The sequence below is a fragment of the Pteronotus mesoamericanus genome, unplaced genomic scaffold (genome assembly GCF_021234165.1).
Source record: "Pteronotus mesoamericanus isolate MK-2021 breed Mesoamerican mustached bat unplaced genomic scaffold, CSHL_Meso_final contig_502, whole genome shotgun sequence".
Taxonomy (NCBI): Eukaryota; Metazoa; Chordata; class Mammalia; order Chiroptera; family Mormoopidae; genus Pteronotus; species Pteronotus mesoamericanus.
This window is the reverse complement of record NW_026555187.1, coordinates 4382159-4521747: the sequence shown is the minus strand read 5'-3', so window position 1 is coordinate 4521747 and position 139589 is coordinate 4382159. Positions and strand designations below refer to the sequence as shown.

Here is a 139589-nt window from a genome sequence, read left to right as displayed (position 1 = left end):
TTGGTCAATTCTTGAGCTGGCAGCCTCTGAATAAATGAAAACCAAAATCAGGCCCGGAGGAGAGCTCTCTTGGGTGGACTTGCCATCGCTGAGCGATCGTCCCAGAGGGGGTTGCTTAAGTCTCAGCCCTCCGTCTACAAGGGGGGAATCCTAGCAGTACACCACACAATTCGGTACTGAATCATACTCAAGGATTTCATCTATGACGTGGGTGAAGACACAGAGAGCAAGATTATTAAATTTTTAGATGACAGTTAGAAGGGATAATTGAGGTCCAGAGAGATAGCTGAGGGTTTGAAAACATCCTGATAAGCTGAAATGATGCCTGAAACAAACAAGATGAAATTTAACAGGGACAAATATTGAGCCCTATATTTAGGTAATAAAAATGAATTATGTAGGTACAGTACAGGCGGCATGACTTGGGAGAATTTTAAACGGAAACCCAGTGGCCCGGGCACTTTGAGCAGCAGGCTGCCTGATGGGGGCAGCAGAGAGCAGCTGCTGCACAGCGCTTGCCAGGGCAGGGAGCCAGCCACCCAGGTGAGGGACCCTTCCCAGGGCAGCAAGAGGAATGGAGGCACATGGGACAGGAGCGATCGGGCAGGCCCAACGGGCAGGTGAAGACTGGTCTGTGGCACACAGGCTCTGGGTATGTGGGTTGTCTGAATCAAGGTGAGCCCGGGCTCCTCACGCCTTGGGCCAGTTCTGTCCCAGGCCTGCCTGCTTTGGCAGTCCCCTTCCCGGCTGGGGTCCGCCCTGCCTCGGAGGTGCTTTTAAGTGGCCAGCAGCTTGGGGGGCGGGGCGGGGAAGACTGGAAATGATACACTTGCAGAGATGGAAAACAGGTGAGTGATAGTCTGGGGGAGATCGGGAGGGCAGAGGTGGAGGAAGAAGAGGGGAGGACCGGTCGATTTCAGAGAAGCAACAGCTCTATGTGTTGATGGCAGAGGCAGTTACACCTGGGAGAAAATGGCAGGGAACTATAGATGCCAGTTGTGCCTTGTCAATTTCCTGGTTTAGATCTTGTAGTATATAGTTATGTAAATTGTAACCTGAGAAAATGGCTCAGAACTATACACATGCATTTGTACCTTGTCAATTTCCTGGTTTTGATGTTGTAGGAGAGTTATATAAATTGTAACTATTCAGGGAAACTGCATGAAGGGGCTATCAGTCGAATCCACTATTTTTTACAAGTTCCTGTGAATCTGGAATTATTTTTTATGTTGAAGAAAACAAAGCAAAGCTAAACCAGACTTGGCAAGGAGTGCCCTAGGAGTGGGGTGGAGGGACAGCTGTCCATTCGTTTCTGGAGACACTGGCTGTCAGGACAGCCTGTGGGACCTGCCGCGGGGCTCCTGCAGCCCTGGAGCCCGCTCCTGTTGCACCCCCAGCGGCCGAGGCGCTGGTAACAGGCGGTCGTGGATTTTGATCTATGCCGGTAGCAACTGCCCAGGAAGGACCCTGTCCAGCCAGCAGGGAGTGGAAGGAGTTGGAGAGACTGGAAAAATACCTATGGGACAAAAAAGCAACTATAAAGCTCCAGACCAGTTAGGGGAGGGAGAGAGGCTGACCACACCCCAGCTAGAGGCAGACATACCTAGGAAGGTGGGGTGGAGGGTTGTAGGTTTCAGGTTGTTTCCACACCCAGAGTTCAGGGTTAGGGACAACTGCAGGGTGTGTTTGGTGGCTGTGTTCGTTGGAGAAGAAAGCCAGCTGGGAGGTGGCAGTGGTGCTGGTTGGAGGGCTTGTGCCACCTGCGAGGTGACTTAAGTATTTAGCAGTTACACAACCTGTAGGGCTCACAAGTTGTTGTTCAGCTGAGCTGCGGGGCGGGGGGGGGGGGTCGGTCATGGCTTGTTAATTCTGTGTGTATTTCACAGCATGTGTTGGAGGATGATCAGGGAGGATACAGATGCCCGTCCACTTATGCCAGGACTGTAGGAGGAGCAGCATCTGGGGTTCAAGGCACCAGACGCGTCCCTGGCTGCAGGGTCAGTCTGGCCTTGGCAGAATCACGTTCCTGGGCAAGGGGGCATGCAGTCGGCATCTGGTGTCCCCACTCTCCTTCCCGGGGCCCTATCTCATACAAGTAGGTCTCCCCCCTTCCTGACACCCAGTGGGCAGCTGTTCACGGGTCCTGGGTAGGGATCGGGGTGGGGGTGGGGGGTGGTCAAGCTCAGAAGCCTGTAGCATCCAGATGGCAACATAAACAGGGTAAGCGGAAACTGATGTGGGCGGGTCTGGTAGAGCCTGGGGTGGGGTTGGCTGCACCTCAACTGAAATCATTCAGATAAAAATTGTTCAAAATATCTGTGTTGGCCTGAGAAGATGTATCTGCAGTTAGAAACTGGCGGCTGCTGGATGGTTCTTTCCTTCCGGCCCGGGGAAGGGACCTTTCCCAGGACAGTTCCTCAGGCTCCTTCCATACCAGTCCAGGGACTCCGCGGGAAGGGTGTGCCTGTGCAGCAAGGCCAGGTCATCAACCCCCTCCCTGCATGACTTGGGGCAAATGCTTGGCCGCTCTCTGCCTTACTTTACTCATCTGCCAAATGGGTACAATATCCCCGTCTGCCTATCCAATGAGGCATTGTTTGGAGGGTGAAATTTCTAAAATTCATACCCTGCTTCAATCCACAATGTGTTCAAGGCAGCTTCTAAAAATACCTGCATATAAAGGGATAAAAATAAATCATATGTGAAATCATTTGGCAATTGTACTGTAAATACATTTCCCTTATCGTCACTGGGAGCAGTGAAAAAGTGATAATAGATATATTATTCCCAGACTCATTTTCAATTTAACCCTGGCCTTCAGGGCTTCAGCGGAAAAGCAGGCCGGCATGGAAACCTGAGACCCTGAAGCTGGCCGTGTATAGTGCTAGACCCTTGAGCTGGTTTTGCCTGAGGGTGCTTGGGGTTGGGCGCTGGTGGTGGTCAGTTCTGACTCTTCAGGCTCTTGCTGCTCTGGGTGGAGCAGCCGGTACCACCAGCTCTGTTCTTGTTAAGGCCAAGCATCCCTTCCGCACCTGACCCTGGGCTGCGCGCTCAGACGCAGAGAGGGAAATGACTGGGTCCTGTGCTGTAGGGGGCACAAGGGAGTGAAAGCCATGCACCAGGCTTAGCTCGAGGTGGGAAAGTTGATGAATTCCTTCTTTCAATTCTTCGTCCATAAGATGGACGTCATAACCCACCTCTTCCTCCCTCACAGCGAAGCTGGGAGTCTAAACCGAGCATGTGCTCTGGTGAGAAAAATTGCTGTGCAAATGCAAACAGTCATCATCTCTACTCAGTGCCGCTCTAAAGTGATTTCAAAGATAACTGAGCTATTAGGGTTTGGGAGCCAACATGACCAAGAACGTTCGCCTTGAACACTTCACCCTGCAAGTTTTCAGGGATCTGTGTGGGACGGGAGCCTATGTCATCCAGGAGAGCCCTTCCCCTGGAGGAAATGAAGTGGCCGCCCCTCTGGAGCACGTGCCCAGCACCGAGGGAGGCATCGTAGGCTGAGAAGTAGTCATGGGACACATTGTGTCCCCATGCAGATTCTTAGGTTGAAGTCTTAACTCGAGTGCCTCAAATGTGTGTTTGAGTATAAGGTCTTTAAAGAGGTGATTAAGTTAACATGAGGTCATCAGTGTGGGTCTTGATCTTGTCTTATGAGTGTCTTTATAAGAAGAGGAAATTTGGACACACAGAGAAACCCCACACATGCAAACGGAAGGCCATGTGAAGATACAGAGAGGCAGCCGCCATCTGTAAGCCAAGCAGAGAGGCCTCAGGAGAAACCGACCCTGCCAACACCTTGATCTTGAACTTCCAACTTCTAAAACTGTGAGAAAATGAGGCTCCGTTGTTGAAGTCACCCAACTGTGGTGTTTTGTTCTGGCAGCCTGAGCAGACTCCTACAGATTTGTACAGAAGGTATGATTCGTTCACTCCTTTAACACATACTTGCTGAGTTGGGCAGCACGTTGTAAAGGAGACACAAGGCTGAGACACAAGAAAAGTGAGGAGTTTCTGCTCTTGGGAGGCTTACAGTACAATAGAGACACTGTAGTTGCCTTCAAGGTGGGGAGACAAGGCAAGCACTCAGGGGAAATATGAGAGCATATATTTATATGTGTTTAAATTGAACCGTGTTGACCAAGTGGCAGAAGCTCAGCGAAAATAAAACTAAAAGTTCATAGGGGAGGTTTTCAGTGAGGGGGCTTGAGTAACTAAGGGCGGGTGGGTGGCGATCTGGCCGCTGTGGACGTTTGTGAAGAACTTGTCTGTCAGTGCTGACTCACCTGGAAGGTGTCATTCCCTGGGGACTTCTCAGTGGCTGGCCAAGACAGGCTTGTCCCCTGGGGGCCGAAAGCTCCTGCTCCCCAGTGGCTGGGACTTGGCCGGCCCTTCTGTGGTTATTTGTTGCCATTTCTCCAGGCAGATGGGGACTGCTGGCTGCTCATCAAGTTAGCAATTAACAAGTAATTCATTAGACGCCTAATGAACAAATGATTAACCTGGCAAGCTGTGTCCAGCCTCTGACTGGACGGAGAAATGGCTATTAATAATGCCTCAGAGTGGCGGCTGTGGGTTAGTGGTTGAGGCGTGGGCTGGGCAACAGAAGACATGGCTTCCAGACTCTTGGGCCAGAACTCTTTACCTTTCTAGGCCTGAGTTTGGCTGCTCATGGGGTAGGAGTGATAAAACCTTATTAGTCAGCAAATTAAATGTCAGAGATGGTGCGTATAAGTGCGAGGTGCTGGGCTGCAGAAACGCCAAGGCCCCTTCATTCCAGCTTCCCAGGGTCCCGCCTCCCCAGGGTCCCGCCTCCCCAGGCCCGCCAGGGTAAACCGGGGGAGGATACCAGCTGTACCAGGGCCGTCCCCGGGACCCCGGGGCTGGCCAGCTCCCCGAGAGCTCAGTCCGTGCCCCCCCGAGCCTGGATGTACACGAAGGGCCGGGCGTGGCCGGGAGATGTGTGTAATGTGCATCTGCTCTCACGGCGCTTACACGTCGGTTGCGGATATCAGACGCTCACACACAGCAAACTATCCAGGGGGTACAAAGCAGTGTGTGAGAGGCCACGCGCAGTCGCATTTCAGGGAAAGATAACTCTAAGCTGAGGTGCGGGGGGCCTTGCTGCAGGCCGGGCACTTGAAGCGTGACTTCACTGTGCTTTTCTGATTATGAAAATAACATGCGCTGATCCCCCCACCCCAAATCTCCCGATAGAGGAAATTGGAAAGAAGGAGGTGATCTGTAATCTCAGCCAGCGATAACTGCTGTTGACATTTTTGTGTGTAGCTGGGGAGGATTTTGACAAGCAGAGATGGAGGGAGGATATTATAGGGGAGAAATGCCGGGTGACGGCTCTGGGTGGGGGAAGGGTAGGACTTCGGGGGGGTCCCTACGGGGCTGGAGCAGGGGTCCTGGAGCGGAACGGAATTGGAGGCCGGAGGTGGGGAAATGGCTGGAGGAGGCCTGACGGGGCCAGACTGGGGTGACGGAGGGGAGTGTGTGTGTGAGTGTGTGTGTCTGTGTGTGGGAGAGAGAGAGAGAGCAAGCGCCGAGCACCTTGTGCACTGGGCCAGAAGCCCCAGCCAGCAAGCCACACACTCTGCTCTTCAGTCACACGCGTGATGCAATGGAGCTTATTGACGCAGCTGTCCCACTTAGGAGGGATACTGCCAAAACCTCTGCAGGAGAAATGAAAGAAAGCGAGCCCTGGCAGAGTCGCCAAGGGGAGCGCGGGGCCAGAGGCCGAGACCTGGGAGCCCTGCCTCCGTCCTGGTTGGCTGGGCTGTTTTGGGGGTGTCAGCAAGCCTCCTCCGGGGACGAGGGGCCTGTACTGCTTGTCCCCAACCAGCAGGACCTCATTTCAGAGCCATGCCTCGTTCCCTAGGGGATGTCTAGTCCATTTTTTTTTGTTGTTGTGAAACATCAGAAAAGTTTAAAGTCTACAAAAACTCTTTTCTCTAAGATAATCTTTTGATTCTTTCAACCATCCCACGAGATAGGCATGTCTGTTTGTCCTGTCCTAGAGTTCGAGGAAGGAGAAGTTCACCGAGGGGAAGTGACTTAGCCAAGGCCATACAGCCAGTGATGGAACCAGGCTGAGAATCCAGACCGTGGGGTGGGGGTGAGCGTGTAATCGGTTCTGCTGCTGCGAGAGGTGGCGTACCTCGGTGGCGAAGTGAACGCATGTCTTTTGGAGATAGGATGGTTTTGCGTTCAGTTTTTTGCTCTGTTATTTTCCTCACAGAAGAGTATTAAGAACCTTGGACTTACCTTCATAGATCAACTGAGGCTAACAACCCCATTTACCTCCCTGGGCCATGGTGAGGCTTAAATGAAGCAGTGCAGTGATGTGGGCTTCGCACATAGTAAGTGCTCAATAAATGTTAGCAATGATCATTATGGTTGTAGCTCTGGGTTCATCTGAGTCATAGAAATAGGCTGAATCGCATGGTTAGTCCTTGGTTCTCCGCCACGGACAGTTACTCTGGAGTTAGCAAGGATGCGGGTTCAGTCCCGAGCCTCAGGATTGCTTGCCCCAAGGCGTCAGACGCAGCGTTCCCTCAAGAATTCTCCGATTGACCAAACACCAGGGTTTGCAGGATGTACAGAGTTCTTCCTGGGCCCCTTTTGTGAAAAAGATGATGCCCACCAGACACCCCCACCCCTTTCCCCACACCCACCGGCCCCAGTGCTGTTCGAAGACCGTGTAGTTGGTTCAGGAGCACGGGCTGTGGGGGAAAGGCACACATCTCGCTCCTGCCAGCTCCCGCTCCTCCCTCGGGGGACAGAGGAGGCTTTGTGCTCCAGGAGGTGGCGTAGGGCGGGGGTGGGGGGGTGCAGGGCATCAGTCAGCAGGATCCCGAGTGGCTGGCTGTACGGGGCTGCGAAGCTCTACGGAGCTTATTGCCCCAGGAAGAAGGGAGCCTCTGCGGGGCAACCCTCGGAGACTGCAGACATTCCTGGCTGTAGCGGAGCCCAGCTAACAAATGCAGCACGTGTGGGTTGACTGAGAGCTGCCGTGCTGCATTAAAAGTGGAACTCATACCTAGCACCGCGCTGCTTTCCACAGTTTATTATAAAGCAGCGTCACACCTATCACCCTTTCTGATCCTCAGAACAATTACCTGTATGCGAAGTCCTGCTGCTAAGAACTCACTGTTATTTCTTCATGTAATGACTTCTCTAAAATCCCCGTTTCCGCACATACCTCTTTTCCAGTCAATCACGTCCCCCTACCCGCCCCCCGCCGTCCCCTAATTCTCCGCTGCAGCTTCCTGATACTGTTGCGCTCGTGTGTTCATGCATCGCTCCCCGCGCCAGGCTGGGGCTTCTCGATACTGTCTTACTCAAGACAGAGGCAAAATTTGTTGCTTTAATGATGGCTGAACGCAACCAACTGTGAGAGGCGGGCAGGGCAGGCCTACTGTCACCGCTTTGTGGCCCACGCGAGGTTGGCGGGCCAGCCCGGGGTCACACGGCTAGTAGGTGGCAGGGCCAGGAGCGAGCCCCGTTGTCACAACCGACAACCCGACCTGCCGCTGCACGGGCAGCTCTGAGGAGCGGGTGAGATCGTGCAGGGCACTGGGTAGCAGGGTGTCCCGCCTTTCAGCATCTCTGGGCCACACTGGAAGAAGAAGAGTTGTCTTGGGTCACACATGAAACACATTGTGGCACACGATCCGAAGAAAAATCTTGTAATACTTTAAGTAAATTTACGATTTTGTGTTGGGCCGCATTCACAGCCATCCTGGGCCACATGAGGCCTGCGGGTTGGACACCCCCGGAAGGCCTTCCGTCTTCGTTTGCAGCTCCTACTCCCAAAAGCCAGTGCGGAGTCCCATGCCGTGGTGTCCTGGTGGGCAAGGGCCTGGCTGGACAGAGGGCCTGCCCTGCCCTGCCCGCCGCCGCAGGACCGGGCCTGGAGCACAGTAGGTCTCACTGCAGCGCCCCTTGAGCAAATGGGAAGGAGGCAGCAGGCGAAGGGGGCAGGAAAGGAAGCTCTAACTTGAATTCTAAAGATGGGGGTCTAGGATGGGCCTGTGGGGGTGGGGGCCACGCGCAGGCTCCCTTCCTGCTTGCCCCCTGGCTGCATCCCCTGGGGCCCACGTGGGGACCGTCTTCTGCCCCTGTGGACATGCGTGGCTGGCTCAGTCATTGTCACACTGTGCAGCCCGTTTAAGCAGTCCCAGATGCTCACTGGCAAACACAACATCAGCCGAGCCCTTCTGCACTCCTGGCTCCTTATTGGGGGCAGGGGGTGGGTCTGAGGGGAGGCCCCTTCTTGTCCTCGGATAGCCTGGGTCCTGCCCAGGAGCAGATGGGGGGGCACCCTGAGCGGTGGCCTGGCAGGGACTGTGAGCGACACCTTGGGCTGACTGGGGACGGGGGGGCAGAGATCTGTTCCCATTGCGGGGCAGGCTCCAGCAGGGGCAGCTCCTTCTTCTTGGCACGGTAGGTCTCCTCCAACAGGCCTCTTTCCCGTCCTCCTGCGGGGAGTGGTAAGGCCTCTCTCTTGAAAAGCCTTCTGGACACCCCCATTGGACACGCCTCGCATGGCCGGGTGGCTCCAGGTCGGCACGAAGTGTTACTTGAAGGGCGAGGGAGCAGTCTCCCTGTCACCTCCCAGAGCCCCAGCTCTTAGACCAGGAGGGCACTCAGACTCACTTAGCCAGCGCCGCAAATGGATTAGATGGACGTGTGTGCCCGCCACAAGCGACTGGTCTCGGGCCGCCTGGAGCGTGGCATCAAGAAGGCTTAGCTGCCGTCAATTAACAGAACCTGCCATGGTCAGGAGAGGGGCGTGGCGCACAAATGCCGCAGATTCGCCATCTGGAATCTCATCTGAATCCCTTCCTCCTGGTGCCTGATTTCTACGATTAGGGAGCCATTACCTCGCATTTAGGCCTTGTCTCTCCGTTCACATTTCTTTAAAATGCGCGTGTGTCGGAGAGGAGTACCAAGGGGATATTGAAGGATGCAATGATTGATTGATTGCATTGATTGCAAGCAAAAAGACCATTATCAGTTTTGCTAGTTCTGGAAAATGCAAAGCATTGGCAACTCTTAAAATCCATAGAATATTACTTGGCTTAGGATCCATTTATCTGACTGCCTTCCAGAGTGGCAGGTGACTGAGAGAAAAGGCAAGAGCAGGTTGGTTTGGTGGGAGGCAGGTTTGGAAACTAGAGGTCCCCCACCTCAGGGTGCACCCTGCACTGGGGACACAGGGGGCCAGAGGTAGGAGGTGCTGAGCGCCTGTGGGAGGCGTGAGACCAATTCTGCTCCTTCCTCTGTTCAGAAACTCTTTCTTGGGGAGCCTGTGTTCCTGGCATTGACACCCACAGAGGGCTGTGTCTCTGTGACCCACTTTGGGGGGGGGCGGTCAGGCTGGGGGAGAGCCAAGATGGCAGCTGCTTTGTTTCTTCGGACTAAAAACTTATTTGGGGGGTCACTGGGCATATGAGTGTGGAGTATGGGGGCTGTCCGCTAACAAGTGGGAGCGAAGCAGTCCATTGTGTCGGTCGAGAACTCGAATGAGTCCTACCCCTGCCAAGGTACTAAGTCTTTCTAGAATTAGACTTTAAAGTGAAGGGCACAAGCCAATCTAGTCTGAATTAAAAGAACTTAAATGGAAAAAAAACCCCCTTTGGTCAGATGTATTAATTTTTCCTAAGGAGAAGAGAATGGAAGGAAAGAGAGACATTTACATTTGGGTCAGTGACACCCTCGTGAGGCCAGTGACCGGGGTCCGTGTTCGGACTCAAGTCAGCAATCCCAGCCGGGATGACTGTGCTAAGGTCATGGCGAGTAAGAGGCATTGTCGTCCTCCGTCCGTTCATTCGTTCCACAAGTGCTCATTACTGAGCGCTTACGACGACGCATCAGCCTCCGATTCGGGGACGAGGATGATGTGGGCCCCGTCCGCACAGGGCGGTGAGCTGGGCGAGGCGTACAGACAAGGAAATGAGCGTGTTCAGCCGAGTAGGATGTGTGCAGAGCTCTGGAGGCCTGGATTCTCCCACCTGTGGAAAGGGAACGTCCCTGCCCCCATGGCCTCAAGTCACTGGAGCAGCAGGAGCTGTCCCAAGCTGGGACACTGGTTGCGGGCTGCCCGTTCCTGAGGCAGGTGGGGGGGGGGGACCCAGGATCACGGTGGGGGGGGGGCGTGGGCTGCACCCACACGGCACGGCTGCTCCTTGCCTCTGCAGAGTGTCTCGTACCTTCCCCAGCACTGCCACCGTCAGGCCCTCGTTGGCCTGCCTTCCCCTGTGAGAGGCAGGCAGACAGGGTGGGGATCATTGCTCCCGAGGAGCCAAGCTGACACGTGTGGCTGAGGGCAGAGCTGGGAGCTGGAAGCCAAGTATATTTTGTCTGCTCATTCCATGGGGGGACTGGGTGGCCGATGAACTGGGGAGTTAGGGTGGGGCACTGAGAAGAGGAGGGGACAGACTCCAGTGGTACAGAAGTCCTACCCTCCCTCTCCTCCCTCCCCCCCTTCTTTCCTTCTTCCCTCCCTCCCTCCCTCCCTCCCTCATTTCCTCTCTTCTTCCTTCCTTCCTTCTTTTGTTTCTTCTTTTCAAGGAGAAAATGCTTACTGAAGGTTGACCATGTGCCCTGTGCTGCCCCAAGCAGTACTGACCCCTTTCTGACCCGCCACCAAGCCCAGGTCAAAGCTGAACCTTGAACGCTATCTGGGCCTCTTCCCATCATGCCACACTTGCAGTTGGGGTGTTGCCTGAGAGCCAGGTGGAAGAGATGGGACCACCCCCGCGCTGGGAAGAGTGCAGAATCCTGAAGCTCCCACCGCGATCAGCAGTGTAGACCCCTCGTGCGGCCCCTCCCCTCCCGGGAGCAGGGACGTGCCCGTTTGGGACTAGGGAGGCAGCAGGCGCCGGGGCCCCTGAGGATGGCCCCCCGGGGTCTGTGCTGCAGATGTGATGGTGTCTTCCTTGCGGTGACTGGGGCTGCAGAGTGGCAGGTGGGCAGTGCCCCTCATGGCTTTGCTGGGAGTGGCTTCTGCCTGCTCCGCTGAGAGCAAACAGCATCCAGAACAGGCCTCTGCCCAGAGGTGGATGGCAGCAGGCGGGCCACAGGTGCATGTGGCCTGAGGGGCTGCTGGAGGGCTCCCCACGCTTCCGTCCTTGTGGGCGGGGCGGGGGGCCGCGGGAGGCGTGAGGAAGAGCTCGGTTATCCCAGCTGTCTGGGACCATGGAATGGGGGCCCCGGGGAGGAACCAGCCCGCTGTCATGGGTAGTGTTTCTGTGAAGTTGTCTTAGTTTTCACTTTTTACAGCTAAAAAATATTTAATTTTTCTGCAGTGTCTAAAAGGCCACCTCACATATAGGGGATGCGAAATCAGGATACCGGGGCTCAGGTGCTCAGCCAGCAACGCACTGAGCTTGTGATCGCGGACAAGCTCCTTTAGGCCCGGACTTTAAGGTCTCTTGCTTACAATGCCCCTGCCTCCGGGGCTGTGGGGGCCCTAAGCGCTGTGCCCCCGTTGGCTGTTTATTTCTGTTGCCCTGGAAGTTTGCCTCTAGCCCTGAGCGCCCGGGGGCCCCTGGCGATTGGAATTCTACCATGAACAATTCATTCCTTTGGGTTAAATGTTGCCCTCCCACTGGGAGCAACTTCGTCCCCTACTCCGGCAGACGAGCGAGGGCAGCAGGAAAGCCCCGTGCACGGGGACAGCGTGGGTAAGGAGAGACCGCTGTGGCGGATGGGAAAAGAAGTTCCTGAAAAACTTGACCTCAGGGTGAGGGGATGGGCATGCGGGTAAATGTGCTTATTTAGCCAAACTATAGCTTGGGCTCAGGGAAGGCAGGTCTGCTCAGAGAGGGCCACCTGGTCCCCATTTTTTGCCCAGAGCCCCCGTGTGAGCTGCCTTCTAGCCCCTGGAGACGGAGACGGGCCCTTGAAGTGACAGTCCGTCTCAGGCCGGGCCGTGGCGCCCCACCCGCCTTGCCAGGCTTGGCTAAACAAAGGCGCCACCCCTGTGGGGCGCTGTGGGGCTGAGAGCTCCCCTGGGGCTCTGGGCAGCGGGAGCTGGCTCCCCACGGCCTAGCAGAGGCAGCCCCTGCTGTCTCCCTGGATTCTGCCTTGGACCTTGGGTAACCTGGGAGACGGCCAGAGCCTGAGAGCTGGGGCGGGCGTGGGTGCTCAGGAGAGAGGCCGAGGGGCTGTTCCTGGCAGCTGGGGCCTGCCAAGCACAGTGCTGGCACCCGGACGGCGCTGGGGCGTGGCCGGGATGGTGCCAACACAGGTGGGACGCAGCGGGGAGGAGGCTTGACGATGAGCGGGGGTTTTAAACTGATAGTAGCTCAGCCAGAGGACGATGACCAGCCCGGCTCCTGCTGCCGATGACGGGGGTGGTGAAGGGTCAGGGAGGAGCGGGGCTTCCCAGCTTTCTCAGGACATCTGTGACTTCTGAGGCAAGAGGAGTTTAGAGAAACAACCCTTCCCAGGCCCGTCCTGGGAGACACCAAGAGTCCCCCGAACCGTTGGGTGTGGTGTCCCTCTCCCCAGGGACCCCCTGGGAGGGAGGAGGCAGCCGTGGCGGGTGGATGCTGGGCTTCTCTGTTGGAGAGGGAAAGCCACCAGACCAAGTGTGGGAGGACCTGCTCTGCCACTTGCTGGTTGTGCTGTGGCCTTGGCCAGCTTCAAGCCTGGGATTGTTCATCTGGGAAGGCAGGTAACTGTGCCTGCCTTCCTCCCAGGGATGTGGTGAGGCCGCAGGCCTTGGGGAGCAAGTTGTGAAACCGGAAGGTGCTGGGCCCAGCGGGGCGGGGCTGACGGCCCAGCGGCCTCCTTGGGCGTTCCTGCCTCCTCCCGCTCGGATGGACGGGCTGCCTGGGGCTGGGGGCTCCCAGGCAGCGGCAGGGCAGCAGAGAGCCCGGTCTCTGAGGCCCCGGGGAGAGGCCAAGTAAAGCCAGATTCTCGCTGCCCGCGGTGCCTACCTCCGAAGAGAATGATGAAGCAAGAGAACACTGACTGAAATCAATTAGAGAAATCAATGCCCCTGAGTGCAGTGGTAGGCATTTCTTCCCTCCTCGCCCGGTCCCACCCTCCCTGCCCGGCAGCCGGCTCACTCTTTGGTAATCAGATGGGTTAGTTAAATCCCTGCTGGTCTCCGTTCCAGCCAGGCTGGGCCTCAGGATCTGGGGCCGGCGTGGGGAGAGGCAATGTCGGTGCGAGGGAGACGGGGGCTGGCACGGGAAAGCCCGCGCACAAACTGCGCCAGGCGAGACAGGATCCTTCCTAGGCTCTGGACTTGAACTCCAGGGGTTAGGCCAAACAAGGCCCATAGGACAGATAAAAAGAAATTTCAATTCTCTTGATTTCTTCACACTGCTGCTGTATAGGGGAGGGAGAGACAGTGTTTAAGGTGTTCAGAATTGGGACATGAAAACGTACAGACCGAAGGCTGTCACTTTGCTTACTTATTCAGTCCACAGAGATTACCAGGGTGGGGCCCTGGATCCCAGCTGCCAGAGTTCGAATCCTGATTCAGCCACTTAAAATATGACCTCAGGCAACTTAAATCACTTTTCTTGCTTCAGTTTTCTCATTTGTAAGTAGGGCTATTAATAGTACCTACCCCATGGAGTTACTGTAAGAATTAAAGGAACATCAATGTGTGTCTTGCTGTAAAGTGGGCTACTTTATTTTTTCCGATGAGAAAGGCTGAGAGGTCCGAGCTGCTCCCTTTATCCTGGCAGTTTCCCCGCTCTCTGTCCTCTCTGTGGCATCTGCCACCAACACCTTGCTGACCCATCTTCACAGTGCCTCCGACAGCCACCTCCTTGGTCTGTGTAACGTCTCCTGTTTGGGGCCCTCGTTGCCGAGACTGTTACTATAGCCTCCTAATAGGTCCCTCGTCTCAGTCCTTCACGGAGTTGTCAGATCAATCTTCCTGGAACGCCATTCGCCTCACATCATTCGCCTGCTCAAAAACCTTCAGTGGCTTCTAGGGGAGCAAACCCGAAGCCTTCCATGCTTGTCCTCCGTTGAACATCCCAATTGGACCAGCTGGACGCTCTCCCCCCAAGCCCCTCCCACCTATGCACTTGGCTCCTCCCAACTCTGGACTGTTCCTCAAACCTTAGTGCTGTGCGTTTGTCTCTACTGCCTCCTTCCCACTCTGCCCTCCTCTGTGCTCGGCCACTTTCTACCACCCCCCTGGGTCCAGCTTGGATCCTGCCTCCCCCTGCAAGTCCTCCTGAGACCCCGTGGCGCTAACCCTCCCTTCCGCTCAGCTGCAGTGGGCCCTGGGGTGCTCACCCTCTCCATGGATGCCTGACCTGGTTCTATCTGTATGGGCTTCCAGGCAGGGACAGGCCTGCTGAGGGCAGAGAAGGGATCCAGTAAGTTTGTGCCAGTTGGCTGAGTGTAGGAGGCCCTGGGTCAGCTGCTGCCCGATGGCACCTCTGCTTGCCAAGTCCATGCTCCTGACATGCCTTAGTTGGTACCTTCTTTTTATTCCTGGGTATTTTGTGTGTGTGTGTGTGTGTGTGTGTGTGTGTGTGTGTGTTTGTCTTTTTCTTAATTTCTGGGGCAAGGGAACCCTCAGCCTTCCTCCCTCCACTGAAGGAAGGGAAGGGGTGAGATTTTGCTGGGAGCACACAAGTCTGTTCAGCGGCTGTGCAGCTAATGTGTGTATGCACGTGTGTGTGTCTGCTGGGGTAAGGCTGCACCCCTCTCTCCTTGGACTGGCCCTTCTTCCCCCTCTCTGTTCCTCTATTGCTCTTGCCCTCCAGAGAATCCACCCCACCGGGCAGGTAGGCACGCCTAGAGAGACGAGGGAAAAGAAAGAAACTGAAGGTCTAAGTGTCCTCTTTCCTGCTCCTGCACGTGACGACTCCTGGGTCTGTGGTGGGGAAGGGCCATCTTGGTGGCAGGAGGCTCGTCGGCTGCTGAGCCCAGGGGCAGCCAGGATGGGCCCGTGAAGGCGGTTGGAAGGCCACAGCACCCGAGGGCCTGGGAAGGCCGCAGCACCTGAGGGCCTGTGGAGGGCCTCAGCCATTCGCTTCCTGCTCTCAGGTTCTTTGGTTCACACCTGCCGGCCCTCCTTTCTCCAGCGACTCCCTCTTGCAAGGTCTCTTAGCCTTGGTCCTCTGCCATGTGGTCTCTGTTTCCCTTGAGCCCCCATAGCTTTTACTCTCTGCTTCCTGGTTGTCACTTAGATTTTATGCCTTGTCATGGGTTCCCAATTCTTCTGGATTCAGGAGAAAGAGGTGACACTTTTGAGCAACTGTCTATGAACCAGGTGTTTGACTTGCTGCTCTGTGTCCAGTATTTGTCATCTCTGCCAGGTTGGGTTTTTCTAAAATCCCCATTTTATAGATGAGACAACTGAAGTTCAGTGAAATTAAATCGCCTATGACTAGTAGTAGGTGCTCTGCGTTTCCTCTGCAGAGCCTGGCAACGGGCGGGGCGGGGGGGGGGGGCTTACCCAGAGCAGATGGATGTTCAGACGCTCCGTGTGACCCTTGGCCTCTGCCATATGTAAAGGCAGCTCAGGTTGAGGGGTGGGGTTGGTAGAGAACGGGGTACAGTAGGAAAGGTTTTCTATAAACAGGAGGAAAGGGAAGCCCAGAGCCAGAGTGCCCCAGGTCACAATGAGATGAATGTTGGTCTGGTTGGTGTTGCCCACTGTCCTAGTGAAGGCTGGGTGACCCCAAGTCCCTGAGGGGCCTCGGCCAGTCACTGCCTCCTACCAGATTCTCCCCCCACCCCCACCAGGAGAAATCAGCAGGTGCCGACCCTGGGTGTCCCTGGCTGCTTTCTCAGCCCCTTCACTGGAAAGGGGTGGGGACAGGGCAAAGCTCCCATAAGTTTCCTTCTTATGTCCTGCGAGGGTCAAGAGACATTTGAAGACATTTTTGGAGGAGGAAGAGGGATGTACTGAGCAGTAGTTTTGGACCCTGAAGTAGGGCCCTTGGAAGGGGGAAGAGGTGCCTGGGTACAGAATATGGAGGAGGTGGAGGACAGCTGGGCCATCCCTGGGGCCCCGGAAGTGGTAGGGGTGGGGGGAGTGTATACAGGACAGACTCCCAGACTCTGGTCCAACCCTACTCAGCAGTGTCATTTCTGTTGGGTTCTAATCCTTTAACCTATTCTGAATTTTCTTAGCCGTTTCCTTAAGTCAGCCAATGTCTGGAAAGAAGCCAGCAGACTTGTCAGGTGTGAACTCATTCCCTAGGTCCGGAGAGGAACCACAGAAGGGCAGCCCAAAGGGCGCTCTCCCCAGCTCCAGTCCCCATGCCCTCTTGGCCTAATTCCATCACTCGTGGGCCAGGGCCGCGTTTCCAGCCGGCACCATTCGGTGGCTTGGGACAGAGTAGAGCCACGCCCCAGAATGCGCCAAATGACAAGAGGCATTGGAAGGAAACCGGAGCTCTGCGCTTCCAAGCCTGGAGAAGCCGCGTTCCCGCCTAAATCCGCAAGATGGAAGTTGCTCCCTCTAGCTTTTCCACTAGCGAAGGCTGCTGGCTTCGTGAGTGACCCCTCCCTTCAAGCCCAGGTCGATTTCTAGCATTAACTGTTTGCCAGAGTCTTGTTCGTTTAAAAATGCATCTTAAAAGGCACCATCAGCCACACCTTAGATCGAGCTCTGATCCGTTTTGGGCAAGGCGGAAAGTTTAGGAGGCACCGCGCTTACCCCACCACAGCACTCGGGGTGAGCGCGGAGCTGTATGCGGGGAATGTGTGCGCCTGGGCCGAGGGATGCAGGCAGCCCTAACGTAGTGAGGACGTGTCAGGAGGGAGCGTGAAGCTCGGCCGCCCGGCGTGCGTGGGTGTGTGCACCCGTGTGTCCACAGCCCCACCGCCTCGCCCTTCTCGCCGCGAAGTGTCCAAAACCTCACCTCTCCTTCAGCCCTTTCCCAGCCAGACGCTTCCTTTTTGGTGTTTCTGCGCGTTTATTGTAAATTCCGTGACTAAAACACGCCGGTAAGCCCGGCCCACCGACAGATGGATCAATCGCCCCCTACTCGGCTGGGGGAAGGGGACCCCACCCGGATCCTCGGAAGCGGAGAGCCGCCGGCTGCCTCGGGGGAGCTACCCTAGGCGCCGAGTCCTGGCCCGGGCGGCCTCGGGCCGCTTCACCCCGGGGTGGGGTGCCAGTCCCCGCCTAACCTCTTCGGCGCAGTTCGGGCAGGTCTGCCGGCCGCGGCGGCAGCGGCGAGGGCGCTGGGGGCTTGGTAGCCTTCCGCCCGTGCCGGGGAAGAGAGACAGTGGGGAAGGGGTCTCAAAGGGCTGCAACGGTGGGTGTGCGAGAGGCGAGCGCGCCGCGGGCGTGCGGGGAAAGTTCTCGAGCTCCGTGTGGAGATCACACGTGTATGCGTGCGAGGGGCTAGACCCGAGCCGGCTGGCTGCGCGGGGACGCTGGCAGCCGGCGTTCGAGGAGGTCCTTCTTTTGCTCGGCGCCTTTGGGGAGACGCTCGGCTTCGATTCCCCGGCCAAGGACACCCGCGCCCGCGCAGAGTGCAGCCCTTTCCCCAGACTCGGACCACCAAGATGGGGTTTATTCTGGCGCCCCTCCCCCAGCCCCAGAGATGGCTCCGGTGCCGTAGACTCCACGCCCTCTGGCCTCTGCTGAGCCTCCCAGGGAGCCCGAGACCCGCTGGCCGAGGGGGCGGGGCAGGGGCAGTAGAGGTTGGAGGGCGCAGCCTGCCCGCGGCTGGTGTCGGTGGGGGGAGCGCCCCGGAGGGTGGAGGCGGGAGAGGAGGCTTCGTGGGATTTGCGCCACAGCCAGGGGAGCCGGTCCTTTTCCGGCCCAGGCAGCAGGTCAGTGTGAGGAAGGTCTGGCGGCCGAGCCCTCCTCTCGCCCAGCGTTCCCCGGCGCCACCACCGGCCACCGCCGCGCCGCCGCCGCTGCAGAGTGTCGCTGCTCCGCCGCGCGCCCGCGCCCCGCGCCGCCGGCCGCCTGGGAGCCCGAGCGCCGAGCCCGGGGCGGAGGAGAGGGGCGCGGGCGCGAGAGCCGCGGCGAGGGAGCCGCGAAGGGGGAAGGGGGCGGGCGGAGGGAGGAGCGGGAGAGAGGGAGAGGGAGGGAGAGAAGCGAGCGAGGGAGAGCTGGGGAGAGCGAGCGAGGAGCGAGAGCCGGGAGCGGAGCGAGAAGCGGGCGGAGGGAGACAGGCGCGCGCGAGACCGGGTACCGGAATTCCATTAGAAAAAAGTGAGCCGGCCAAGGGGTAGCGGGAGAAGGTTTTTTTGAATTTTTCCTTCGTCTTGGAGCGAAAGAAGCGACTCCGGTCTCTCGTCCTCCAAGCTCCCGCTGGATTGTTTCCTGGCGCTTCCCTCCGTCGGTGGATTGCTTTCCTATTTGCGTTTTTTTCTGACCCCGACCCTCGCTGCTTTCTTCCAACCCTCCACCCTCTCGTCGCCTCTCCCACCTCCCCAGGCCCCTCCGGAGGAGCGCAGGGGACCGGACCCGCGGGGACCCGCGCCTCCTGGACCGGCGGAGGGACGGCAGAGCGCAGGACCGCTGTCGGCTGGGAAGCAGATATCCACAGATACACCCGTGTGTTTGATTTTAGTGGGCAGGGGGGCGTCGAGAGGCGCCCACCGTCCTCCTTCCCACACCCCCCTCCAGCCAGAGGCGAGAATCGCAGGAGTCGGGATCTTCATCGGGTGGACTGGCTCGAATCTCCGCATTGGATTTAGGGTTGATTATCACTGTTTGGCTATTATTACTGTTATTTTTTACCGAAAGAAGAAAGAAAAAAACAAAACTGTGGGATTGATTTAACATGATCTTGGCAAACGCCTTCTGCTTCTTCTTCTTTCTAGGTGAGTACCTGCGGGCGGCGAGGGCAGCGCGTCCAGCGGAGCCAGGGGAGGGGGGCCGCGCGGGCGGCGCGTTCGGGTACCTGCGAGCAGCCGGGGACACTGGGGGCGAGCGGGGCGCCCGGGAGACCGACCGGGCAACCCGCGGAAGAGCGCGCCGCGGAGCGAGCCAGCCTGGGCGCTGCCAGTCGAGCGGGGCCGGGCGCGAGCCCCGGCTGTCTGGTTACCAGGGGGGTTGGGAAGGAGACTTATTAGAATACCCAAGCCATCCCCGCACGCACACACGCACACAAACACGTACACTCGTCACTAACACAATAATAATACTCACTTCCCTAAAAATAATGGGTTTAAACTGCGGTAACTTAAGGAAAAAAACAAAACACCCCAACTCTCGATTTGGAAGAGGGGAGGGCAGAGAGAGGCTCAGTGTTGGGAGAGAAGTACCCAGTCCCACCTTTTCGGGGGCTCCTGGAGGGAGTCAGCTGTGGTGGAGGGCATGGGTTTCTCCCGAAGCTCCGTGTTGGACATTTGTTGGGGGAGCACTGGCAGCCATCCCCCACCTGCCAATCAACCTCTGGAAAATGCACCCTATTTCCAACTCCCTGAACCCCTTCGCACAGCTCCACTACCCGGAATGCTTTTCAAGTTTCTCCGCACCCTTTGCTCTCCCTGCTGCCCAGGCCCAGCCAAGCGGGTGGTTGGGATTGAGCGGTGGTGAACAGTGTCCACTGCTTTTCCTTCCTCACGTCTGGGGGCTGGGACCATTGCTGGCTGGTGGGAAGAGAAGGGAAGGAGGCCAAAGTTTGCTTCCTCCGGTGAGGGAGGGGAGAGGGGTGATGAAAACACCGAATCTGAACAAAGACCGCCCCTCATTCTGCAAGCCCTCTCCCCCATGGGCAGGGAGGATGTGCTGCCTGGTGCCCCTGACCCTAGGCCGGCTCTTTCCCACCTAGGTTTCCCAAGCGTTGCCCTTTTTGATGCTCTGTGACATCTCAGCTGCTTGGGAGGTGGGTATAGAGAAAGCAGCCTGCTGGTGGAGGAGAGGAAATGAGAGTGTTTGTAGGATGGTGGCCGGCGGGGAGTTCCAGGCAGGGCTTGCTGTCCCGGAGCAGGTGCTCCAGAGAGGAAGCTGCTGACACGCATGCATGTGTGTGCGCGTGTGCAACACATCTGCTTTGGTGCGGGCGTTCTTCCTGCCACTCTGGCCTGGTGGCGAACCAGGCTGCCCAGCTGGGTGGTGAGTGCAGCCTGTGCTCCTGGGGGAGGGAAGGGGGAAGGCCTCGGAAGGTACCTGCTGGTCTCAGAAAGGTGTGGGTGGTCTAATAAGTGCCTCCTGACCAGGACAAGGGGTTTGGGTCAGTGCTGGCCTTGGCCTTTTGTCCACTTCCTCCTCTTCCCCCTCCCCCAGGGCTGAATTCCCCAGGGGACTTGACCCTTCTCTAGGGTGTGGCCTTCACTGTCCTGCTGCCCAAAGCCAGAGGTGGCTTCTCTCTAGGGCTCTGGAGAGGCCGAGGTGGGCGCTCTGGGCCTCCTGAGGTCCTGCAGCCCTTCCTGCAGCCATCTGCAAGGGGGCTCTCGTTCTGAAGGGGCTGTTACAAGCCTGACTCCCTCTCCACCCCTGGTTTGAAAACCCAGCTTTCTGGGGCCAAGAAGAAAAGAAAACTATTTTGTGGAAAAGCAGCCAGGTTGCGTGCCGCTGAGCTGCGCACACTCCAGGCCCGCAGGACTCCCAGGTGTGGGCACCTCTGAGCCCTGGAGCAGAGGAGAGTGACATGGGCCCTCGGTGTCCCCGCCTGGCCCAGGCCCCCTTGCTGCAGGCAGGCCTTTCCCAGATGGGTGGGTTGAGGCGTTGGCCCTGTTCTCCTGGTGCACGTGCAGGTGTGTGGGTACGAGAAGGTGTGCTGGTCAGAGACGCCCACCCCGGTGTCTGCAACCCCGGGGGCTGAGTGGTGAGAGGAGAGCATGGGAGCAGTCGGAGAGCAGGGTCAGCAGCCCCTTGGGTCAGAGCCCTTCAGTTCCCTTCGCGGGAGAAGCCCTTCTGGAAAGCTGGGTGACCACAGAATGGTGAAAAGCTCTGGGTTAGGCCAGCCAAGAAGGAAGGGGTGGGTTGGTGTTAAGGAAACTCCAGCTCCAGGGCCCCATTCCTGGCAAGGAGTCTGCAGTTGGGAGTTGGTTGGAAATTCCACTTGGGGGAGAGGTTTCCCTGGAGCTTTGGTTGGGCCCGCGGTGAAGCATGTTCCCAGGACAGGGCCTTCAGCACGCCTCCCCCAAGGTTCCGAGGGAGGCCTGGGGTGCGGAGGCCTTGCCGGCCCAGCCGTCCTGCCCTCCAGTGTGGACGTGCCCAGAGAGACTGTGATAGGGAAGGCCACTGCCGGGAGGCGAGGGGTGAGGTTCTGGTCATATGGCCAACTTTCATGGGCACCCCAGCTCTGGCGGGGACACTCCATGCCGGACAGTGGCTGTAGCTGTGTAGTCGCTCAGTCCCAGTGCCTCCAGAAGCTGTCCCGCCCGTCTCTCCTGGATGCATCTGAATTTCCTCCTGATCTAGAGCTTAGAAATGCCACCCGGATGCCTTCTGGCCTCTATTCTAGAATTCTTGGCTCTGAGTGGCCATGCTTCCTTTCTCTGGCTGGACTTGATTGCTTCTGGGGGTCCTGGCGTCAACTAGTAGAGTCAGGGACAGGTGGCAGGCGGGCATTGGGTGGGAGGACTCCCTGTCTTCTGCAGCGCATCTCCTGCGTGGTCACGTGCTGGCTGGCAGGATGGGGGACGCCCTTGCTTTTGGCGCAGGAGCCACAGTTCTGTGAGGATCGCCCTTGGTGCTCTAGACCCCACCTGTAGGGCAGGCAGGGTGAGTGTCCTCCTTGCCCCGGTCCTCTGGGCCAGTGTCCTGACCATCAAGCCTGCGGAGGGTGTCCCTTTCTCAGTCCACCTCGGGTAGGGTCAAGGTGGGAGGGAAGAAGCCTGCTGGGACTCTGGGGTGATCAGTCAGTGGAAGGCCAAGGGCTGGGTTGGTCTTAAGACACCAGCTGGCTGGCTGGCTGGCTGGCTGGCTGGGGGCAGCAGGTGCAAGTGAGGCCAGGTCAGCTCAGCTGCTCCTGGGTGGCCCAGATGCACTGTCCAGCTCAGGGACTTAGGAATTTGCTGAAGCAGGGAAATAAGCAGATGCCCCACTGCCCACGTCGACACTCCATGCTGGTTTCTTCTCTGGTCTGTCTCAGCCGGGCCACAGCCTTCAGATCTTCCTGTCCGGAGGCAGAAGTATGGTCAACGGGCAAAGGGAATGCCTGTCGCTCTTGCCCTGGAGGCCTTCTCCACTCCAGGCCCACCCCCCTGCACCTCCTCTTACGTGGTGTGTGGGTAGGCCTGGTCCCTCGAGGAGCTATTCCTTTCCCCTCCGCGGCTCTGTCGGGAGGGACCGGCTCTCTGTGCAGAGCTCTTCCTCTAGGTGTCGCTGTCTCCCTGCGGTAGCTGCCCCCTGTGCAGGGCCTCCTGGGGGGAGGGAGGGGAGACCTGGCGTGCTGGGTAGAGATGGGAGGATGCTTCGGGTTATGAGAAGGGGACTTCTGGCCTAGGATCATGTTATGTTTGGGGGCAGGACGGAGTGGAGAAAGCGTCTCAGATCACTCCCTGGGGCTTGGAACAGGCAGCCTTGGCTCTGGGCCATGATACAGGCTTTTTCTGGGGCATGGTCTGGAGTGAGGGGCTTGGAGAGGACAGGGAGGCGGAGAAGATGTCCTATGGATGTAACCGTTTTGGGAACTTTATTCTGAAAGGATCACGTGGGCCTCTCCTTGCCCTTCGCCCTGGATCTTCTTCCCTGACGCCCTCCCACCTGAAGGCTGGGGGCTTGGGCCTCTGGGGCGAGGGACAGAAGCGGGGTGTCGGACTCCTGCCTGTTGACTTTTGGAGGAGCTGGGTCCCTGTGTGAGACGAGGGCCCGGGGGGAATGCGCTTTCCCTTCTGCAGTTGCGTTATTATTCGGCTTCTGGGAAGAAGAAAAGAGACGGGGAGAGAATTTCAGAGGAGAGCAGAAGGAGAAGAAAGAGAAAAAGAAATAGGAGGAGAGAGACAGACAAAGAGAAAGAAAGAGGGGAACTGGCTTGCTTAGAGCGTTCCCCTTGGTGGTCTGGGGGCAGGTCGTCCCTGGGAGGCACTGCCACGGGTCCTGGCTGCTGTGAGGTTGGACTCGGCTCTGAGTGGGCTGGGGCTGGGCACACCGCGGACACAGGGTCCGGCTTGTCTCCTAGTCTCCTCCCTCTCCTTTTAAAAAATGTTTTGTTTTTTTTTTTTAAATTTTTTACTTATGGAACTCAGAATGAATAGGCTAGCGGCTCGAGGATCCTTTTCAGCCTGCGTGTGACCTTGAGTTGTCATCTCCCTTCTTTGGGTCTCAGTTTCCCCAGGGCAAAGTCTCGGGGGGGGGGGGGCTGGACTCTGAGGTTTCTCAGGTCCTAAGAGGCTGTGAGAGTTAAACGACTTCGTGCTGCTTTCAGGGCTTAACTGGTGCTTGGGTGGGCCTCCGGCTGGAACTGAAGCAGACGGGAGGCCTGGGGGGTACGAATGTGATCCCCCGCCCCGCACACCCCAGCAGCCCCCGCGGCCCCCAGCTCTCTGCTGAGGCTGTCACGTTCTGTGGCCTCCTGGCATCTTCGACAGTCTGTGGTCTTGCTTGAGGCCCAGCTGGGCCGGTGCTGAGGGGTGACAAGGTGGGACCTGAGAGAATCTGACAGAGCCAGAACAGAATGGCAGCTGGACTTCTCCTTGGGTTCGAGGTGGGGTGCTGGTGTCCTGGGACCAGCGGCCCTTTCTCTGACCTGCTCTGTTGGGGAGGTGGCATTGAGTGGGACTTGATGTGCTTTGGAGTAAATGGGTGCGAGGTTCCAGAAAGGCCCAGCCCTCAGCCTTGCTTCTTTGTGGGAGACTCTGGTGGCCCTCACTCATGCTTGTCTTCCCTCCCCACCACCCAGACGAGACCCTCCGCTCTTTGGCCAGCCCTTCCTCCCTGCAGGGCCCCGAGCTGCACAGCTGGCGCCCCCCCGTGGACTGTGTCCGGGCCAATGAGCTGTGTGCGGCCGAATCCAACTGCAGCTCCCGCTACCGCACGCTGCGGCAGTGCCTGGCGGGCCGGGACCGCAACACCATGCTGGCCAACAAGGAGTGCCAGGCGGCCCTGGAGGTCCTGCAGGAGAGCCCCCTGTACGACTGTCGCTGCAAGCGGGGCATGAAGAAGGAGCTGCAGTGCCTGCAGATCTACTGGAGCATCCACCTGGGGCTGACCGAGGGTAAGCCCGGCGGCGGGAATGGCAACGGTGGCGGTGAGGGGTGTGGGGGGGCTCGGTTTCAAGGCGGGGCTCGTAATGGAGTGAGCTGGCCAGCTCCCCGTCCCTCGCTGTGGGGGGAAACACGAACCCAGATGGAGTAGCCTCGTGACCTAGGAGGGTAGCTGAGGAGGAGAGGAAGCTGGAGCAGGGGCGAGGGGACAGGAAGTAAACTGGGGACAGGAGGACCTAGGATTGTGCGACGTGGTCACAGGAGAAAGTGAGACAAGCGTGCCAGGCAGATGGCGAAGTGAGAACAGAGGAGAGAGGAGGACCGGCCGTGTGCACACGCGAGTCCTGCCGCTCATGCTCCCCGGGCCCCAAGAGCGAGTGCGCGTTGGCCCCCCACGGCCACCTGGGCACCACCTGCAGGGCGTGGAGTGGTTTGAGGGCAGCAGGTCCCTGTCCCTCCACAGACGTGCCCCCGAGTCCTGAGGCAGAACCTGTCACTACCACCTGCCCAAGATGCTGCCTCCCTTGCTTCATCCCCTCAGCGTGAGGAAGCCACGGTTGACCCCTGCGCCAGCCAAACTGGGAGCCCCTTCCCCTGGGCCAACTCTAGAAAAGCAGACCTCTGCTTTTCTCATTCCTCAGAACCCTGCCCCTGCAGCCCGCCCCCAGGACTCCCAGTCCCTTCCCCCCTGGGTCTGGGCAGGGGTGAGGGGGTGGGGGGGCGCAGAGGTAGTTTCTGTGGAGGGCCGGCCGGGGCAGTCGGGGCCTTTGAACAGCTGGTGAAGTGCCCGTGAGTGATAGGCTCTACCTGACAGTTAAGTGTGCGCTGCGTGGGCGAAGTGGTCCCTCGGCGCTTCCTCCTGGTTCCCAAACACATCTACTAACCGGATTGGGCCCTGGGGGTGGGGCGGGAGGACTGCTGGTGGGTGAGATGCGCCCCTGAACCCTTGGTCCCGCTGTGCCCCTCTGCCCGAGGCTGGAGCCCTCAGCGTGTGGAGAGAGCTGGTGGTGGCTGGATTATGGCCTCTACTGAGCGCCTGGACAGTTCCAGCGGCAAGGACCTCGCGCTGTTCAGTCCCATGCCCATTTTGGTGGGGAAGCTGATGTAAAGACAGGAGGGTGGTGTCCTAGGGCACACAGCAAGCGGGTGGCACAGGCCCCTGAGTCCTTACCCAGCCCCTTCCCCGCCCTGGGGAGGTCCTGTGGCCTTGGGCCTGCCTTCCTCTTCTGTCGTCTCCTCCGCCATCACAGCTAATATTTACAAGGTGGAGCTGTTGCTGTTGGCTGCAGGGAAGACTCGAGACCAGGCTTCTTGCTTTTGTCAGAGGTGACAGTGAAGTTCAGGGTCACCCCGGTCCTTCAGAGATGAAAAGCAAAGACCTCTCCCAGGTCATGACCCAGCCGTCTGATGTCATGATTTGGCTTCAGTCTGACTGCCGGGGATGGCCGAGTAGCCAGGCCCCAGGTTTCTACTGGTGAATTCTGATGACCTAAATCGGACTCCTCCCTGCCAGTCCTGGGAGGAGCTGTTTCCCCCAGAGACCCCCTAGCCAATCCTTCTGGCTGATCCGTACCCAGGTGTGGAGCTGCCCCAGATGCGCTGTGAAGGACCGGCGTTGCTCTGGGCGGGCAGAAGCTGACCCTGTGAAGGCTTAGGCCACAGCGGTACTTGTCTAAGAACGTTTTGGTTTCAATTACACTTTATTTATTTATTTTTTTAAGGTTTTATTTATTTATTTTTAGACAGAGGAGAAGGGAGGGAGAAAGACAGGGAGAGAAACATCAATGTGTGGTTGCCTCTCGCATACCCCCCACTGGAGTCCTGGTCTGCAACCCAGGCGTGTGCCTGACTGGGAATCGAACCGGTGATGCTTTGGTTCACAGGCCGGCATTCAGTCCCCTGAGCCACAGGGCAACACTTCATTTTTGGAGACCGCATTCATAATGGTTAAGTACTTGGACTCTGTCATCAGCTGCCTGGGTTTGAAGCCTGGCTCCGCCACGTACCAGCTGTGTGGCCTTGGGCAAGTTACTTAGTGTCTCTGTGCCCCAGTTCCTTGTCAGCGAAACAGGGAGACTCAACGGTGCATAAACTTTTAGGTTACTTGGCCTCAACCACTAGCCTTGGCTGGCGACCCCACCATGGGAGTTTCTGTAGGGACGGTGGGGAGCGGGGAGGACACAGACCACAGGAAGCTGGGGCTGGACACTGGCCCGAGGGGGCGCGTAGTGTTCGGCTCAGGCCCAACAGCACATACCGGTGGGCGCCCGCTGTGCAGGAGGCTGTGTGCTGGGTGGTGCAGGGCACGAGGGCTGCTCCTGGGCGGTGAAGCGAAGGGGGGCCATTTCTGCAGGAGACATGTGCTTCGCATGTCGTATTGGGGTTTGCACCCTTCGCAGGGGGTCTGCCAGCTTAGCAGACAGGAGGCCTCCCCCCGTGCACCAGCAGGGGCTGGTTCCTTCTCTAGTCCTAGCCTCTGGGTGACCTCACGGGTCAGCCGACCGAGCTCCTCACAGGGATTCCCAGGCCCCACATCTGGATGGCTGGCACCTCCCTGCAGGTGGCTCCGTGGATGCTGCCACATGTGTTCCCTGAGGCAGGAGGTGCCTGCCCACAGCCTGGGCTCCAGGTGGGTGGGAGGTCACTGTGTGAGGCTGTGGCTCAGCACTGCCTCCCCGCCCCTCAGCTCGCGCGCGGGCAGCCTGACTGATTGATTACTCATTGACTTCTCATGGCAGCGTCTCAGGAGGACGCGTCCTGTCCTGCGAGGTGTCGGCAGAGGGGACGGGAGTCTGACGGGGCGGTAGGAGGTTGCTGGGGCAGCCCTGTTCCCTTCATCTCCTGTCACATCCTTGGTTTGGCTTTTGCTGAGCCTCTGAAGCGCCCAAGGTCTGAGAAGCCAGCAGGGGGTGGGGCGGATAGGAAGGGAGCATAGGAGGGGCTCGGGCCGATAGGACTTGTGGCCCTCCAGCCAGATTCTTCTGGTGTCCTAGTGGGAAGCAAAGAGGACCTTCTGTCTCCTCCAGGGGCTTGGGCGGACTCATCCTGGGGCGAGGGGACAGAACGCAACCTGGCCCGCAACCAAGGCACACGCATCCTGACTGGGAATTGAATCAAAGGGTCGCGAGGGCCGGGCCACGGGGTCCAGCTGCAGTGCGGCTGTGAGCAGCTGTGTCGTCTCAAGCAGGTCACTTCGCTGCTTGGGGGCCACCTGCAAGCCCTGTGAGGACGTTGTGCTGAATGATGGGACCTGGCCCGCCACAGGCTGCTACGGTGCCACCTCCCCGTGCCTTCTTTCCTGAAGCATTCGGCAGTCCTTAGAGGAGAGCAGGTCAGGCCAGGAGGTTGCGGAAGAGTTCTTCGGCGTCCGACCTGCTCTGGGGGACCTCCTACTCTGGCTGGAAGGAATAACTTGTCCGTGTGACTTGTCGAACATTGTATTTGTAACTTGCCCCTCACTTTCAGAATGGGGCACCTGTGCCTGACGCCGTTCTCTCTTCCAGGTGAGGAGTTTTACGAGGCCTCGCCCTACGAGCCGGTCACCTCCCGCCTCTCGGACATCTTCAGGCTTGCTTCCATCTTCTCAGGTAAGTGGGTGCGGGCGGGGCCGCGCCGGTTCTCCTCTGGGCCCAACGTGGCGGACAGAGCCCTGGGCTTGGCTCGGGTGTCCTGGCCTTTAGCCCCAGCAAGCCCTTAACATCACGGAGCGTCAGGTCCTCATCTGTGTGAGGAGTGAAACAGTGATGGGAATGAGCCCGCCAGGCAGCTGGCCTTGGATCTGAAACTTGCTGTCACTCTCCTTTTCTGTCACTTGTCTTGCCCCGGTGCGTCCTTTTATCCAGGTTCCCAGCTTTTCCATTCTAGCTGTTCAAGGCCTTTGTGCCTCAGTTTCCTCAGCTGTGCATCAGGGAGCCTACCTACCCCGTGGATCGTCGCGAGGTCTGACTGAGTCAGTGGCTGTTGGCGGCCCGGTGTGCCGCGGTGAGCGTCCAGGAAGTGTTAGCTGTGGCCGCTGGCACTTGTGTCACTGCTTCCCAATCTGCTCTGGCTTCCTGTCTCCCTGAGGGCTCTGCTCCTTGCACCCCACTGTGGGGTGGGGGCGAGGGAGGGCTCTGAGCCCCAGCCCCTCCCACTCTGCCTGCCCCAGGGCAGAAGGCCAAGGGAGGCTGAACTCCAGCTGTGCTCCTCCAGTCTACATGTAGGAGCCTGAGGGATTTTTTGGTTTCGTCTTGATTTGTTTCCTCTGCCATTTGGGGTGCAGTGGACCCTGGGTAGCCTGCCCCACCTTTGCGGGGCTTCTGGCTGCAGAGCCGCTCTGTGGGGGCCAGGGGTGAGCTCCTCCTGGGGCCGCCTCAGGTGCCCAAAGGTGGCGGGGCGGGCTTGTTCCCTGGGGCCCCTGGACACAGGGCCCGGGTTCCCGGTGGCCCGTGGCAGTCCTGGGAGCCCTTTGAAGTTTCTTTAGCTTTAAACGAGGGTCTCGACATTATCGCTGTTTCGGGGGGTAAGTCTTGTGGGAGAACGGCCCACCTGGCGTATTGTAGGATGGTGAGCCACGTCCTTGGCCTCTCCTCAGTAGATGCCGGTAGTAGCCCCGCCCCAAGCTGTGACAGCTCCAGATGTCACCAGACGTCACCTGGGGGCACATGCGCTGCCAGGGAAGCAGCTCTAAACTGTGACTGAAAAGCTCTGGTGAGTCCCCAGGCCCTTTCAAACGAAGACTTCTCCAGCACAGTGTTGCTCAGGCTTTTTCCCCCACTATTACCCCCTAAGGAGAAAAATTAATTTTAACTAGAAAAATACTATCTTAGTCTGCTAGGGCTGCTGTAACAAAATAGCATAGGCTGAGTGGTTTAAGCAACAGAAATTTATAGCCTTACAGTTCTGGAGGCTGGAAGTTCAAGTTCAAGGCCCAGCAGGGTTTGGTTTCTGGGGAGAGCTCTCTCCGTGACCTGGAGATGGCCACCTTCTCTCTGTGTCCTTGTGGGGGTGGGGTGGGACAAGGGAGCTGGTGAGGGTGGAGGGGGAAGAAGGGAGGGAGAGGGAGAGGGAGAGCGAGCTCTTCTAAGGCCACATACTTGTGGCCTTAGATTTGTCATATTAAGACCCCACCCTTACAACCTCATTTAACCCTAATTGCCTCCTCAAAGCCCTCTCTCCAAATACAGTCACATTGGGGGTTATAGCTCCTTGAGGGGCGCAATTTAGTCCATAGCTAAAGTCAAAGAGTAACATTTTGTCAGGGTTGAGTTTTGGAGCACCACAAACTGCTGTCATACCTCCCCCCCCTTTTTTTTTTTTGCCAAACCGAGACGCAGCTTTTGTTCCCTCGTGGGCGAGGGCGGGCGACAGGTCCTCCCTGATGGAGATGGGCCCATTTTCCGCCTGACCAGCAGCTCAGGGACCAGTCCTGGCACCGCTGCGTGGGCGGGGCCTCCGGGATTAACTCCGGTGAAGGGGGCGCTTCGGCTGACTTGCTGAAGGTTGGGGGTCAGGAGTCCTCACTGCGGGGTCGGCCCCAGCTGCTTCCCGGGCTCACACGAAGCATCTCCTTAGCAGAAAATCTTTCTGTAATAGACTTGACGCTTGGTGGGGCAAGGATGTTGATGAGACAGTTGAGGAAATGACTGGGTCAGCTTCCTTCGCCGGCCGCCCGGATGTGTCTGGGCCCGGGGACCGCTCCCCGCAGTGAAGGCAGGGCTTTGGGGTCTCTGAGGGCTCCCTCCTTGTCGCCCCCGTTGGCCCTGCTGCACCCACAGCGGCCCTGGAGCTGGTACACGGGCGCTGGCTCTGGCTGGGGAGACGTGGGCGCGCAGCTGGCTGAGGAGGCCCTGGGCGGGCTGCCAAGAAACCACGCGGGCCACGGTGGGCTCAGCAGAGGCGAGGCTGGTGGGGAGCTGGGGGGCCCGGTTCCAGTGCCTTCTCTGCCTGCGGTGAGCTTCAGGGCTTGGGCCAGTCATGCCCTGCTCCAGAGCTCACATTTTCTTTCTGAGAATGGAGACGCGTGCACATGGAGCCTTGCTCTCCAGCCTCGCCCATGAGGGTGCCCGGACAGGGACAGTATCGTGTGGCGCGCTGGGATGAGCAGAGCGGCTTGGAGCTCAGACGGTTGCCGGCGCCTGCCAGGCCGCCCTGCCAGCCGAGGGCTCGCGTTCTGGGCCCGCGTGTCTCCTGCTGGTAGCTCGCTGGTAGCTCGCAGGCCTGGCCTGGGTGACCCAAGATTTTGGACTCATGCTTTGGGGTGATAAGGCTGCTGCCCTATGGGGCTGTGTGGAGCCCTCCCCCTTCCACACACCCACATCTGGTGGTATGCTCTCCCCTTGGTGGCCCCCCGCTGGGGCCTCGGGAACTCCGACAAGGGTGCTGCTGCGTGCGGGGCTCAGACGCTCTTTTCTCTCCACTGAGAATTCGGGCCCTAGTGCAGGGCGTCCTGGAACGTGCGTGCTCTTTGTCTCGCGCCTCCTCTCTCTGGGGGGGTTCTTGGAAAGTCCTCCTGGGATTCTGTTGGCCAGGACAGCTGCCCGGGTCCCCCGCACTCTGTGACGCCAGAGGCCCTGGGGCAGGGCGAGCCGTCCCCTCCTCTCTGCCCAGTTCGGACACAGGCCCTGGGCTCAGTGACTGGCTCTGGGATTCCTGGTGTCCACTTAGTCCCCAGCTCAGGGCCAGGAGAGCAGCCTGGGCCACCCTGAACCATGTTGACTGTGCTGTTGGGGGCATCCAGTGTCCTGCCCCAGCCTTACAGGCGGGGGAGGAGGTTTCATGGGGAAGACATGGGGTTTGTCCCGTTCCTAGCAATTTAAACTGCCCTGGAAAACATGAAATGGAGTGTTCAGTGCAGCCGTCGCCCCAGTAAGTGGGAAGAGCGTGGGGGCCGTGAGTCTCCCGGTGCTGCATTTGAATCCTGACTCGCCCGCTTGGGGCTGTGTGACCTGGGGCCTCCCTGGGGCCTTTTGGAGCTGCAGTGCCTGCGCGTGTCCCATGGGGAGTGGTACCTGCTCACAGGGTTGATGAGGAGGGCTCAGTGGGAATGACACAGGGAGAGCGACCAGGAGTTGTCTCCTCTCTGCCGAGGGTGTTCAGGCGGTGGGGCAGGGGGGACGCAGAGGTGGAGGAGCTCCAGCTGAGCCCCCGTCCCCGAGTCTCTGGGACCTTGTGAATGCCGGGCCCCAGCTGGTTCCTTCTGCGGAGGCAGGAGAGGACGGGCTAAGGTGGAGAGGAGGGAGGAGAGATGGTCCAGACAGGGAGGTGTCACAAGCGGGCGATGGGGAGAGTGAGGGGAGCAGAGGTGCTCGTCCGCCTGCAGGGAGGCCTTCGCGGTGAGGCCAGAGGGCGCTGGTTGTCCTCACAGCCACGGGCTGTGCCCACGGGACAGGGGGAGGCGACAGGCAGACAGCCTGGGCCTTGTCGGTGAGGGCGGGGCCTCCAGGGTGGCCCTCCCGCGGTGGCCCTCCCGCAAGCACTTCCGGGTGCATGGTGTGCAGCGTATGTAATGTATTTACGCAAACATGTCTTGTCTGTTCTGTAGCTGGAAGGGAACTTAGCAATCATCCAGGCCCACCCTTTCCCCTGACAGAAAAGGAAACTGAGGCCCAGAGAGAGGGTATAGACAAAGACCTAAGTTCAAACCCTGGCTCTGCTGTGGCCCAGTGTGCACCTCCACAGGTCCCTTGCTTCTCTGGCCTGCGCCGCCCCGCTGTGACTGCGTGGGGACCCGTGGGGGTGGGCGGGAGGCCGGGCTCAGGCACTTTCGGGGGGCGGGGGAGGGAGAAGAGGTGGGCCACGTCCGGCTCAGTCAGCCGCAAGCCTCCAGACTTGGCCATCTCGCCTGGATGGAGCCAGGAGAGGCCCAGGCCTGTTTTTGCTGGAGGCTCTGGTGGCTCCTTTCTGGGGACTCAGGCCAGGAGGGAGCCCCACCTCTGTCGCGACGCCCCGCAGATGGCCCCTGAGCGGTGGACGGCGCCCTGCCCTGGGAGCCGTCACACTCTGTCCTCTCTCACGGTGCCCGCTGTCTCCTGAAGGGGACGTGGGACCTGGGGCGGGGCGGCGGTCTCTGTCAGTGCTGTGCCCCTCCTGCAGCCCCCGGGAGGATCCGGGAGAGTGGGGGCGTGTGGGCTCTGAGGCCTGCTGGCTCTGCTTTTGGAACCTGGGCTCTCCCTATGAGCCAGGTGGCCGTGGCGGCTTTGCTGGGGGCTGGGGGGCGCTAATGGTGTAGTGTGAGGTGTTAGACCTGCACAGGAAAGGGGATGAGGAGGCTGGGGCAAGTCCGAGGTGCCCTGTGTGCGCGGCATCGTGAGAGGCCTGAGGTTTGTGGGGGACCCCAGCCGAGTGCGCACAGTGCCCATGGAAGGGGCGGGGCTGGGCCGTCTCTGGAGGTGCACGTTTTTGTTCAGTAAACGTGGGGGGAGCACTCGGTGTTCCACGTAAGAAAGCGCTTTAAATCGAATCAGACCCCAGTTAGACGCCCTTGGCGGCGCCTGGGGAGGTCAGGAGGGTCCTGGAAGAGGAGAGGGGGCCTGGGCCTGATGTCCCGGCGTCAGGGCTTGGAGGCCAAGCTCAGGTGCTGAAGGAACCACATGTCTTCTGACCTGCATGGCCTCCGAGGACCCTGAATAGAGACCCTTGTGGCAGGTGAGAGACGGACTCTCTGGGATCTCGTCCCTGGGGACAGAGGACAGGGCTCAGGGAGACGGCTCAGCTGGAGCACGGAGTCCCTGGGGAGGGGCCGGGCTGCCCTTGGGGCGGAGGGGAGGGCTCCAGCCCCCCAGGAAGGCTGCCTCCCTGGCCCTGGCAGGCGTGGGTGGGGAACGGTTGGGTCTGGCTCAGCTCTGCTGGGTGCCTAGGGGAACCCTGCCTTCTCTGCTGTCCCGGGGGGCTGCCTGAGCCTTTGAGCCCCCAGCCCCTCTTCCCCTCGGGGTGCTGAGCAGCCCCGTGAGGTTCAGTGGGGTGTCTATGCCCCTGGGAGATCCTTTCTGAGGCAGTCCCCCCCAGGAAAGGGTGGGGGCTGGGGATGGAGGGCTGGGGAGGAAGGGAGGGAGCCGGCCGCCTCTCTCCCTGCCCCCTGCTCGGTGGCTCCCGTGGTGGCAAACTGTTTGTCCTCAGTTTGTCTCCCTGAGCCGAACACAGGAGTGTTATTTAAATTTCAAAATCACGCTGTACTAACAGCTGTCAGAGACTCTGAGTGTCGATGGAAATTGGGCTTTAGCTGCAGCTCTGTCACCTCTTACACCTCCCCTTTCAGAGAATTCGTCCAGTGGCCAAGGAGAGGTGGAGGGCGGGGGGCAGAGGACTCTGGGCACAGGGAGAGGTGAGGTGTGCGCGGACGGGGCCAGGGACCAGTGACCCTCGCCCAGTTCAGCAGCAGCTGGGACCCCCTGGGAGGAGGCCAGCTTCCCTGGTGGCGGGGGCCAGGGCATCTGGGGGAGACTGGAGATGTCCATGTTTCCCCCGAGTTGTGTCGCTTCCCCTCCCCCTTCAGTGGCTGGGACCTTAGGCCCCTGTCAGTGGGTGAAAGCATTTGGTCCCACTGAGGTGTGAGCAGGGTGTTGGTGAGTTCACGTCTGGTTGCCTTTGTGTGTAAGGAAGAAATTGCCACGAAGAAAAAGGGAGAGAACAAAAGTGGACCCCAGACAAGGCTTTTTAGCGGTAGGATTTCAGGTGTCATGGTTGGGGTGAAGTTTCAGGGTGAAGGTGTCTTTTGGTACTTACCCTTCAGATGACACCTTGCAGGGGCACCTGCCAGCCTACTCCCCGGCGGGTGCGTCGGGCAGGCCGGCCCGCGGTGGGGTGCGGGTGTGCCGAGCTGGTCTTCCCGCTCCCAGGAGCGCCTCCCAGTGGCTCTGCAGGGTCGTCCCCGGGAGCCTGCTCCTGGCTTAGCCGTCAGCTGTATTCTCGGTTACCCAGGGAGGAGTCAGGGCTTAAATTACAGCCCTGGGAACGCCCCTCCCCCCCAGGCCTCTTGGCAGAACCCCAGAGAGGGTAAAGCAAGGAATGCATCTACAAGACGTCAGAGCGTGTGTAGGTGTGTGCAGTGTGCAGGTGGGGAGTGTAAGTGTGCTCAGTACGTGCTTCGGTAGTGTGTGCGTGGGGGATTTTGTGTGTGGGGGGCGCTGGTGTGGGCGTAGCATGTCTGTGCCGTGCATGTGTGTGTGGTGAAGGATGTCTTATGGTGGCCCCCTCCGTGTGTGGATAGGGAAGGAAGGGCGCCAGGTGGGAAGAGAGCTGAGCGGGACAGGGTTGAGGGGGCCGTGGCCCTTCCGTCACGGGGACAGCTGCTGCCCTCGGCCCCGACTCACCTCTGAGGGACGTCCTGGGACCAGGGGTCAGAGATGAGTGCCAAGGGGTGTTTGAAGGTGGGAGGCCACCTGCGCCTGATTGACAAAAATGGCGAGTACCCTGAACCTCTGTGTGTGTATTTAGGGACTTCCTAAGTCTGAGGGCATGTCAGTGAACTCGGGATCTCAGGCCCCCCCCACCCTCGGGCCCCCTCCCCGTAGGAGCGGTGTGTGTGTGTGTGTCTCTGTCCCCACATGCTCCCTGAGAGTCCCTCACATGCTGTGAGCTGACGTAGGTGTGAGGACACGTCCCTGAACAAGGCAGAGGGGTCTGTTGCTCTCTCATGGAGCTTACGTTCGAGTAGCCAGAGGCAGAAGTCGACAGAAAACAGAAAACAGGCCGACAGGCGAGCTAACAACACCACAATGTAACATAGCGGTGACTGGTGCTCTCGTAGGTTGGGAACGCCAAACTGGGACTCCCGGGAGGGATCCAGCCATGGGGAGGTCCGGGGAGTGGCAGAGGGGACAGCAGAGAGAGGCCTGCAGGTGGGGACACGCAAGTGACAGACTTTGGATTTCACTCTAAGAGCGATGAGGGACCTTTCGAGGAGTCGGACACTTGAACGGTGCGGTGCGATGGATGGACTGGAAAACACTGCAGTTGCGCAGTGGGAGAGCGGGTCCTGAGGCGGATGGCAAGGCGGGGGGTGGGGGGGGGCGGCGGCCACGTCCCGGGACAGCAGAGGGGCGGAGGGGATGCTCAGGCCTGGATGTGTTGCAGACAGAGCTGGGAGGAGCTGGGAGGAGGTGGCCTGGCGGTGAGGCCGGCTGGTAACTAGGCTCGGACAACGACACTGCTGTGCGCTGGGATGGAGGAGGTGAGAGAGGGAGCAGGTTGCCGGGGGGCGGGGGCGGCAGAAATCCCCAGCTCTTTTCTGGCCATATCAGGGTTGAGATGCTGGTTAGACCTCCCCCTGGAAGTGCCACGTGGGCAGCTGGCTGCAAGCCGGGAGGTCTGGGAGGTCAGGGTCGATGTACGGGCTGAGTTGTTAACATGTAGATGGTGCTTAGACCATGGAACGGTGAGCTCACCTAGAGAGTGCACAGACGGAGCGGGAGGCTGGGGCGCTCTGCACACAGGGCCGAGAGCAGGGCTAGTGGGGAAGGGGAAACCAAGTCAAGGGTGCCCGGGGCGGGGCGGGCAGAGAAGCCCCGGTCTGCAGATGGAGGACTGACCAGCTGTGCCGGCAGGGCCCCAGGGCTCAGGTGGGAGAAGGGTGGAGGAGTGACCACTGGATTCGGCCCCACGTGGGTCACGGATGACCTCGGTGGGCGTATCTTCTCTTGGGGTGGTGGGTTGGAAGCTTGATCTGTGTGGGATGGGGGAGAGGGAGCAAGACGAGGAGGTAATAGCAACGGTAGGTGGCTCTTTGGAATTTCTCTGTGAAGGGGACAGTGAAGTAGGGGGTGAGGGCTTATGGGAAGGCTTTGCTTTCCTCGGTGTGCGCTGCGACGGGCCGTGTTGATGGGTGCTGGGGGGTGACCCACGGGAGAGGGAGGAGGTGAAGGGGCAGAGACAGGGCGCGATTTCTAGAGTGACGTCCCCGAGAAGGAGGCGGGGGGACCCAGAGCACCCGGGGCAGGGGCCCAGCCTCCCCAGGGACAGTGGAGGCAGGACAGAGGGTGGGAGCCACTGGGGAAGGGGGGAAAGGAGGCCGGCAAGCCGGGTGTGAGTCGTCCCCAAGGGCAGGCGGCGGGGACGGCGGGGACGGTCCCATGGAGTAGCGCGGTGGTGGGCTAGTGGCAGGACCCCCACCAGCTGTGGGCCCAGAGATGGGGGGTCCATGATCTGCCCGGAGGGTCACTGCCTTTAAACTCCATATGCTAAGTGACCAAATCCCCAATTTTACCAAATTTATTGATTTACCAACGCTTGTTTTTTGTTTTTGTTACTTTTAAAGTTTTTAGAAATTCACATAGAATTAACGTTCATGGTTTCTGAAGATTTTTACAAGTGGTTTTCACAGCTGTGTTCTAAGGTGTGTTGCGTTTGGGGATCTAAGGGTCATGAGTGTTGTAGACCCCCTGGGGCCAGCCAGACCGGTGCGCTCGCCGTCCGTGAACAGCACAGAGTCTGTGACGCGTACCTCCGGCCCACGTCCATTCACTCAGACCGCGGGCGAAGGACTCAGTATCCCATCAGTGTGGAGTGCCTCCGTTTTGGTTTTGAATTGTTATAAAGGCAGAATTAAAGCTGATACACCATTGTGGGAATTGGTGTGAAAATGGTAAAAATCCTAAATATTAAAAAAGTAATCCAAAACTATATTTAAAAGGACAGGGAGCCCACAAAAGTGGTTGAAGTCCTTTCTGATGTGGAATAATGAAATTTTAATCACTAAACACACAAAATTAAAACAGATAGGCTTTTTGAAGAATGAAAAGAATTCTGAAGTGGTTAAAATGTGACAAAGGTATAAGATGATATTCAAAGGGGATTGATTTTGTTCCCCTCAGTTGATTTCCAGTGAATTTGACATTCATCGGATTGACTTTTGGGTGGTCTGGTCTGCTTCCAAAAATGGAGGTGCTCAGGAGAGAGCTGGGGGCCGGTGCTGTGCGGGGCTGGGGGTGCGGGGCAGGGTCAAGAGGAAGCTGGCATAGAAAGGAGCCTGGACGACACCTGGTCAAACAGCAGCAGGGGATGAGGCCGGGGTCCCACGGGACCCCTGTGTCCCAAGATGGGTCTGGCGGGCGAGGCATGCTGGTGCTGCCTGGTCACCTCTTGAGGAAACTGAGGCACTGCCTGATGCCTGGGGCCCTGGCCGGCCAGGGTAAGAAGGGTCCCCGACAGCCTGCTCTGTCAGGCTTCCTGGGTGCCTCTTGCTCACTGACGGGGAGACTGGGGGCCCGTTTATCTTTCGGGGTGTGGCATGGGAGGCTGGAGTGACAGGCACCTGGGACAGGCCTCTGCTGTGGGGCCCTGTGAAAACCGAGATGGAGGCGGACCCTCTTGCTGGGAAACACGCTCTTCAGCGAGCACTTGCGGCGCCCGTGCTGGGCTGGAAACTGCGTGAGCCTTTTTGCCTGCGTTTCCCAGTGTAGGCTGTAGCGTGGTCGTCCTGTGTGTGTCTGCAGGGCGGGTGGTGTAGCCCGTTTTGCAGGCGAGGAAAACGAGGCTCGAAGAGGTTGCAGACGTGTGCACGTTTGCTCCTCTCGTCGGTGGCCCAGCCAGGGTCTCCGCCCCCCAAGCCCCTGCCGGGCTGAGTCCCTGCCATGATCCTAAGCCCAGCCTGGAGCAGGGCGGCCCGGGTGCTTGGGCAGCCAGGCCATGAGCCTCCGGCCAAGGCGAGAGCTTGCACTCGTCCTGCGGTCACCGGCTCTAGAGTGTAAGCTCCGGGAGGGCGGGGCCGTGGGCCATTCTGTCCACTTCTCCAGCGCGGCTTTGCATGGAGAGGGTCCTCAGGACGCAAGTGCTGTGACAGGGAACGAACCCTGCAGGAGAGCAGCACGGGCGGGCGCCCCGGAGCCCAGGAGGTGTGGGGGTGTGGGCGGGGCCCTCACAGCCCACCAGGCAGGGCGGCCCCTCGCCCCCCCCACTGCCCCGCCTCCCGCCCAGCCCTGTGGGGGTCTGCGGTCCCAGACCCCATTGCCGTTGCTCCTCTGCTCGCCCCCCGCCCTCGTTATTTGCACTCAGTGGGCTGCCCTCCTTTCTGAGGCTCTTGTCTTGGCTTTCATGACACCGTGTCTCCTGATTCCCACCACTTCGTGGTCCACTCCTCATCTCCGCAAAGTGGTGGCAGTCACCTGGAGCCTGTTTCTGCTACCTCATTTACTTGGGTGGCTTTAAAGAGCCTCCGGTCACTTCAGCTCAGTTCATGTCTCCGGCTCAGACCCCTCTCCTGACCTCCAGACTCGTTTGTCCTCCTGCCTTTTCAGCGACTCTGCTTGAACCCTGATGGGCGCCCCAGACTTCAGTCGGGACAGAATGATCTATTAGGCCTGCCTCTCCTCCTCCCCAAGCCCTCCTGCTCCGTGGGTCCCATCGTCCTGGCGCTCAGACCCAAACCTGGGACTTTTCCTGAGTTTACTCTTCTTATTCAGCGTCTGACCCACCCTCTGAGCTTTCTCTCTAAATACAAGGGGCGGGGGAGCAAAAGTAGGTTTACAGTTTGTTTGGAAAACAGTACAGTAATTCTTAAGTGGTAATACCAGCGTGAACTGTGTTTTGCGTGTTCCCAACTGGAAACGTCCTTTTGCCCCACCCCGTGTGTGCAGCATGGGCTCATTTTCCGCCCCCTCTGCAGGCGCCACTGCACTGAGCTACACCGCCTTCCCCTGCTCCTGCCACGGCCCGTACCCGGTTTCCTCTGTAGCCCGGGCTGCCCCTCCCCCTGCCCCGCCCGTGTGGCCTCCTGAACTTTGCACCTTGGAATTCAGTCTGAAGTTCCCACCCCAGCCTGCAAGGCCCCACTCCTCTCCCCTGAGAGTCCCCTCTCTTCCTTCTGTTCCGTTTGGGAAGCGGCAGCCGCTGCCGCCTCCTGCCTGTGAACAGGCCAGCTCATGGCGGTCACAGGACCTTTGCACCTGCTCTTCCTGTTGCTTGGGGGTTTCCTACCTTGGATGTTTTGCATCTTTCACTCCTGCCTGTCATTCTCTCTCAGCATGGATGTCACCTCTTGAGACAGGCCCTCCCTCATCCCTCCAGTCATTCTCTTCTGAGTTCCCCTGTTTTATTTTCTCCATGGCGCCTACCACGCTTTAACTTTATTCATTTATTTGTTCATTCCCAGCCTTCTTCTCATGGGAATAGAAAAGAACAGGGACTCTGTCTTTCTAGCTCCCAGCTAGATTTCTAGGGCATGCAGTCAGTACATGAAAATTTTTGCTGACTGACAGCTGTTTATTGGGCTGCCGATTGACAGGGATGTGGATGCCGGGTATGGAAGGGGCAGGCGTGGGTGAGCTGTGTGTGTGTGTGTGTGTGTGTCGCAGTGTGGATGTTGGCTGTGTTTATACAGGGCCAGGCTGCTCGGGGGAATGGGGTGGGATGCGGGGCCTTCTTCCGGCAGCGGGGGGGGTCTTGCACGTGTGTGTGTGTGTGTGGGGGGGGAGTATGTATGTATGTAGAGGGAGTTGGGTAGGCAGGAGAGTCAAAATGTAGGAGACCATAGAGTTTCAGGTGGGAAATGAGACCCAGAGACGGCCCAGCTTTGTCTGGGGTTTCGCAGCTGGGAGCAGCAGACACAGGATTGGGGTGCAGTCTCTGACCCCCACTCTAGTGGAGGAGCAGCACAGTGTGGCCGTGGAGCCCAGGGTGGGCTTGGGCGGGCGTGGCAGCTGCAGACGGGCAAGCGGCCAGGCTGAAAAGTTCCTGGAAGGCCGGAAGGGGAGCTGAAGCACCGGGGCCCGCGGGCTGGGCAGCGTCCCAGGTAGCCTTTCTGCTCCTGCAGGGAGAGGCCTGCTTCTGGTTGGAAAGTTGACCTCGATGCCCCTCTCGGTTGGGTGGGGGGCATGCTCAGGTGACAACACCGGCCGCACACTGCTTTCTTCAGGGGCTGGGTGTGGAAAATGTGCGCTGCGTGGGGTGTGCGCACGTCTGAGGAGCGGGCCACAGGCAGCTCACCTCGCTGCTCAGCCGCTGGCTCTCCAGCTTCGGAGGCAGGGATTGTGGGGAGCTGGGGAAATCCGGGTTCCTGGGTTCCGGCCAGGGAGCTCCCGACACAGCAGGCCCGGGGTGGGGCCTGGCATCTACGTGTAATAGGCAGTGCCAGCGCGTCACAATGCACCGAAGCTTAAGAGCCTCCACTTGACATCAGTGACTTCCCTTTGAGGGCACGTGCGCCGCTCCTGGAAGGCGCTGTGAGCGCCAGAATGAGCATTGGTGTTTTTGGAGAAGTAAACACATGCTAGGAAAATTCAGAGCTAATGTACATCTTACCATTTAGGCCAAATCTAGGTGGGTACTGAAAAATTAAAAAAGTCAAGTGATGAAATTTAAATATTTCATTAACTTAAGAAGTAAGAGATTTAAAGAAGAAAATAAGAGCAGTGGTACTGGAAACATGGCCAGAATGACATAGGTGGTACCTGGGGGCTGAAGCTCTGTATGGGTCAGGCAGGCATCTTGAGGATGTTCAGTTTGAGGTGCGAGGGACAGATCCCAGGGCAGCACCCAGGAGGGAGAGACCGCCCCCTCCCTTGGTGAGGGCGGTGAGGGCTGGTGAGGAAGCCAGAATGTGCCCCCGGGGCTGGGGCGGGTAGGCTTTGGGAAGTGCTGGGCTGGTTAAACCCAGCCTCACTGTGCCAGGCACCGTTAGCTCCTGGGCGGGGCCTGTTGCCTGGCTCCCGTCTGCTAGGCCGGGAGGCCCCTGCGGGTAGGAGTGACTGAGTCCGGGGGGGCGGGTCTGCCCAGGCCTGGGAAGAATTTGTAGGTCCTGAGTCCCTGGCGATTTCCTGTGTGGTCTCGTCTCTCTGCGCAGGGACGGGACGGGGAGGGGTAGGAGACTGTGGTTTTGTACATCTTAGTTCAGGGGCTGCCCCCACCCTGGGCGAGGCTGGTGTCTGCAATCCAGCACCTCCCCTTGCTCCCCGTGGGGCCTCGGGGAGGAAAACAAGGCCAGAAAACAAGGCCTTTTGGGTCTGAGGGAGGGCGTTTTCCTGCGGACAGACAGAGAGGCAGGGAGGGGCTGGCCGGTCCACTGCCTGTCCCCGGCCCACGCCTCCTCACTCTCAAGCACAGCCTGAGCCAAGGACCGCTCCTGGGGCCTTTCCCCGCGGTGGCGTGGGGGCCCTGTCTTCGGGCCCGCCCACCCCCTGTACCCGCTCTGGGAGGGTCAGAGAGGACATCTTCCTGGTAACTAGGCAAATCACGATTACTATTGCCACATTTTTTTTTTTTTTGTATTTTTTTTTTTCCCTAGGAAATTTACCAAGTTTTGGCCCAGGGGTTTACATCTGCCACCCCCTAGCAAAAGCTTTCACTATTCAAGCCCAAATGGAAGCCACTGAGGCTATAATTACACCGGCATTAGCTCAGAAACATGCTGAGAGGAGCGGGAACAGAGCACCTGGGGAACCTAAAAGCAGCCACGGGCCGAAATTAGCTGCTGTTCTGTTCGGTCCCGCCCTGCCCCTCTCTGGGGTCCCTCCCCGTCCTTGCTGTCCTCCACTTCAGCCCAGGCTGCTGCGCCCATCCCTTCTGCCAGCGTCCTGACAGGTGCACTGACCGTGAAAGAACCACCTGGCTGGTCACGGGGAGGCCCCTTGGAACCGTGCTTCCACTGTGGCCTCTGTGTAGACAGATGTCCTCCGGTCCTTGCCTGGCTGGGGGCAGAATGGTTTGGCAGCAGCCCAGGAAACTGCTGGGGGCGGGGCGGGGCACATGCCCCACCCCCCACCATGTCCAGCAAGCTATCTGCTCAGCATCCAGAGTCACCTCTGCTGGGTCCCTCTTTCAGTCTCTGTCTCCAGGCACATGGCTGCGTGCTGTCAACTCCTGTCCTGCTGTTAGTTCCCTCTGCTGGGACCCCCTTTCCACTCCCTGACCTCCCCCTGCGTCTCTGACCCCAGTCTGGGCAGGATGCCCTCTCGCTGCTCCCACAGCACCCTGGCTTCCTCGGGGCACAGCCTGGCCCTTTGTCCCCACCTGTGTGTCTGTGGAAATGCCTGCATGCGGCAGGCCCTCAATAAAAAAATGTTAATCGAATGAATAGGAAAACGGGCCTTGATTCCCTTTCTGCCTTAATTCTCCTTTTGTTTTTACAAGCAGGGAGTTTGCTCTTTCTGCCTTTGTAGGGCTGTTGTCGGTGAGGCAGGGTGTTGGGGTGATGGCCTGGTCTTCATCGATGGGCCCCGACTTTCACTTCTGAGCACTCTGAGCTGGGTGCCACGTTGATACTTGATCACACATGGTCTTGTATGGACCACCAGCACCCCGCCCTCTGTCAGCCTCGCTTCCTTCATGATGTTAACCAACACGTCACGGGCGCTTACTGTGAACTAGATACTGTTCTAAGTACATTTATTCTTTTACTCATCAAATGCTTATTCAGCACCCAGCGTGCATCAGGCCCTGGGAAATATGGATGCAGCACAGTGAGCGCAACTGACTAAGCCCCTGCCTTTGCAGGGCTTATATCGATACAAACAGATGAGTAAGTAGTTTATGCCGTGGCAGATGGTGACGAGTGATGTGGGAAAATCAGAGCCGAGTAGGGGTAGAGGGAGCAGCTTGCTGCTCTGTATAGGGTGGTCAGATAAAGCCCTCCCCAGAAAAAGTAACATTTGAGCACAGCCTTAAAGGAGTGAGGAATGGAGAGGTGTGGTCGTGCGGATGGGGGAGGGCTTTCTAGGCAGTGGATGCAGCACGTGCAAAGGCCCTGAGGTCAGGGCACGAGCCAGGAAGGCCAGGGAGACAGGCGTGGCCGGAAGGGAGTGAGCGAGCGCAGTCGGCGATGAGGCCGTACAGAGCGCTGCTGGCTAACAGGTGCAGAGTGGGGCACAGTGGGTTTACCGTTGGGAGTATGCGAAGAAGTTTATTCTTGTATTTTTATTAATTATTGAATGATTTCCCATATGAACAACTTTACGGTAAACCTGCTTTTGCCCCACTGTATAGTATGTCATGTAGGTAATTCTAAATTTTTTAGTAGTCACGTTAAAGGAGTAAAATAAAACAAGTGAAGTTAATTTTTTTTAAATCCTCACCTTGAGGGTATGTTCATTGATTTTAGAGAAAGAGGAAGGGAGAGAGGAAGAGAGAAGTTGATGTGAGAGAGAAACAGTGATCATTTGCCTCCCATATGTGCCCTGACCAGGGGTCGAACCCGCGGCCTTTTGGTGTAGAGGATGACGCTCTGACTGAGCCACCCAGCCAGGGCAATTACAGTGAAATTAATTTTAATAACACATTTGTTTAACACAGTATCTCCAAAATAGGATCATTTCCACATATAATCACAGTAAAAAATATTACTATTTAAATGCTTTATTAAGTACTCAAAATCCGGTGTATCTCTTCAAAATCTGGTGTGGGCCTCTCGTTTTAGGCTGGCCGCATTTTGAGCCCGGGGCGCGTGTGGCCAGTGCTGGACGGCACCGGCGTGGAGGCCCCGAGGCCCCTGAGTGAGACAGGAGGCTGCTGGAAGCTTTGGGGCCCAGGACCCTCCCCTCCTGCCTTAGGTTCTGGAAGGCCTGTGTCACCTGTGATGAGGGAACTGTTCTGAGGCGAGGGGCGGGTTCAGGGACAGAGCAGCGAGCCTGGGCCAGGGCCCCCACCAGCGCACGGCGATGGCGTGTGCATTGAACCAAGATGGCAGCAGCCGTCGGATTCTGGATGTATTTTTGAAGGTAGAACTGCCAGGCTTTTCTGACATGGGGCGTGAATGAGAAGAGGAGTCAAGGAAGCACCGAGATTTTCGGCCCGAGCTCTGGAAGGGTGCGGCTGTTTTCAGAGGCCTGAGGGAGACCGGGAGTGGGCGCAGCCGTAGGGGAGCAGGTGATGTTCGGTCTGGGGCATATTGGGTTTGAGACGCGGAGTCAGCCTTTGACGTGGGGCTGACAAGCAGGCTGGTGGACGTATGGATCAGGGTTCAGTGGGGAGGTCTGGTTGGGAATGTAAGTTTGGGGGTCATTGCTGGCAGTCAAGGCCACGAGGTGACCTGAGGGCCTTGGGTAGCAAGTGCCTGTAGGGAAGGGGGCTGAGCCCGGCAGAGCAGCTAGGAAGGGGCGCGCAGGGTGGCAGCCGAGGATCGGCAGCCCCGAGGAGAGGGGTTGGGGGCAGGGACCGGCTGTGTCCCCTGTGTTGCCGGGTCACTGAGACGGGTCCAGGCAAACACCAGGCTGCAGTGGGTCCAGAAAGAATGGGGAGGGAGGAAGAGATCGCTAGTGTGGATGACTCGTTTGAGGGGCTTTGCTTTAAGGAGAAGCAGAGAAACAGGCAGCAGCTTAGCCACGAGGAAGTCTTTTTTTCCTTAAAGATGGGCGATGTCCTAGCTGACGGGGATGTCCTGGCAGACAAGGAGAGAGAAGACGAGAGATCTCATTCACGCTCACAGAACACTGTGAGGCAGGGACTGTTTTGAACACAGGGAAACTGAGGCACAGGAAGGTTCCGTCCCTTGCCTAAGGCCACACAGCTGATAAGTAGCAGGGCCAGGAGGGGACCAGGGTGGCTCAGCCTGGAACTCCTGGCCTGCACCGTCTGGCTGTTCTGCCCCTTGGTGTCCCGCCTGGATGTATGAGCTCTTGAGAACAAGTCCCCCCTTACACCTCTGCACCCCACATGCACGGGGCAGGGAGAGGGCTGTGCCCAGGCGGGCGTGGCAGACCTTTAATGGCCAGAGCTCAGAACGCTAGGGCCCGTGCTGGCAGGCCTCAGGCGCCCGGGCGGCCACGGGAGGGAGGCGCGGTGTCAGCGTGCCTCAGCGAGTCCTTCCCACCCCCTGCTGGGCCTCGGGTGGAGGGGTGGTGCTCCGCAACTACTGAAAAGCATTTGCTGGTGGATGAAGAATGAATGCAGATAGGGCTCATCCTAAAACCTGAGCCGATGGCTCTTCTGGGCACACCATGGTGCTGGTGGGGTATGGGCTCCTACTCTGGTTTGCCGCCAGCGTTCTGGGAGACCTCGGGCTAGCCCTCCATGCACCCGGCGCCTCAGTGTCGCCGCCTGTGGGTTAGATGATGGCCCATCCGGTCTCACTGGCACGTCCTGAGGGGGCACATGCAGATGGGGCTCCTGCCTCTTGCCTGGTCCGTCTGTCATCAGGTGGACCGGAGGCGCCTGGAGGGGTGGGAGCTGGCTGGCAGTGGGGGTTGGGGGGTCCTTGTGCCGGGTGTTCCCTTCGTTGGAGAGGCAGCCCACCCAGGGGACCCCGGGGGTTCTTGTGCATCCTGCTTTGTGCCCGCGGGCAGTGGCATAAAGCTCAGAGCTGTGGCACTGGCTGCAGGTCCCCGCCTGTGGCTCGCCTGCCCTGTGGCCGGTGGTGCGCCCGCCCTGCAGAGTGCGGGGCTCGCCTTCAGCCTGCACCCCCACGACTAGGCTCCCCTCCCAGAGCTTTCTATTAGCTGAGAGGGTCCCTCCACACCGTGGGGGCGTTTCGGACTGCGCGCGGGCAGTTCCGGGCGGGGGTTGGTGGTGGGCAGTGGTGCCTCGGCTGCTGAAGCCCCCATAGCAGAACTGTCCCTCCCTGAGTGCCAGCGGTGTCCCTGCCGGAAGCTCATACGTGTGGCCGTTGGTGTCCAGAGCCTGGAGCCTGTCTGGGCTTTGCTGCCACCCAGCTGTGTGGCCTTGAGCCAGCTGCTCTGTTTCCCTGTTCCCCACACGCGTGAACAGAGCCACGAACACCCAGTGGCTTGGCTTTGCTGCTTGCGTTAAGTCTTAAATAAGCTTCAGAGGAACTGCCATCAGGGTAACGGCTCACCGGACATGCACACTCCGTGCCAGGCGCTGCCCTGGCGCGTCGTGGGCCTGGACATTCCCTCATTGAACCCTCGTCTCCACCTAAGGAGGGAGGGCCTGCAAAGTGACCCCATCTCGCAGACAGGAAGCTGAGGCAGAGCAGAGTGAGTGCTGGGAGGTGTCCCAGGGAGCGGGCGGTGTGTCGTCACCCGGCCTGTGCAGGCCTCTGACCTCTCTCGCCGTCCCCATCCAGGGACCGGTGCGGACCCGGCGGTCAGTGCCAAGAGCAACCACTGCCTGGATGCTGCCAAGGCCTGCAACCTGAACGAGAACTGCAAGAAGCTGCGCTCCTCTTACATCTCCATCTGCAACCGCGAGATCTCGCCCACTGAGCGCTGCAACCGCCGCAAGTGCCACAAGGCCCTGCGCCAGTTCTTCGACCGGGTGCCCAGCGAGTACACCTACCGCATGCTCTTCTGCTCCTGCCAGGACCAGGCGTGCGCTGAGCGCCGCCGGCAGACCATCCTGCCCAGCTGCTCCTACGAGGACAAGGAGAAGCCCAACTGCTTGGACCTGCGCAGCCTGTGCCGGACCGACCACCTGTGCCGGTAAGGGCGTCGGCTGTCAGGTGCCGGGGGGCCTGGATGCGAGCCCTCCCTTCCTGGCACACCTTCCACACCTCCCCCCACCACGCCCCCCCGTCTGCTGGAAGAATGGTCCTGGGCCCAGCCAAGAGGGCGGCTTGGCCATGTGCAGAATGAACTACCCCCCCTCCCCTCCTCCGTTCCTTCGGCACAAGTTCATTGTTTGCCTTCTCTGTGCCCAGCCACGTGCTGAGCACCATGGGGAAACCAAGACGAAAACCCAAGGAGTTGCTTATTTATTGTTAATCCTCACCTAAGGATATGTGTATTGATTTTAGAGAATGAGGGAAGGGGGAGGGGGGAGAGAAAGAGGGAGGGAGGGAAACATCAATTGGTGGCCTCCTGTACACGCCCAGATTGGGAATCAAACTGACAACCTAGATGCGTGCCCTGTGGGAATCGAACCTGCAACCTGTGCATGGGACAGCGCTCCAACCAGCTGAGCCACCCGGCCAGGGCAGGAGCTTATAATTTAAGTCACGGACTACTAGAGCCAGGAAAAGAACGTGGCCTTCAGTAAATTCAGCTCCACCTCTAGAGGAAGACTCCGCTGCCCCAGTGTCCCCATGGGGTCCTGGCTCTCATAAGCACTGCACAGAGGCAGGTCCTTCCACATCAGGAGTTGAGCCCATCGAGTGCTGGACTGGAACGCGGGTCTGGAGTCCGACAGGTTGTGGCTGGAATCCCGACTTTTCCACTATGATCTCTGCCAGTTGGAGCAAGTTCCTTAAAGGTCCCAAATCTTCATCCCTTTACCTGTGGAACAAGAATAAAAATACCCATATCCCAGGTTACCGTGATTATGTAACGTGCATCCAAAGCTTAGTGCAGAGCCTGCCGAGCAGCATGTAGTTTAAAAGTGTAGCTTAATTATCAGGAAGGTTTTGTTTTGTTTGCTCTTACAGTGAGTTGAAATTGCCTCTTTATAACTGTCTTGCTTTTCGTGCTTGTGGCTCAGCGTTTGCGGAGCCCCTCTCCCCTCCAGGGCTCCGGCCTGAGGCCCGAGTGTGCAGAGGCGAACAGGACGCTCTCGCAGGAGCGTGTGGTCCAGAAAGGAAGACCCGAGGGCCTTGACCCCAGTGCAGTGGGGCGGCCGAGGCGCCCTGAGGAGGGAGCTTGGGGGAGGGGCACGCGCCTCAGCCTGGGGGTCCAGAGGGTGGGTCTCGAGCTGAATCTCGGGAAATGAGAGGGGGAAAAAGGCAGGGAGTAAGTCAGCTGGGAGCGCATATGTGAAGGCCGGAGGGCGGGCGAGGACCTGGACAGGTGGTGCGGGGTGCGGGGCACGGAAGGGGTGTGGGCCACATGCTGGGGAGGCCAGGCACGGCTGCCGGGGGATGCAGCCTTGGTGGTGCAGAAAGAGCGCTTTCTATGCACCAGGCACCAGTCTCTCGTGTGGCTCATCCCCTTTAATCGTTGCGGCAAGGCTGCATACGAGGCAGGTGTCGTTATCATCCCCACGTGCCAGTGCAGAGGCAGAGACGTGGACAGTAAGGCCCCTCGGGCCCCACGGCTCCTGCACCTCGGAGCTGGGCCTGGTCCCAGCTGCCCTCGTCCCAGGACAGCATGCTTCCTGGGCTGAGGTCGTGCTGTGGGGATGGGGAGGAGCGTGTCATTTCAGAGGTGACTGGTAAGTAGCCCTGACAGGACCAGATGATGGGTTGAAGTGCCTGGAGGCAAAGCCGTGTCTGTTTGGTTACCCCTCCGCTCATCCTGCGCACGGAGCCCGGTGTGCAGTGAGCACGCTGTAAGCATCTCTTGAGTGGATAAACAGCTGGCGACTGCCACGTTTCCTGGTGGAACAAGTACAGGGACGATGGAGCCGTTCAGTGTGTGTGTAGGGGTGTGGGAGGTGCCGGGGGGTCCACGTTGTTCGTCCCCATGGTAGTGTCGGGGGCACCTGGACTTGGGGGCCTGGAGCTCAGCAAAGGGGCCAGAGTGGAGAAGAGGGTTGGGACCTGCTGGGCCCTGAGCTTGCTGGTGACGAAGCCACCGCTGTGAGTGGGCTGGCGCAGGAGGGCTGGTCGTGCCCACGAGGGGCTCTAGGCAGGAGACGCCTGCGCGTTTGGGCATGGCAGTGTTTCGGGGGTAAGAGAAGCCGTGGCTGTGAGGCAGAAGTCTGCTGGGAACACTGGGCCTTGGGGGCGGAGGGGGAGGAGCCTGCGACCGGGTGGTTTGGGGCTCGGGGCCTGGCGGGGAGCGGACCAGAGTGCAGAAGAAAAGGGGTTCCCCAGGGAGGGAGGCTGTGGTGCGGCACAGAGTGTGTGTGTGTGCGTGCGCGCGCGCGGTGAGAGAGTTGTGAGAGTGTATGAAGGTGTGTAGGTGTATTTGTATATTTGTGTGAGAGGATGAGTGTGTGTGTGAGCGAGCGTGTGGGCATGTGAGTGTGTGGGAATGAGTGAGCGTGAGTGTGCGGAGGGCGGCTGCCTGTTGGGCGGGAGGCCTGGCAGGGGGCGGAGGAGGCGGCAGTGGGTGCCTTGTTGAGAGGGACCGGGCAGGGAGGGAGGGACAGGGGCTGCGGAAGGAAGGGGAGGTCTCCTTTGTCCCAGGGGAGCCGTGGGCCATGTATACATGGAAGGGGACGCACTGCTTTGCTTTGGAACAGGTGCTGCTGGAGTCGAGAGAAGGGCTCATCCCCATTGCTGGCTGCAGGTCTCGGGAAAGCTGGGAAAAAGGGGGCTCTTTTGCTTCCTTAAAAAATGCGCCTTATCCGAGGCTGTGGAGAAAAGGGAACTCTAGTCCACTGTTGCAGACTGGTGCAGCCACTATGGAAAGCAGTGTGGAATTTCCTCAGAAAGCTGAAAATGGAACTGCCTTTTGATCCAGCGATTCCCCTGCTGGGACTATACCCTGAGAACACCAAAACGCCAATACAAAAGAACCTATGCACCCCAATGTTCATAGCAGCACAATTTACAATAGCCAAGTGTTGGAAGCAACCTAAATGCCCATCAGTAGATGATTGGATCAAAAAATTATGGTACATATACACAATGGAATACTACGTAGCAGAAAGAAAAAAGAAGTACTAAACTTCGCAACAGCATGGATGGAACTGGAGAGCATCATGCTAAGCGAAATAAGCCAGGGGGCGAAAGACAAATACCATATGATCTCACCTATAAGCGGAACCTAACCAACAATGCAAAGAAGCAAGGCAAATATGGCCAGCAACACTGAAAGGAAAAGAAATCAACAGAGACAAGAGGGAAGGGGGGGGCAGGGAAAGGGAAGGGAAGGGGAAAGTCAAGGAACATATAGCAAGGACTCATGGACAAAACCAAAGGGGAAGAGCTGAGGGAGGGAAGGTGGGAGGGGGCAAGGGAAAGGGGGGGGAAGGCAGAGACAAATGTATTTAAAAAGTAAATAAATTAATAAAAAAAAAAAATGCGCCTTATCACAAAAATGCCCGCAGCGGATTGATTGAGGTGATTTAAAATCGAACCGTGCATCAACAACAGGACAGTTAGGAGAAACCCGGAGCCTATAAGGACGGGGAGCACGGCCGCAGGAGCTCTGAGCGTCCTGGCAGAGACTTGGGGGGCAGCCGGACTCCTGCGCTCGGTGGGAGGGAGCTGCCGATTCCTGGGTCCAGACGTGTTCTCTCCTTGCTTCCAGGCTGACGGGAGGTCAGGCCGCTCACACACAGCATTACCTGGAATGACGGGGAGCCGGAAGGCCAGCCTGAGGCTAAGCCCAGGGGTGACAGATGGGGCCTTCAGGACCTGGTGCGCACCTGTGGCCCAGGTGCTCCGGAAGGCCACCGGCTGCAGGGGCCTGGAGCCAAGCCCACCCGGACATCAACCTGAGCGGAGGAGCAGCATGACACCAGCACTTCCCTTTGTTAGGGCGCTTCAAGGAGGACAATATGGGCGGCTCCTTGGTGTCTGCAGCCCCAAGTGAGCAGGGAGAGTCCAGAGCAGGCTGCATTTGGTGGCTTGTGGAGCGTAGGTGTCTGTTTAAAGAACCAGAGGAGTTGGTTGGTTTGTTTTTCTGGAAGTGGAGGGAACTAGAAACAACTGGGGAAAAAACATCACAGAATGAGGGGAGGTGCTTAGATGGGACTCGGGACTGGGAGGGGCAGGGGTCAGGTCTCACAGGAGCTGAGGGTGGACCTCTCTGGGAGAGGCCGAGCCCAGCGGACCGGCGATGTGCATCAGGACTTAAATTTAAACAGCGGCCCCTGTGGGACCAGGTTTTTGAATCGGGTCCTGCACAGGAGGTGCCTGGTGCTCCCTGCTGGGCTAGGCGAGCCCTTGGTTCTAGAGCCAGGGCATTCCTCTCACCGTCTGTCTCTCCTCTTCGCAGCCCTGCACAGGGGGAGGCAGGCGTGAGGCAGAGCCTGCCTTCAGGACGGGGCTGAGAGGACCTGGGGGGCTGTGACAGCACAGCTCAGTGTCCTGCAGTGAGCACTGCCTGTGACGCAGAGTGGAGGCTTGAGGTGGGGGCAGAGGTGCTCCGTGCGGAAGCAGATGCTGGGGGGCGGTGGGGTGGAGGGGCTTGCCGTGGCGGCCCGGAGCCGGGAGACCCGTCTTCTGTGCTCGCTCTTCCCGTCTCTCAGGCGGTCCTGGGTGGACCCTTTCACTCCTCGTGGCCTCGGTTTCTTTACTGATCACGCAAGGGTGCTCATGTGTCTCCAAAGAGCTTTCCAGGCCTGTGGCTCTGAGTCTGTTGAAGCAGCTTGCCACTCACCTTTCCCCCTGTGTCTCCACTTGAGATTATGCACCTGGAGAGATGAGTTCTCGGTACAAGAAGACGTGAGATGGCGCGGGAGCGTGGGTTTGAAGGAGGGGAGCTGACTTCTCTCATGCGCTTGCAGGCCTGGCTCCCTGACCCACGGACGGTGGGGCATCTGTGGGCAAGACCGGGACGGGATGGGTGGCTGGAGAAGGAGGTGCATTGGAGAACAGGCTGTTGTCCCTACGCCTGGGATGGAGCGCGCTCTCTTCACCTCCCGGTTTCTATCCCCCTGGTTGGCACCACAGCGGGGGAAGCCTTTACTGTGGAAATGGGAGAGCCCAGTGCCACGGTGTTTGGAGCAACAATTGGGGACTCCCCAAGCCTTCCTTTCCTGGATACTTAAAGGACAAAGCTGGCCTGGACCAGGCTCATGGGAAAGCCTCTCCGGGCTGACTCTTTGGAAGTGAGGCCCTCGTCCTTGGGCCTCTCCCAGGCTGTGCCCCATGCTCCAGCTCTGCGGCGCCCAGTCCTGCTTTGCCGCCCCCACCTTCTGCTCGGGGCGTTGGCCCCGCTGTGCCCAGGCTTCTTCCTGAGTGGTCCTTGGCCCTGGATTCCGGGAGAGCAGCTCGGCCAGAACCCACCTCAGCGGGCATTATTTGAAAGCAAGTTTGTGGACATGCTGTGAGCACCCCCAGTGGTGGCCTCAGACACCCGCAGTGTGACAGATCCCCTTGTGCTGCCTCATGACATGTCACTGATGACAGCGTTGGCACTTGCAGAAGTCCTCTGTTATGCAAGGATGTCTTCTTGCCGGGTCCTGGGGTTATGGAAGCACTTCCAGATCACCCTCCCCCTCTTTGGACCAGCAGCAGTTTTGGGGGAGAGTGAAAGCTTTCTGCATGAGCCATGGTTTTAGCCGGTTGTGAGGGTGCCTGAGCCCGGGAGCCAGAGCTCTGCCTTCCCCCCCCGCGTCTGGTTCCCAGCCCACGAGCCTGCAGGGCTGTGGACGTAAGACCGGGAGAGGCTTTTCCTTTAAAAAGTTCTGATATGGAGAAACAGAAATGAGGAAAAAAGTCCCGTTTGCTCTAACAACAAGAAAAATAAAGTACCTAGGAATAAACCTAACCAAGGAGGTAAACAGACCTGTACTCAGAAAACTACACAACAGTGAAGAAAGAAATTAAGGAAGACACCAATAAATGGAAGCATATACTGTGATCGTGGATTGGAAGAATTAACATCACCAAAATGTCCATACTACCCAAAGCAATTTATAGATTTCAACACAGTCCCCATTAAAACACCAATGACGTATTTCACAGAAATACAGCAAACATTTCAAAAATTTATATGGAACCATAAATAGTCCTGAATAGCTGCAGCAATTTGAGAACGAAGAACAAAGCAGGAGGGATCACAATACCTGACATCAAACTATATTACAAGGCCACTGTAATCAAAACAGTCTAGTATTGGAATAAGAAGACACACAGATCAATGGAACAGAACAGAAAGCCCAGAAATAAACCCATGTCTCTACAGTCAATTAATATTCAACAAAGAGGACAAGTATAAAATGGAGTAAAAATAGCATCTTCAACAAGTGGTGTTGGGAAATCTGGACAGCTACATGCAAAAAAATGAAACTCAACCACCGATTTACACCATGCACAAAAATAAACTCAAGATAGATAAAAGACTTAAGTAAGTCGCGACACCATAAAATTCCTGGAGGAGAACACAGGCAGGAAAATCTCAGATTTTCCATGCAGCAATATTTTCACTGATATGTCCCTTAGAGCAAGGGGGTGAGGGTACATAAAGTAAAGAATAAACAAATGGGAATTCATCAACACAAGAAGCTTCTTCATGGCTAAAGAAAACATCTGCAAAATGAAAAGGGAACCAACCGTATGGGAAAATATATTTGCCAATGATGACTCAGACAAAGGTTTGATCTCCAAAATACATAAAAAACTCACACGACTCCACTTCAGGAAGACAAACAATCCAATTAAAAAATGGGCAAAGGACCTGAACGGACACTTCACTAAGGAGGACATAACAGAGGGCACAGAGACATATGAAAGGATGCTCAGCATCACTTGCCATCAGAGAGATGCAAATTAAAACCACAATGAGATACCACTTCACACAGGTTAGAATGGCCACCATAAACGGATCAGCAAACAACGGGTGCTGGCGAGGCTGTGGAGAAAAGGGAACCCTCGTGCCTGTTGGTGGGAATGCAGACTGGTGCAGCCACTGTGGAAAGCAGTTTGGAATTTCCTCAAAAAACTAAAAATGGAGCACCCTTTTGACCCAGCAATTCCACTGCTGGGATTATACCCTAAGAATCCCAAAACACCGATTGAGAAGACCTTATGCACCCCGATGTTCATAGCAGCACAATTTACGATAGCCAAGTGCTGGAAGCAACGTAAGTGCCCATCAGTAAATGAGTGGATCCAAAAACTATGGCACGTTTATTTACACAATGGAATACTATGCAGTGGAAAGAAAGAAGGAGCTACTACCTTTTGCGACAGCAGGGATGGAACTGGAGAGCATTATGCCGAGTGAAATAAGCCAGGGGGTGAAAGACAAATATATGATCTCATCTGAGTGGAACCTAATAAACAAAACAAACAAGCGAGCAGAATGTAATTAGCGACATTAAGAACAAGCTGAGAGTGACCAGAGGGGAGGGGGAGAGGGATAACGGGGGAAAGAAGAGGAAGGGTGGTCAGGGAACACGTATAAAGGACCCATGGACGGAGACAAAGCAGGGAAGGGTTGAGCGTAGGAGAGGGGGGTGGGTGGGGCAGGAGAAAGTGGTGGCAGGAAAACGGAGACCACTGTGCTTGAACAACAATAAAAAAAAAAAATGGGAAGAAAAAAAGTTCTGCTATGGAGGCTGGAAAGCCCGGAGGACCTCTTAAGGAATCCATGGGATTTGGCCAAATTCTCTCACCCCAGCCCCCCAGCAGGCTAGGGCCTACTTTTTAATTTTTTCCTTGGTTTCTACTGTCTCAGCTTATACTCGTTGCAAGGCTGAATGTGGAGGTCCAGATCGTGTGTGGGGGGGCGGGCAGGTGGGGAGCTGTGGGAAAGAGGGTTCTGTCGTGTAAACTCTGTCCCTTCTAGGCCTCGTTTGGGAGAGGCCCTCTGAAATGCCCTGTTCCTCTCGTCTGCCGAGAGGATATAAATAACCCGGCTTTGGCCCCGTGCCACGTCCTGGGCTGCAATTTAACCTCTGGGTGCTGAGGCTGTGTATTAATAGACTCTAGCCTGGGGCTCCGCTTGCTGCCCGGACCCCTTCGTGCAGCAGACACTGTCCTTGTCCAGGAGGGTTGCGGAGCAGGCGGAGGGCTGGGGGTCCCCTCCCCTGAGGCCATCTGCATGGAGCAGGAGCGAGTCCCTCCTGCAAGCCCCCTCTAGCCTAGCTCGGGCGTGCCCGGTGTCTGTAGGCAGGGTGGGCAGACAGGTCTGGGTTGGATTCATAGCTCCTTGGGGCTGACCCTCAGCCTCTTTTGGGCTCTGTAGAGTCTGTTGGCTGATGTGCTCAGCAGGGTGTCTTGCCATAGCAGCACACAATTATCTGCATAGTGGTAAGTAGCACACAATTATCTGTGGGGCTGCCAAGCCTTCACTTATTTGAAAAAAGAAAATCTTGCCCTGCTGGAATCCAGCCAGTTGTCCCTGGGGCCTGCGGGTTACCTGTCACAAGAGGAGTGAGGGTCTTGGGGCCATTTCTGTACTCATGTATGATCAGGATGATCATAAATGAGCAGGATGGAGAAATAGAGAATAATGGGGAAGGAGGAGAAGCCACGTAGGAAAGGGCCGCCTGGAGAGTTGTACCTGAGGAGGTGGCATTCAGACTGAGAGCTGAAATGAGGAGCTTGTTGTTGATCATCCACTCTGGGCCACGCCTACTGTTGGGATTGGAGGTCCTGGCCCACAGGGCTCTTAAGAGTCTGGTGCCAGGACACTGTGTTGATTGCGTCTGCAGTGGGAATAGAGCCACACAAGAAATTAGATGATAGTGTTTCCACGCAGGTGTTCTTGAAATCTCAGTTCTGCTTTGCTCCCTACCGGGTGTTCCCTCGGTCACTTGGGGGGCGTAGGGGAGCAGCCCTGCTTGAGGGAGAGGAGCCAGAGCCTTCCCACATGCCCTGCGATTGGAGCTGTGTCCAGGAGTGCCCTGAGTAATGCAGTCCCTGCTTCCCGAGGAAGTCTGAACCCACGAGGTTGCCAGTGGAGGGGCGCTCTGTATGTGGAGCTGAGGGGGCACGGGACCCTCAGCCCTGCCGGAGACCCCGAGACCCATCTTCCCTTCGGGGGTCCCACGTTGCCTCCTGCTGCTGGCCTGCCTCAGTAGGGGCCCCGCTCACCCTTGAACTCGGGGCCAAGGGTACGCAAAGGACTCCTTTCAGAATTTACTGTGGCAAGTTGAGATACGGCTGGAATGTTGAACATTTCTTTACTGAAGGTCTGGGAAAAACAGAGAAGCTGCAGCCTAGGTATCTAGTTTCTGCGTCTTGCTGCTCTGGCCAGCATGGGTCATCAGCATAGCTGGGTAGAGAGTGCCTCTAACCTTGACCATCTGGGTTAAGGTTACCAGGTTGAGGTGCTGCGCTCTGGACGTCTGGGCTCCACAGAGCTCACACCCCACAAAGACGAGGAGCACCCACTTGTGGAGTTCTGCATGAGAACCCACTCCACAGGGTGAGTGGCAGGAGGAGGACTGGCCTGTTTGGAGAGAGGCCGCTTACGCAGAAATAATCAGAATCCAAGTCAGTGAGGCTTGTTCCGACCTGAGCAGATTGTGCATCACCTGCTGTCGTCGTGTGTGGTGTTGGTTTGCGCGAGGGCAGGGCACACTCACAGCTGCCCCTGAGCCTGCTCTGTTCACCGGCTCCTTGATCATTCCTGTCTCCACTCATTGCCACGGGCTCTGTCTTTGCTCGTGTCTCAGTCTGCTTGGCTGCTGTAACAAAAATACCATAGACTGGGGTCTTAAACAACAACCGTTCCTTCCTTGCTGTCCTGGAGGCTGGAAGCCCAAGGTCAGGGTGCTGGCACGGTTGGGGTCTCGGTGAGGGCCCTCTTTACGTGGCTTTTCTTGGTGGGTGCATACAGAGAGAGAAGTCTGGTATCTCTTTTTTCTTAAGAGATCTAATTCCATCATGGGGGCTCCACCCTCACCTCCAAAGCTCCGCCTCCAACACCATCACTTGGGGATTAGGGCTTCACCAAGTCAGCATGGGGGAGGAGGCGCAGCCATTTCCTCCGTGGAACCGACTTATGCTTCATTCAAAGCCTGACTTGTCCTGAGTCCTCTCTCAGCCACACCTTCCACTCCCACTCGAGCTTTCTTGAACTTGCCTGTGTCCTTTTGTGGCCCTGACCACGTGACTTCCCTTTAACACTTTGTTCATCTTCCCAAGCGCGTCTCTGATTTTTAATATCCTTGTATTCTGTTATTAGCATGTCAATTTACTTATTTAACAAATATTTATTGTGTAGCACGTCAGGCCCTGTGCTAGACACTAGGGGTTTACTGGAGAACGCGGTAGAGCTGGTCCCTGCCGCCTTGGGGATTGTCGTCTCACGGAGGAGAGACAGTAATCAAGTGAGGAGACAAGTATGTGAGGAACATTTTCAAAATGAGCAGGATGGAGAAATAGAGAATCATGGGGAAGGAGGAGAAGCCGCATAGGAAAGGGCCGTCAGGAGAGTTGTACCTGAGGAGGTGGCATTCAGACTGAGACCTGAAATGAGGAGCTGGAAGTAAGACAGAGGGGAGGGGGGACAGTTCAGGCGGAGGGAAGAGGACGTGCAAGGTTTGCGGGAGGGAAGGGACTCGGCGTTGCTGGGACGTGGCCAGAGCAGAGGGGGCCTGGGGGCAGGCAGGGCCGGGTCACGCAGGGCCTTGCAGGCCACAGCAAGGAGTTTGCATTTATTCTCAGGTCAGTTGGAAGGAAGCTTCGGAAGCCAAGTAGTGACATTATTAAAATTGTGATATAAAAAGATTACTCTGGCTACCGTGTGGAGAATTAAGGGAGGAGGCAAGAATGACCTCAGAGAGACGGGGAGGAGGTTATTTTTGTATCCCGTGATCAGAGATGATGGCAGCTCGGTCCAGGGGGTGGCTGTGTGGAGAGAGATAAGTGGGTAAATTTGAGGTATTTTGGAGATGGAAGTGCTGTAGCTCGATGTGGGAGCGAGGGAGGTGGGGGACTCAGGGATAACTCACGGGCTTCTGGCTCGAGCAGCCTCGTGGGTGATGGGGCCATTTCGCTGAGAGGGTGAAGGCTTGATGGAGGGGAGGTGAATTAGGAATTCCACTTCAGGTCTGGCGATTTCTCGATGCCTTTGGGACATTCCTGGCTGAATTTGACTGGAGTTCGACGTTCCGGGGGTCGTTGGTGCCCTCATGGTGTTTGAGGCTCGGGGGTGGTAGGCTCTCCTAGGGAGAGGCTGGCATCGAGGGCGCCCTGAGGGTGCGCCCGGCCCCTGGACGTGCCCCGTGAGTGTTTGTGGTGTTGTCACGGTGCCTCGGGTGTCAGAAGGAGGTTTTTGGAGACAAGGGAGCGGACAGCTGTGCCAGGTGCTGCTGAGCGAGCTGGGAGGACGATCCTCACGGAAACGGGTCTTTCCCGTGTGGAGAGGTTGCGCTCCTCTCCCTTCCGTGGTAAAAAGGCCCCAGCGCTGGCTTGGTTTTGGGGAAAGCGGGGTGGGGTCACTGCCTTGCGGGCGGTCCCGGTGCTCCGCCATGGTGCTCTGCAGCTCCTCGCTTACACCTTGGCCAGTCTGTCTGAGGTCCCGAGGCCCCGGCGTCGGGTGCAGCCCCTGGCGTGGGCCCCATGCGCCTGATGGCCTTCCATGGTGACCCACTCACTGCAGAGGGATTAGGACCCCAAACATCCCCACCTCTCATGTCCCTGGGCTCTGGGAGCCATTGTGCAGTTGACACTGACTCGCTTCTCCAGCCACAGCCAGAAGAGCCCTTGACCTGTGGGAAGAGCCCTCTCTCCTCCCTGTGTCCTCTGAGCGACCTAGACGGCCCCTCCCAGGAGACAGCCCGGCTGCCCAGAGCAGCCTTGCCGTTTGCCGTCTCCTCCACGGGAGCTGAGGAGCATGGAGAGGGGCCCCGGGGCGACCTATCTGGAGCTTTCTCCCTCTCCTCGGGGTTTCCAGGAGGTGTGTGGAGGCCAGGGAGGGTGTGCTCTCTGCCTTCCTGGGGCCCTGTTCACAGCCGGGAGGCAGCCCTGCTCCCTCCCCTCTTCTTCTGTGGCAAAGCCTGGTGTCCCAGAGCCAGGCACCGCCCCCACCCCAGGTCCTTTCGGGCTGTCCGGAAGGCTAGGAGACCTGCCGGTAGCCCTGTCCTCCTGGGTCTCTGAGCGGGGCAAGCAGCACTGGGACCCTCCCTCCTCAGGTAGTCCAGGACATTGAGTTATACACAAAGACATTTGCTCCTCACATCCAGCAGGAGGGAAATTTTGGAAAGGCTGCTCACACCCTGGCTGGACCAAGGTCTTTGCTTTAGTGTGGGAGGTGTCCTCCTGAGTGTGCAATGCCGCCTTCCCTGGGCCCTCTGAGGGTGCTCTTGGAGCACCCTGACCTGCCCAAGGAAAGGCGCCCCCAGACGTCTTCGTCAGAAGGTGTGTGAAGAGGCTGGAGTCCCAGCCCTGGCTTCAGGTCCTCCCCGCCACAGGTGCGTGAGCGTGGGCAGTTCTTAGACATGACGGAGTCTCTGCGCACCTTGTCAAAATGACAGGAGCCAGGAACTCCCCCATTCTCCAGGACTGTCACTGGGCCCCACCCCTGCCGGCCTACCGTGAGCACCCACAGCCTGACGTGGGCCACGAGGTGGTGGCTAGTCTCCAGGCTGCTGGGGCGGGGCCTGCAGCTCAGCCTGGGGGCGGGGCCTGAACGAGGAGCCGCCCTCGTGCGCAGGTCGGGGATGTTAAGAAGAGAGAGGACCAGGGGAGGTTGGGGAACCAACCAGGAAACCCTTGTGCAGTTTGCAGAGGGGTTTGATTTTCTCAGAGAGACCATGGGGAGCCATGAAGTATTTGAAGCGAGAAGAAGGCCCGCCCCATTCAGTGCTTTAGAAAGACCCCTTTGGCTGCTGTGTGCACAGTGGTCAGAGGGGAGGAGCAAGGCTGGAGTCAGGGAGTCCTGCTGGGGACCCGCTGTGACCGAGCTATGGCAGGGGGCGGGTGGGTGGGAAGGGTCCTGGTCTGAGATGCTGCTGCGGAGACCTGCAGAGAGAGGTCAGCGTTAGGGTCTTACTGGGTGTGTTCTGTGAGGGAGGGGAGGAGCCCAGGCTGAAGGCAAGGTCCCTGGCCCAGTGGCCTCCTCGTGAGAGGCAGGAGGAGGAGGAGGAAGTGTGAGCGTAGAGGGAAGATGTTTGGTTTGGAACCCGTTGTTTGAAAGCCTTCAGAGGGTGTAAGGGGAAATGTCAATGAAGCATTTGTGTACGTGGGAGCTCAGGAAGGAGGCCGGGGCTGGAGACAGCGATTATAGGATTAAGTAAAACGATGCGGGAAGAGCCGGGAGCAGAGGGCCTGGCACAGGGGCACAGGGTAAACACTGCTTTCTTCAAAGTGCTTCCCAGCTCGTTTGGGAAGAGGAGGCTCACCCGTGTGGACACGTTAAGCACGAAGGGCAGGCCCTCCTTAATGGAGTGTTGTAAGGATTAAACCGCTTGCTGCGGGCAAGCAGGGAAGGGAGCGCGTGGCTGGCAGAGCTGCACAGGCTGCTGGGGGGAGGCAGGGTCAGCCTTGCAGCTGCGGGGTGGGGTGGGGGGGTGGGGGGCGGGGAGGGAAGGAGGGGAGCGCACCTTCGGGGCAGAGCCTGCCAGGAGAGGGGACAGGAGCGGGAGGCAGGACTGGGCGTGGCTGGTCCCAGGGAGGGGGATGTCCTGCTTGAAGCAGAAGGTACCAGGGAGAGAGAGAGAGGGAGGGAGAGAGGGAGAGGTTGGGGTTGAGGTGCTCTGGGGAGATACAGAGCAGATAGGACCTCCCCAACCCTCAGGGCCTCCCACCCTCAGCAGGCTCAGGGTTCTCTGAAGTTGTTACTTAGTAAGAGGAAGCAGTGGGGTCAGGTGCTGCACTACTTCCTAACACTGCTGCAGTCCGAATACTGCCTCTGCCTGTCACCGACCCTCTGATCTTTTTGGGAACTGGAATGAGTTACCTTGGTAGGGAGGGAGTTCCCCATCCTCCCAGGTCCCGAGCAGGGACTGGAGGCCCCTTGCCAGGCCTCAGATGAGTGTCAGGTGGGTGACTTTCATAGGCTCCCTTTGAGCAGATGTGATGTGGGTCTCCTGTCTCAGAGTGAAGTGAAGGGAGTGGATTAGTGGTCCAGGAGGCGGCTCTCCGACTGACCCTCCCAAAACCGCCCATCCTTTGTCCCTTTTCTTTTTTCTTTTCTAATTGTCAAAATGAAATTCGCTTTGCCAATTATAAAAACTCTGTGTGCTCACTTTAATACAACTCAGACAAGACCGGACAGTATACCGAAAAAAAAAAAAAAAAAAAAAAAAGCACTCACCCATGATCCTGACAACTGAAACAAGCCAGGGTTAACATTTCGGAGGATGTAGGTATGCTTCCAGACTTTTGAAACACGTATGCACAGATTTTAACGAAAATGATGTTGTGCAGTACATGCTGCTTTGTAAGCTATTTTCTTTCTCCCAATGTATTGTTACCATTTCAGTCTCCGTCAGAACCTCCATAGGTACAGCTTCCCTGGCTTTTACTGGCCATCTGGTTTTCCTGGTGGGTTTGCACCTGTCCCTGTAGGTAATGCGCACAGTGTGTCTTCGTACGCGTTCAGTCACACTACCACGTGAGCAGCTCGTGTCTGGGCGGGAGCAGGACCGAGGGTGGGGCAGCACATCCCCGCCCCGGAGGGAAGTGGCCACGCAGGCAGCAAGACCCTCAGAGAGCCTTCGGTGCCTCCCTGCGGACTTCCTCGAGGCAGAGCGGGGCTGGGCGTGGGTGGGCTGTGTCTTTGCAGTGAATGGCAGTGTTTCTTGGTGGCTCCCACAGGTAGGTTCGGGTTGTCCTTGGCCAGGCTGGGTCCCTTGGAGAGTGCGGTCTCTTTGCTCTAACGTCTGCGTCAGGGCAGGGTGCAGACCGCCCTGGTGCCGGTGGGTTTCAGAGTGGACTGTGGGAGGTCTCCTCAGCAGCCGTCCAAGGACAAGGGAGAGGAAGATTTCAGGGACCGGACTGAGTGTTCGCGTCACTAAACAGAAGTTGGCTGGTGAGGCTGGGAGTGGGCTGTGGGCGCGCTGTGGGCTGGGCCTGGAGGCCGGGGCGGTGGTGTGGTCTCTGCGTGGTCGTCCAGAGGGCTTGTTTCTCTGGGGGGGGTGTTAAGTGAAGCAAGCAACGATCATCTTGTATGCTCATTCCCCTGTCTAGTTCCAGCAGGGACGGGTGGAAATCCCTGCAAAGTCAATTAGGAGCTACCACGCGGTAACCAGGGAGCTCAGCAGACTGGCGGCTGCGCCCTGAGGTGGTCAGCTGCTCATAGAGCTGCCCTTTGAGGACAGGTGGGCTCTTATCTCTGAAGGTAGGTGGGCAAGAAGAAAGCTGGGCAGGTGAATGGGCCTGGGGACCCGGCAGAGGGGGCCTCAGAGAGAGAGAGAGAGCCAACCAGAGCCCCTGCCTGAGGTGGGGAAGGGACAGCCTTGGGGACCCCTGCCCACATGCCTGGACACCCCTCTTTCCCGGCGCTGCCTGAAGGAAGGTCTCGGATGCTGTGTCTCCAGTGTGCACCGGGTTGCAGGTGGGGGGAAGGTGTGCCGTGTGCAAAGGGGGTGGCCATGGGCAGAGCGAGGCATCACCGTGTCTGCCAAAGTGCCTGGGTGGAGCCCCAAGGGTCCGCGGTTTCACTCTGAAACAGCGCCGGAACGGAGATCCACTTCGTAGACGAAGAGACTGAGGCCCGGAGAGCTGAGGCCGTCAGCCCAAAGCCGCACAGCTAGGGAGGGGCAGGGCCGGGGCAGAAGGCCAGGCCTTGTCGCCCTGGACCGTGTCCTGTTCTGAGAGGCAGCTCGGTGCGGTGCAGGCCACCGGTCAGGGAGTCAGACCCCGGGTCCCAAGCTTGTGATGTGGAATATCTCTGAGCCATTGAGAAAAGTGGCAGAGCCAGACCTGCCTTGTCCACCTCATAGGGCTGTTGTAGGAAGTGCGAGAAGATCTGTTAGTGCTGCAAAGCCTTTGTCCCCTGCACCCCTCCATCCTGCGTTTAAAAGTGTGCTGTCCCCAGTAGAGTGGTGGCCTGTGGACCTGTGGCGGGCAGCAGCGTCGCAGGGGGACGGGCTGAAGGTGGGAGAGGCTTGGTGCTTGAGTGGTGCCCAGCGCAGGGATGGCTTTTGGCTTCTGGCTGTGGACAGGAGGCCTCAGCCCACCGGGATCACAGGCTAGACCAGACTTCTGCTTCTGTCTCTTTCCTTCCAGCTCTTTCCCTGGAGCTTGTCTGATAGTCCCAGGCCCCCATTGTCCTGCCAGGAGCCAGTTGGCCCGTGGGTGGCTCCTGGGGGGAAGGAGGTGTCTGTCATGGGCTCCCCAGCCTGGAGTCCCCTCCCTCCCTCTCCCCACAAGGGCTCATGCCTGCATTGCTGGGGTCCCCCCCGCCTCCCTCCCCTGCCTCCCTTTGGATCAGCCTCCCAAAGGTCAATGGTAGAAAGGAGGGGGGAGAAACAGAAATGATGATGACTTTGATTTTTCCCTTCTGCGGGAGCCTGGGGAGGGTGGTTGTTTTGCTTCCTGGACCTCAGCGGAGAATTCTCTGCCAGACAATCATCTCGGCACTTTCACTGCTTTCTGAGGCTCTGCTAACTGCACAGGGTCGGCTATTAAATGGTCATCAAACCCCAGCCTCTATCCCATCAATAGTCATAAAGTTGGGGAGATAAAAGCCATCAGTTTTCCATTATAGCTGAAAGCAATACTGTAGATAGCTATTTTCTGAATGCTGCAGATAGATGTATTTTAACTAGATCAGGGTTTCCAGGGGCCCTGGCTCAGCGGTGGGCCCTGCTGGGCCTGCGATCACTTGCCAGGTGGTGACAGTGGAGGAGGGCCAGGCTTTCGCTCCCTTTGCCTCCTTTCCCGCAGAGCATTGGAAGGGCGCATCCTCAGGCGCGGGCTGCTGCGCGGCGGACTGTGCCCGGACTGGTGGGACTGCGGGCTTTGACCCTTCAGTCTAACCAGAGGCTGTGGATATGTGCCAGCATTGTCATCTGCTCATTCGAATGAAAAGGACCTTCCCCCTGGTCTCGGGCTGCGGGCAGGCCAGGGGCTGGGCCCGGGTAGGTCCCGGGAGACTCAAGGGGCGTCACGGCTCCTGCTGCTGCTTCTGAGGGACCTGGGAGGTGGATGTGGAGCGTTGGGAGGGCTGCCGCTCCCCACACGCAGTCCCTGCAGCTTCTCACAGACGAGCAGGCCGCCGGGAAGTGGATTGTGAATCAGCCCACAGTGGGCAGCCCGCAGAGAAGTCCTCAGAATGGACCTTTCCAAGTGCCCACACCTAGGACCGTCCTGCCCCTGGTTCCAGAAGGATCTGGGGTCTGAGCTGCCTGCTCTGGGCCTCTGTCTGCAGCCCCGTGCCCTGGCATTCGTGCGCGGTGCCCGAGCCCAAGCCTCTCGGAATGCGTCACCTGCCTCTGCCGCTCTGGCCCCTGGGCTCTTCAGGGACAGGCCCCATGCCTGGAATGGAGAGCGCCCATTCATCGGAGAAGGTGCTTTGCAATGAGCACCCCTCCGAAGCCTCTCTGTCTTCCAGGAAGTTGTGCTCTGTGCCCTGCTCCCCCTTTGTCCCTGCCCCTGTCAAAGCTATTCTTGGGATGGCTGCGCTGTAAAACGTATGGACGTGACTCCACAGCGCTCTGGGGTCAGATCCCATTTCCTGAGTTTTCTAAGCCAGTTACTGGCACGCTCTCCCTCCCTGCTAGCAGGACATACCTCCCCTGTGTGTGGCCTGCAGGGTGGTCCAGGCTGTCAGCGGGGGGCGGGGGGCGGTGCGCAGCCAGGGTGCGGACTGCTGCTCAGACAGCCTGGTCCTGGGGCTGGGCCCTCAGCATCTTGGGGGCGCTCCTGTGGCCCCGCCGTTGTGAGCCCCACTGGCCCCAGGCTTGCCTAGCGGGAGCCCTCCGGCGGCAGGGCTCCTGCTCAGCAGCTCCCGCTGGTCTCCTGGGGCCTGGAGAAGCGGCTTCCTTTCTCCCCTGGCCTTCCCTGCCCTCTTCTCCAGGCCCCGGCCCCTCCGGCTCTTGGCTGCCCTTCCCAAGGCATCGGAAAACAAGGCCTTTTTTTTTTTTAAATTTTAAACTTTTTATTTATTTTTGGGGAGAGGGGAAAGAGGGGAGAGAGAGAGGAGGAGAGAAGCATCAGTGTGCTTTTGCCTCTTGTGTGCCCCCTACCAGGGACCTGGCCCACAACCCAGGCATGTGCCCCAGACTAGGAATAAAACCAGCAACCCTTGGGTTTGCAGGCCGGCGCTCAATCCACTAAACCACACCAGCCAGGGCTGAAAATAGGTGTTTAAAAAAAAAATTATTGATTTTTTTTTTTAAGAGAGAGAAAAACAGTGATTTCTTGTTGCACTTATTTATGCATTCATTGATTAATTTTTGTATATGCCCTGGGGATCAAACCTACCACCTTACTCTAACCAACTGAACTCTAACCAACTGAGCTACCTGGCTAGGGCTGAAAATATAGCCTCTTCTTATGGGCACGCACACCCAGGCCTCCTGGCCCCACGTCATGCTAGCTGTAGAGAAAGGTCACACGGGGAGGCCTGGGCAGAGAAGAAGGCCCCTTGAGGGGGGTGGGTCACAGCAGCCTCCTGGGCCAGCTTACCCCACCCGCACGCACACACGAGGGGGTGCGTCCTCTACGTCACACTGTGGCTCGTCCGCTGAGCCCTGCCCTGGGCCCAGGCCTGGCGCGAGGTGGGATGGGCTAGTCCTTGCGGAGTTCTGGAGAGCTCTGTCTTCCTAAACGGAGCGTGTACAAGGTAACATACCTTCCCCTGATGACACCGATGGCGCTGGCCAGGCCTCCCAGGGTCACTGACTCGTAGAGAGCTGTTTGCCCCCTGCCAACCAGCCCCTGATTATAACTGATACATGCCTCATCAGAGACCGGGAGATCAGGGTCATTGTGTTTCGCTCTTTTGGTGTTTCTGGCTCCTTCCCTGCCTTGCTGTCACTTCTTGCCGAAGGTTCGGTCTGTCCCGGGAGGTTCCTCCTGTCTTGTCTCCCTTTCTCTTTCACTGATTTTCACGGAGAGAGCGGCTGTGTGTTAGAGGCAGACACTCTTGGAGCCCCTAGATTCGAAGAGGAGATGAAGGATTTTCTTTGGAGGGAAATACCTGTTTTAGGTACAAACCTTATACTCTGTGTAGGCGGCTTCTTCCCTCTTGGCAGGCTGCCAGGTGCATGGCCTGCGGAAGTGCTATTCTGCTGCAGCCCTTTTAGATTAAAAATACATATTTTAAAATGACTTTGGAAAAGGGACAAGAGAGCCTATTAAGGTCTTTAGAATCAGAATTGGCTATTGAGATGGGTAAAGGTGCAGGAACTTTGTTTTCTCTGCAACAAAATAGGACCAAATACTCATGGTCGTGTTTCCCTGGTGATTTTGGGTCATAACACAGTTTTACCCACCACGGGTTGGGATTCAGAGGATGGTGGTTTTGGTCTCGGGACCGAATGGGCGATGGGACAGGGGTGCCAGTGCTCAGCTGGGGCCCTGTGAGGACCCGGTGGAGATCATGTGACATGAGGGCTTCTCTCCAGGCACAGGGGAGGGCGAGCCAGGGCGGCGTCGCAGCTCGAGGGAAGGGTGAGCCCTGGGCCGAACGCCTGGGCCCTGCCCCCAGAGCGGCACCCACCTCCCTGGGAAACCTCAGAGCACCCTTGGGGTCCGCCCTCTATCCGAAAACAAAGGGGCTGAATGAAGTGGCACTCATCTCAACTGCCGTGTTGCATAAACTGTGACCTGCCTTATTTTTGGAACTTGGGCCAGGGGAGTGAGGAGGATGCTGTTTGAGGCGAACCGTGGGCTCAAGGCGTTAACGAAGTTTCTGCCACTCAGCCAGATGGGAGAGCAGAGGCCTTTGCGCTTTGTCTTACGATTCAGTAAGTTTGCATGAGAAGATGTGGCTGTGTGTGTGTTTGTGGGTGCTGCAGGCATGCGTGAGGCTGAGTGAAGGAGGTGCGGGGAACAGAGAGTCCAAGGAGCCGTGGCATGTGGACGGTGCTGAGTGGCTGAGCTGTCAAGAGGGGCTTGCATGTGGCATGTTTGTGCCATTTCTCTCCCCCACCCCACTCTGGCATGTAGACAGGAGCTGGGTGGACTGTGGGTGACCCACTCCCCTCTGGGCAGCTGCGAGGCCCCAACACAGAGAGCTCTTGAGACACCTTTACTGTTCCCCTCCCCCCCGAGAGGATGTAGGGATGTGCCTGGCCCCTGCCCCTCTGGATTCTTGGGGCGGGGGGCGGGGGGCGTTTGTGTAGGACGGCTCATCTCTCCAGCACCTCCCGGGCGCTGCACCTCTGACTCGGGGCTCCCGAGGTCTGACAGCAGGTCTGCGGGCTCCTGGACTCTTCGGTGTAGTATTTGGGCTTCCCAGGCCCAGAAAACCGGGGGTCAGGCAGACCAGGGTGAGACGTGGCCTCCTAAAGGCTGTGGTCGGACGAGCAGAAGTGAGAGAGTCATTCCATGGTGACTGCGCCCAGGTCACCGAGCCCCTTTGGGGCTGGCGGTGGGGGGAGAGGAGACAGCGTGTGTTCTTCAGGAGATGAGTGTGCACTCACATGGGGCTGCAGGAGTGAGTACATGTGTGTGTTGCTGTGCAAGAGGGGTTCTGTATGTGAGAGGGTCTACGTGTTGTCTGTGGGTTTGGTCAGCATGCTCTGTCCCATGTTTCTGAATTGTAGGTGCTACTTCTATAGAGAAGCTGCCTTCTTCTTTAGTAACAGTGAACCCAGGTCCTGCACGACTATAAAAGGGGAAGCCCTGAGTGGAAAGAAAGGCTGGCGGGCCGCCTGGCCCCAGCCTTGCCAGGGGACCCTGTCCCTGGGGATCTGGCCGCCACCGCTGCCTGTGGGCCTGAAAGGGTGGCACGGCCCTGCTCCCCGTGAGGCTCAGGCTCGGCGGGAGGGCCTCCCCTTTTCTCGTACCTCCAGGGCCAGGGGAGACGGAAAGAGGTAAGGCCAGGGAAGAACCCGCCCTGGTGACCCCCCAAGACCTGGCGTGCTCTCTGGGGCTGGCCAACCCCGTCCTGCCCCCCGTGGGGACGCCATGGGGGTGTGCCGGGCACAGGCCTGAGTCCTGACTGTTTGTTGTCCAGACCCCAGAGAGTGAGCTGCCAGGGGGTACCTGCCCCTCCCACTGCAGTTGACATTGGGAATGCTGCCCCCTCAGGAGGCAGGCTTACCCCAAGAGGATGTGGCCTTCCAAGGGAGGTGATATTGATGGAGTTTTCCTGGGTTGGGTACCGTGTTTTTGTTAGGAATATTCACAGCCTGACTTTACATGCCCTTTACGACCCTTTAAGGCAGCACTATTGTTATTTCTATGTGTTGAGATGAGGGCATGGAAGACCAGAGGTGTTAAGGGACTTGCCCCAGACCACACGGCTTCTGAGGGGAAGCGGATCCTGCAGAAGGCTGGCTACATGGGCTGCGTTTTCCCAGTTATTCTGTCTTGTCTCTGCGCTATGGCTCCATCAGCTGCGGGGCTGGTTACGCTCCGATCCCGGGTCCCTCCTAGAGCCGACTGAAACAGAGCGCCTGGGTTTGAGGCCCAGGGAGCCAATTTCCCCCGGCCCCTTGGCCGATCGCAGCGAGGGCTGACCGCCGAGGCACGCAGCACACCCGCCTGGCTGTGGGGCCTTGTGCCGCAATCGGCGTGGAACGGGGACCCGCGGAGGAGGCCGTGGAACCTGCAGCTGACAAACGAGGCTGCTTCCTAGGTCCGCCTGCCCGGAGGACTTTGTTTGCGGGTGTGTCCCCCTTCTCCACGTTCCCTGGCTCTTTCTCATCAGAGACGGAGTGTGCGGGGCTGGAGAGCGGCCCGGATTTATCTGCCGTTCACTTGTGTGGAACATCCACAAACTTTTGTTTTAATATCCAGCTGGCATTTGTACTCTTAAAATGACCCTTGCTTGTTTATCCTCTGGAAACAATCAACGTATTTGCTGTGAATCCAGACGGTTGTTGGAAATGGGATGTCAGTGCGGAGAGACTGCAGTGGCGTGTGTGGGACAGACAGATGGGCCTGGCCCTTGAAGACTGAGGTACAAGCAACTGCGGCTATGCCGGGAGGGGCAGTGCCCCTGCACAGGCCTGGCCGACCCCGCGACGGACCCTGCCAAATGCAGCACCCTGCCTGGCCTCTCTTGCCTCCTGCTGGGGATACAGGTGGCCCCGGGCGACCTGGGAGTGGTCTGGGGTCCTGAGGAAGTGACGCAAAGGCCCCACAGCTGCCCTGGCCTGACTGCTGGTCACAGGGAAGGGGAGAGAATGGTGGGAGTTGTTCCCCCAGGGCTGGTACAGTGTCCCGTAGGTCCTGGGGCCCTGATGCCGGAGCGGCCCTAACCCTTTGCACCAGGGCAGCCCGGAGGACTTTCCCAGAGGAGGCCCTGCGTGTCTCCTGCGGTGAGCCAGGCCCAGCACCAGGTGGGCAGCAGAGGTGGAGACCCTGGAGAGGGAAAGCCTGTCTGTGGTGGAGAGGCCATCCCAGCTGGGCACCCAGAGGGTCTCCACCTGCTCCTGAGCCCCACTGAGGTGGGGGCTGGGCGGAGGGCAGGTGCCTGCTCAGGGCAAAGGCTGTGCATGAGCGTGGGCAGGTTGAACAGTGTCCCACCTGGAGCCTCAGAACGTGGCCCTATTTGAAGAGGGTCTTTGCAGACGTAACTCGTGGGGACGAGGCTGTGCCAGAGTAGGGTGAGTCCAGTGACCAGGGTCCTTGTAACGAGGGGAAGGTGGACACGGAGACCCGAGAAGCCTCGTGAAGGCGGAGGCAGAGACTGAGGGGCGGCCGCAGGCCTGGGACCGCCAGGGCTGCTGGCAACCGGCAGTCAGGGGAGGCCAGGAGGGCTCCCCGGCACCTGCGGGGGGAGTGTGGCTCGGCTGGCGCCCGGGCTCCGCTTTCACGCCTTGGGAACACGAGAGAAGGGGTTCCTGTTGTTTCTTCGTTGTGGCAGCCCTAGGACATATACACTGAGGAGGGTTCCCCTCACTTCCCAGGGGGCTCAGCGGCCCGAGAAGGGGGGTCCTGCTGCTGTCACTGTTGCCCCGAGGCTGGCGGCTCCAGGAGAGGCGGGTAGGAAGGGCTCAGATGTGCAGCTTCTGCTCAGGAAAGGCTGGAAGAGGCTGAGTGGGCTTCCTGAGAGAGCAGGGAGAGAGCGGTGGTGGGCGCCAGGGCTTGCTGGGGAAGGACGGGCTGAGGGGCTCTTCTGGGCCAGGGAGGGCTGTGGTTCCCCAGGCGGGGGGAAGAGCTGGAGAAAGGCCACGCTTCTGAGGGCAGGGACCCAGCTGGACAGTAGGCGTGAGACGGGCCGGCCTTCCTTGGGGCCACTAAGCCCAGCGCCCTCTTGGGGGAGCCTGGACGTCCTTCTCAAGGGGAAAGCGGACAGAGCGTGTTCAAGGTCAGACAACCCACCCTACCTTGGGCCTCTTGGATGCTGCAGCCCCCATCAGACCTCAGAGGGTGATGTCCATTGCATGTGGGGACAGGGGTCCAAACCTGTCCACACTCCTTCAGAGGCCTGGTGGCCTTGGGTCTGCACCACACGCAGGCCTGGGCTCAAGCCCCGGCCCAGCACTCCCCAGCCTGGCCACCGCCATGTCTTCTCTGCACACCTCGGTTCCCTTCTATGGAGAGTGGGGGACTTTGTGGTGCCTCTCTCAGGGCGTTTGTGAGGATTATATGTGTTAATGCTTTAAGACTTGCCTGAGGACACACAGTAAACTCTCAGAATTGCTAGCTCTTTTTATTTAGTATTGGCTTGGTAGGTCAGCTCGTACAAAGGCAGAACTGAAAGGAAATGATGATAGAAACGTGAACAGCACACAGTACAGGTTTCTACGGATGGGGTTCAAGTCCCAAGGGTCTGGGCCGACTCGGCGCCCTGGGACTTTCCCCGCCCTGGGCTGGGCTGTGGGCTTCTGTGAAGGGCGCCCACCCTGGTCCGGGCCCCGTGAACCTCAGCCTTTCCTGTCTCCTGTTGCTGGCAGCCGCCGCTCATTTCCTCGTAGTGGGAGCACAGCGCCGGGTCCGGCTCTTCGGCAGGAGCTGATGGGAACGGCCCGGCTCTGAGGTCTCAGTTCTGGGAGGAACTGGCCATCAGCCTTTGGGAGGCTCCGTCCTCGACTCCTCAACCTGTCCACGCTGGCTGGCTGTGCTCTGAAGGCAGACGCTGGGGTGGCATTCTGTTCTCTCTCACACCGGTTGCTGTCCCCTCTGCTCCCTTTCAGAGCAGGGGGGGTCAAAAGGGATGGGCTTGGAGAAGGCCTGTGGTATGGGGGCCAGCGGGAGTGAGTCCCAGCCTGGGAGGCTGGCGGCCTTCAGAGAGTGTGCGTGGCTGGGACTCGAGCCATCGCAGCCTAGTCCAGGCGCCGACTGTGCCTCGCTCCATGAGATGGCATTCTAAGTGACACCTGTGTTTGAGCACAGGGCGGGGCAGGGGGCCGAGAACACTGTTGCGTCTTGTGCCAACTTCTGAATGCCCCCTGGGATAGAATTATTATTTTATTTCATTGATCTTCAGTTCTGTGCACATGGACTCCCGTTGTCTTGGGGTCCTGGACACCCTCCTTAGAATGTCAGGCCTCATGCCTTGCAGACCCTTTGTTGCAGGTCACCAGCCACCAGAGCTCAGCCTGCCATTCCAGGTTGCTCCTGGGTTTGGGAGGGCACTGTTTTAAGGCCTCCCGACAGCATGTTGACTTCTGCACGGTTTGCAGATGTGCCGCCGCAGAGGACTGTATCAACTGGGTGTTCAAAGGACAGCCCTCCCATCAGCTGTACAACTGGTCTACCTTCCTTATTGCCACAGGCTCACATACATCAAAGCTCAGTCAGTGCACTCCATTCCAGTGCAACAGCAGTTTGTCCTCTCTCTCTCCTTTGAACACCAACATGTCCACCACCAGCAGAGTCCACATGAAATTCAGGTTGCCAATAAGGATGTCCAGTACACACCCAGTAGGCCAAGGGACAGCAAGAAGGGATGCCATGAAGCACCCGGCCCCCGTGGAAGACCGCATGTCCACTGGGTTACCTTCCTGTGCAGGTAGGACGGTGCCTTGGGCGCTGGCCTCAGGTGTCAGCAGTCTGATCGACTTTTCTCCCTTAAGGCTCCGGGCCTCCTGGGCTGTAGTCTGCTTGTGGCTCTCTTTGAATAGACCCTGACCGCCCCCGGGCCCTTTTGTTTCCCGTTGGGTCTGGACCTTGGCCAAGGTCGGTAGCTTTCCCCCGGCTGTGTGCCACCAGCCCTCCTTTCTGCCGTCCCGTCTGACTCGTTGCACTGGGGCCTTGAGCAGTCAGCGGCTGAGTGGTTCCGCCTTGGCTGAGCTGCAGAGATGCCTCCTGCCACGTGCCCCGGAGGTACCACAGGAGCAGGACTTAGGACCCGGAGTTTGTTTCACAGGAAGTGCTGGACATCCAGGGGTGTGATGGCCGACTTGGTTTCTAGCCTACTGAAGGGGAAGGGACTGCTGAGTGAGCTGTCTGGGGACCCATCTTCCACTTCAAGTCCCTTGGGGCGCTTATAACCTTCGCAGTGGACCCGGGGAGCCCTTCCCCGCCCTGGAGAGAGTGGAGGCTGGTGGTGGACTGTGTCTCGGTCCGTTCGGGCTTCCATGTCAGGACACCATAGATGGGGCGGCTTATAAACAGCAGAGTGTGCTTCCCACCGTGTGGTGGCTGCAAGTCCAAGGTGAAGGCGCCGGCACACTCATTCCCTTCCTGGTTCACAGACGGCCATCTTTCTGCTGTTCCCTCACATGGTGGGAACGGGGGGAGCTCTAAGGGGTCTCTTTTTTAGGGGTCCCGATCCCATCATGAAAACTCCACCCTCATGACCTAATCACCTCCTGAAGGCCCCACCTCCTAATGTTTATACATTGGAGATTAAGTTTCTACATGGATTTTTGGGGGACAAACATTCAGTCCACAGCAGACCCCTTAGGGGTTTCTCTCTGCTCAGGCCAGAGCACAGGGGTCTGGAAAAGCTTCTGCCCTTCACATCCAAACTCTGGGGCATCGCTCTAGGCTCTGCCTCAAGAGCCCACTCACTTCTGCTTTCCCGTGGCCGCATCATTGGCCACGGTGGGCTTCCCTCCCTCCCTGGGCCTGCCCGCAGCCATGTCTCGGTTCACACTCGGGCTGGTCTCTGCTCTGCACCTGTACTCCCTGGCAGGGCCCCTCAGGGCACGTGCGAGAGGCTCAGTAGAAACAGCGAGGAACTTTACTGAGCCTCGGAGTCTGCTCATTCTGAGGTAAATGCATTCAAATGCTTGATGGGCTGAGAGTCCTCTCACTCCTGGTGGCACATTGGGTGGGCGTCTCCATCTTGGTTGTGTCCCCGGGGGCACGGTCTACCTGCACGCTTGATCCTCTCGGTTCAAGCCAGAGACTCCAGTTCAGGTCCTCAGAAGCTCCAGGTCCTGACGTTTCACTGATTTATAGCAGAGGTTTTCAGAGGGCTCACAGGACCCCGTGACCGGCCGCTCTCCCTGAGTAGGTGGCCGTGTCCTCCTCTGATTTCCATCGGCCCACGGCCCGTGGAAGGCAGTGGGGGGAGCTGACCCTTTGCAGGATTGTAGCTTTGCATGCTCAGCTCTGGCGTGGCACCGGGCATGGCTCTCGGCCCTCTGATTTCAAAGGGATACCTGAAGTTGTTGCTTGCTTTGGAGTTGGAGAGTAGAAACAGAGAACCCATGCAAGATTCAGCACCACGGGGAAGGGCCTGTGCCTGGAAGGACCGAGGACTCTACTTGAGCAGCTGTGTGGCCTTGCGTCTGTCAGGGCGGCAGGGCCCTCACATGGGCACGTGCATGGGAACACGCATGAGCGAGTGTCTGGTTTGCAGGTGAGACAGCAGCCTGGGTTCTTTCCTTCCTGGACGCTGCTTCTGTGCACTGGATCTTCACCAACAGGTTGGATTCCCTCAGTTTATAGATTTTACTTTTTTAAAGCCCTTCTTGTGAAACACTAACCTCAGCGAAGGAGAAAGAAGGAAGAAAGAGAAAAAAAAGCTGAGTTCAGCAGCTGCAGTTTGCTGTATTTTTCATCTTGCCTCAGCAAGTTGGGGCCACAAATAATCTGGTCTTATGTGCTTCGGTGATGCTGCCGCTTATGACTGCGCCCTCCTACGGGAGCGTGGCCCTGGGAGCCGGCACCGCTCCCTGTCCCCAGCCTGCCACTCCGGTGGTCCTGGGCCGGGACAGGGGTCCACACGGGAGGCGGAAGCGCAGAGGGAGTCCTGGTCAGCAGGGGCGGGTCATTAATTTTGGAATGGTTTCTGGAATCAGCTAAATATTTCCTTTTAACCAGTTTCCCCAGCTTCACAGCCTTTGTTAGTTCAGGAAAAAAATGCCATCTATAATAGATGTAGCCTTGATGAATTGCTGCAGAGAAGCACAGTGTTCTCATTAGTCTATATAATGAGAAAGACTCCTAGCGGTGGCATAGCTGCCCGGATATTTGATAGGAGGGATATTTGTCTACGTGGTCTGTCCGTTCCAGGAGGCCTGGGATAGAGGCGGAGGGGCTCGAGGGTGCGTTTGCCCAGTGCGCTCTGAGGGCGGACCCCAGCTGCACCTGTTCCTTCCTGCTGTGTAGGGGGTCCGGGGTGTGGTGGGCAGGCCCCTCCCCTGCCCACCACACCAGCCTCCTGCCTCTGCTCTGGCTCCCTGCGCTGGTAGCTGGTTTATCCAGCCAGCTGAAGAAAAGAATTTGGGTGTTAGAGTCCTGCTTCTTTCTCTACCTTTTATTCCCCAAGGAGAAAAAGAATAAACATGTAGACAGTGAATTCTATTTTCCAAAAGTACTTTTGCATGTGCGGGTTCACCGGCCACTCTTGTGCACGTGGTTTCCTTCCAGACGCTCCTCTGTGCAGGCATCGGGCAGGCATTGAGAGGTGCACGTTTCCAGGGTTCACGGCTGGTAAGCCGCGGGCGTTTCAACCCAAATACGCCGCTGTCGCCGATTTCCTCTGCTCTCTGCCTGGTTGAAATGGACAGTTTACCCAGCCTTCTCCACCGGGGCCCATTGGATTTCCTCTGTAGGTCCTCAAGGCACTCCTTCATCTTAAGTGTGGTGCTTAAGGATGTGTGTTAATTCTTGCAGGCCCCTGGGGCCTCCTTGAGCGAATGGCTGTTACCAGAGATAGCAAAGGTACTTTTCCAAGTTCCCAACAACCACCAGGCGGCGGGGAGGAGGACAGACACACGAAGGGCATTGGTGGGGGGCTGAGCTGTCTTGGTGCCAAGTTAATGCAACATTGATGTGCTTTTGTCTTCCAGCTGGAAACCTGCTTATAATTTTCAAGGGGAGGTGTTAGGACAGTTCTTAACTCTCTTCCTGCTCAGAGGAAAGGCTTGTGTGCTTTCAGATGTAGTCCCCACCCATCCATCCATTTACTCATCCACCTGTTCTTCCGACCATGCATCCGACTGTCCATCCGTCCGTCCGTCCATCCATCCGTCCGTCCATCCATCCAGCTGCTCATCCACCCACCCACCCATCCGCTCTCTCTTCCATCTCTCCCTTTCTCCTTCCATCCAATAGCTACTGGGTCCTGTTTGGTGTCAAGCACTGCTCTGGGCACCAAAGAACCAATGTGAATACAATGGCCTCTCTTCCGAACAGTGGTTTCTCCCAGTTGCGAGGAGCAGAGATGAAAATATAAGTTATGATCCAGATAGTGGTGCAAGTGCAGCAACTGGAGCCTGTGAAGCGTGTGCAGAGTTGGGGCAGGGCATTTGGAGGAGGGTTTGGGAAGGGCTGGCCCCGGAGGTGGGCTGGGAAGGGTGAACCGGGAGAGGTGTGAAAGAGGACGTGGGCGGGGGCAGAAATTACTGGCAGGGGCTCCGAGGGATGAGGAGTGTGTGTGATTGCTGTCTGCAGGGCTTGGGGGAGAGGGGGCTGGGAGGACGAGGAGGCAACAGAGATCACTAGGGAGCCACTGGCACGGGGGTCCGGGTGGCAGACAGTGGGCGGTCGAGGCCCAGGGGGTCCTCCTCTGGGGGTGTCGGTGGGGCTGTAGTTCCAGAGCCCCGTGTGGGCACGGTCCTGGGTGCCGTGCAGGGCTCCTGGTGACTCTTGCTGGAGACCACCGGGCAGCTGTGTGGAAGCGGGCGCTCACAGAGGGCACGTGCCATATTCTGCCGTGTACAGTGTGCACTTTTCTGCCCAAAGTTTTGAGGGAAAAATAAGGATGTGTATTATATATGGGCAGTACTGTTCTGTAACTATATGAATGTTTTTTAATTCTTTTATGCTTCTGTGTTAAAAGTATAACTCTAGAAAGCAATAATGATATCTGTATGCAAAATAATACCCTGGAATACGATAATTGGTTTTATTTCTAAATATAAATAAATTAGAAACTGAATTAAAAAATTAAAAGACTTTTTTCCTGAGAATTTGGGCCAGAAACCTGGGTGTGCACTATACATGGGAGCACATTGGACACGGCAGAAGATGCCGTAATGGGCCCAGGGCGGTAGCCCTGTAGTCGCATGGCTGGGGTTTGAACGCGGGGTTTGGCAGCTGGGACTGTGCCCACAATCACTGGGCGCCTCTTGTTGGTGTGCCGTTTAGGCTAAGCATCCACCTCTGTTTCACGCCCCGCCCCCCCATGTTATGTTTAGGAAATGTGATTTGATGTAAGCATGTATCTGAATCTAACACTTTGCCATGGAATAATAGGGTTTAGAAGGCCTCGGAAGGCTGAGAAGTGCTGTTCCCGGGGGGTTGATGGGGTGGGGGAAGTGCGGGGAATAACAGAGGTGGGGAGGGGCCTGGGTCGGGAGCAGGGGGTCCTGGGCATCTGGAACAGGGACAATGAGGCCAGAAGGGCTAGACCGAAGAACAGGAAAACGAAGCTAATGAGGGCCCAGGTGTCAGAGTTTCGGGACTAATTACTGGGGTTAGGGAGGCCAGGGAGAGGCCGGCCGCAGGCAGCGGGGACCTCACTGCCCCGCGGCCACCACAGGTCTGCCTGCTGCCCTGACTTGAGGGGAGCTCCCTGCTCGGCAGCAGCAGGGAGGCCGGGGGTGGGGAGGGAGAGAGGGCGGAAACCTAAACCCATACCACCAGCCAGAGCCATATCAGCATTCAGAGAAAGTTGAAAGAAATCTTCAGCGGCTGGCTACCTAGCTCAAGGCTAACCACACTCTTAACACAATAATAAGTCAATCCTTACTGAATAATTAAATAGAGAGCCTTCATAAGTATTGACTTAATGTGACAGCAAGTCTATAGTGACTTGGGGTTTGCTTATGTAAACACAATCTCTTGTTCGGCTTACTTAGCAGTTCAATGAAATAGAACAGTCCTTCAATTAAAATCAAATGATGCATACATTTAATTCTTTTCTCCTCTTACCAGGTAATAATAGGCTCGGAGCACAGGTGAAGGGATGGGGAGAAATGGAGGGAAGGGTCCCTGCCCGCGTGTCTGGGTTTTCAGAGGACACGGAGGGGCGTGCCTGGTGGTGTGTCCAGAAGAAGGAACGGCCTTGGCTGCCAGCCCTAGGCCCCTCTCGCAGGGGGGGGGCCCAGGGGATGCGGGTTGACTTCTGCACCCCCCCATCCTCTCCCCGAGCAGCCTCAGGTTGCCCACTGTGGTTGGTGTGTCAGACTCCTGGTGGGCGTCGGGGTCTGGCCGAAGGCTCTGGGCCGCTCAGCTGGGGTCCAGTGCCTCGAACCACAGCCCTGCAGGTCATCTTCTGCGGGCGTGCTCATGGCCCCCCTGCAGGAGAGGGGGGTGCTGGGTGGGTTCTTGACTGGATGGAAAAGAAGGGGATAAAGGTGAAGGTGGTACCCCACTGGTTCCCTTGGGTGATGGCAGAGGAGAAGAACCTCCCTGGTTCTGTGGCCGCAGCGGCAGGGCTGGGGGCCCGCAGAGGGCTGGGAAGGGGATGGCGGGGCAGGGGCCGCGGCCACGGAGTTAAGATCTGGAGCTGAGTCTTCTGGCCTTGCCGCCGCGATGCTCAGTGAGTTGGTGGCCCTCTCTAGGCCTGTGTTTTCTGGTCTGTAAAACAGGGTGGTGAGGCCAACCTCAGAGACGGGCTGTTGGGGTGAAACGTGGTGACTTTGGGGAAGCTCTTGGCGCGACTCTGTAAATGCGGGTGGTGCTTGTTCATAGATCAGACAGAGTCTGTCCCCTTGTCCTGGACAGAGGGAGCGCGTGCCTGAGCACGGTGTTCCAGGCTCAGGAGGCCGAGTGGTCCCTTTACCTCAGTAACAGAGGCCGTGAGCGTTGACGGGCACCCCTGTGGACGAGGCACTTACGTGCATTTGCTCACTGGACGTCTCATTCAGTCCTCGCCGCGACTGTAAGAGCTAAGGACTGTTACTCCCTTCGTCCTGTAGATGAGGCAGTGAGGGCTGGAGAGGTTTTACTGACTTAGACAAGGTCAGCTAGGGAGTAGGCTGAGCAAAGGTTCGAACCCAGTCGGCAAGGTGTGATGTCAGAAATTGGCCTTCGGGACTGGGCGTGCTGCTGGGGAGGGGCGGGGGCGGGGGCGGGGGGAGGGTTCTTGAAGAATTCAGGGTCTCCTGTGAGTGGAGATCCAACATTTCCCCAGGCCGCAGGCGGGTCAAGCCCAGGGGGGAGGGGTTCAGGCTGCCTTTCCCAGCGTGGCACAGGATCTGCCGCCCCCCCATTCCTAGGAGCCAGAGCCGCCCCAGAGGAGGAGCCCGTCCTCCCAGCTGGCAGCTTTTCTTGCAGCCTCTTTGCCCTGGACAGAGGGTCTGTTGAAATGCTGATGCTTCTGGAACCAGGAACATCGTCTCTAACTGAAGGCTTAGAGACATCATTGTTTATATAGGCCCTGTTCAATTAAACTTGAAGTTGTCCTTGGAGCAACTTCATTAAATGAGAATGTAACGGATGGCGTGCTGTGTGGGCGCCTTATGCTCACCATTCCCCCCCGCCCGGCCCCCCTATGTAACCAGGGTACGGAAACTGTCTTGTCTCCTGCTTTTTATCTCTTAACGTGATTCCATGTTTGAATCGCTGTGTATCGGCACAGTCTACGTTCTTGTCATTTTCAATAGCCATGCAGCTTTCTGTGGCTAATCTGAGCCGTCCCTCTCCAGTTGAGCTGGGGACGGAACCCAAGGCCGGCACATCTTCCTTCCTGAATTTTACTCACTTTCCAGGCCACCCCACGGAAGCACCCGAGCGCTCGGGGCCGCTTGGTACGCCAGTCAGGCCCTTTGTGGGCCTGGGCTTTGGTCTGCCTGTGTCCTTCACGGGGTGCACCTTTTCTGGTCGCTTTGAACCCGGACAGAGATGATCCTATCAGATCGGAGAGCGAAGCTAAGTGGTGGTTAAGTGACAGAGACCCAATTAGCTTAAGAGAAATTAGAAGGGAATTTATTGGTTCCCAGTAAAATACAGAAAGGGGCAGGAGAATATCCCAGCATGGACGGACCTGGAGAACATTAATGCTAAGTAAATAAGCCAGTCAGAGAAAGGCAGATGCCGTATGATCTCACTCATGTGGAATCTTAAGAAACTAACTGAACTAACGAGGAAAATGAGGACGGACTCATAGGTGGAGGGCAGGTGACAGCTGGGGCGGGGGAGGTGAAGGGGTGAAGCTATTGAACAAAGAGGAAAAAGGACCCATGGGCATGGACAACAGTGTGATTGGTTGGGGGGTATAAGGGCACTAAATGGTAATGGAAAAAATGCAATAAAGATTAAAATAAAAAGTAAATAAATAATAAATACAGGAATTTATTGGTTTCCAATAAAATATAGAAAGGGGCAGGGGGGTATCCCAGGACTCAGATAAAAATAAGTCTTTCTAGGTCTCTCTCTCTCTCTCTTTCTCTCTCTCTCTCCCCCCTTCCCCCCTCCCTCTCTCTCTCTTCTCTTGTTTCTGCTTCTCTCTTCAGTTTGGCTGCTTGTTTTCATTGCACCGTGAGGCTAGGACGATGGCCCCAGTTTCCCTGGGCTCGCATCGATGCTGTCTCATCACCAGAAAGAAGAGGACTGTGCCTCCATGCCTGCTTCGTTAGCAAGACCTCAGGGAAGGGCCCTGCTTGGCCTGGCTCGTGCTGCCTCCTTGCCCCTGGGCCGGTCAGTGAGGCCCGGGGAGGAGCTGTGCCGTGGGCTCTGCCTGGGTCGTGTGTCCCCTTGCAGCCCAGCGGGGGGCAGTGACATGATGGACAGCCTGGCTGGAGCAGCACGTCCCCAGCGCACCCTGAGGGAGCAGCGCTTCTGGGCAGGAGGAATAAGCGGCAGCGTGTAGTTTGGAATGCCTGGGAGGGACGGAGGCCTCGGTGGGACCGATGTGCGGGAGCAGGCGGTGGCGGCCTCCTGGAGACGGCCGGACGGGCTGTGGGGGCAGGCTGTCCACGGAGAGCCCTGGAGGTGTCGCAGAGCAGCCATGAGGGTGAAACCCACGTTCCCCTTTCTCGGTGTCACGTAACACTGAGCCCGCTTAGTTAGGCCCCGCGTCGCTGGAGAGGACCCCAGAAAGCCATTCTGGAGGCACATGGGCCTACTGAAGCCATTTTCTCTGCGTTCCCATAAATGGTCTGTGAAGCCCGTTATGAGTAATTTGCTCTTCTTGGGAGCACTTTTTTTGCCTCTATGAAATACCGGTTTGCGTGAGGCAGTGCCGGTGGCTACCTGCAAGCCTTGTCAGCCGTGGCGGCTCGTGGCAGCAGAGCCGGAGACAGGACCCTGTCCTCCCCGGCTGGTGCCCGTCCCAGGTGTGCTGGCTGCAGGGTACATAGATGTGTGCCCTGTCTCTGGGAGCTACCCTGTCCGTGCTGTGAAATCTGTCCGCTTTATGGGGTGGTTCAGAAAACTAAATCAGAGAACAGCGCCTGGCACATAGTAGGTCTCAGGAAACATTAGCTCTCTTTCCTCTTTCTCTGCCTCGCCAACCAGTAGAAACCCCTTCGTTTCCTAAAAAATGGGAACTTTTGGGAAGGTGACAGTAACTTCAGACCAAAAAGCCACGTATTGGCCAGCATTGGAATGTTGGGGGGGTGGTGGGAGCAAATTGCCTGTTTTATGTGAGGCTAGACAGACTTAAAGTATGTATGTTTGGGAAGGTGTTAACAATCTGCATCAAGGGAGTATCTCATTGATAACTGGTCCCGTACAGAAGGCCAAAGTGTGGAACTGAGAGGCTTGTGTCCAGGTGTCACTGTGTGCGTGGGATGGAGTGCGCATGCGCACACGCGTGTAAACATGCGCACCTTGCCACGGAACCGTGAGCTAGGGCCCGAAGCATCCCTCTGATTCTCCTGGACGGCTGGTTGAAGCATGATCGCTGGGCCTGCTCTGGAATTTCAGGTCTGCTGGGTCTGGGCAGGGCCTGAGAATTTGCATTTCTCCCACGTTCCCAGTTGAAGCTGATGCGTTTCTGGTCTCTGGACCACACTTTGAGAACCGCTGATCTATAGGAAGCCCACGTGTCCCACCCAGTCCAGATGATTTCTGCTTACGAGGGTCGGTTTTCACACAGATGCCTGCCTTTGCAGGAGCCCATCTGCCGTTCAGACGCGGCTTCTGGACCTAACCAGTAAGGATACAGGAGACCCAGTAAAATTTGGTTAATACAAGTATGTTCCAAGTACGGCATGGGAAATACTTACACTAAAGGAGCGCATTAGTGCTTATCTGAAATTCAAATTAAATGGATGTCCTGTATTTGATCTGGCAACTGTTTAGTCAAATTGGGGGTCAAGTGTCTCTGCCTGTCCTGCTGCTTTCCTGTGATTGAATAGGCTACAGCTGCTGAGGAAACAAGGGCTAGAAGGGTTTGTGTTTTTGGACAGACCCCTGCTGCCCTGAGCTCATTTGGCCATTTTCACGTGATCTCGGCGAGATGGACTTGGCTTGTGTTTGCACCGGTTTTCTGGCTGGCCCTCTGTTTCTCTCTCTCTTTCCTTTTTTTTTTGGTGTGTGTGTGTGTCCCTCTGTCCCGTGCCTCCTTCTGTGCCATCTCTCTCCTATGGAGGCTCTTAAAGGAGGAAATCTACGAAGCGATGGGTCTGATCCAGGAATGTCTGTCCTGGCAGTGAGAGCAGGATTCAAGACAGGTGGCCTTAGGGCATCTGCAGGGAAGAGAGGCACCTGGCCCAGAGGTGGCACGGGGTCCCCAGCGGGCTCGCCGCACAATGCATAGAGGGTAACGTTGGCCTTGGAGACTGCGCCTGCCAGGGCTGGCCTGGGAGTGGTCCCACGGCTGGGCGGGTATGTGTCATGGTTGGAGTCGGGCGAGTCACAGGCAGGATGCACACAGAGGGCTCTGGCCGCCGTGGACGTCAGCATGTCTTGAGGGGTGGAGAGGACCTGAGCTATCAGAGGCCTCTGGGAGGCTTGGATGGGACATCCTCCTAAACGGCTCCATTTGTCACTCTCGCCTGCCAAGGCTGCCGTGACACTGAGAATGGAGGAATGGAAGAACAGAAGGCTGAGCGGCTTCCCCTCCCGTCCCCCCAGGCGTCTGCTGGTCTTGGGCATCCTCCTCCGCTGCCTGTGCTCTGAACAGAGCGGCAGGCCTGCGCGCAAGCAAGTAGGCCACGGCCTCGAAGGGGCAAGCCGGCCCTGCCCTGCTTGTCCCCATGCCCCTCCCCCTGGGTCCTCAGCGTGGCATGGAAAGTGTTGTCAGGTAGGAAGGACATTATCCCTCTGGGGTACTGCAGGGCGGCTCTGGAGCCTGGTGGCGAGGGAGGGGTGAGGGGGCTCTCTCCCTGATGTGGTCACGTGGCTTACCTGGGACCCAGATCTGCCTTGGCAGGGAGAGCAGGTATTTTTTTCTTCTCTCAGACACGGGGGACAGCTGTCCCGTTGGTACTTGCCAGGGGCAGGCCAGTGCTGGGGACGAGACGCGTAGGTAGGAGGGAGGATAGGCGTGTGGAGGCCCCTTCCTTGTGCCCACCCCTCTCGTGCCTCCCGGGAGGGAGGCAAGCAGGCAGGCACGGCTCACCCCATTCAGTAACTGGGGACACGGGAGTACAGGTCACACCATAGGCAAGGGCAGGACAGAGCACGGCTTTGGGACAGACCCTCCTCCGGCAGCAGCTGGGTTGCCCTCCCCTCCCCACAGAGGGCCCCACTGTGGGTGGGGACCCTTCCGCCTCTGCCCCCGGCTTGCTTCCTTTACAACTTCCTCTCTTCCTGATCAGGCGCTGCTCCTCTTTGTGGGCCATGAGAGCCTCCCTGTTTATTCTTTTGTTCCTCCCGCCGGGGGGTCCTGGTGACATTTTGAGAGGCCTCGTGGATGGTGAGGCCAGGCAGGGTCCCCAGAGTTCCCAGGGGCAGTGACCGCAGTGCTGGCTCTGCAGAAGGGATGCGAGGTCGGTGTGCCGGGCGGACGTGGGGCCGCCCGGAGGCTTGCGCACCCGCCGGTGCGGTGCTTCGCGGGCGGCGTGCTCCCCAGGGCCCTGGCCTGGCGGCGCTCTGCCCTGTCCGTTGCTGGGAATCCTTCCTTACGCTGCAGGGACATGCGTGCCATTCCCATCCTCAGGCTCTCGGTCACGTGGCAGGGCCCAGTACACGGTCGGAGAAAGGGTGAGCGGACATCTACCACCTCATCCAGACCCAAGGGGTTTAGATGAAGAAATCAGTGGAGTCTCCCCTCTGGGGACGCTGGAGAGACCAAACAGGGCAACGGCAGTTAAGTGTCTATGCAACGAAGTGTGGAATTGCCTGGTGCAGACGCCGCCTGTAGCGGGAATACAGAGGTGGGAGAAATCCACGCAGGCGGTGGTCCGTCGGGGGGCGCTCCGCAGCGCAGGGCGGCAGGCGGGCCTGGGGGAGGCCACAGGAGCGAGCGGGCCTTGCCTGTGATCGACGCCGTTGGGACTGAGCCTGCGTTTTGGCTCGGAGGTGGTGTTGGGACGCCTCCTCGGCAGCAGCAGGCGGGCGCGTCGCACTCCGCGGTCACCCAGCCCCCACGCCTTGCAGGAGCTCCATCGGGCTCGAGGCTGCCCGCCTGCGGTGCCCTCAGTGCTGGGGCCTTTGGGAGGGAGACGCTTGGCCAGCACCAGCAATGTGGCCTTTGAAGGCGCTGCGTGAGTTTCCTGTGGCTGCTGTAACAATGTGCCACCAACTGGGGGGCTTAAAACAGAGAGGTGTGTTCCCTCACAGCCCCGGAGGCCCGAGGTCTGACATCAGGTGTCCCCAGGGCCAGGCCCCCGGGGGAGGCTCGCAGGGAGAGCCCGCCCACGCCTTCTCTCGGCTTCGGGGCTGCCGGAAGTCCTTGGCGGCCGGAGCTGCAGGCGCACGTCTCCAGCCTCTGCCTCCGTCTCCTGTGCTGGGGGCCTGTGTCCCTTCCTCCCTTCTTACAAGAACAGTCGTTGGACTGAGAGCCCACCCTGCTTTGTTACTACTTCGTCTCGGTTATGTCTGCAAAGAAATTATTTCTTAGTAGGGTCACAGTCACAGGCATCGGGGATTAGGATGACAACCTGTCTTTTTTGGGTGACACAATTCAACCCACAACAGGTGCTTAAGAGATTGTGTTTGCCTCCAGATCCCCTGAACCCGATGACACCTCTGTCCCTCTCAGGTCTCCGAAGGCCTGGGGGTGGTGGGCCGAGGCCGCCCCCTCTCACCCTCTCATTGCACCCGGCCTTGCTCGCTGGGCTGTGGAGTGGGACCCCCGGGCGCTGGGCTCCCCATTCAAGGTGAAATCCTGTCGGGGCTGGAGCTTGGCTGGAAAAGCTGCTTTTCCCTGTTCTGGGGCTGGGTGGTGAGGTGCTAGAGGGTGTGTGTGTGTGTACGGGCGGGAGGGAGGGTGGAGATACTGCAGATCCCTTTTCCTGGGAAAGACAAAATATGGTTAGAGCGCTGCAGAATGCTGGCTCTGGAAGGACCTTCAGGGCTTTGGCTCTGGAGCAGTGGGACCTGCTGGGAGGGGCACCGCCTTGTGCTGGAGGGCTGGGACGCCGTCCTGGCTCCCCTGCCCTGCCGCTGGGGACCCTGGGCATGTCATTTAGCTTCTCTGAGGCTCGGCTTCCTCCTCCGTAATGTGGGACAGTCGTAACAATGGCTTGCCAGGCCTCACAGAGCGTTTGTGAGGATTCAGTGATAAAAGGTGGCTGTGTGCACACAGTTAAGAGAGTGTCACCAGTGCTGACAGCGAGGCACGGGAGATGGCAGGTTACGGTGGCAGGGGAAGCAAAGGCTGGTGGGATCCGGGAGCTGGTGGTTTGGGGTAGGGCAGGCTTTGTCCTGGTTTGATGAAGAACAGATGGGTCGTGAACACCCTCGGGGTGTCTCGCCGCCGGGCACTCTCGTGCCTCTGGGCGGGCTCCGTGGACCTCCGCTGCACTAGGACGGGCTTGCGTACCGCCCTGCAGGTGGGACAGTGGTGTGTGGAAGGACCGGGCGGGCCACAAGGAGCGCTGCCAAGCCGGAAGCGGCGCCCAGCTTTCCTTCCTGGGTCCTGAGCGCTTTTGGCAAACCCACTGCGCTTCTCTGTTCCTCGGACTGAGCGACCCACCCAGTGTAGGCCGTGCCTGGGCCGGGTGCCCGGCTCTCCGGGAGCTCTGTCCCCTGGGAGTGCCCAGCCTGAGCCCCCGCGGCGTGGCGCCCTGTGCTCCTCCTCTCCCTCGCCTCCTCCACCCCAGGAAGCTGGGGGAGGAGCCCTGTGTTGCAGAGGAGCCTGGATGGCAGCCACACTAATCCGTCCGTCCTCTCCCTGGGTCTCCTCCCAACACCAGGTCCCGGCTGGCGGACTTCCATACCAACTGTCGTGCCTCCTACCAGACACTCACCAGCTGCCCTGCCGACAACTACCAGGCGTGTCTGGGCGCCTATGCTGGCATGATCGGTAAGCCACCCCCTGCATGCCCGGGCTCACAGCGACGCCTGGCTGCCCGTCTCGGTGGGCGGGGCCGAGGCCCAGCCCCGGCCAGTGGGTGGGCAGCCTGAGCTCACTCGCCTTTGTCTGTGGCAGATTCAGATGGAGCTGCCTGGAGCTGAGGGTGGCTCTTCATCACGGGGGAGGGAGCAGGGACCTTGTAAGGCTTTCAAAATAAGAACAAGTAACGATTGCAGGTGCTGCGCTAAGCAGTTCACATGACTGTCTAATTCCCATAACAGCACTTGCTAGGGAGGTGTTGGGATGTCTGTTTTACAGACAGGGAAACTGAGGCTTAGAGAAACGGAGTCACTGGCACAGGTTGGTCCAGCTTGTAAGTGTTGGCACTGGGTCCAAGTCCAGGACGTGAGCCTCGGCACATTCCTCCAGAACACACTGCTTGGTGGCCCAGGAGAAAGCAGGGGCCGAGCTCTGGGAGGGGCGGCTGGGTGTCTCGTCAGCCACCCAGGCCTTTCCTGTGTGCCAATGCCCTCTGCTGACCCCCGTGGTTGCCTGGAATAGTGATCCTCAGAGTTTGGGTTGTGAGTTGGGACGTACGTGTGTTTGGGGGCAGGTGGGAGGGAGGGAGGGTCCCTAAGCCGCTCGTCTGTGGTGCCTGGGATCTGGAGACCCAATGAGAAGGTCTCACTGCTCCCCTCTTCTTTGCCCCCTTTCTCCCTGCCCAGGGTTTGACATGACGCCCAACTATGTGGACTCCAGCCCCACGGGCATCGTGGTGTCCCCCTGGTGCAGCTGTCGTGGGAGTGGGAACATGGAGGAGGAGTGTGAGAAGTTCCTCAGGGACTTCACCGAGAACACCTGCCTCCGTAAGTGCTGCAGCGCCGCCGTCCCCGAGGTGCCCCGGAGGCTGCCGGAGCTGTTCCCGTCTTCTGCCCTGGGACCGCCGGTGATCTGGGTGTTGCCTCTGGAGACCTCGGTTCGAGCTCTGGGAGGGTCACACCAGAGCCATTGGTGGGCCAGCCTCAGTTTACCACGGGAGGCCTTGTGCCTGTGTCAAGTCAGGGTTGAAGTTTTCCAGTTTGTTATGGTGGCAACTGCAGACGGGTTCCTGTGGGGACAGCCTTGTGGTGAGGATCTCGCTGTCTGTCACTTCTCCCTTTAAGGACCTGTATTTAAGGGCCCCATGGGAATCAGTGACTTCCCCCCGCCCCGCAACTCACCAAACTTCCAATCCAAAGGCTGGAGAGCAAGGTGAGCCGCAGGCTCTGTCTGCCTCCGTCTTTTCAGACCAACCCCTTCGCTATGCACGCCCGCTTCCCTTCCCTTCGTCCACTGGGAACCCCGGGGAAGGCAGTTAGGGAAGGGATGCGAGTGATGCCCAGCGCAGGCGGAGGCAGGATGAGTTGGAGGACACGGAGGTGGAAGTTTCTTCAGGCCTTTGGTGACAGGGCCAAGTCTTGGGGACCGAGTTTTGTCCAGGAGGCTCCATTCATGCCATCCTCAGTGAATTGGTGCTAATTAACGGTGTGGGAGCCGGTGAGGCCCCCAGGGAGGAGGGCTGCCTCTGGGGCGCTGGGGTGCCCGCGGTGGGGACCCAGCAGCAGCTGAGGTGGCGAAGGAGCCAGGAGAACCTCGGCCTGGGGCTGGCGGTGGCGGGGCTTCTGGAGGGGGTGTGGTCGCAGCCCGGGAGGCCACTGAGAGGGGTGCTCGCTGCCCTGGGTGGGCGCGGCCCGTTCCTCCCGCCAGGCTTCCCACGGCCCCAGCCCCCTCCTCTCCTCATCGCCTACATTTCCTTCTATTCCAATCTCTTGTCTTTTTTAATCTCCCTCTTGCCATTTTCTTCTGACACATGAGACCCTATATCTGAAGGGGAGCCTCAGCACAGCTAAGTCTGGACAGCTACACTCTGTCCCGGCAGGGAACTTAGGGCTGAGGCGGTGAGGGCAGAAGTGACAGAGGTGGCCCCTGATTTCTCTGCACCTCCCTGCTCTCTCCCTCCGCAGGGAACGCCATCCAGGCCTTTGGCAATGGCACAGATGTGAACCTGTCCCCTAAAAATCCCTCGTTCCCGGCCACGCAGGCCCCGAGGGTGGAGAAGACGCCTTCTTTGCCCGATGATCTCAGTGATAGCACCAGCTTGGGGACCAGCATCATCACCACCTGCACATCGGTCCAGGTGAGGGGACGTGGCTTCGCGGCTGGGGAATGAGCCAGGGCAGGCTGAGGGCCCAGGGAAGCACCATGATGTCGAGGCGGGTATGGGAAGTGAGCAAGCGGGGGTGCGCAGGGCCCTTCCTTTGGTCAGGGACCCAAGAGGCAGGGAGGAGCTGGCGCGGGCTAGTTTCCCACGTATTCACCCTGAGGCATTCACCGTGGAAGGGTCTGGCTCCTGCTCGGTGACAGGCTTGTACCAGGTGGCATGGGGCACAGGAGGAATGGAGTGGTCACTGTGAATGAGGCGTCGGCTGCTTCCCGAGTGTGTGCCAGTGGACTCGCCCTGCTTCATCAGATTCCCTCACAGTGAGGTGCTGGCGTTCTCACTTGACACACGGGAACGGGCCCAGGAGGCTCAGGCAACCCGCCCAGCCGTCCCAGCTAGTTAGAGGCGGATTTCGCCTGCATCTGACCCCGAGACCCATGCTGACCATTTCTTGGTCCATCTGTCCGACGAGTGTTACGCACGCGGTGTGTGCCAGCCTTCGCGTGAGAGGCTGGGGAGAGGCTGATGGATGAGCTGGACACAGGCCGGGGTTTTCTGGTCCTAGCGGTGGTGTCCAAGGTCGGACAGTTGAACAAGCGTGAGGCAGGGACGGCGGTGAGGGCCACGACAGGGACACAGGTGGCCTGTGGAGGCCCATCGTAGGGCTCCCCTCAGGCTCTCCCCCTGCCGGCCTGCCCTCCCGCCTCCCGCGGGAGCTACCGTGCCTACTTGGCTCAGGAGGCTGGTGCCAGTCAGAGCACACACACTCGATGACATATACACTCTCTCCATGACACGCACACTCAGTGACACACTCACATGCACTCAGCCCTCCTGTCGCGCACAAAGTCTGTGACACGCACACTCATTGACGCACAGGCATATACACTCATGCCCACTCCCGTGCGCACCTGGAACAAAGAGTTTAACCTGGGACCGAGTGCAATCTTCCAGGGAGAGCAGCAGAGGGAGGGACAGCGCAGCGGGCAGTGGCAGGGCACACGGGGCTATTCCAGGCAGGAGTAGGGACGGGACTGTCCAAGAAGGTGGGGGGCAGGGTTTGGGGGCGCAGCCGGAGCATAGGTGTGGGAGGCAAGGGGAACCAGGCCGGACCGTGTGTCAGGCAGCGAAGACACCCGTCTGAACGGGGCTTGGGCCTGTGGGATCACCTGTGGGCCACGGTGCTTCAGTCTCGCACGGTGAGTAAGTTGGGGAGAACTGGGGCACAGCATGTGACTGCAGGTGACAGTGCTGCCCCGCTCTGTGCTTGAAATGTGCTGAGAGAGACGACCGTGGACCTCCATTGCTCTCGCCACACGTACACCTGCACCTACACACACGCGCGGAAAATAGTAAAGGTGCGACGCAGCGGATGGGCCGGTTGGCTTGTGGGGAGGGTTTCACCGCGCACACGCACATCGGTCAGACCGTTAGGCTGTGCAGCTAAAACACGGGGTGGGCAAAAGTAGGCTTACAGTTGGGAGGCCAAGAAACCGTTTGTTCTTGTGTCATTTATCAATTACGGTAGTATTTTTCATACGAACAGTTGTAAACCTATTTTTGCCCCACCCCGTGCACAGCTATCGGTGGGCAGCTAGAACCTTGATCGAACTGGAAGGAACCCCGTGTCAGGAAGAGGACTGAGCAGGGACAGGCCTGGCAGGGGTGTTCGGTTCCCTGGGCACGTGCTGCGCCGCCGGCCGGGTGCTTGGTGCCGTGTGGGGGGGCGGGTACCCCTCCTGCCCGCTGGGCGCCCCCCGCCCCGTGCGCTCACAGCTGATCTCCGCGTGCGCTCACGTCAGACTCAGCGGGCCCTTCTGTGTCCTGCCGCCCCTGTTGCTCCTCCTGATGGGGGCGGAGGTGCCCTGCCGCCCTTGGGCAGCTCCTAATTACACGGCGCACGCTTGAGCGGTGGCTGGCGGGGCTCGGAGGCCTGCCGCACACAGTCCCCAGCTCAATTTCACGCTAGAGTGGCGGGCAGCTCGGCTGGCCAGGGCCGTGCCGCCTGTCGGGAGACCTTGCTGCGGTGCGGCCGCGGGTCCCTCCGACACCGCCCACCCCCGTGGCGGCCTTCCTCCCTGGCCTATGGGGGCGGCTTGCCCACGGAGATGCCGCCTCCGCAGGCGGCGCTCACAGCGACCCGCTGAGGGTGTGGAGAGGTCAGGGCCATGCCTGCGGTCCCCTGCAGCCCCCTCAGTGCCTGAGGGCTCCGACTCCTTCCTCCTCATTTTTACCTTAGAAGTTTGCTCAGTCGTTGCCCGGCTTCCCCTCATCCCAGCCTGGTTTTCTGCAGCCTCCCCGTCTGGGGGCCTGTCGGACCTGTGGTTTGATTCCCGTGGGGTTCATGCCTGGTCCGTCTGCGAGGTGATGGATGTGACGGTGCCTGGTGACTGAGCAACACGATAGTTGGGGTCAAGAGTCCCGGGGGCTGGTCTGGGGAGACTGCCTGGCGAGGGCTCCCCGAGGCGTGGCCCCTGCGACCCTCCACTCGGGGTCTGTGGATCCTGTGCCCCTGGGCAGGACAGCTGGGGACAGCCATCCCAGGAGGAAAGGGAGAGGAGCAGACCCTCCAAGGTTTCAGTGACAGCCTTTCTTTTTTTAATGCTTAGCCGAAGAGATGTGAGTATTTACTGATTGTAGAGTGAGAGGAGCAGGGAGAGGGGGAGAGAGAAGTATCAATCATTTGCCTCCCGTGCAAGCCCCAAGCAGGGATCAAACCCACAGCCTTGGTATGCGCCCTGACCTGGCATCGCACCTGCAGCCTTTTGGTGTGTGGGACAACACTCCAACCAGCTGAGCCACCTGTCAGGGCATCAACGACAGTGTCTTTAAAGAGCTCTTGCTCCACGCCAGGTGAGGGGGTGCAGGTGAATAGTGCCCTCACCTTGGCAGGAGGCCGGGTGGGCGGTTTGTCCCTTCTCCAGCCTGCAGCCCCTCCCTCTGCTCCCTGGTTTGGAAGGGCTCCATGGTGGCCGTTGTGGGGCCCTTGGGAAGGAGGGGGAGTCCCCGAGGGAGGGCAGAGACAGGAAGCTGAGCGCAGGGTGGCAGGGAGTGGGGGAGGCCGTGCCCCCCAGACATCCCTGTCCTGCCCATCCCCAGACCTGGACCCTTGGGGAGGCCTTAAGGACCCTTCTCTGACCCAGAGATGAAGGCCGGTTGGGGACCCCACTTGAGTGAGTGGGTGTGAGGACCAGATGGCACTCTGAGATCACCCTAAACCCCAAAAGACGGGAGCCCGTCGAGGACAGGAACCTGTGCGCGGTCCGCAGCGCTGCGGCAGTTCCCCTCCGGCCGCACTGTGCTGCCCGCGCCCCGGCCCCTGCGCCCCGGGGACTCTCCCACGGGGGTTGCTCTGGGCCCGCTTGCAGGGCCCATCAGATCAATGGCATCCTCACCTTCCCTGTGCTGAGGGGCCCCAGCAACACAGTCTCCTTTGCTTTCTGTGTCTCCACTGGCCAGTTTCTGCTGTTACCGGTGACACTGCCCACATGTGCGGGGGATTTAAAAATGTGGCGGGGTTGCCAGCGCACCCCCCCACCCCCCGCATGGGCGCGCAGCAGCCAGCAGCCACCCGCCCGCTTTCCCTCCTTGCCCTGACTGCTCTCTGACGGCTGTCTCACCTAATGCACAGGCCCGTGGGCGTCAGGCTGGGGCCTCTGTCCTGTGTCCCTCTGTCCCTGTGTCTATTATGCACACATTTCTGATTTATAATTACGGCTTGTTTCAAAGCTTTAAGAGACTCGTGTGCATTCCCCCTTTTCTTCCCTCCCTCCAGCTCTCCCTTATAGCTGTTCATTTGTTACCCTGTCCGAGCATTTGTGCAGTTATTCAACAGAAGCGCTTTTTATATGCCACCGTATTCCAGGCACCGGGCCTGACAAACATCCTCGGCCAGTACCTCGGTCCCATACTGGTGGGACGGACACACTCAGATAGTCATGGGGACGAAGTGATTGGCACCCAAAGAGGACGGGTCACGTGCTGTGGGGTCCAGAGGAGGGAGGGCTGCTCTGGGCTGGCGATGGGAGTAAAGGTTCACCCACTGGTGGGGCTGGCGGGAAGGGAGAGTCGTCTACGTGGAGGTGCGGGAGGGGGCTGGAGAGGGGAGGGCGCTGCAGGCAGAGGGCAGGTGGAGCCAGGCAGGGAGTCGGGACAGCACAGAGCTGGGGCTGTGCTGGCCCAGTGTGGCCGGCCACCCGGCGGGTAAGTCACGTTCCATCAGAACACCCCCACACCCCTTGGTTGGCACGCTGTCCGCGCACAGTGGAGTGGAGTAGGGTGCCGGGCCCTCCGCAGAGTAGTGCTCGTGCCCGGGCCTGAGGAACAGCGGGGGTGGTGTGGGCCGGGGCACAGGGTGCTGATCTGGGAGGTGGGGGTGGGCAGGGATGAAGCCAGGCGAGCGGGTTGAAGTGGTGAGTGTTGAGAGGCCATCGAAGGCTTCTGAACAGGTAGTATCGTGACTAGAAGGTGAGAACTCCGATTGGGAAGATGTCTGACAGCTGGAGGAGATTGGTTGGCGGGGGAGAGAGATGGGGGGGGTGGGGACCTGTTTGAGACCTTGGCGATAGGTAAGAAAGGAGAGGCTGAACTAGGGGCGTGGAGGGGGGAGGAGTGGTGAGCTGTTGCGGGGAGGTGACCAAAGGTGCTGAGATGGGGATGGGGCCTGGGCACCAGCAGCAGGGACACAGGACGGAGCCGGCCAGCTCCAGCGGCAGTTTTCTCGTAGGTAGGACAGACCCTGGACTTGGTCCCAGTACCTGGGGCCAGACCCGCAAGGCTCTGGGACTGCCAGACCTGGCTTGCGGGGTGCAGACTGAGGTGGGCGAGGACGTGGAAGAAGGTGAAAATTTCCTTCTAATTTTCTTTGGGAGAAATTTCCAGAAGGACAAACCTTGCCTTTGCTGCCATCCTCCTCCCTCCATGTCTGTGTCCCTTCCCCAGTGCGGGTCCCCCAGTGCCACCTGCACAGCCAGCTCTTCCAGGCTTCCCTCCGGCGGCGCCCCTCAGTGTGGGCAGCTCTCCCGCGGTCCCTGTGCCCACTGCCGTGGCAGAGCCCTGCCTCCCGCGCCCAGCAGCCCAGGCCTGGGTCCTGTGGGCCCTGCAGAGTCGCAGACCCTGAGTGTGCCTCCGGGGGCGAGAGGCCCAGGGCAGGGCCCGCCTCTGCTGCCCCGGCCTCGTTCCGCTGGAGTCCAGGCAGTGAGATGGGTGTCGCTGTGGGGCGGCCTGGGTCGGGGCGTGGCCCGGCAGGGGACAGCCTGCAGCCCCAGTGGGAGGCGGGGGGAGGAGGCGGCCTATTTTGCTCCTCCTACGTATTGAACCGGGGTGCGGTGTGAGCAGGGCTGTGTCCGCTCATCTTGGGAACCCCTCCGGGGGGAGAGTTCAGGGGCAGGAGGAAGGCCAGGAATTGGAACCTCCTGTGGTTTTCGAATTAGGTAATGGAGCTTCTTTCTCTCTGTGTCCCACCCCTCCCACGTGCCACTTCAGGGAAGGGCGGCGATGGGCGGACACCAGCACCGTTCTGTGTGCCCGGGACTGGGCGAGGGGTCTCGGGTTTTCCTTGGGAGAGGTGGCGGCAGCCTGCACGGTCCGCCCTGAGTGTCCTGGACGCCAGGTGCTGTCCGCCTGGGGCAGGCTTCTCCCGCCTTTGCTTCCTGAGCTGTCGGGGTGGAGAGGCGGGCGGAGCCCTGGGGCCCACCTCCCCGCCCTCTTCCCTGGCCCTCCCTGCTCTTCTCCTAGGCCCGGCCTGAGGAGGCCAAACTAAGCTCGCTCTGCGCCGTGCCCTGGGGAATCGAGCCCTCCTGCTGGAGCAGAGCTTTGCTGTGCCCTGTCTACTGTCTTGTATGTTGTCACATGGGTCAGTGCAGTGCGTTTGTCTGCCTTATTTTATAGATGAGGAAACTGAGGCTCCAGTAGATGGAGGGACTTGTCTCAGGTCATTGGCCGAAACAGACTGGAGCCCGGGCTCTGGCCTCTCGGGCGCTGCCTGCCTTCTTTGGGTCAAGCTGCGATCCCATGGTGGGGTGGTCAGCCAGGGGCTAGGGCCCTTCTGTCTACCAGAACGGCTGGAGGGGTCTGAGGACGACACCTGTGCACTAGATCTCATAGCGCTGGATGGAAGACCTTTAGGACGCCCCGGGACACCTCCTGTGCCGCCTGCCTTCCGCACCGCATGTGGCCCTCAGCTCCGGAGCCTGCAGGACGGAATATCGCTGGCGCAGGACTTCCTGTGAATGCTGTAAAAAGTGCATCCACGATCGGGTGCTCATGGGGCATGGCGGGGGGGATCTTCATGGAGACCAATCCTCTCCTCCCCCCAAGTCCCTGTGGCCCGGGTCAGAGACCACAGCTGCCCTGGATTCCCTTGGGGCTGGCCCAGGGCGGTGCGTGCGCCTCCTCATTGTAATGTGGGTCCGAGGAGAGGGTGAGGGGTCCTCCTCTGGTCCTTTTTCTCCTTCTGTGTTCCCTCCTCTGTGATCCTCCCCCTCAGTGACCTTCCCATTCCCTTCCATTCCCTGCCCCCTTCTCCCTTTCTCCCCCTCTCCTTCCTCCTCGTTCCCCCTCCCCTCGCCTCCACCCCCTCTTCCCTCCCCTGAGCTCCTGGTCTCTGTGGGCACCACTTTCCCTTTTCTCCCTACTTTTCTCTTCCTCTCGTTTGCTCTCTCTGCCTCTTCCCTCTTTCCCTCCCCTGCTTTTTCCTAACAGCTGACAGCGCTCCCTCCCCTGCTCCCTCCTAGGAGGAGCGCATCAAGTTCCACTCGTTCTGAACTGCGTGACCCAGCCACAGGCTGAGCTGCGCCAGTGTCCACACGAGGTGTCCTTGCCTCAGCCTGGCCGAGCGCTTGGCCCCCGTGGCTTCCCTGTGGGGCCGACCTGGGTGCAGCCCTCCCGAGCCAGCAGCGCCGGGGACCCTGAGCCCCCTGACAGTTGGCCTTGCCTCATAGAAGGTGGTATGGCCAGGCTGCCTAATTGAGTTGTTTTCACAGACCTTATTTATGTTTACACAGTAGACTATTTGTTAAAACAATTTTGTGCATGACTCCAGTGCGTAAAACGAAATGGAGCTGCGTCAGTGAGCTGAGGTGGAGGACCTTCGTCCAGCTGGCTGACCACACAGGCTCCTGGTGTAGTGAGCGCAGCGGGGGGGCCTGTCGGGGGGAGACCCACCTGCCACACCTGGACTGATAGGGCAGGAAAGGAGGCCAGAAAAGCAGGTGCTGGGCTGGGTGACCCAGAGCCGGACAGGCCGCACAATGGCGCAGGCAGGGAGCTGGCAGGGCGGGGGGCTGCTCCGGGGAGCGACTGAGGGAAGGCGAAGGTCCGGGGCAGCCAGACAGACGACGTGGTGGCAGCACAGTCTGAGGTGGGGCACGCGGGTCCTGGCAGCAGCCCCCCTAACAGCCCTGGCTGGGGCGGCCCTTGGTCCTGGGCCATGGAACCCAGACCTTGGGCCCAGAGGGCCTTGGAGTGCACACCCTTTTCCAGGGATACAGGTTGGTGGCTGGGCTGGGCTGGGCCTCGGCACCTGGGGTCACTGGTGACGTGCTCTTGAGCAGGCTCCTCCGGGCCTGGTCCCTAGCTCCACTCCGGCTGCCCTCCTCCTCCTGTGGTCACATCGCCACCGGCAGTGACCCTGTTCTTGGCTAGACCTCCGCGCGCCAGCTGGGGCTTCATTTAGCTGACCAGCTGCCCTGGGTGGTAGATTGCCTGCGATGTCCAAGGGATTGTTGGTACGTCTGGCCAAGAGCAGCGATTTAAGCATAATTTCTTGGGCTTCCCGGTTGCTCCTGGTGGCCAGAGATTCCCCACAGGTGCCTGGAGAACCGAGCCGTTGGAAGCCGGCATAGAAACAGCGCAGCCCCCAGCTGGTTCCCGTGGGTCAGTTATGATGATAACAAAGGCCTGTCCTTCACGCACACCCTCTGGTCCTGCATCAAAGTGCTCACACCAGGGGTACAGAACCCCCAATCGTTCCCCCATGAGCTTTCCTTTCTCCTCACCCTGACCGCAGAACTGCAGGTGCCACATACCTGTTCAGGTAGGAAGGCTAACGGCACTGTGACCAGGTGGCTGCCTAACGTGCGCAGGTGACAGACCACTAATCAATCACAGCTCTCCTTCCCATGAACCCAAATGAAGACTCGTGGTCTTCCTGGAGCAGTTCTGACCTGTGGCACGCATGCAGGCACGCATGCATGCGTTCATTCTTCTATGCATCTGGTAAGATGTTTTTTCAGCTGCCGTTATGGGCCAGACACTGCTCAGTGTGAGGAGAGGAAGACGCGGCTTCTGCCTGGTTGAGAGCAGCTCTGGGAGTGGTGGAGAGGCCTGTGCGTGGCTTACTTCAACAAGCCATAGGCTGGAGAGCAGAGTTAGGACTCTCTCCTTCGGGCCTGCAGCGGAGGCAGGACCGAGTCGCTGAGGAGGTCAGAGAGGGGCCTGCGGGCGGCAGCCAGCGCCCCGGCACGTGTGGCCTGTGCTTCATGGCCCAACAGCGGGTGGCAGGGCCATGGGATCCCGGGCCTCATCGGAGTGACAGGACAGAGCTCGACCGGAGACGCAGCCTATCCTTACTGTGCCTTCTCTTCCACAGGAGCAGGGGCTGAAGACCAATGGCTCCCAAGAGCTAAGCATGTGCTTCACAGAGGTGAGTGGGGGCAGAGTGTGGTGGCCCAGGGGACTGGCCCCAGGAGGCTGTTTCTGGGCGAGCTTCAGACTCCCAGCCCTCAGAGCCCAGTGCGGGCCGGGCCCGCCGAGCTCCCGGTCCGCCTGCACCTCGGGGGGCATGACCCGCTGGGGAGCGGGGCAGAGGCTGTGGCCGGCGTCCTTGGCTGTCTCTCTGGGAGAGACACGAGTGGCAGCTCTGAGCAGCGGCTCTCCCAGGCCTTCCTGACTCTTTAAGGCAGATTGTCTGTGTAACTTAGATGAGGAGAGAGGCCGCATAAAATCCTACAGGAGGAGGGGAGCGCAGTCAGATAGGCCGGGGGCCCTTGATGGCAGGGGAGGGGTTCAACCCCATTCAGGAATAGGAAGAACAGAGCTGCTCGCTCCTCTGCCCTCAAGAAGGTCCTTGTGGGCCTTGGGAGCTGCTTCTCCTTGAGGTATTTATATCCCCCCTCCCCCGCTGGCCTCCATCTGCAGGCTGCCTCCCTCACTAGATAGTGTCACCAGGTGGTTCTGGGGACTGTGACCCTGCCTTCCCCAGCTGGGGGGCTCCGCCCAGCTCGCGGGAAGCCTGGCTCTGCCTGCAAGCAGGCCCCCCGGGTGGGCTGGGAGGACAGGGATGTGGGGAGGCCTTTTCTTTGTGGGTTCCTAGCCCTGCTGACTCATTCGGTTGGTTTGTCTTCCGTGTTCTCTTTGCTTCTGTCTCCTCTGCCGTGGCCTCAGCTCACCACCAACATCATCCCAGGGAGGAACAAGGTGATCAAACCCAACTCAGGCCCCTGCAGAGCCAGGCCATCGGCCGCCTTGACCGCGGCCTCCTTCCTGATGTGGAAGCTGGCCTTGTAGGCTCTGGGCACCGTGTCTGGAGGTTTCCGAAAGCTTTGTGGATGACAGCACCCGCCTGAGGAAATGGAAACACAAGACACACAGACACACACACACACAGACACATGCACACACACACCTTGCAAAAAATTTTTTTCCCACCTTGTCTCTGAACCTGTCTACTCCCAGGTTTCCTCTCTGGAGAAGTTTTTCTAAACCAAACGGACAGCAGGCGGGCAGCCTGAGAGCCGCCCGGAGGCCCCGTGGCAGGGGCACCCCAGTGCCGAGGAGGGCACGAGGGTCTAGACATGCCCTGCGCTTTCTCCTGGCACTTTTCTCTATGGACCCTGTTGCTGGAAGAAACCAAGATGGGACCCCTGCGGCCCAAGGGACTTGCGGCCTTGCCTGATGTGGTCTGGGGCAAGGCAGTGGCCACTGCTTTTCTTAAGCTGCCCCCTTTGGGGACTGGCCAGGGGCTGGCGGGGCATCAGGCGGTGGAGCATTGAGGCTGGTCCCTGGGGTCCAGCTGGGCACCTGTGGCACCTCTACTTGGCTTCAAGGGTGGAGTTTCTTTTGCCTCCCCTCTGTGGGCCGGGCGGGTCTGCTTCTGACTTGTGGAGGCCTGTGACGCAGAGGTCCCTTCCCCCAACCTTAGCATGGGGGGCTGGGCAGCTCGGCCCACCTGGGAGACCCCCTGGGGCCGAGGGAGCAAAACTTGGACACCATCTCAAGGTTGCTGCTTCCTCCTTGGCGGCAGGAAGTTTGAAATTAAAGACGATTCTTTTGGGTGGGTCTCTCGTTGGAGAGAGGGGCTGCTGAGGGGGGCAGAGAAGGCCACGGTGGGACGTCCCCTGCCCCGCACTCTGGTCTCTGCAGCTCGCTCTCCCCCTTCCACCTTGTCTTTCCTTATTTCTGAAATGTACACCGACTGTATGTACACAACATGTTTTCCTTCTCAACATATATGTATATACACATCATATACATATATTGCGTGGTTTCCCTTTCCTTTTTTTAAGAAACCTATCAAAATAATACCCCAACAGATGAGCGAAATGTATTATTGTAAAGTTTATTTTTTTTATAACATTGTCTATGATGAGATCGAAGGAGACGGACTCCCTGTGTCCTGGCCGCCGGGGCGTGGAGGGGCTCCTGGTCGTCCTCACGGTGGCCCAGGCTTCAATAAACGTCCTAGGACGCAGCTCGTTTCCTGCCTCGCTCCGGTGTGCCTTGTCCCCTGCTCAGTTCCTGGCCCCGTGCCGCACCTTGGCTGCTTACCTGGGGCTCCCGGTGGGCCATCCGCTGTGTGTGCTCGGTGAGTGATGAGGCTCCGTCAGGAGGGGATGAGGCCCCTGGCGGGCCTGAGGATGCCAAGTCTGCTGGGCCGCTCACCGGCCAGTCCCACCTCCCCGCCCCAATCAGTGCCCTCTGGGGGTTGGCCCCGACCTGGAAGGGAACAAGAGTGGCTGTGAGGATGGGGGTGGAGACACAACTTGATGTGCTTTGCGTATGTTTTTGTCTTGAGGCTCCCTGGGTGGCTGGTGTCTCGCTGCTGGGACCCCTGGTTTATTTGAGGTGTGTGATTGTGAAGGCAGGACCTGGCCCCTTGGGCCCCGCCAGGGAAGGGAGACAGCTGTGGTCCACCCTTGGTCTCTCCCCGCTCACCACCCGCCGCCTCCAGCTGCGGGCCCGCCAGTCTCTTCTGGAGTCTCCCGGGAGGGGACGAGGAATAGGCTGCTGAGCGTGTGCGGGCGCGCGTGGCAGGAGGGACGTGTAAGGTAGTCCGGTGAGGGGATGGTGCCACTGTCACTATCGGGAGATGGGATGCTGTTTTCTGCTCCCCAACCCTGGGTCCCTCCAGGTGGCTCTTGTTTCTGGTAACATCTGCCATGTGCACGGTGGCCGTCCCTACGATGCACTGTGTTCTGGCCCCTGGTCAGAGGGGTGGTGAGCCAGCCAGCCCAGCCCTCTTCCCATCATCACTGGCCTGGCTGCGTGGAGGCAGCCTTGGGAGCCATTTGGGATCCATGTTTTTTGTCAACAGCAAAGTCTGGTTAACTTAAAGGCTTGGCGGGAAAGGCTCCCAGCATCAGTGGGAGGTAGGGGGCTGGGGAGGCTAGGACAGGGGCCAAAGAACATGTGAAGGGCTAGACGGCAGGATCTATAGGGGCCACACGTTGCCACCTCTGTGATGAATGACCACTAACCGTCACCCAGCGGGCCACATTGGGACCCTGTGCCTGCCTACCTCCCGCCATTTTGGGGTGCAGTGATACATCACTTCTGACATCCCTAATGGGAAGTAAACCCTTGGATTGCATAATGGGGAAGAGAAAATTTCCCAAGAAGAAACGGAGGTGCCATGAGGAAGGGCGGTGTGGATTCTGGGCAGCTTTACTCTGCCTTAAAACATCTCCTAGGCTGATCATGTAGCTAAAATTTTACCATTAAAAATTCATTCCTTTGGTTGAAATGACTCCTGTTCTCTGTGATCCTCTCAAGAAATGTCAATAAAACTGGGAAGAATAAAATGTTATTTTAATGTTAATTAGCTTAAATAGTTTGAGTCTTAGTAACATGAAGATATTTGGGCCTAGACATTGCAATTGGGCTTGGGGGACAGATAAAGGGAGAGAAACGGGGGAAATCAGGAGCTCGGTAGGGGCTACCAGAGAGAGGTCTTGAGTTGTTTTGGGAGTCCTGGGAGTCACCACATGCCTTCACCCCAGAGTCGGCAGCCCGTGAAGGGATTTTTGCCGCCAGCCCCCTGGGGACGACGGGTGATCGGGGACACGCGTGGTGTGCCGGGCTGTGCTGTCCTGCGTTTTCTAGGCTCCAGTGCCTTGTGAAGTCGGAACCGTGGAGGAACGTGTCTCCTCCCGGGAAAGCTTCCAGCCAGGGCTGAGTCTGCTCAGCAGAGAACGTCAGCCTGCCACCTGGCGCTCGCCCCTGCCGCCGTCCTTTCAATGCAGCCGAGCCCCCCGGTGGCTGTGGACCCAAGGAGGCAGGTCCAGGAGCTCAGGGAATGTGGCGTCCAGGGAGCCGTGCCTTGGTCCTGCGCTGCAGGTGGTGGGCTGGCCTGGTTCCAGTAGCAGACACGGGAACATGTTCTCCATTTCCTGTGCCCCCGCCTCTGCCTTCATGACCTGCTGGGCAACGCAGGTTTCTCAAGACAGCCCGGCCCTGCCCTGATTTGATCCTCAGGCCCTAGCGGGTCCTGGTATGTCCACCAGGCCGTCGATACCAGGCAGCTCTGGGCCTGCCCAGGTGGCTGCCTCCTGCCTGTACCCCGGCTCCTGCTCACGGCTCACCTGCTCACTGAGGTGCCTGCCCCAGGGCCCCAGGGCCGCTTGACTGCTGGGCCTTGGGCTCCCAGGGTCTGATGGCCCCACTGCAACAGCTTAACTTCATGCCTACAGGCTGTGGGTATGCATGTGTGTGCACATGGCCCCTGTCCCTAGTTCCCTGCCTTGTCCCACTGACTGCCAAATACCCATATAAGACAAAGGCAAAGCCCCTGTATTGCCGGCTGGCTAGAGAAATTCTTTGCCAGACTTATCTGTGATGTGAATTTAAATTGGGCCTTGCCTCCAAGTGGGCTAGGATACCAAGTGGGTAAACTACCTGGTCACATACCCTCTGATAATACAAGTATATGTGCTCATAGCCTGCTGCGCATTCTTTAAAGTCTCAGTGGGGTAGATAACCTGTTTTTTTAAAAGTGGGTTAATTTTTTTTTTTTTTAAAGGAAATACTAGTCACTTGGAGCCAAAAGTGCAAAATAGGTTTGGTAACATTCTAAGTGGTCAGTTTAATGTGGTAAAGAGGCTGGTTTCCAGTTACCTGTTCAACCTTGGTTATTTCACCCACAAAGTTATGTTAGCCAATAATTAAGGTCCTTCTAAACTCTTAAGCAAACTCCAGACGGGAGGAGAAGGGGGGAAGGGAAGAGAAAGAGATGGCAGAGGGGACACTGGTGTCCCGCCCAGCGCCGCCCCCCGTCTGAATGGTGGGCCCTGGACTGTCTAGCTGACCACTTGGAATTTCTGAGTTCTGATGTGTTTCCCAAAACCCCAGCCGCATCACTTCATTGCACACCTCCTACATTAGAAGGACTAAATAGAAAGGGCATTGAAATCTGCACCACAGTGCTGTTTAGAAGATCAGGGCCACGCAGACTGTCAGCCAGAATGTTGCTTGCCACATTCCGCTTCCAGAGTCAGTTACTTATTTTTTGTGCTGTACTTTCCAGAGCAGAAAAAGGGGAGTGAACATTTTAGAAGGGTTTTCATAGCTTTGCTGAAAAGCAAAACCAGGTGCAGGTAGCTTAAAATAGGTAGATTTAAATGCTTCCATAGCCCTCACCCCGTGTCAGGCACTGTTCCAAATTGCGTGGATTTTTAACTCCTTTCACCCCCCTGGGGGGAAGCCATGTTGGCTCTGCATCCCCATTCTACAGAAGGGCAGACTGAGGCGCAATAATGTTCCCGTCTTGCCCAAGACTGCAGAGGGGAGGCGGTGGTGCTCAGACGCAAGTCCAGGCGAGTGGGCCAGCAGATCTGTGCTTTAAGCACCACGCCAGGCTGCCAGCCCTAACTAAGCCGCCACATGGTGCCCGGCGCTGTGGCTGTCCCCAGCGCGCCCGTTAACCTGGGCTTCATTGCCTCCATCTTTTCTCCCTCCCCAGCCTACGGGGCAAACGGTGAGGGAGTTCTATGAACCGGGCCATTAAGTCAAGGGTGGTGTGGACTCAGGAAGGGAGAGAAGTGCCAGGAAGATGCTGCCCCTACGCCAGGTCTTTCTGGTGGGGCTGGGGGGACGGGGCTGAACATTGCACCTGGATGTTCGCCATCCCTCTTCTCCTGGGGCAGAGAGTGACCACGCCGGGGATGGCTGGGCCTGGAAGACGGCGTGTTCAGGAGCGAGCCAGCCAGCTGGCAACGTGCTCGCTTGACTTGGGATTGCTCTTGCCCTGGGGACGATGGGTACGCTGGATGGCCAGGCAGACCAGGGTTTGAATTCCAAACCTTTCATTGACCCACTGGGTGACCACGTCCAACCTGAGCTTTGGGTTTCTCATCCAAGTGAGGATGGTGGTCGCTGCCTTGCAGGACCACTGTTGAGATTAAACGGGTTACCCGTGGTGTCCAGCCTGCCACGTCCCTCCCTCCGCCCCCTGGGCATGCTGCCCTGGGCCTCTGGGATTCTTGGCACCTGCCTGCTGCCTGGGGGTCCTACTCCTGGTAGAGGGAGGAGCTGTGCAGGGTTCTGTCCTCGGAGTGTCTCTCTTCCTCCTCCTCCTGTGCCCCTAGAAGCTTGCATGGCTTCCCTGTGGCAGACACAAGAACATGACTGTCACCAGGCCCTGGACGCTGCTCTTGGAAGCGTTGCCAAATTGAGCTAAGAGGGCAGGACAGGTGAGGAGAAAGAAAAAGGGGACCTCCTTGTATTGGTAAATCGCAGTTGATTTGATCTGCCAGTTGCTGGGGACAGCGGCTGCAGAGCATCCAGGTGTCTTGTTCTCTGGAGTCCCTTTGATTGTCCACTTTCTCTCCACTCATGAAAACAGTGAATGCAGCAGCTCAAGACCCAGAACAGGAAGCATCGATCGGCTCTGGGAGCTACAGCCGTGTTAGTGCTGTTGGGAGGCAGGCTGGTGTGGGTCCTGGGGTGGGGGCGGCGGCGGCGGGTCAAGGCCAGACAAGGGTGGCTTAGCACCCATAGGGTCTCCGGAATTTTCGCCAAGGAGAGAGTCTCAGGCCCTTGAAACTAGCTTTTAGGAATGAGTACAGAATCACCTCAATGTTTTCTGAGTAGGACCATCATCTCTGTGATTTCCCTACAGAAAAAGGCTGACATTAAGCTGAGCATCTAAGGACATGTCCAAGTCCACTTTCTTTGTGCAGGAAGTCTGGGGTATACTGGAAAGTCTGCCAGGGCACCCGGGTTCAAACTCTGGCATGGCCGTCCATCAGCTGGTGACACCAGCTAAGTCACTGACTTCCCTGAGCCTCAGAAAGGTGTTGCTTTAGATCAGCTTGCCACCCCTGCTCTAGATGACCCCTGAGCCCAAGCTCTCAATCTCAGTGTGACCACAGCGTCCTGGTGGTGCCGACGGATGGCGGGGCTGAAGTTGTCTGGAGCTTGGGGGAAGACAGGGCAGGTTGCCACCCTGATGGGGGAGGTGAACTGGCAGATGAGCTGGTGGGGGAGAGAGCTGGGAGCAAAGGCCCCGCATTGGCAGCAAAGCCAGGCAGCCTGTGGGCCACACAGGTGCACAACACAAGTGTGGCCTGGAGCGTGGGGGTTGCATGTAGATTGTGAAGTTGTTCCCTCCATAGTTCAGGCCACCAGGGCAAATGGGGCTGAAATTCAGCTGCACCTACCAAGGCCACCTCCCTGACAGGGGCCATTGCTCTCTGGTCTGCACGGAGGCGTCTGCCTGCACTGGAGCAGGACTGGGGCTGGGAGCATGGGGTGGGAGGCGAGAAGGATCCCTGCGTGCACAGAGAAGGCCGGGGTGGGGCAGCGGAGCCACGGAGAGCCCCTGAATGACGGTCGGCACGTCACTTAATGTGGCGGGCCCCACTCCCTGCATCAACAAAGGGAAGGGTCAGGGGGGCGGCTCTCCCAGGCGCCTTTCCATGGTGGGATTCTGGGATACTATGCCAGCGACTTCTGACCGCACCAGCCCGGCACAGAATACCGTGGGAGGAGATGGAATTCATTTCTCTCAATAAACACTGGTACCCCGCTCAGTTGCTCTGCTTTTTCGGCAAGCATCTCGTGCAGAGCTGTGGACTGCTGCCGTGGGCTCCTCCTGCACGTGGCTGTCGGCGGTGCCCCTTACTGCCCATGCGCCCTCCTGGCAAGACAGCATTTCCGGAAAGTCAACACCTGCCGGGCCACGTGGAACAAGGACTGACCCAGTCCTGACCTCCCTTCCTGGGAAGGCCACGCTCCAGTTACACCCTTGACTGGTTGCTGCTCATGGTGCCTCCTGAACGTGGACCACCCAGACGGGAGTGGCCGGTTCTCATCTAACATCTCCGCAGGAGTTTGCACAACCACCATGGCCATTGCGACCCAGGCTTCTGGGAAAACCTCCTCTTGACTTTTCCTGGGCCTGCACCGTGCACTGCTCCTCCGCACCCCACCCCTCCCCAACACAGCAGGTTGACAATTTTAAGTAAAGGCCACGGCTCTCACCCTGCTCCATCTGAAAATGAGTCCAGCCTAGCTGGCCAAACAAATCCTTGTGGGACGACACTTCTGGCCCTAGCCCATCCTTCACTTTTATCCCCAGTGGAAGATGAAAGGCCTTTTCCCCAGAGGCTTCAGCAACCTGAAATCACTCTTCTGGGTTGTAAAGCTGGGTGAGTGTGAGCCCACAGTGAACCAAAGGATTCATACTAATATTCCAGGCAGGGTGTTTATAGCATTTCTACCTGGGAGCTGTGGACATACAAATCTTTTCTTCTAAATGGAGAAGACTTAACTGTACCGATGACTGGAAATGGCTCAGAAATGCTGTAATTGTGGGTGATGGGGTGGCCCCTTGCCAGACTTGCCCAAACCCACGTATCTATCTGGTCCAGGGCAGATGCATAGGCGACAGGCCCTGGGGAGTCTGAGGAATATTTGTGCAAACAGCCACGCTGCTGGGTCCTTGCTTGGGAATGGAACTGAGGGCCACGTTCCCCTTTGGCAGGACTTGCTCACACCACCCAACACCTGACCTCGGTCTGCCTGGGCAAGCTGCTGGGGCTGCTTCCCTGTGCATGGTGAGTGGGCACAGTTCAACCTGGGCATCTCCATGTAGAGGGGGGAGTCTGCAGCTTTAGCATGAAATGTGACAATGGCAGGAGTGAGGACTCCAGGTACTGCCTCCTGAATAGTTGTGACTGGTCATGTGGTTGATTTCCAGGGGAAGATGGGTACTCTCAGGAGGATGCCCTCAGATCCTGTCCATCCTGTACAGGAACTCTGATGTCCACTCCTGGGGGTTGCTTTCATCAACTTGTGATTGTTAGTGCCACCTCAAATGCCAACAGAAGTCCCCACTTTGAGGTGCTCTAAGAAGACTTAGTGCCAACAGCCTTCAAACGTGGAACTACTTGGTAGTGCTGCAGTGAGGCTATGAGGACAACACAGCTGTGACGTGGCCCCCGTTCATTTGGGTAGCTCTGCAGGTCTGCTCCGCTCTGCTCTGGTCTTTGATGGAAAGTGTGATCCCCAAGCCAGAGGGGAGCTGGCCCATATAAACAGAAATCCTCACCCATCGTCTCTGATTGGTCCATCCTCATGCAGACGAGGATGCCAAATCCTCACAGTTTGATTGGTCCAAAGGCATTTTCCTGATTGGTCAGAACAGAGCAGCTCTGACTGCTCAGCAGCACTGCATAGCTCTGACGGGATGGGGAAAACCTATTGGTTGAAATAGGACTCCAGGAGCTCCTTTACAGGGGCTGGCCCAGAGGGCAGACACGCAGGGCAGGCGGGCCGTCTCGTTTCACAGAGGCTTCGCCCCTCAGATCCTGTCCAAACTACACTTTGAAAGTGTAGTTTGCGTGAGGTGCTCCTGTTCAGAAATGGCTGCTAGGCTCTGTGTTTTGTTTTTTAAAATTTGAGCCCAGTTAGCCAATAGGAGCTCTTCTTAGCAGGTGTCTTTTCATTTTCTTCAGGGTTCACGGTACGAAATATAAAGCCAAATTTATCTCTTTCCAAAATGACTATTCTGTCATCCCAAAATCCATTCCTTAGAAGTCATCTTTACCACACTGATTTGAGATACCCCCTGTCTCGTTTGCTAATTTCTTACGTAGGCTCTGGGCCTCCCTTGGGACTGTCCTGTCCCAGTGTCCACTAACCTGTCCCAGTGTCCACTAACCTGTCCCAGTGACACGCCATTTCTGTCGCTGAGGCATATCCTGTTCTCCAATGGTCTGTTAGGGCTTGTCTCCCCTCATCACTCTTCTTTTTAAAAAATTATTTCTCAGGTTTTCCTTGCTTGTTTATTTCTTCATATAAACTTTCAAGTACTGGGTCTGTTTTCCAGGGCAAAACCAAAACCCATTGGTAAATGATTGGGATTGTATTCAGCGTATAAATTAACGTAAGGAGTGTTGACCTTTTCATGATATTGAATCTTCTCATCCAAGAACACAGGTGGGACTGGGGGTGGGGAGAGAGAAGGCGCTCCAGCTGCAGGTTCCGAGGCGGATGCTTTAATGGGGTGACAACACAGTGAGTCTCAGCATTGAGCCTGAAGCCACCGTTTCCCCCGGCCATTCCCCAATGGTTCTTGTTCGCTCCTGTTATTTCATATTTTATGAGAGGACATAAGAGGCACTGAGGAAGTTTATTTAGCAAGATGCACTATACGTGACCTCAGTTCATAATTTCTTAAATGTCCATTTAGGATTAGGATTGTTCAATGTCACTGCGAGGGGAAAAACGAAGGGAGACAAGTTACACATTTAGTGGCCACTTGCTATGTGCTAAGACTGGGGAGGGGTTTTAAAAGGGGGTGAAGATCTCCGGACGTCCCCGAGCATGTCACTGGGTCCAGCAGCTTGCCCCTGCTTCATTCAGGGACAGAATCCTATGATACTGACCCAAAGAGTGTGTGCAAAAGGAGCTCTCATTTTTCAAGGCTACGGAGACAGCCATTTGCAGATAGCAGAGCTGGGCCTCAGCCGGACGCGGAGATCCATGATACTACTCCTGTTCTTTCCATGCAGGCCCTCCCCTCCGTCCAGATAAGCCTCCTATTGGCTCTGGACCCTTCGTAGTCCAGCCACACCAAACAACTCACAGTGATCAGGGGCGGCAATCGCTCCCCAGTCTCTGTGCTCTGATGCGCGTTGTTCCTTCTGCTGGGATGCCCTTTTCAAAGATGGCTGCCTGGCATCTCTTGCCCATTCTTCCAGACTCAGCTCCAGCACCCACCACTGCCATGAAGCTCCCTGAGACTTTCCAGACCCTCCTAGGGCTGCTCCAGTGCTGTGTGCTGTGGGTCCTCCCGCGGAGTACTTCCTTCCCCAGGCTACGCCCACAGAGTGAGCTTCAAAGAGGGCCTCCCCATTAGACTCCAAGCTTTTCTAGGGCAAGGACTGGATTTGAATTTTGGTACTGGATGCATAGAAAACATCCAATATGTTTCGGTAAAAATGGACAGGTTAACAAAGCAGTAAGCACTAGGCCCAGGTTTAAATCCTCGTCTACCATCACCGCCCCTTACCCCAACTACGTGACCTTGGACAAGGTATTACACCTGTTAGCCTCAGGTCCATCCTTGTAAAATGGAGAGAGTAATAACATAACATAACAGCCCTCCTCACAGGACTGTTAATAGGATTAAATAAGACACCACAAGTAACATGCCTACAAGGCACTCAATTAATGTTAGTTACTCTCATAGCTGCTAATGAGATTTTAGTTAACGAGGTTTGAAGCTTGAGCTATACATTTAACAAGAGGATCAAGGGTTGGGCTGGGACTCACACTTTTCATAGGTGAGCTCTTTCTAGCACACCCCGCCCATTCCAATAGACGGTCCTGCTGTGGCTGAAGCTAGCGCTCCTCGTGCCGGGCCTGCCCCTGGACTCGGGGGCTGTCCCAATTGAGCGTCCTTCAGAACAGCCGCCTTGGTGACAGACATGACAAGCATACTACAAGGGCTCTGCAGTCAGGGTCAGCGCCGGCGGTACTTGGAACCCAGCAGGGCAGAAGCAGAGTTGCAGCCCTGTGGGCTTTCCTGAGAATTCATCAGAAATGCTTAATAAACACCCACCACAACTTCATGTAAGGTCCCATCAGAAAAGTGCTAACAAAGGCCTTGTTATGCAACCGTGACAGTGAATAATTAGTACACGTGCTCCCCAAGAGCAGTGGGGGAGACACCCCATAAGGCGGAGTTGTTCTCCAGAGGGGGTAACAGAGAGAACTGTGTGCTGTAGCCCAAGTACCGGGAGAGGCTTTTCCTCCCGAGAACAGACCTCACTGAAAACCTTCCAGCCAGCCTACCGACCACAGGAGGCCAAGGCCTGGGGATCTTCCCGGGGGTGGGGGGCTGCCAAGTCTTTCTTCACTTCCTAGGAAGGTGTGGGGAGGGGACCAGGGGAACGAGTTTATGGGCACCAGACATGCAGACGCAGTGAGGGGAAGCCCACGCTGCTGGCTGGGCTCCCCGGTGGCCTGCGCATGGCGGGCTCCGCATAAGTGGTGTTGAATGGATACATCTGTCCTGCACCTGAGGCTCTGAGCCCGCGGGGATTCCCAGAGGACCAGAAGAAGTAGGCCATTGGGGGAGGGGAGGTGGCAGGCAGACCCCCTGCCCCTCCCGGGTACCCATGTGCCTCCTTGAGCCAGCAGCAGCCCCGGCCCCCTCTCTCCTACAGGCCCAGGGAGCTGAGCCCGGCTCTGCCGGGGGGTTGGGGGGAGGTGTGTGTTTTCCAGCTAAGGGTTAACACCCAGCTCTCAGCAATGTGGAGCGAGTTACCACATGATGATAAATCAGTGAGGGCTTCATAAAGAGCTGCTAAATAAATAGGCTATGTGTTAAAAGCCCTTAAATGTGAGATTAATTTTATATTGTGATTCGCATTTACAAAGTTGCCTAATGCCAGTCACGTGTGTCCGGTGGACACTCTGCATGGAGGCGTGTGCGTGTACATGACACAGGTTCAGAAGCAAATGTCACAACCTCGACTGTCCACGTGCGGCCCTCCACCCCCACCCCTACCGTGTTAGTGATACTGTCTTTGGCAACACTGCCAGTCTGAGCTTTTAACTTTGAGCCCAGCCCAGGGGACAAGTCAAGGCCCTCACAGTTAGCCCCCGGCTGCCCCTGACTCCATCAGCCTGTGGAAGCCACAGGCAGAGGCGGCCTCACCAAAGGCCAGGCCCTCTCAGCACCGGCAGGTTGGACTCAGTGGGATTCAGGCTCCGACCTTCTCCAGAGCAAACTTGAGAGATGGTGCCAACTGCTAGACATGGCCCTGGTGGCATTTCCGCCATGCAGGGGGCAAAAAACCCTGTTCCTGTCCCAGCTGGGCCATCGTGATGGCGAGCAGGGGGCTCTGGTCAGGCCAAGGCCACGGGCAAAGGCCAAAGCTCCCCGCTTCCAGTCAGCGGTCCCAAAGCTTCTAACATGAAAAGACAAGGACCAGACCACAGAGCGCCAGCCAACCCTTAATCTCTCTGGCCCTCAAGCTTCTCATAGAGCGTGCAGATGAAAACACCTGCCGCCTGCGTCTTGTGGGCCCTGCGAGGATGTGAGGAGGTCATGGCTGTGAACGGCCCTTCGGAAGCCTAATGCTCCCCACCCGCGCCGCGGCCGATTGCTGCAGCTTCAAGACAGCGCCCCGAGCTCTGTGCCCAGAGGGCAGACACCCTGGGCTGGGCTGCCGCTCCCTGTGAGCACCTTCGCCAGAAGCCAGGGAGAGCAGTGTGACCCAGGGGGTGGTGTGCCTGCTTCATGTCAGGAGCCTGGGGTCCCGGCCGGCCTGGCCACCCAGTTTTTCCCACTGGAAAACAGGGTCAGACCATCTGCCCTCAGAGGCCGCTCCCATGTCTGTGTGCAATGAGTGCGTGAAGAAGGCCGCTGTGTGCCCGGACACTCCCTCCGCTGCGGTTCGGAAGGTTATTCGGAGACCTGCGGAGCCCGGGGGCCCAGCAACGAGCCAGGTGGCCAAGTTTACACAAGAGGAGCATCAGGCAAGGGGCCAGGCCTCAAGCAGCTTCGGGGAAGTCGGAGCGGCAGAGCACGTCAGGCACATCGCTCTGCTGGGCACTTTCTCGGGTCATAACTGTTTGCTGAGCACTTATATCGGCTAAGGGCTCGGTTACTCACTTTACTTACCAGGCCTTGTTTGTTATTCCACTGTCCTATGAGGGACATTTTATTACCTCTGGTCTATGATTTTTTAAAAAATTTGTTTATTTTATTACCATTGTTCCCATTTTTTTCCCCTTTTGCCTCCCTCCACCCAGCCCACCCCTCTCTCCCACGGCCCATCCCCCCTCCATCGTGCATGTCCCTGCATCATTCTTACATGTTCTTTGGCATGACCTCCGTTTTTATAAATAAGGCAGCAGAAGGTCAGAGAGGCACAGCAACATGCCCGAGGTCACACAGCTGTCAAGTGACGGGCCCAGGGAAACACGTGTCTGGCTTTATTCCCAAGGCTGTGTTCCTGCGTGGAAGCTGCTCACTGTCTGGAGCCGGCGAAGGAGGCCTCGGGGAAGAGAGGTTTAGTTATTTATCTCTTGTACGCCCCCACCCACATAATTTCAAGAAGTGTTAAAGCTGTCTTATAATAAAATGTGTGCAGTAACGGTAAAAGAGCAAAATGTGGACGATCAAAACCCTCAGAGTAGAAGGGGAGGATGATTATATCTGACACCTGAACTGAAGTGCTCTATTTAACCATTTGTTCGCTCATTCGTCTCTCCGTTCAATGAGCGGTTACTGAGTATCTCCTAAGTTCCAGATGCAGGGATTCTGTCTGGAGCTTGCTGGGCCGCTCCCACTCCCTGGCTTCCAGGGACATAAAGTGGCGTGTGCGCCTGTGAGTGCACGTGCGTGCTTGTTGCAAGCAGGGAACGAGACAGTGTTCTGTGGGAGGAGCACAGGAAGGTCAGGACACTGAAGGGGGTCCCTTCCACGATGTGGGGAGCCAGAGGACTCCTTGCAGGGTGTGAAGGAGGAGTGGCATAATACCGTATTTCAGACAGTATAGCTCCTGGCAAGCGAGGCAATCAAGGAACTATGATCTCTCCCACAGCGGTCTAACACCCAGAAGGCTTCACTTCTGTTCTAAATCTCAGATCATATATGCTCATATTTCAGGGACGTCAGCTTCTGCCAGGACAGGTGTGCAGACAGTGCAGACCTTCATCAAGTGCCTGTGGCTTCTAGCAATGCCCTGAGGGAGCCGAGAGTAGTTGCTAGGATGTCTCCCAGCGCACCTGTTCCTGCAGGGGGTCACAGGAATGCAGCCCCTGTGTGGCTTTCCAATTCTCAAACCTGGTGCAGCGATTGGGCGAGAAGAATGTGGGGCTGGCAGTGAGGAAATAAGGACATGAGAGGGAAACACGTTTTATTATGAGCCTACCAGGTCCCAGGTTCCGCACTGGGTACTTCATGCACGTGAGCTCATTCTGTATTCCCAACTCTTCAAAGTGTCATTTGACCCCCTTTAGAGGCGACAGATTGAGACTAACAGAGGTTACTTGGCTTCCCAAGGTCCTCTAGCTGGGGCTTATTGTCGAAAGATCTAGAAATTGAGCCGGCCCTCACTGAGGCAGCCCGTCTGCTCAAGCTGGCCACCTGTGGCGCTCCCCCATCCCACTCATTCTAGGCTGCCTGACCGCCTGGCCCTACCCACACATTGGATGAAAGTGGAAGCTGAGGCAGCCTCGAGCCCAGCGCCCTAGGCCAGGCCAGGGGCCGCAGCCTTGCTTTCCAGGCTCCCAGGCAGACAGTCACCTTTGCCCTCACACCTTTCCCTCCAGGCGCAGCAGAAGGCCCTGTTTGTCCTGGGAGGACAGCCAGCCAGGAGCCCCTCGGCCGACCACTTCCCAGCGGTGGGGAGCTTGTTAGAGCTCTTCAAGGCTGCAGCACCACGGCTCCGCCCTGAGGGCTGTGCACAGAATTCCCCAAAGGGGGCACACGCTCTGGGCCTCATCCACAGGGATGCGGTGTCCAGAACCCTGTCCTCCTTCAGTTATAAGGCCACTTCCCCCGTGCACGGGGAAGCCCAAGAAAGTGAGCGGGGAAGCCCTTCCTGCAGACGCCTCTGGGGAGGCTTCCCTTTCTGCCCACTCTCTCTGCTTTCGATTTCTTGGAGCTCGTGTGCAAATAGCTAATGACATTTTTAAAAGCCAAGTGAGAGGCCTAGTAAAAATGGTCACCAGTTGTAAATGATCACAGGAAGAGTGCCATCATGGGGCCATGGGAAAAGACAGCCCCGGACCGATGGGCTCTCGGACGGAGCCTGAGACCGGAAGGCAGGCAGGCAGGCAGGCAGGCAGGCAGGCAGGACCCACCTGCAAAGCGGGCTTCCTCAGCCCACCACCAGGCCCGGCGGGAGCCCCGTAGTCCCCTGAGACCACAGGAATTGGGTGGGTGCAGGGCAGGGCCCAGGAGGCCGCTTCTATGGTCACTCCTCAGTCTGCTTCCCTTTGAGTTGTTAGTCAGTCAGCTTCCCACACCGGGACTCAGGGTTTCGTTCAGATAACTGTGAAAGAGGAAACAATTCCATCCCCTCTGGGTTCTGTGAACCAGAAACTTCCATGTGTGTGCCTGTAGATAAACCCGCCAGTACGCCCGCACCTCCTCGCCCCTCCCTGGGGGTGGGGCGCAGGGAGGGGACAGGCGCGTAGTCCTCAGTCCAGACACGGGCGGATCCGGCCTGCAGCGCCCCCGCAGGCAGCGCCTCGGGCAGGTCTCGCAGACTCGTCCTCCCCGGAGAGAGAGCAGTGCCCTGTGCACACTGCGGATTTTTAAAAAATTTTCATCTGAGGATATGTATCATGGAGAGAGAGAGAGAGAGAGAGAGAGAGAGAGAGAGAGAGAGAGAGAGAGAGAGAGAGAGAGATGCAAGAGAGAAATGTCAATTGGTTGCCTCCTGTACACAGCCCAACTGGGGATGGGACCCCTGAATGGGGGTCGAACCCACAAACTTTTGGTGCATGGGATGATGCTCCTGCCAACTGAACCTCCTGGCCAGGGCGCCCACTAAGCATTTTTTAAGTAGAAGATTATCAGTGACCTTCGGACGCGTTAGACCCAGGGCTTGCTGTTCCTGGTTCTTCGCTTCTCCCTTGTCTTTAATAGTCAGCAGTTTTGGGGCCCTTGACTGGAGGAGGAAGAGCCTTTGCCTCTGCCTCCCACCCTGGCTGGACCAGTGCTCCCCACTGTCCATCACAGATGGTGGGGGACAATTATCATAAAAAGACCGGTCACCTGAAAGGACTTCCCATGACGCTGTGCCTGTGCACTGGGGCACAATGGCATCGTTCGATTTTATCGTCCTCCTGAGGGTATATCTATTTCCTCTCCATTTTGAGAGGCAGCTGTTGATCTTGGTTATAATGGCCTGGTGATTTCTAAGGAGCTCCTTGTCCCTCTGCTGAATGGCCTTTCTCAATCACATACCTGAACAAGCAAGACTTGATTGTCATCTGAGGACCCACTTTGTAAATAAGCCCCTCCCCACCCCCTCCCTCTCGGTCCAGGCCTCTCTGTAACCCTTCCAAGCTCAGGTCTGTGCCTGCGGTAGAGTTTTCCTTACTAACTTCCTGGTTTATTTACCAGACCTCCGGCCGCAGTGCAGAGCAAGCACATGCTCTTGGTGCAGACTCAGAAAGACCCCTGGGTACCTGGCTTTTTGTGCCAGGACATCTTTTTTTTTTTTAAACTAGTGAGGTGAGCCTGGGTAAACCAGGACAGCAGTTATCTGGAGGGAGAGGACGGAGAAATCCAGACGGCTGTCAGCTGGATTGGAAGATAAGCTTCCTGCAGAGGAGCTCAACCGGTGTCTGAGTCCCCATCCACACCCAGACATTCTCCTCACGGGGCTCACTTCAAACACCGGCATCAGATCCGACCAGGCCTAAATCCGCTGAAAGTTCCCTTTGTTCTATCCACCAGAAGAGAGTTCACTAAGCAAATTAATTCTTTCAAATGCGAGGCAGGGTGTGTATGTAACTACCCAAGAGAAGAAGTCATCTTCCAGGGTAGAAAGGACAGGACCAGGGTGCTAGTGTCAGCCTGATGTTGAGGACAGGCTTGTGGCTGGGATAGCGAATGGGCTCTGGACTTCCTCAGTGACAAGGAGGTGTCCCAGGCCAGACTCTCAGGGCTTCTGCTTTGATGCGCTAATTCAAGATTCTCTCTGTTCCTCCCCCTACTCCCTGTTCCCTCAGTGAGCCACCTGCACCCTTTCCTGGGACCCAGTGAAACTCCATACCTACTTTCTTTCAGTCAATCAACAAACAGTGCCTCCCCCACCCCCCGCCAGGCACTATTCTAGGTGCTAAGGATGCAGCAGTGAAAACTACGAGAGATGAAGATCTTACCCTTTTGGAGCTCTCATTCTGATGAAAAGAGGGCGGTCATAACCAAATACCCAACACACAACGCCCTCCCCCGCAAACATACATGTATACATACAGTCTGTCTGAATGTGGTAAGTGCTTTGGAAAAGTGTTAAGGGCTGGGAGTCCTGAAGTAGGGGTGGGGTTCCTGGACAGAGGTCCCTTTAATGAGCGGATCTGAATAGGGACCTGAAGGAAGGGAAGGGAACAGCTATAAAGACGAGGAGAGGAGTGTCCTACACAGGGGGAACAGCCACTGTAAGGACCCTGAGGTGGGAGCTGGGGGCGGCGGGGGGCTGTTCAGAAAGGGCCCTGCCAAGGAGACCAGTGCGGCTAGAGCTGGGTGGGCAGGGGGAGGGCCAATGGAGAGGGGGCGAGAGGAGCAGATGGGCCAGATCCCGCAGGCCTTCCAGGCTGTCACAGGGGTGTCCCCCTACCGTAAAGAGATTACACTATGTTGGTTCAGCAAAATTCTACAGATCAGATTTAAAAAAAAAAATTCATTTAGGTGAGTCTCCCTTGATTTCCTAGGTCGTTCAGATGGGAGGAGTTTTGCCCCAGGTTGATGGAGAGATGCGGGAGAACGCAGAAGTCCGAGGAGGCTAGCACTGCGGGGCATGGGGTTCTCGGGCAGCCGCGTGAGCCGCGGGGCAAGGCTGTCGGACGCACCGATGTGCGCCTCATAGGTTTCTGCCGCCAATCCTGCTCCCTGTGGAGGGGGCCGGACCCCGGGAAGGGGCGGACCAGATGGTGGGGACAGTGAAGATGGAATGATGACAATGGAACCTGAGGGCAGCTGGTTTAGGGCCGTTGGTACCCAGGATGCTGCTCAGTTAGGTCCAGCCACGGAGAGGATACAGAGCAGGACCTCAAGCAGGGGACTCGGAGGAAGAAAGGTCTTACTCCTCCAGGGTCAACAAACACTGAACAAAATGCCTGCACCGGAAGGTGACACTGGAGAGAACCAGCCAGCCAGAGAAAGTTGGACGGGAGGGGGAGGGGGATGGAGCTCTGCGATAGGATGGCCCCGTCTGTGCCAAGCTGAGTCCCTAACAGAACATGGCCACTGAGCCCCAGCTCATCCATACACACCCAGAGACCCCACCTGTCGCCGAAACCCCACACTGAACAGCCTGAGGTGTAGGCTCTGGGCTGGTTCAGCAACCAGGAAGGTATCCACAGCCGGCTGCCGCCCTGGCCAGGAAGCAGAGGGCAGAGCAAGCAGAGGGAAGGAGGAGGGCCTCTGGGGAGTGTGGACCCTGAGACAAAAAGACACCGACTGAGAAGGGCTCCTGGTGGCTACCTGGGCTCAAGTTCAAACAAATAGACAAAAACAAACAGACAGACAGAGAGACAAACGAACACCAGAGCCTAGCAGCCATTTCTGCATGGGGCCTCTTACACACGCTGAGCTTCACAGTGAAGCCTCTGCACCAGAGGGCCTGCCTGCCCTGCGTGCCTGCCCGCTGAGCCAGCCCCTGTAAAGGAGCTCCTGGAGTCCTGTTTCAACCAATAGGACGGAGGCTTTTCCCAAGGAGCTGCACACCTCTGACCAATCAGAGTAGTTCTCTTCTGACCGATCAGAGATCCGGGTGGGGAACTTCAATCTATAAAAGCCATCTCCCCTGTGGTTCCAAGAGTGCACTTTCCAGGGAAGAGTGAAGACTGTATTTGTGTCCTGGGCTGGACCTGAAACACCAAAGACTTCTCTCTTGCTGGAGCAGAACCGTGGAGCTGGTCCGTGCAGAACAGAACTGTGGAGGTGGCCAGTGCAGGCTAGTGCGGAGCTGGGCAGAGCTGAGCTGCCTAGCTGAAGGGAGACTGTCCCCGGGGCGCCTCATGCACGGGCTGTTTTCGGCCATGCTCTATTATCAGGCTGTATATACTAAGTAGTTTCTTTTTTCCCTGCACCCCAAATCGGGGATTCCTGTTGGCATTTGGGTTGGTGCCAACAGCCACTGGTTGTTGACAGTACCATGTGTTGTGCAAATCTCTAGTAAAGACTTAAAGGTTAAACACGAACATGAAAGTGCTGTAAGGAAACATGAGGGTCCCTTGGCTGAGGACAGCCTTTCTAACTATAATTCAAAATCGAGAAGCCAAAGAAAAGGTGGATGAATGTGACTATGTAAAATAAAAAAGTTCATGTTTGTCTGAACCACCATAAAACAAAGCCAAAACGGAAACGACAAACTGGAGAGAAAAGCACAACGTATATCACGAAGAGCTGATTCCCTGAATATAAGGAGAATTTGAAATCACAAAGATCTGTAACCTGATAGAAAATGGGCAAGGTACGTGAACACTGAGTTCACAGAGAAGAAATGCAGATGGTGCAAACCCTTTGAGTAGACGCACAACACGTTCCTAGTGGGAGATGCAAATTAAAACAACACAGAGAGGCACCAGTTCTCGCAGCTCAGATTTGGCAGAAATCCAACATCTCAACACAACCCTGTGCTGGCAAAGCCGAGGGGAAGCAGGCAGTGTCTGCCGGCGCTGGCGGGGCGAGGTGGCCTAATTCCGTGGAAGTAACACTGGTGGTGTCTGCCGACAGAAAGGGTGCTTACCTTCCATCAGCGAGCCCACCTCTGAAATCTGTCCTACAGGGACACTTGCAAAGGTGTGAATCACACGCGCACGGTCGGTCATTACGGCGCTGTCTGTGGGAAGAACCCGGTGTCTGGGCCAGAGGCCTGGATGGGTAAACCAGGCACATGACCTAGAGGAGAGCGCAGTGGTGAGGCAGGAAGAGGCCACTCTCCACCTACAAATCTGTGAGACCTCCAGGATACCTCTGTTCAGTGAAGAAAGCTAGGTGCAGAACCTGTAAATGGTATCGCGTCTTTTGTGAAAGGGTGGGAAGAAATAAGATCTATATTCATTTGTGCTTGCAGTTATATGTTATACTCCTGAGTAGACCTTTTCAAACTACCCTCTGCCCCAACTCATTCCCAGGAAAGCCTGCGAGCAGATGGAAATCTCTGTCCACCAGCCCAGAGAGTCCCCTTGCCCACTCCTGCCCTGCGTTGACGACACGTAATGGCTCTGTTCCCCGGGAGCCCCTCTCCCTCGTTCCCCGCGTCTGCAGAGGAGATGATGCAGAGGGAGGCCCGGTGCTGAGAGCTGGGCTCGGGGCCACCTGGGAGTTTCTTGGCACTAGGTCACCTTTCCTTTCCCTCCTTCTGGAGCTCTCCTCTGTCCTGTGGCTGTGTGTCCCATGGGCTGTGTGTCCCATAGGCAAGTCATCTTTGTTGTCTCCCTTCTTCACTGACCCTGGAGCTGGGCACATGCGACACCTTTTTTGTTTTAAGGGTTTTACTGTTGATCGTTGGAGGAAGAAGCAGGGAGTCACCTGAATAATGACCGTGTGGGAGGTGCAGAGGCTGGGGAAATGGACCATGGTCCTGGTCATCTGCAGGCAGTTTCGAGGCCCCCTTTGAGGGGCTATCTGGAAGTCGGGGGGCTCTGGCTGAGAGGCTTTCCAGTGAGAGCTGTTCGTGGGCCCGCAGCCAAAGTGACAGGAAGGCACTGAGAGCTGAGCTTTGGGCGTGGAGGCTGGCCGTCCACGAGGACAGCAGCGGTCCTCGGTCCTTGGTCCTTCGAGGCCTGGCCTCTCGCCCCGCCTTCTCCTCGCCCCTCTTTTCTAGTTTTCTTTCCTTCCTTTCTTTCTGGGATCATGAGAAAAAAAGTCCATTTCTTTCTTGTTTCTAAAAATTTTTACTTACTGATATTTATATATAGAGAGAGAGAAACATCAGCTTGTTATCTGTGCATTCATTGGTTGATTCTTGCATGTGCCCTGGCGAGAGATTGAAGCCACAACTTTGGCGCATCGGGACGATGCCCTACCCAACTGAGCTACCTGGCCAGGGCCCCCTTCCCTGTTTTTCGCCGAAGTCCCAAGGACATAGGTCTTGGAAAAGCTTGGAGTTTTTGAGTAGCCGCTGACAATGAAGAATTGTGAGCCAGAGGAGCCCTGCCACCCTGGCTGTGCTAGGCATCGGGTGGGAGGCCTTTGCAAGAGAAGAGCAGCGCCCTGCCCGCCTGCACCGCTCCCGCGCCCCCCCCCCCCCGCCTCACCCCGAGCCCTGCCACGCTCCGGGGGGCGGGGGAGGCAGCTGGGAGTCGGGAGTTTCCTCCCCGGTGAAACGGAGGCTGCTCCCGGCCACTGCCGAGCCCTGGCCGAGCCCTTCCTGGCGGGAACTCACAGGCCTGCCTGCATCCTCCCTGCACTGGGACCTCCCTGTTGTGAACACTTGGGCTGAAGGGAAGCCCCTCTGAGGCAGCATCTCTCGGTGCCCTTGCCCTGGAGGACAGAGCCGTTTTGTCAGACTTGCTGCCATGCCAGCGCCAGACAGTTTAGTTTGCACTGTCAGAGCAAAGCCTGGAAGACAGACGGCTAAAAGAAGAGGTTGTGCGCGAGCCAGCGCGGGCGGGCCAGCTGTCCCCAGGCTGCCAGTGGAATGCCTGTGGGCAGGCCCGGCCAAGCCCCCGCGCCCCGCACGGGTCTGTTCTCAACGTGGCTTTGTTCCCTTAGCAGGAGGGAGAATAAACAATGTGTCAAACCTTCAACCTCATCTGGCAACAGACGTTTGTCTCCTATTTTCTTTAAGGTTCGCAGGAGTTCAGGCCCCTTTTCCTGCCACCCCTTTGTTCTCTGGGCTGGATAAGAAGCAGCCTGTTTGCTGAGCCCTGGAGCCGCGGCCCTGGGAGGGGGCTGGAGATCCAGGCTGACGAGCATGGGCACTTGGTTCTCCAGGGGTCCCGTAGTGGACGGGTCTGCCATGTCCACCCTTCCAGCACCGGGACGAGGCGGCGGTCAGGGAGGAAAGTCCATGTACTTGCTGTGGCACAGAGGGCTCTGAAATAAACCAGTGGACCGAGAGGTGGGAAAGGTATTTGGAGAAGACTGCCACCCACAGGGGCGACTTCAGGGCGGCCAAGGATGTCTTCAGAACACGCCTACCTTCTTTTGTGACCCTCTCCTAACCTCTTAGGGTCCCCTCTCTCTTTGACCCCGTCCTTACCGCTCCCGTTTCCCGAGGTCCCCGCCACAGATACCTACGCCCACGTGTCCTGTGCTCGTTTGCTCCTTCCATGAACTTGGATGGAGCGCCGGGGCACACCGGGGACACAGCAGTGAATGGGCGGCCAGCCCTCCGAGGAGCTGATGGTGCAGTGGAGGAAAATGTGATTAACAAAGCGGCGACGACCGCAGGGTGAGCACAGTCCCTGATGTTCAGCGAAGGACCCCCCACGCCTTTCCTACAGCGCCATCGTGTTTGCAGGAGAGCGAACGAATGGAAACATTCACACGGAGAGGCAAAGTCCCCGTTACTGCTCTGGGGGTGACGCCCAGCTCATGGGGAGCTTGTTGCCCCGACCGGAGGACCACACGCCCCGGAGGGAAGGACGCTGACACTGTGCCTCTCCACACCATCAACCCACACCCTGCTCCCGAAGCGCGGCCACGCTCTCGTCGAGATGATCAACATGTGGTGCGTGCGCCTGAACACTATTTTTGGAAGGGGGCTGACACTGGGACTCCAGAAACGTGGATTCGGATGGCCGTTTATTAGCTCTGTGGCCTGAGGCGACCCATCCCACCTCTCCGGACCTCACTGTCTCGTAAAGGAAGGCAATGCTCTCTGGCTTGTCTGCTTCAGGCCAAAGCCTCTGGGAGAGGGTTAGACAGTATCTGTGCGGGAGCGGTACCAGTGTTTGGCAAGGTCCCCTCTGAGCACGAGGGGTCACGCTGGCTTCTCCTGAGTGCTCAGTCCACAGGCCTCCTGCCATTCGGCAGGTTGGAACCGAAGAGGAGCTGCCGTCCCCTCCGATCCCCCTTCTGCGAATGCTCCTGAGCGACCCTTCCTGGCTCAGGTGAGCTTTCGCTCCCAATGCCTGCACCTGAGGAGGAGAGCCCGGAGGTCTGGGAGCCGCTTCTCGAAGTTCCAGGGTGCCAGGGAACCACTTGCCCCCTCGCCCCCTGCCTCCAGCTCTGTGCCCACGACAGCAATGTAAGGCCCAGCTCCCCGGGCGCACTGTCAGAACAACTCAGATGTGGAACTGACCCCTAGGTATCTGCTGAGGTCACCGCCCTGGGGCTTGGCTCCTCTTCCTTCCATGCTCCTCCTGGGAGCGCATCCTCGTCAGGCACTCCCACGTGTGCATCCTGGCCCAGCAACGCCGGGCCTTGGTCTGGCGAGCTTGGCCTTGGGGCGGGGGGAGCTTTCAGGAGATGATACGATATTGGGCTATTACATTTTAGCAAGGAAAAAAGAGCGAAGAGGAAAGGAGATGCTGTTGAGCAATTATTAAGCACCTTCAGTATGCTGGGCACTGTACTCAGTGTCTAATATTTCACCTCATCCTCAAACAACAATCTGTGTTATTGCCCTACTTTGCATTTGATAGTTGAGGAAACTGGAGCTCGGAGAGGTTGAATGACCCCCTCGGGCAATGAAGTTAGTGAGTGACGTGTGAACTCAGGACGCTCGCTCTTTCTGTTTCATTCTGTTACCTCCTTGGTGTGCTGGGTTGTGGGGTGACTGGGGCTGGCTTTGGGGATCCCTGTGAGCAGGGCATGTCTTTGGGCCTGAGTACAGCACCTCATTGTCATATCCCTGCCCTTGGGACAACCTTAGGAGCTTTTTGTTTCTCCTCTGGAAAGTAGCATGTGTATGTCTATGTGTTTGTGTATATGCGCACATGTGTACCTATGCGCACATGTGTATGCATTGTGTGTTGTGTGTGTATATGAGCAGAGGCTCGGACTGGGGAGGAGGGCGTCCTTCTACCCTAAGAATGAGGTTCAATTACCAGCTGCCTTTCAAGGGCTTTGAAGGCGATGAGCTGGGCAGAGAAACTGCTTTCTAAGCGCATCCGCCATAAACCGCTCTAAAGCCCATCAGACGCCTTTGCCTCTCCATCTTCTCGTCAACGGCGAGTTCTTACTCTCAACTGCCCACCACTCACTGCTACATCTCCTGCCAGTGGCAGGGCGTGGAAGGGAGACAGGCGTTATCTTCTATTTTCTCTACCCTGTCAAAATAAAGACAACGCGGATGTCTTCCTGGGGCCCAGAACAAGTGATGAGCATAACGCTCTATGACTTTGAGTGACTGACTCCCTCTCTCTGCTTCCTGGGCCTGTTTGCCCACCTGTAGAATGGACATGACCGCACCTGCCCGGCTTTCCTCGTGGGGCCGGCTGAGAGAAGATGAGAGGGCGGGCACAGACGCCTCAGCAGGCCGCCGGCCCATAGGACAGCCAGGGACTCGCCTGCACCTCTGCCTTCCTGCGCCGCCGCGTGGCCACGGGGGCCTCCCGAGGGGGCGGGGCTTCGAGTCCCTGCCGCGGTGCGGGAGGGCGGGGTTCCTCCGCAGAGCCCCGCACCCACGCTGCTGTGCAGGCCCCGCAGGCTCCTCCCCGCGCAGTCCTGTAAATTGCCTGGGCTGAATTCTGCACACACCTCGGTGGAAGGGGAGTTATTTACCAGATATACGGTGTCTGCGAGAAGGGTCTCTTATGAGTCAGTGTTCAAATATGTTACTGGCTCCATAAATAGAGATTTGTTGTAAATTAAGGGAAGGAAGCGAGGTGCCTGCAACAGCCCTTGTTCATCTATGTTTTCTATTAGCAACACTTTCCCCTAAGTGGTGCATAATTCCTTAGGAGCTGCTGGGCAGGCACTTGGAGGGGATGTAATTACAGGGAGTTGTTAGGCAGACAGAGCTGTAAGAGGGCAGCCCGGCGGCTTGGTTGGGCTTCCTGGACAGGACATGGGTTTCCCAACATCTTTTGGGGCTGGGGTGGTGATGGGCAGTTGGGGTTGGTGAAGGGAGGGGCAGCCAGGGCAGGGGCAGGGGCATCTGGAAAACAAGGCTCCTTCGTCACGGGAACAAGGTGGGGAACCCTGTCCCGGGGGGTTGGCGGGCTGTTATCACTGGGGCTGCCAAGACACAGGGTTGAGCCTGCATGGGTGAGGCCTTAGGGAAGTGGGGGGCGCCTACGGTGAGGAGCACTTGGGGGCTGAGAGGAGTTCGTGCATAGAATCCAGGTGAATCTTGTCAGGCTGCAGCCGCCTCAGAAGGCACTCTCCAGGGAGCTGGCTGGCTGGTAAGGCTTACACTGGGAGGTATTTTCTGGCACGTTCCACTCCCTAGCTCTTTCCGGGCTGGCCCGATGGGGCCCCTTCCCACCCACAGCCCCAGATTCTGAACCAGTGCCTCCCGAGGCAGGAACGATGTGGGTGTGTGAGCCACCCTCTCCCTCCTGGCCCCCCAACCCCGCACCCTCACGGGACTGTAGGAGCCCCTCATGTTCTGTGTCCCAGGCTCCTGAAATGTTCTGTGGAACTATGGGGTGCAAGGTGGGGGTGGGGCAGCCCACCTGGGCCTGACACAACTGCTCAGGCAGGTATCGACTGAGCTGTCACCGTCCCTGGCTGCAGGCTGTCCCCAGGCTCCCATCTGTGAGGTCGCTGCTGGGGTCCCCCTGCTCCCACCTCTGGCCTGTCAGAGGTGTCCCTCTCCTCCCCTCAGCCGGGCAATTATTAGTTAGATCGGAGGAAGGACGTCCTCCAACCCCTGCTGCTTAGGCAAACCTGAGGTCCTCTCAGTGCTTAAGGACCCAGTCTTTTGACACCTCCCAGGTCAACCCTGAGGGGGCCCCCAAAGACCAAAGGCAGGACAATTACAGCCGCAAATAAGTAACATGGTGTTAAAGCATAACACAAAACACAAAATGAGTGCTCATGATCCTGCGCTGACATAAATAAATGATGAATGAATGAATGAAAAAGGAGAGATAAATCTCCAGAAGGAACTCCAAATCATTGACGTGGACACTGCCACTTTCAGGAGAGGGGTCTGATTCCCCCACACTTTTTCCATGAGTGTGGGCTCCTCTTGGTGGCTTGTGTCCAATAATCAGAATACAGAAAGTGAGGAGAAAAATGTCACTGTACAATGGACAAACTGGCACACTCCACCTCAGCCAGGTGACCGAGTTCAATCTCAACGGTGATAAATGGCATTGATCTCCTGTGCCCGTGACCTGGCATGATGAGGAGGGCACTCCCCTCCGTGGTCTTCCTGCCCAGAACTACGAGTCCCACCTAAGCAGGAAGAAAATATCAAATTAACTCAGATGGAGGGGCCTTCTGAGGGAATGGCCAGGGCAAAGGCCCTGGGGTCAGAGCCTGCCTGGAGTATATGAGGAACAGCAAGGAAGGCGCTCCGTCTGGAGTGGAGTGAGCTGAGCGGGGAGGGAGGGTTGTAGAAGAGGGTCTCTGAGGTGGGTGGGCCTGTCGGCCATTGAAAAGATTGAGCTGTCACTCTGAGTGACATGAGGAGACTTTGGAGGGTTCGAGGAGGGGAGTGACATTTTAGAAACATGAGTCTGGTGCTGTGTTGATTCGAGGCAGCCCAGACAGGAGGCTGGAGAGGAGTGGGGACGCGATGGCATTAATTCGGGTGAGCGACGCGGTGGCTTGGAACAGCCTGGTGTCAGCGGAGGGAGAAGTAAGGGGTCGGGTTCCAGATGTGTTTGGAAGGTAGAAGCAACAGGACATGATGGACTGGTGACAGAAGGCTCAGGGGTGACGTCAACATTTATGGCCTGAATAACTAGAGGAAATCAGTGCCAGAATCATAAAAAAAGAATGTAGAGTTTTCAGAACAGCAGAGGAAAATTTTATCTATCCAGTGGGAAGAAGCAAAGAAGAAAGAGTATGGAAAATGACAAATGTGAAATAAAACAGCAAACATAATTCTTAACATAACATCAATTTACAATGATGTGAGTGGATTAAACTCATAATTCAAAATAAAGAGAATTTTAAGTTGAATTAAAAGCACAAGATTTAGGAATATACTTTTTGCAAGCATCACAACAAGAGGATGAAAACAAAGGGGTAGAAGAAGATGTAGCAAGAAAATACGAATGAAAGATTTTATAAGAAAAAAAGGAACACTCCGTTAAGAAGAATGAGATCACAATACTATAATAATCATAAAAATATATATACACCTAACAATATGCCATCAAATATATGTGTGCTTTTATACCCAAGCACACATATAAAAATAGCTGTAGCTACATAGGGAGAAAAATATAAATCAACCATTTTAGTTGAATATTTTAACATTTCTCTTTTAAGTTGATAGAGCAAGCAGACAAAATTTAAGTATACAGATTTGAAAAACTTGTTAAATAAGCTTAAATGTATGTATATAGTGACACACATATACATGATTTAATACCTAACAAACAGAAAATACACATTCTTTTGGTAATAAGGAAAACAGTCACAAAAATGGCCATAATTCAGGGCAAAAAGGCAACCTCAGTAAACTCCAAAGGATTGACATTTTGCAGACGCTCTCTCACAATCTGAAAATTGAAATCAGGAAAAAACAAAAACAAAAACAACACACCCAAAATGGCACTATTAAATTGTCTTTGGAGTAAAGAAAAATTAAAATTGCAGCTGCAAAATATATAGAATTAAATGAATGACTAAGCCACATGCCAGCTTTTGGGGGCACAGACGAAGAAGCGCTTTGGAGAAAAGTATAGCCTTAAATCCATTCATTAGAAGACAGAAAAGAAATGAACAAAGCACTTATCTCAAGAGGCCAAGAAAGTAGTCACAGAGTGAGCTTAAAGAAAAAGAAGGAAATAATAGCTATAAAGGCACAAATAAATGAACAGCAAATTACAATTAAAAATCACAGAAGCTTAGCCAAGTGAATGTAGTCCTTCTGGAAAGATTAATAAAATAGGAAAGCCTCTGGCAAGACTGCTTAAAAAAAAAGAGAGATATAGTAAAATAAAACTGAATGAAAAAGGAAAATGAGAGGCACAACAGATTTAAAAAAAAATAGTATTGTAAACAAATTTTATAAAACACCAATAAATTTGCAAAGTTAGATGAGTTGGAGAGCTTTCGGGGAAAGTGAGAAATGCCCAAATTGGCAAAGAATGAAAAGCAAATTCAAAACAGACCAGCAATGAGTAGAGAGATTAAAATCGTAGCCAATGCCTCCTTTTAAAGCCCCGGGCCCACTCGGCCTCACGGCTGAGCTCTACGAAGCACTTGTGGAGAAATAACTGCCACCTTGTAGAAGCTGTTCCAGAAAACAGGAAAAAACAAATAAGCAAACAAAAAACCCCAACCCTGTCTTATTAATTAATGGAGATAGTTTAAGTTTAATTGTTCCTTTTAAACTAGACAAGAGAAAAAATATGGGCATATTTCACTTGCCAAAACAGAAGAAAACAATGCTAAACAAAACATTAGCTAACTGAATTGGTAGTGTCTTAAAAAACCACTAAAAATCACTTTGGGTTTATGTGAAAAATGCAAGGGTGGTTTAACGGCAGAAAGTGTAGCAATTCAGCACATTGATGGACCAAAGGAGAAAATAAATCATATGATTAGCCCAAGAGTTGCCAAAAAGCATTTGATGATGTTCCATACATATTTATAAGGATAATAATAAAAAAAAGATGAAGTTCAATATCCTTTTATAACAATAGTCATCCATATGATACACTTTTCAGGAAACTAGAAACAGAGGGAGGCTCCCCAGCTCTGGAAAGGCTGCCTGCCCCTAACTTCCAGAAGCTTCCCACTGCATGGAGACGCCTGAACGCGACCGTCTCATTTTTTTGAGAAGCACTTGACCTGCACACCAGGTTTGTCTGGCTGCGCGTCTCAGGCTGTTTCTCATGTGCGGGGCTGAGGCTGAGGCTGAGGCTGAGGCTGAGGCTGAGGTGTGGACAGGCTCTGAAGAACATTCTGTGGAGCAAGGTCCTTTTGGAGATTAGAATGGAAACTCAGTTTTGTGAAAAGTGGGAACGACGTCATAGATAGAGGACAGGGGATAAAGTTCTGTCAGACTGTCACGTGCCTTGCCCGTGAGCAGACGCCCATCTGTCATGCTACTGGCTGCAAGTGGCACTCGCTCAGTGTCTGGGAGGAGTGAAGGAGCCGCTGTGCCTCGCACGTGAGCGTTTGGCGGTGAGGGAGAAATGGTGGCGGATTCCACGAGACGAGGGCGCGATCCTTGGCACATGCCCTCTGGCCGGTGACCTGCTGCGTCGGGCTCTGGAGGGGAGAAACCCTCAAGAGTATTTTTAGAAATTTTTGCTGGTACTGTTAGGTGCAGCCCCCATTGCCCTTAAATCCTCAAAAAGACCCGTAGTTACTATTGTTTAGTTGCTGTTGTTTATCTTTGGGGCTTTGGTGTTGAATGTGACTTTTTTTTTCATTGTGTACCCATAATAAATCAGGAGCTGAAAAGCCAAACTGTATTCAGGCCACAAGAGGACACAGGTTCTCAGGAAACCCAGGCCAAAAGGCAGAGCCTGACCCCAGACGCTGAGCCTGCTCTTCGCTCTCCTCCTCCCTCCTGCCCTCGCTCTCTGTCCCTCCAATCCCTCCCCATCCACGAAGACCTGGGACTTGTGAGCCATTGATTTCATACAAAGAGCACAAGAATTTCACTTCCTTAATTCCAGGGACCAAGATGGTGCCTCTTTGACCGAAGTTCAAGTTCCTGTAAGAAGAACGCTGATCGCCTCAGCCAGGGTCAGGACTCTATCCTGCTCCAACCTGTGTGGCCAGTGAGGGGCAGGGAGGGGGCGGGGAACAGGTCCCCGGCACAAACGCGGCTACAGGGGCTCATCCCGATGGGTGGGAGTTTGGGTCTCAGACCCACGTTCACTCTGGACCGGTCTTAAAACACTAAAAGAACAAAATCTTAAAAGTCAGAGTCAGGCCAAAGGCGGTGACATGGGACTGCACATGGGAGGTGGCCCTAGCACAGCTCCCACAGGGACGGAAGCTATGTTCAGCTGTCTGCTAGGCGATTTCCGAGGACACGGAGCTGGCTCTAACTAGGAAGAGGAAACATAAAAGAAAAGAATTCACAACAGCTTGACACCTTCCAGGCTGAATCTAGCGATTGTACTTTTACGTGTTCAGAAGGGGAAAAGAGTCGTCGCTAATTCCACAATTTACTTAATTCTGGAGAACTTGCAGAAAATGACTTCAAGTGTGAAATAGTGTCTACTAAAGAATTAACTTAATAGATCATTTGGATTCAATTATTGGCTCAATACTAAAATTTGCTGGGAAAAGTGCAGGCAATATTTTATGACTGTCACATGATGTAGCGATTGTGAAATTAGTTATTAATGACTTATAAGAGAGATGCTTTAAAAAAAAAAAGTCAACCAGAGGAAGGAAATTCATCACTTAATACAGGGCAGGCCAGGACGGGGAGTCTCCCTGCTCCATTTTTCAAGTGGCTCCAATTTTGCTGACTGAACCCCTCGCCTTGGCTTTTGTCCTTCCTCTCCCCCTGTGTGTGATTTCGGGCTCGGATCCTTCGTGAATTTTTTGGGAGCAATTAGAAGCTGAAGGTTGCTGCCATCCATCATGGCACGGGGGCCGCCGTCCCCGCCCGCACCGACAGCCAGGCCACCTCTGACCCCTGCTCCACGCCATCACTTCTCTCTGGCCGGCAGTGTGTCAGCGCCAGAGGGACGTTTAAAACTGGAACGAACTGCAGGCAGTTTATAACGGTTACTTTCCACCTATCACCTGCTTGTTAGTCAAAGGGGAAAGATTGTTGAATTCCCCTGGGTTCTCTTCGGGGGTGGAAGATGATATAGCTTCATTAGCTCTTTTAAAGTTATTACAGAGGCTGCCTTCTAAATTCAGTTTAAATGGCATTTGTTCCTCAGGCTCCTGCTCCGTGCCAAGCCCGGCTGGGGCACATGGGAGGAAGAGAAATGTCTAAAATTTTCTTCACCTGCGCCTAGAGCCTGACTGTCAGGGACGGCCCACGGAGCAATGCAGTGACAGCACCTGCCAGAACAGGGAAACCGCCAGGCTGCACGGCTGACCCAGGTGAGGCCGGAGGGGACCGGCGCGTGCAGGCCAGTGTGCGCGGGGCGGGCGCGTCCTGGTCAGAGGAGCCGGGGCTCACTCATCCCGCAAACAGTGCAGGAGGTCTGCCCAGGCCGGGGACCAGAGCGGACCAAAGCCTTGTGCGGGGCATGAGTGTGTGGGGAGGCGGGGTGGGGGGTGGGGCAAGAGAGTGACTATAATCAATAAGTGTTTAGTAAGGAAACTATGTAGTATATTAGAACGTAAGTAGGAAAAAGGAATACAGTGGGGTAAGGGGGTAGAGGTGTGGACAGGAGGGGTGAGGGTACAGCTTCCTCCCTCCCTCCCTTCCTTCTTTCCTTTCCTCACTCGAGGACATTTATCAATGATTTTAGAGAGAGGAAGGCAGGGATGGGGGGACAAAGGGAGGGAAACATCGATGTGAGAGAGAAAACATCTATCAGTTGCCTCTCATATGCGCCCCAGCTGGAACCCAGATCCGCAGCCTGGGTATGTGCCCTGACAAGGAATTGAACCTGTGATCTTCCGGTTTATAAAGCAAGGCTCCAACCAACTGGGCCACACCAGCCAGGGCCTCTGGGGCAGTGACAGCTGAATAAAGATTTCCAGGGAGGAAGCGGGAGACTTGGTTTTGTGACTCTCTGGGAAGAACTCTTTTCAGGGCCCAAGGCAGACGAGGGCTTGGTGTGCGCCAGGGGGAGCAGCGGGGCCCTGTGGCTGGGGCCGAGGAAAGGGCCGCGTGGACAGGGGAGGTGGGACGGGGGCGGAACGGGACCGGCTCGCAGTTTAGTCTTGCAGGCCACGGCAGGGGCTTGCCTCCCTCCCTGAGTAAAATGTGGAGCCATGGGACGGCGCGGACCAGAGGAATAACCTGAATGGCCTCCTCAAGGTGTCCTTCTGCCTGTTGCGTGGTGACTAACCACGGGGCCGAGAGTGCAGGCCAGGAGCTCCGCGAGGAGGCAAGGCCCTTCGTGTCGTGGTGCAGACCGTGAGGAGGGCTCAGGTGCTGGGTCTGTCTTTGGAATCATAAAGGTGGAAGGGGTGAAAGAGAATTTCAGGTTGGCTCCAAAGCTCTCCCTCGCCCACCCCAAAACATCTGGGGTTGAAATATACCTCGCCCGAGGAAAGGTGCACCGGGCGCCAGTGTAGACGTTGATGGGCGTGGGGGTGCTGCTGGGGCCGCCCAGCCCCTCGCTGGCCTGCTGCGCTCGCTGCCAGCTGCTGTGAGGGCTGGCGCTCCAGGCCACGGCCGCCCCCTTCCCCGGGCAGCTGCCCTTGGCCACGCCCCTCCATGACCACACTCACAGGATCCCCATCTCAGGCCTTACTTCTAAGGAGCCCGAAGGAAGACGGCCAACTCTGACCAAGTTAACTCATTCGCGTAGCCTCCATCCCCACCCCGAAGCCGACCATGGTCAGGGCCCCTTCCCGGAGGCTGCCGTGAACCCGAATTAGAACACCATCGATAACGTGTTGTCTGATTTAAAACTTTGTATACATGGAATCCCATGGAATGTCCTCTTTCTTGTCTGATTATGACATTCATTCGTGGCACATGGAGAGAGAATTCCTTCTCCTTCATGTCGTGTGGTGTGGTGTGAACACACCACAACTTCCTATCCAGTCTAATATTGATGGACATTTTGAATTCTTTCTAGGTTTTGTCTATGACAAATAATGATCCTATGAATATTCTCATGTGTGAGTTTTGTTGCATATGTAGCCATTTTTGTAGGATTTATATGAAAGTGTGGAGTTCGTACGTCATGGGGTACAGAAATATGCTTCGTGTTAATAGGTACTGCTGAGCAATTTCACAGGGCGTGGGTGCCTGTTTACTCCCTGCCAACCGTGTGTGGGTGTTCCACCTTGTTCTGCGTCATTGGTCACGTTTGGAATTGCCTGTCTTTTGCAGCCGTTCCTCTGGGTGGACAGCAACGCCTCGTTGTGGTTTTAGTCTGCATTTCCAGGGTGACTGATAAAATGCAGCAGCCTTCCCTGTGCTTATGTGGCCATTTGGATTTGGCTTTGCTTTTTTTTTTTTTTGTAAGATGTTTGTTCATGTTTTTTGCCCATTAAAAAAGGGCAGCCTGTCTTTCTCTACTTGACTTGTGGGAGTTCTTGAAGTATTCTGGACATAAGTCCTTCATGGATTACATACAAAGCAAATATCATTTCCCTCTGTGGATCATCCTTCACGTTCTTAATTAATTTTTCTTCAGAAAGAAGTTCTTATTTGTAATGTTACTAGTATTTCCTTTATGATTAGCACATGTTGTATCCTGTTTAAGAAATCTTTGCCTAATCCTTAATCTTGAAAATATTCTGCTATATTTTCTTCTAGAAGCTTTATAACTGCTTTTGATTGTCGCTTGGGTCAAAACTAGAGGAAACTCGAGGAAAACTAGAGGAGGCAGCCCGGGAGGGCTGGCTAGGGAGAAGTAGATCAGGTCATGGTCAGCGCTGTGTGACACACTGCTGACAGGTCACGTGAAGTGAACTTTGGATTTAGCAACATGGAGGTCATTGGTGACAATGGTGAGCACTCATTCAGAGGAGGGTGGGGATCAGAGCCTGGCTGAGGAGGGTTTAGGAGAGGAATGACCTGGATCAAGTAGAAGACCATCCCTGGCAGCCCCCAGGGGTGGCCGGGACATCTGAGAACAGGCAGTTCGGTAATCTAGAAGCAAGGGAGGTACCTGGAAGTCAGGGTAGCAGACCCCGGGGGGTGAAGCAGTTAACCCTGCTTCCCCTGGAGCTGTGTTGTTAGCTGCCTGCAGGACCCAGGCGTGCTTGTGGGAGACCAGAGGGGGTGGGAAAGGGGAAGACAGCTTGGTGGAGTGTCCTGGGCACACCACAGAGTGCTTCTTAGGACTTGGTCTTAGTTTGGCTGTGCCCTCTCATTCTTTGAATGTTGAGCTTTTAATTTGAAGGGTCTTATTGCTTCAGCTGCTTCACACCTCTGATCTTTCATTTAGTCTGTTTCCTCTCCTAGACTTTGTTCCCCTACCTCGGCCTAACTGATTCCCACATCGCCTTTTAGACTCAGCTAAGGCACCTCCTCCTCCAGGAAGTCCTCCATGATCATTTAGCATCCAGCATCTATTTCCTTCATAGCACCTCCATTACTAGACTTAAATGATCTCTTTATCTCTGTGTCTGCTAACTAGATGCTGAGCTCCTCGTGGGCAGTGACGCCTTGTACATTCCTGTCCCTGGTACACAATGCTGGCACAGTCCTGGCTGGGAACCGCAAGGTGGGGTCTGGACTGGCACAGAGGAAGGGGAATGGCATTCCAGGCAGAACAGTTACCAGGAGTGCAGTGATGGGGGCAGGGTGGGCTGTGGGGGCCTAGGAGGGGGCCTGGCTGAGGATTTGAGTTGAGAAAGTCAGGGACGGTGACAGCTCAGTGGGTGCCGGCCACGTCTGAGGAGGAAGCAGGTGTGGGTGTGTTTGTGAGTGGCAGATGAGGAGAGCAATTATGAATATCAGATGAAGCTAATTTACATGGATTAGTGCAGCCAGTGAGGCTTGGCTTGCGGGTCTGATTTATTCAGGGCAGGAGGGGATTGGGCAGGAACTCCTTTCAGTGAGTGAGCGGCAGCAGGGCCGTCTGTAAAAATAATCTGCTGTCAGCCAGCGCCACAGCCTGGGTTCCTGTTTAGTGCTGGAGGAGGGGCGGTGGGCGATTCAGAAGTCTTTTTAGAGAGGGGGACCTCTCCCCTTTTTCTTTTTCTGGAATACTGGAGGACTAATTTTTTATAAATAAATCTGATTACTCTAAATTTCTAATTATAAAAGAGATATGTGTTCAATATACAGAACGGTATAAAGACAAACATCAAAATAACTGTAATTCTACCACCTAGAGATAATCACAACGAACATTTTAAACAAGATTCCTTCCAGTCTTTTTTCCCATGCAATAATACATTCCCCCCACCCCCCGCCCCACCCAGAATCCCTTATTTAGTACTTTCCTGGTCTGTGTTGTGATTTTTAAAAGTTATAATTATATCCTGAGCCTTTTCCTGTGCCATTGATCTTAGATGGCTATAATCATCTACCTTGTGGACACACTGTACTGTTTTTAACAGTCCCCAATTAGTGGACATTAGGGTTACTTCCAATTTTTTTGTCCTTGTAAATAACATTGCAATAGAAAACAGTGTTCAGAAGTCTTTGTCTATACCTCTGATTATCTAGGATACATTCCCAGAAGTAAGATCTTTGTTACATACTGTCAAATTACTTTCCAGAACATTTGTGTGTTTTGTTTCTTTAAAAAATCAATTTATACTCCTATCAGTAATGATTGAGGATGATCATTTTATGGCCTTTGATGTGATTGTTAAAAACATTTAATGGCCATTTGTGTTTTTATGCAGTAATCTATATCCTTTGCCTATTTTTAACTGGTGGGGCTTTCTTTTTCTTTTTAAATATGAGCTCTATTAATAATGTAAAACGGATTATTCAATTATATCCTTATTTTATTTTTTTCCATGTGTTACTTGCCTATTTATTTATAATAAAGATTTTGGCATGCTAAAACTTCAATTTTGTTTGTAGAACATTTCTCAGTCTTTTTGATTAGGTGGTGTTTTCCACCCCAAGATGAATTAAATTTTTACCCATATTTTTCCTTATTTTATAAGCTCATTGTGATCTATGTGATATAAAATTCATCCATCTGGAATTAGTCTGATGAAAAACTTTTTTTTCAATTATCAAACAAATAATAAACCAAGTGTCTCAGGTAACACTTTTCTGACAGATTGGTGGGCACATCTACTTTTAGCATAAATTCACACATGTGCATGCATTTATTTTCACACTTGAATTTTCTGCAGGCTTCGTGTTGGCCCTTCCATTAGTTCCACAGCCATTTCTTCCTGTAGTTACGGTCAGGTGACACCTGCCCAGCAAGTTCCCCTTATCACTTTTATTTTTTGTAATGTTTTTGAGAATTAATGCATGTTTATTTTTACAGATGACCACTGAAATCACTTAATTAAGCTTTAAGGAAAAAGATCCCCTTGGAGTTTTGATTGGAGGTGCACTAAGTTTATAAATTAACATGTGAAGAACTGAGTATTCTTTATAATATTCGACTTCGCCATCCATGAATATACCATCCCTGTTCAAATTTTCTTTCACTAGAGTGTTGATTTGTTCATATGGGATCAGGTTGGCCCTCCCGGCTCGTCACCAAGGCAATGGGAGCAGGAGATGGAGGGGCCAGAGGGGCAGAGACGCTGGACGCAGGCTGTCATCATCCATCCTCAGCGTTGAGCTCACATACTCTCCAGAGGCCCTATGGGGTCCCTGCCTAGAGGTCAGGGCTGCTCACACCTGACCTGGAAACCTACACGGCAGGCTTTGCTGCTATGCCTAAGTCTTCCATTGTCTTGTTTCCACTCTCTTCATTTTTGATTCATTATCTGGCTCTGGGTTTACAGTTTTGCATAGTTCTGGGCAGATGGGTGATTAGCAGACACTTGCTCTTTTTAGTGGGGAAGCACATTGTTGTAGGTGTGAGGCTTAATTTGATGCACATTCTGTCTATGCTGGCAAAATACAGGGTCTGATTGCCCAATAGATGCCCAAATGCAACATGCTGGCTCTGGGTTCCCTTAGCTAATTCCCTGGACACTGCTTGTCATCTAAATGTTTGGACTATCTGTTTTTGTCTCTCTGTCCTTCATTCTCCAGATGAAGCCAGAGTTATACCTCTTGGTGTATATGTGTGTTTGTGCGCACGCGTGCTGCTTGGTAAGACTCTGTCTAGACAGCTGGACACTCAGAGTCTAGGTAGCCTCTGGTCCCCATTCTTTGGTATCCCCTGACTCCTTATTAGCGGCTCCCTGTTTGGAACATTGCTCAGTCTCCTGGAGCCAAGGGCTGGCCTTGAGACGGAGTAGCAGTAGGTTGGACATGATCCCGGGGGAGGCCAGTCCGGTCCTGGAGGCTGTCTTGAGATGGAAGCTGGTCCCGGGAGGCATGCAGGCAGTCCGAACTGTCCTGGAATCCCACACCAGCAAGACCTTATCTTAGCCAAGACCCGATAACCAAACTCCTCTGCTCTGGACATTCTCATCACTCTGATCGAGAGTTCGGAGGGATTTCCCGGGACTTTCTCTGGGCCAGAAGGATGCGCCCTTGTCTCCCTGCCAGCGCCACCCTCCAGCCAGCCTTAGCCCGACCTCAACCCTCATCCCTACCCGAGGCCACTCTGGGATGGTGAGCGGGGTGACTCTCAGCGCTGGGTGTCCAGTCCGTCTGGGGTTACCTGGTCTTGGCAAGAGGGAAGCGCTGGAGGCGGTGGGCAAGGGCAGAACAGAGCACTCCAGGTGAGCTTCTGGAGCGTTCTGCTTATTCCAAAGACAGCTTCTCGAAAGGGCTTGCCCCTTTGAGCAGCAGAAGGAAAGAACTTCTCTAGGTACGGGACGGGAGGGGGAGGGGAAGGAGGAGTTCACTGCCACTTGTTTCCTTTCTTATCTATAACTTATATTTCTGGTTTCAGCGTGAACTTCTTTACACACAACCCTCTGTCCACCCAACTCAGCCTTTACCTGGCATGGCCTGAGCCTTGACCACCTCCCTCCGGTGCTCAGACCTCACCTTTCATCTCCTTGCCCTTCTCTTGCCATGTGCCCCCCACACCTGAGGGGCACCCCTCACCTCTCTCCTGTTTCTCCAGAGAGTTGGCCTCCATGTCGAAGTCATACAGGATTGTCTAATTATAACAGATTAATCCATTCGGGTTTATGCCTTTCTATTTACTGGCTGGAACGATCCATTTCACAGCTGTGGCTCCCACGTCGAACCAGCTAGCAGGCAATTTAAATATAGAAAGCAATTTAACCTAGTTGGGCACCAAGGCCCCTCGCTTAATGTAGCGCATAAATTTTGGAGCTTTTTGCTCTCGGCCCTCAAAAGGGCACCAACAGTTTCATGTCTTGAAGAGGTATTTAGCTTTTCAGGGAATTTACACCCCAAGAAGGGATCCTGAATATTGGATTAAATAAAAAAGGAGTCTTTCAATGAGGTCAGGGGTTGTTTTCAGGTCAATTCTGCTTTTTTTCCCCCTTCCTCTTCTGGAGACAACAATCTTCCGCTTAACTGAGCTCTCTGGGAGTCTGACAGCAATCGGAGGGCACCTTATTTTCCTGTCTCTTGAACTCTCGCTTACTGCCTGTTTGAGTGAAGGGTTTTTTCTTCATTGTGCCAGCAGTTGGGGTCACCCTGACTGCGCAGAGCTTGTCCTCTGATGACACCATGCCTTAATTCTCCTGGTTCTCCTGGCCCCTGGGCCAGCACCGAGCTTGCTGTGGACTCTCATCAAATGCGTCGCAGCTGGGAAAAGGGGACGAGAATGGCCCTGTGACCTGACAGACCCAACTCTAAGCCCAAACCAGAAATAACAGTGATCAAGACACATGGACTAAGTGCTATTCTTCCATTATGTGAACACACGGCCACCTCCCTTTTAGAGGGGAGATGGGCAGAGAGGGAGGTTCTGCTGAGAAAAGAGAGGACTAGGAGGGACCTGGTTAGCTTTCAAGTCCTGCAAGAACCGCCAGGAAGATGTGGGATTGGATTTTTCCTTTCCTTTTCCACATGGCCCCCGAGGGCAGAAATATTAGACTAAGGAGCAGGAGTTGCAGGAAGGAAGAATTGCACTGGACTCATTCACAGGAAGACGTTAGCATTGATCACAGTTTTTTCTTTTAAATGGAATCCTCGGCTTAAAGAGGTAATAAACTTCCTACAGCTGCCTGTGTTTAAGTGCAGGCCGGACAGCCGCGGGCAGGGAGGCTGTCGTGGGCTGTAGAACCGGACAGGCCTGGAGACCCTGGACATGCTGCCGACTGAGCTTTTATGTCACGGCTCCTCCTGCATTGGTCTGCAGACTGTGGACCTGAAATGCAGACTTTCTTCCTCCTGATAGACGGGAGGAGAAGAACATAGACCTTGGAGGGGGCTGGGAGCTTGCGTAGCTCATGGTCCCTGAGCTAAGAAAGGAAGTGCAGGCTCCCTTGGGTCCCGCGTTGGCCTAGTGTCCCCACAGGGCAGGATGGCAATGGGGCCCGTGAGGATGGGCGTGGGTCAGTTTCCTGTGGCTGCCATAACAGAGTACCACGAACTGAGTGATCTAAACCACAGAGACTTATTGTCTCCTATCCTGGAGGCTGGAAGTCAGGTCAGGTGCTGGCAGGGCCACGCCCTCTCCGAAGGCCCTGGGGAGGGACCGGCTCCAGGCCTCCCCAGCTCTAGGCGGTGCCTTGGCTTGTGGCAGCGCCATGCCTGCCGTCACATGGCATTCTTTCTGTATGAGTGTGTCCACGTTTCTGCCTTTTTAAAGGACAAGGGTCATATTGGCTGGAACAACTGGTTTGACTGTAAGACCGAGTGGGGGCCTTAATTTCTTTTTGATGGGTGTAAAATAACCCTGGAGTGTTCTAGGTTGAGCCAATTCTTAAACTAACCAGTCTGCTCTTTTGTGAACTGAAACAGCATATGGAGTGAGCCTCACAGCTTAGCTCTTAATTATGTCTTTATAACTATTCTTTGGTTTATATAAAGAAGCTATTATTGAGCACCCACTATATAGATGAGGCATGAGATATACATGATGTTTCAATTAGCCATGACTCTTTAAAATAGGCATCTAATCTCATTTTCCAGGTGAAGGAATAGATGCTTAGAAGATGCTCTGAAACTTGCTTAGGGCCACACAGCTAGTAGGTGGCAGAAGTGGGACTTGAACCCCTGTCTTCTTTGCTCTAAAGTTTATTTTTTCTCTGTTATACCACACAACCCTCAAACTTGCAAGCTCCTCGGGTGAACAGGCTTCTCACTGCCCAGGTCGATTAAAATTCATTGCAGGCATCCTTTACTGTTCTCTGCGATGACATGCCCCCTTTGGCTCTAACACTCCGCGGTGAGTGGTCCCCCTTTGGCTGATGCACTGGTCTACTTCGAGTCATGTCTGTGGCGGTCCCAGAGTTGGTGGGTGACACGGGGTGGCGCAGGGTAGGAGCGGCTCGGTGCTGGGCGCCTGCCTCAGGGTAGCCCTGGGCGGCCTGGCTCCTCGGTTTTGATGTCAGAAGCTCTGCATCTTCATTTCTCCACGGGGACATTGGGCCTTTGCAAGTACATTTATACTCAATTCACAAGAAAGTCTTACTGATAAGCCAGAATGCTGGTTTATTAATATACAGTGAAATACAGTTGCCAAGAAGACTGAGCCATTGTGGCCTGTTCTTCTCACTCTTTGAGAAGCAACTTAGGCCTGAAAGTTAGTAAACACTGAAAGAGGCCAATGTGATCGAGCAGTTGTGAGGGTTCATTACCAAGCTGCAGTAACCTGACCCGATCATTTCTCCAAGCTCTGCCTACCCAGCAGCCAGTGCGTTCAGGTCAGTAGGTCCAGGCACCCTCCCCGGGGATGTCACATTCAGGCTCTTGCTCTCCACACCAGTGGGGTCACAACCCCATGAGATCTGCTACAACCAGCCCTTCCTTATGTAGTAGATTTCATGACATGGAGGATGTGGTCTCTCCTTAGGTGGCTTGTCCCAGATCATCAGTATTTATTGAGCACTGATCGTGAGCTGGGTGCTGGGCTCTGCGTCGGTCGGGGCCGGGGAAACTGATTCTCAGGTTGTGTGCAGCTGTTAACATACACAGTGAGTCCCAGGTGGGGATGGGCACTGTGTTTCCGGGAGCACTTGGTGGGGGTGGCTGGGGCTTCGGGAAGGCCTCCAAGGAGCGACGGTGCTGGAGTTGGCTCTTGCAGTCTGAGTAAGCGTCAGCCAGGACCAAACCAAAGCAGACAACACAAAGAAACAAGAAGCTGCCAATAAATCCTGGCAGAGGGAAAAGTATGAACAGAATCATGGATGGATAAAGCAAGGCGTGTGCGTGTCTGAAAGAGGGCTGGAGTGGAGGTCCGAGTGCTGGGAGGTGAGGTGACGTGGACAACAAGCCGTGGAGGGCTGCCTGCGCTGCGTTAAGGGGCAAAGCCTTGCTTCATTAGCCCCGTAGATGGCGGGCCCGCTGAAATGTCAAGTGAGGAGAGACGTGGCTGGATCGGTGGTCTCTGGGGTCTGGCTGTGCAGAGGGCGCCCTAGAGGGATTCCTGGAACCCCCCTGCTCCCTGCCACACGTGGCGTCCCCTGCAGGAGCCCCTCTGGAAGGGCTGCTTCCTGGGTCCACAGGCGCTGCGGGCGTCTCGGGAATGCAGCGCTGGGGGAGAGCAGCAGCTGAGTTTTCAAGTTCACTTTCTTCTGGAGGTTTAGAGTTCTCGTCTCCTGGGCACACTGTGGACGGCTGAGAGCTGCTGCAAGGTTGGGGGCGTGGTGTGCGCGCGGACAACCCTGTGCGACTGTGAACCTGGCATTAACCAATCAGTATCCGAGTTGCTCTCTCCACCCTGTCCACTTAGGGTCTATTCCAGTTCCGCTTACACTGTGTGTGTAACCTTTTTCTGTGGGCAGAGACCAACACTTCCTCACTTCAGAGGTCATCCCCGAATGCCATGGCTTTCAGTGAATGCTGTGGAGCCAATGAGGAAAGGGAAGGACGAGGGCTCGGAGGCTCCACGTCACGGGTCACGTGGAGGAAGGCACCGCGGCCTGCCCTGGGCTGTGTCAGGCAGGCTGCCAAGAGCACTAAGTGGTCTTAAGTATGGGCAAGGTATTTTTATTTAGCGTATTAATTGTTTGAGGGGGGGACTATGTTTTGAAAACTGGTGGCGCCCACAGGAGGGTCACATGTTGAGTGGGCCCCAGGGTACCTCTCTGGTGGTCCCCACTGGCCGGGGCTTGTGTGTGGTCACCAACTCACTGGCAGTCCCCACCGCACGGAAGAATGGCAGGTAGGGGATGATGGGGGCGCTCCGCTGGGCCCATGTCCCCCTTGGAGCCCATCCTTCCAAGGACCGAGCTCGCGCTCCTGTTTGACATGACAGGTGCTGGGGGTTGATGAGACCCTAAAAACCGCTGAAACCAAGTATTGTAAAAAAAAAAAAAAAAAAAAGAAAGAAAGAATAATAATTAAAAAAAAAGAAAATCAAAATCAAAGGAAGCATATACATCTCAAGCATTGTCCTTTAACTTGAAGTCTATAGACACGCACTTCCTTGGCAATCCTTTGATGCGGGTCAAGGCTCATCCTTTGGACATGGGTCTGCTCATTCCCCCTCCTTTCTCTGGCCTCAGCCACCCCTGAGGGGCATCAGCCAAGAAGTCTAGTCTGGGTTTCTTTCAAGTGGAGCAAGAACTTCCAGGCTCATGTGAACCCAAGACAGGCCGAGTCCTAGGGTTTTAGGGTCACCCTCACCACTCCCCTCCCGCTCCCCAGCCCCAGGGTTAGTTCGCGGAGCTGCCCACGCCGTACGGAATGTTCGCCGTGCCCGCCTTGGCAAGTTTCCCCCAAGGGTCCGATAGGCTGCACTTGAATCTTCAACTGCCTTTTGCACTTACAGTTTATTACCTTGCACAGTATTTAATCTGGTTGCATAATCAATAGTAATAAGCACAGTTGGCAACAGACTCCAGGTAAGGAGCTGACTCACTGCCAGGGGAGAGGCCCAGGTGAGCTGGGAGCAGCCCGGGACTGCTGGCGCCCCGTGGGCTGTGGGCTCCTGTCAGTGGAGGGGCCGCGGGAGCACCTGGCCATGTCCTCTGGTGCTGGGGACGCCAGGACCGGCTGCCCGTG

The 139589-nt window shown here is 56.8% G+C and overlaps 1 protein-coding gene across 1 annotated transcript; it reads left to right on the top strand.

Moving 5' to 3' along the window:
• Positions 1–18180: 18180 nt before the first annotated feature.
• On the top strand, positions 18181–97862 carry GFRA2 (GDNF family receptor alpha 2). Its single transcript, XM_054578764.1, has 9 exons — positions 18181–18801; positions 23772–24086; positions 27579–27662; positions 46001–46355; positions 85039–85148; positions 85865–86005; positions 87143–87315; positions 95930–95983; positions 96724–97862. Exons 1-9 carry the CDS (start codon positions 18762–18764, stop codon positions 96844–96846), a joined length of 1395 nt encoding a protein of 464 aa, XP_054434739.1. The 5' UTR covers positions 18181–18761; the 3' UTR covers positions 96847–97862.
• The last annotated feature ends 41727 nt before the right edge of the window (positions 97863–139589 follow it).

Coding starts and splice junctions, on each gene's coding strand:
- GFRA2 (XM_054578764.1), top strand. CDS start 18,762: ATGATCTTGGCAAACGCCTTCTGCTTCTTCTTCTTTCTAG. Junction 24,087..27,578: donor CCACCTGGGGCTGACCGAGG/GTAAGCCCGGCG, acceptor TCTCTCTTCCAG/GTGAGGAGTTTTACGAGGCC. Junction 95,984..96,723: donor TAAGCATGTGCTTCACAGAG/GTGAGTGGGGGC, acceptor CCGTGGCCTCAG/CTCACCACCAACATCATCCC.